This window comes from Barbus barbus (assembly GCF_936440315.1).
Source record: "Barbus barbus genome assembly, chromosome: 7".
NCBI classification, from domain to species: Eukaryota; Metazoa; Chordata; class Actinopteri; order Cypriniformes; family Cyprinidae; genus Barbus; species Barbus barbus.
In genome coordinates, this window is record NC_136735.1 from 21,573,368 (window position 1) to 21,712,305 (window position 138,938).

The 138,938-nt window shown below is 39.6% G+C and overlaps 1 protein-coding gene across 2 annotated transcripts; it reads right to left on the minus strand.

Annotated features, from left to right (window-relative positions):
• Nucleotides 1-10,292: 10,292 nt before the first annotated feature.
• Nucleotides 10,293-108,938, minus strand: LOC306872861 (PC4 and SFRS1-interacting protein-like). 2 transcript variants are annotated; one of them, XM_079421743.1, is made up of 15 exons: nucleotides 108,517-108,938; nucleotides 95,076-95,169; nucleotides 94,871-94,947; nucleotides 94,571-94,709; nucleotides 65,654-65,737; nucleotides 64,335-64,439; nucleotides 41,865-41,927; nucleotides 41,695-41,773; nucleotides 41,494-41,592; nucleotides 24,288-24,332; nucleotides 24,103-24,173; nucleotides 23,762-23,863; nucleotides 23,436-23,634; nucleotides 10,999-11,095; nucleotides 10,293-10,856 (listed from the first exon to the last, which is right to left on the minus strand). In XM_079421743.1, the coding sequence occupies exons 2-15, from the start codon at nucleotides 95,145-95,147 to the stop codon at nucleotides 10,736-10,738; spliced, it is 1,353 nt and encodes a 450-aa protein (XP_079277869.1). In that variant the 5' UTR covers nucleotides 95,148-95,169; nucleotides 108,517-108,938; the 3' UTR covers nucleotides 10,293-10,735. The 2 variants fall into 2 exon arrangements, with proteins under 2 accessions (XP_079277869.1, XP_079277870.1); XM_079421744.1 differs by having other exon boundaries at nucleotides 10,298-10,856; nucleotides 24,103-24,161.
• Nucleotides 108,939-138,938: the final 30,000 nt, after the last annotated feature.

The following is a 138,938-nucleotide window of genomic DNA, read 5'->3' on the forward strand; positions in this document are numbered from 1 at the left end:
TGCCTTCTGTACGGTGGCTGTGAGAGCTCATCGCGCTGCAACTTCAGAAAACACATGCAAATAGACAAAACACCAGCAAATCAAGAAAACATCTTCATCATTTTGACAACACATGCGCTGCAAATGAGAAACGCTGCAAATCCTCACAACACATGCAAATTGAGAAACGCTGCAAATGCTCACAACACATGCAAATTGAGAAACACATGCAAATCCTCACAACACATGCAAATTGAGAAACGCTGCAAATCCTCACAACGCATGCAAATTAAGAAACGCTGCAAATGCTCACAACACATGCAAATTGCGAAACACATGCAAATCCTCACAACACATGCAAATTGAGAAACACTGCAAATCCTCACAACACATGCAAATTAAGAAACGCTGCAAATCCTCACAAAAACGTGCTGCATGGACCACAATGGAAATGTTTCAAGGGGACCCAAAAAAAGTGACGGACCAGCTGGGATTTGTTTATTGTGCAGTGGCTATTGGTTGAGTTGTTGGTGAACTGAAAGGTGAGTGTTTTTGTTGTTGTTGTTGATTATTTTAACACCCTGATTGCATGATTTCTTTGTCTTTTGGATATTATTAGATTAATAATGACAAATAACACGATTAACGTTATTATGTAAGATGGCTAACTTATCCTCAACTAAATATAATTTCAAGGTTAATAAAAATAAATTTGCAATGCTTCATTAATTGTTAAAACCAGGTCAAAATAAAAATGTCAGTAAGAATAATATTTAAAAATTTATTCAGGCTCTTTTAGTAGGCTAATGAAAGAAAGGACATTTGCATGTGTTGTGAGGATTTGCAGCGTTTCTCAATTTGCATGTGTTGTGAGGATTTGCAGCGTTTCTCAATTTGCATGTGTTGTGAGGATTTGCAGCGTTTCTTAATTTGCATGTGTTGTGAGGATTTGCAGCGTTTCTCAATTTGCATGTGTTGTGAGGATTTGCAGCGTTTCTCAATTTGCATGTGTTGTGAGGATTTGCAGCGTTTCTTAATTTGCATGTGTTGTGAGCATTTGCAGCGTTTCTCAATTTGCATGTGTTGTGAGCATTTGCAGCGTTTCTCAATTTGCATGTGTTATGAGGATTTGCAGCGTTTCTCAATTTGCATGTGTTGTGAGCATTTGCAGCGTTTCTCAATTTGCATGTGTTGTGAGCATTTGCAGCGTTTCTCAATTTGCATGTGTTGTGAGCATTTGCAGCGCATGTGTTGTCAAAATGATGAAGATGTTTTCTTGATTTGCTGGTGTTTTGTCTATTTGCATGTGTTTTCTGAAGTTGGAGCGCGTTGAGCTCTCTCGGCCACCGTACTTCTGCATTGCAAATAACATTGCATTTCATGAGAAAGAAACACCTTTCATGTACTTGAGCTTTACTCTTAAAATTGCATAAAACAACTTTCTCTCACTGAGAAAGATTCTTTTCAGCATCTGTGGCCTTGATTTCTCTACATTTGCTTACTTGCACTAAACACAGCATTATTGTTCTTAGCAGCTCTAAACTAGTGATTTTGTGCATTGAAGGTCTAATATGACTTTTTAAGCAAAAATAGCTCTAATACATGAAAATCTGTCTTCTGCTTTGCAAATAACATATCATTTCATGAGAAAGAAACATCTATCATGTACTTGAGCTTTACTTTTAAAATTGCATAAAACAACTTTCTCTCACTGAGAAAGATTCTTTTCAGCATCTGTGGCCTTGATTTCTCTACATTTGCTTACTTGCACTAAACACAGCATTATTGTTCTTAGCAGCTCTAAACTAGTGATTTTGTCCATTGAAGCTCTAATGTGACTTGAGCTGCAAAAAAGCTCTTTTACATGAAAATCTGCCTTCTGCATTGCAAATAACATTGCATTTCATTAGAAAGAAACACCTTTCATGTACTTGAGCTTTACTCTTAAAATTGCATAAAACAACTTTCTCTCACTGAGAAAGATTCTTTTCAGCATCTGTGGCCTTGATTTCTCTACATTTGCTTACTTGCACTAAACACAGCATTATTGTTCTTAGCAGCTCTAAACTAGTGATTTTGTGCATTGAAGGTCTAACATGACTTTTTAAACAAAAATAGCTCTAATACATGAAAATCTGTCTTCTGCTTTGCAAATAACATATCATTTCATGAGAAAGAAACATCTATCATGTACTTGAGCTTTACTTTTAAAATTGCATAAAACAACTTTCTCTCACTGAGAAAGATTCTTTTCAGCATCTGTGGCCTTGATTTCTCTATATTTGCTTAGTTGCACTAAACACAGCATTAGTGTTCTTAGCAGCTCTAAACTAGTGAACAGCATTAGTGTTCTTAGCAGCTCTAAACTAGTGATTTTGTCCATTGAAGCTCTAATATGACTTGCTCTGCAACAAAGCTCTAATACAATAAAATCTGCCTTTTGCATTGCAAAACATTTGCTTTTCTCTACATTTTCTCTACATTTGCTTATTTGCACTCTTCACAGCATTAGTGTTCTTAGCAGCTCTAAACTAGTGATTTTGTGCATTGAAGGTCTAATATGACTTTTTAAGCAAAAATAGCTCTAATACATGAAAATCTGTCTTCTGCTTTGCAAATAACATATAATTTCATGAGAAAGAAACATCTATCATGTACTTGAGCTTTACTTTTAAAATTGCATAAAACAACTTTCTCTCACTGAGAAAGATTCTTTTCAGCAACTGTGGCCTTGATTTCTCTACATTTGCTTAGTTGCACTAAACACAGCATTAGTGTTCTTAGCAGCTCTAAACTAGTGATTTTGTGCATTGAAGGTCTAAAATGACTTTTTAAGCAAAAATAGCTCTAATACATGAAAACCTGTCTTCTGCATTGCAAAAAACATTTCATTTCATGAGAAAGTAACAATTAGTGTTCTTAGCAGCTCTAAACTAGTGATTTTGTCCATTGAAGCTCTAATGTGACTTGAGCTGCAAAAAAGCTCTTTTACATGAAAATCTGCCTTCTGCATTGCAAATAACATTGCATTTCATGAGAAAGAAACACCTTTCATGTACTTGAGCTTTACTCTTAAAATTGCATAAAACAACTTTCTCTCACTGAGAAAGATTCTTTCCAGCATCTGTGGCCTTGATTTCTCTACATTTGCTTATTTGCACTGTTCACAGCATTAGTGTTCTTAGCAGCTCTAACCTAGTGATTTTGTGAATTGAATGTCTAATATATGACTTTTTAAGCAAAAATAGCTCTAATACATGAAAATCTGTCTTCTGCATTGCAAAAAACATTTCATTTCATGAGAAAGAAACATCTTACATGTACTTGAGCTTTACTCTTAAAATTGCATAAAACAACTTTCTCTCACTGAGAAAGATTATTTTCAGCATCTGTGGCCTTGGTTTCTCTACATTTGCTGAGTTGCACTAAACACAGCATTATTGTTCTTAGCAGCTCTAAACTAGTGATTTTGTGCATTGAAGGTCTAATATGACTTTTTAAGCAAAAATAGCTCTAATACATGATAATCTGCCTTTTGCATTGCAAAAACCATTTCATTTCATAAGAAATAAACATATATAAGTTACTTACTCTTAAAATTGCATGAAACAACTTTCTATCACTGAGAAAGAAGCTTTTCAGCATCTGGCGCCTTGCTTTCTCTACATTTGCTTAGTTGCACTAATCACAGCAGTAGTGTTCTTAGAAGCTCTAAACTAGTGATTCTGTGCACTGAAGCTCTAAAATGACTTGCTCTGCAAAAAAGCTCTAACACAAGAAAATCTTACTTCTGCATTGCAAATAACATTTCATTTAATTTCATTTCAAGTTCAAGTTCAAGTTGACAGTGGAACGAAATGTCGTGCCTCGCAGGACCACGGTGCTACATAAATACAGACATACAACAATTAAGTAAAAAACACTATAAACCTATATACAACTAACCTACTGACAGATTTTAACTATAAGTATACTATATATAAGTATTTACCCTATACAAACTAAAAAATAAAGGATAAAAAATACAAACTATACGAATGCTTCACATAAATATTTACCCTATACAAACTAAAAAATAAAAGATAAAAAATACAAACTATACGAATGCTTCACAGAAATATCTACCCTATACAAACTAAAAAATAAAGATAAAAAATACAAACTATACGAATGCTTCACATAAATATTTACCCTATACAAACTAAAAAATAAAAGATAAAAAATACAAACTATACGAATGCTTCACAAATGCTGTACATGTGCAAGGAGAAACATTTTGAGTCAAGCAGCTGGTTGGGGAACAGTGCAGGATGATTTGTAGTACATGAGCATATAAACATACATATATTACTAATACACATACTGGTGCTGGTGTGTCTGTCAACGACTCCAGGCCCCTGATTTCATGGCAACCCATCACATTACATCATAAAATGGAATCTTCTCTAATTAATTAATAGAAAAACCTTTCTTTGAATGAACACACATATCTTCAGGTCATTGTGTATATTATTACTGTTCTTGTATATGTTTTTGTGTATTGTACACCATTTTATGCATGCTTATGATAGATCACTAGTTAATATCACTCTAGCTGTATCATGTTTAGTCTCTATCAATTCGTCTTCGGATGATTTAATTGAGAGTGAATATTACATGTTGATACCTATGCAACATATTAGTGTCTTAAGAATCTTTAGAAGTTTGTGCAATAAACCAGCTGAATTACCTTAGCAAATTACCATGTCCAGAGACAAAGGATCGTAAAACTTTTCCTCCAAAAATCCAGGACTCCATTGGGTATTTGACACCCCAGAGGTGTGTCCTCTATAGCAGATAAAGCTCCCACTTCTGAGATGCCCGGCAGTCTGCGGTTTTGTTAGCTCCTAAGAGGATGTGAGCTAGAAAGTTTTTGTGCCAGGCCTTGCGGCCTTGTCTTTCCATTCAACCAAGCTCCTTGGACTTCAGCAGATCTCTTTCTTAGCTCTTTTTCCATTCAATACTTGGAAGAACATTTCTACCTGAGAACATCTTTGGAATTCATCACTCTTCAACCCGGAAGAACGTGATCGGGAGTCCAAAACTTTGAAACCATTAAGACTTTCATCTGAGACTGCATTACGGACACTCGACCCGACCAAAGGCAGTGCAAGTATAACATTTAACTAAACGAAACAGAGGTTTAGTATAAGTTATAGACCCCATTATAAATGGTGCTGATGGTTTTACTCAGGTGGTTAAATTACTTTCTCCATAACTGCATTCTCTGGTTTTCCTGATGGTTTCATCCATCAACTGTCATTAGCCTTTCCCATGTATGAGTGATTGTATGTTTGTTTGTTAGACTAGTCTGCGTTAGTGTTTAGTTAATAAAAGTTGTGTGCACAAATTACATGAGTTTCTGATTCTGCCTTGCATATTAAATGTCCCTTTACGATTTTGACCCTTGCTACAATGCTCTAATGCATTAATAGGAAAGTATTTTCTGTGGCCAAGGAAATACCCTTTCTTAGAGTTGATACGAACTTACACTGAATGTTGGCTGGACGGACAGATCAGCTGATGGCAATTTAATTCTGCGACAGTTATTACTCTCAGCCGATATAAATAATTGTAATTAATCATAATTAATAGGAATTATTTATATACAATTCCCTTTTGAGCTTATAAATTGTTACAGGTCATAGATGTTTTTCAGAGAATTTGTTCATATCTATTAGACACATGAAAAAGAACATAGAAATACCAGGTTCCCAATACTTCTCTTTCTTTGCACTGAGCAATTTACTGACACAGCTCACTTCTTCTGCAAAATGTACATTTCTTTTTTTATTATTAGATTTGTTTGCCTCTCTGTGCCACATACTGTATTTTGATGTAGCTAAATTCTCAATAAAACTGTTTTCATTGGTATATTTTACTGTTTCTGTTGTCAGACAACGGAATGAATATGAAATATTGACTGAAACACAACAAATTAAGACTACATAACCAGCTCTCCCTTCCAAGATTTTTTATCTTATCTTATCTTATCTTATTTGATCTTATTTTTTATTTTATTTTATGTTTGTACTTCTTCTTAATATTTGTATTCTTTATAATTGCACTGTCCTTGGAGCGGACCTGACCTACATTTCACTGCTGGTTATACTCTGTATAATTGTGTATGTGACAAATAAAACTCTTGACTCTTGAATCAAGATGTTATTCTGCACAAAAATACTGATTTATAATCGTACCGTCGTCTGATAAATTCAAATAGGCTACACATAAGATAAAGACAATAGCTGTGATGTGATTTCGGCTATACTTGCATGTAAAATTAGAGAAGCAACATATCTGTGTTTTAACTGAATGCACAGCTCCTTTCAACCGCTCGCTGAACAGACCAGACGCAGAGAGAGAGGTGTGTGCACGCTGGGAAAGAGAGACCTCGCGCTCGTGCGGCAGTCAGCTTCTGATCCATAATATTTTCATTTGCTACAAGCAGGATACACAAGAAGCACGTTCAACTTGGACACGCAGACGGTTGCCGTAGTAATAAACACCGTAAACAGCAACCGTTTGCGTGTCCGCACTTAATGCGCATCTAGTATAAAGCATTTTAGGGGGCCCTTGGCTTTTGGGGACCCAAGGCAGTCGCCTACCTTTGCCTAATGGGCAAGTCCGCCCCTGAGTGGGCTACAAATAGCCGCTCTGACTATGAGCTAAACCGAGGCTATACATACAGGCTATGCATATTACATGTCTAAGAAATTAAATCAAACACCTTGAAAATGCTGTTGATTTTCCTTACATGATGGAACATCATACATCTCACAAGCTATATGCCAAAAAAACGACATGTAACCAAATTCAAGGTTATTTGGGCTAGAAGTGGGTTATACATACACCGTAAAAAATGATCGTCATTTTAACGGTAAAAGACTGCCACAGTAAAAACCTGTTAAATGATTAACAGTAAGTTTCATTACTATATACGGTGAATAACTGTAATAGATCTAACCTTTATTTTCGAGAAAGTAGCCTCAGAATTGACACTCATAGACTGTGTCTGAAACCACACCCTAAACCCTCATTTGCTTGTCCCTACATTAGTTCATTATATAGTCCACTAGACAAAATGATTGAAAACATGAGTGAACTCAGACACTGATGAACACCTCCTGTTAACAAACACAATCACTGAAGGAAAGAACAAATAACAAGACTACAGCATAATTTAGACAAACACAGACATCAAGAATCAACACATGAACCTCAACAATGGTGACTATTAATAATAAAAAAACAATTCATGCCGCAAAGCATGCTGGGTGCCAGTACAAAACTCCCAGCATGCATTGCAGCATGAATAAATTATGCAGTTGAAAGTTCTTACTATTTTCTTTATTTGCTTTTATTTTGGTGTTGTTTTGGTGTCAGATGTTTGTAGCCGATTTTTTTATTTGTTATACATTTTTTAAATAATTTTTGATTGTCACCAGTTTGGAGATTCATACGCTGATTGTTGATGTCTGTGTGTGTTTAAGTACTGCCGTAGCTCAATACATTTATTTGTGCATATATCGCTTACAACCATTTCACAACATTTGATTGCCGTAGAATCAGCGGGGCAATTTAAGTGTACTAACATATCACATATTTAATATCACATTAAACATTGGATGATCAGTGAACTAGACTAGACCACGGTGGTTTTGACATCACATACATCTGATCATAGATTATATTTGCTTATCTTGCTTTAAAAAACTGTACTTAAAAAACAGTTAATTAAACCAACCAAACAAAAACTAATTTTAACAAGTCAAGGTTCAAGAGCCCAACTAAAGCAACCACTGATCGCCAATATGGTTACTTCAAATGAAACCGCAACACCTAAAGGCGCTTTTGTACACATATGACAGAAATAAAGTCAAAGTGATTTGTAATAAGAAGCTGGTGATGCTGTTTGTGGAGTAGTTTAATCTCTCTCTTCTGAGATCTTGAGAGATTTAATGTGCTTTATTTCAGTCGATTTAATCTTTGGCTTTGGCAGTAAGTTTTGTTTCTCTGCTCTTGTTTCTCTTTCCTTCGGTGATTCTACTTGTTAACAGCAGGTGTTCATCCCTAAAGCTCAATCCTCATTTAATTAGTCACTTCATTCTTAACTTCAGTGTTACTTCAACACTCTGTAGTGTGGACATATAAGTGCTTTTTAAAACCGAGGATTTTGCTGTGGGATTAAAGGGGTTAAATGAGTGAGATGAAAAAAAAAATACACAAACGTAATTTTAACAGAAATACACCGTAAATAAAAAAAACAGTAGATTACTGGCAACCACAGCTGCCAGTATTTCACCGTAAAATCAAGAAAAAAACCCAGCAAAATACAGTAAAACCTAACAGTCAACTTCCTGTTGTGTTTTGTGGGTCACCATTGTGCTGGAGAGTAGAGCCTGTGTTTAAGTCAAGGACGGACAGAGAAACACTGATGTTATGCTGCATGTTGCTTTATTTATAAGACAGTAACTGTGTAGTTACTGATGCAGTGAGAATCTTTTAGCTAATTTTAATCACACATGTATGTGTGCTGCTGTTATCTGCAAGAGATTTTAGTTGAACTGATGCTTTTAATGACTTTGCATAAATCAGTAGGTTTTTCTTCATGTACTTAAGCAAAATAGTTCTCAATACCCTTATGCTCACTTAAATTATCCAACTGCCATTTATTTATGAACTAATATTTATAATGTTTAAGTGCCGGTTTCTGCAAATAAAATTAGTTAACTGAAAAGTTTGTATATTAACATTGTATCAGTTAATGAAATATGTTTTTTCACTGTAAATTTAAACAGTTCTGTAAATCCTAAAATGTTGCTACCGTATTTTTCACGGTAAAATTCTGGCAACCACAGCTTACGGTATTTTACCGTAAATTTAACAGATTTTTTATTACAGTGTAGACGGACTATATCAGGTCTATAGTTAACCGAGACGGGGAAATGACAGCTATTGCTTGGTGGGTAACTACCAAGTATAATCAGTCTCACACGCGCGCACAAGCACAACGAAATCACTTCACACTATTTGGTGGCTGTGTTATGAACATGCAAAACTGTATCACGTGTGCTACAGTTGTAATTCATCGCACAGATCAGTTTTTTCATAGCATGTGCGACATCCCAGCAAGCAATAGCCATCATTTCACCGTGAATAAATAAATAAAAACCTTTTTACATCATTTATTTTTACATTTAGATACATGGGAGGCCACGTGACAGAAAACATTTTTTTTTGCTCCTGAAATCTATACTATTTTAATATTTTATTGAAAAACATTATCTGTAGAAATACTAAAAACAATGTAGCTACAATAATCAGCATTCTCATCTTGAGCAAAAAAAAGATAACTAGCAGTTTCAAAGTTTAAGTTCTATCCTAGCCGTCTAACAACAATTTTCCCAATTATAATTAGGCTACATCATTCTTTTGAAATGTTCTTAGCCTTCACATTATTAAAGGAACACTCCACTTTTTTGGGGAAATAGATTTGATATTTTAAATAAAAAATATAAAATTTTTATAACTCCCCAAGAGTTAAACAGTTGAGTTTTACCGTTTTTGAATCCATTCAGCCGATCTCCGTGTCTGGCGGTAGCACTTTTAGCTTAGCATATATCATTGAATCGGATTAGACCATTAGCATTTGGTCATCAAAAATGACCAAAGAGTTTCAATAATTTTCCTATTTAAAACTTGACATTTCTGTAGTTACATCGTGTACTAAGACCGACGGAAAATTAAAAGTTTTATAGCGCTTCTTTTAAGAGTCCTTTTCTTCGAGTCAAGTCTGGAGTCATTTCAGGTCGAGTCTGAATCTATAAAATGCTACTCGTGTCGAGTCACTAACTAGAGTGCCCATTTCTGCTATGTAATAATTTAATAATTTTTGCATACATTGTCTGATTTTGATCAGCAGTTTGTTCATTGTGTGAGGCCGATTACATAGATATCAAAGTTATAGTGCCACCAACTGGCAGCAGGAAGCAAGTGATTTTCCAAATCCTTTTAAGTCAGCCTCTAATTTTTACTCAATTTGCTTCAAATTTCATCAGAATAATGTTAAAACACGACAGATGTATGGTGTAGATGTTTCGGTATTACTTGATATCTTATATAGTGTTGTCATGGCAACGCAGCAAACTTTAATATTTTTTTCAGGTGTTTTTGAGGCACTTAGCATGATTAGAATTTCATGAAACTCAACACACACATCACAGTTATAGACAGTTAGACATTGGCAAAAACTCAGAAATGAGCAGTCACTCAGAATGATCAATAGCTAAATATAATGTTCAACATAAATGCAAGTACAATATATTCACAGTCATGTTTGGTATCTGAGAAGAGGTTCTGAGGTAACCTTTATTAAGGCTAAAACAAGTTTTATGACAGCAGTCTTATGAGCATGAATGGTGAAACAAGCAAGCAGCAAATAAACTTGATTATTAAAATAAACTTGGGAGACAATTTTAAAGACAACAGAATCAAGCTAAAACTGGAATTTAACACATACTAATAAGTATGTATTGTAAACCACTAAAATATATTGAAATAAAAATAACTTGTTTATTCGCAATTACTATAAAATGCTTAGTATTTCTTTATTTACTTCCTTTCTTTAAAGGCATATCATTGTTGTATTGGTAAACAGTAATTCTAACAGAGCTCTCTGGATTGAAATAACTTCAGATGAAAACAGCTCTTTAGATTAAATTCCATCCGGGAATGTATCTTTCTCTTTACAGAATGGGTGGCAAACTGAGTGTGTAAAAAATGATCTGTAGGATGCTGGCAAACGAAATCTTCCACTGGGCAGCCAAGACTGGTAGCTTTTCGGTGAACAAACATCATCAGACAGACTTTAGTCACACACAGAAAGGATTAGTCACACTACAAACAATATTTTTTTGTCAGACTGCTGGGGCAAATCATTTAAACAGCTTTGGACTTGTCATGAAAAATTTGTATTACTTGTTTTTCATCACAGATAAGATATTCTCTCTTGATATGTCCTTTGCTGTCTCAGCATCCTCTTCAGGGTTGAAGTCTGCATTCAAAATCTTGGTATCTGTAAACATGCAAACAAAATCTGAGCTTTTTGCTAAACAAAAATCATTTTCATATAAACAAAATGTGACCAAGGACACGCATTAGAAGCTCTTTGGCTGAAAAAATAAAAATAAATAAATACTGTAAATTTAGCAGCATAAATGTAGCCTATGTATTTTTATCCAAATAAACTTTCAAAGAAAGATGTAATTGTTTTTTATAGTGTTAGTTGGGTTTTCTGACCTTGTATCTTTATTATTTAATTAACATTATTTAATTATTATTTTACATGATCCTTTCAAATTAAAACGGATAATTTTTTTTTTTTAGATTTTAAGTTAATTTTTTGTGCTTTTTCACAACAAACATAATGAGAAAAAGCTAAATAATGCTTATGTCTTTAATGCCAGCAGAAGTGTTTCAAGATGTAGGAAACGCAAGTTCATGCTTGTACACTTTCATGACGGAAAGCAGCTTTGACTATTTGGTAGAAGTCAGCTGCGGAGCTTGCCAGCAGAAGTGTGTACTGAGAAAGCACAGCAGCAAAAAAGGGGGTGCTCCCATTCTGTAAATTATCTGGGATTAACTTTGATATGAATAAAGCGGTGTTAACATACTTAAATTATCCAGGTTTTAATGTAAACTCTATCTAAAAATAATGTCATCTACATTTACATTTATTTATTTAGCAGACTCTTTTATCCAAAGGATCTTACAATTGAGGATTACAATGAGTGATTCATCAAAAAGAGGCAAATAAATGCAGGAAGTGCTTGCAATACAAAGTTTCAGACATTGTTAAGATTAGTACAAACTAGACAGTGAGAGATTAAGGAAAGAGAAAGCTAAGTCAAATGGTGACGAAAGAGATTAGTTTTCAAGTGTCACTTGACGCATTCCAGATAGGGGTAGGAAGTTCATTCCACCAGCTAGGAACAGTGAATGAAAAAGTTCTGGAAAGTGATTTTGAGCCTCTCTTTGATGGTGTCTAGCCAAAAAGGAGCTAGCATATACACCGAAAACAATGTCATGACCTACCACACTTGCACAAGCTTTAAAAAAAACAAAAACAGAAATGCACACAGTAATCCAGAAATACATGCAAGATATACACAAAATACCTACAAATGGTGACACAGAACAGTAATTGCAATGAATAGACAGCCCAAGCATATGATGTAATGATGCCTTTTACAAACTAACTGCAAATGTTTATACAGTGTAAGTGCAATCCATTAAATATTGTTGAGCCAAATTTGGAATTACAAGAAAAAAATTAAAATACATATAACTGTAATACAAATCTATTGGATAAAATGAATTTAGCCCCCTGAGATCAAAAGAATGAATACTATTGGTTGTGAACACATAGCAGCACATGGGAGTTAAAGAAGTAAAGAAGCTGAATGGTCAAAAGCTGAAAGCACGCGTGGAATGAGCTTGTCCTACCCAAGTTTGTGTATTAAAAAAATAATAATTTTATTATTAAATATTATTAAAAATAATGTATTACTTAAAAAAAAAAACATTACATTTACATTTAGTCATGTAGCAGATGCTTTTATCCAAAGTGACTTACAAATGAGGACAATGGAAGCATCAAAATCAACAAAAGAGCAATAATATGCAGGTGCTATGACAATTCTCAGCCTAATGCAGTACATGTAGCAAGGATTTTATTTTAAATAATTATAAATAAAAAGAAAACAAATAGTCTAGAGAAAGCTAGAGTTAGATGCCTTTTATTAAAGAAAACAAATAGTTTAGTTAATTATATAATAAATAAAAAGAAAACAAATAGATAAAATAAGACAGAAATAATAGAAAGCTAGTGTTAGAGGTTTAAAAAAAAAAGAAGAAAACAAACAGAAAACTAATAGTGTAAGTCTTAAAGGGTTTTAAATAAGAAAAAAATATAAAATAGAACTAGAATAGAGAGTACTAGAGTTAGAGGGTCAAATAAAGATGGAAGAGATGTGTTTTTAGCCATTTCTTGAAGATGGCTAAGGACTCAGAACCTCGGATTGAGTTGGGTAGGTCATTCCACCAGGAGGGAACAGTTAATGTAAAAGTCTGTGAAAGTGATTTTGTGCCTCTTTGGGATGGTACAATAATGCGCCGTTTACTTGCAGAACGCAAGCTTCTAGAGGACACACAAGACACATAAGGCTCATTAAAAATTTATCTTGCAGTAGCATTCTGTATTAATTGTAAAGGTTTGGTAGAACTGGCTGGATGACCTGCCAAGAGAGCATTGCAATAGTCCATCCTGGACAGAACAAGAGCCTGAACAAGGAGTTGTGTAGCATGTTCCGAAAGATAGGGCCTGATCTTCCTGATGTTAAATAAAGCAAATCTGCAGGACCAGGCAGTTTTAGAAATGTGGTCTGAGAAATTCAGCTGATCATCAATCACAACTCCACGGTTTCTGGCCATCTTTGAAGGAGTTATGGTTGATGTGCCTAACTGAATGGTGAAATTGTGATGTGGCTTCTGGTGAGATAACAATGTGCGCAAGGTGGCTTCCGCTTCTCATCATTATTTTTTCGTAATTTCTTCACTTTGTTGTTTATTTATTAATTGTTGATTTTCTGTTGCTAACTGTTTACTATTTCACTGCCCTGTTTTGCTGGATGTCTGGACGCTTGGACTTGTATTTGAGAACAAAGTAAAGCAGCTAAAAGTGCAAAACAATAGACTTGTTTCAAGAAACAATGAGTTTATTTATAGCACATAATGTTGAAAAGGCTCAGTCTGCAAGTCCAATAGACTCAAACGTAGCTTTCCAAACTATGCCACTTACACCAGTTGTGAGAATAAAACCTACTAGTTTGACCAAATTTAGTTGTATCAAAAGAGATTTCTTCCGCTGGAAGATGGATTGGGAAGGTTTACAGAAACAAGGAAAACCAACTTGATCAGTAGAGGTCAAGAAAATCCAGGTCCTGGACAGCCTGGATGACAGAATTATTAAGGACCCGAGACTGTCGAATTATAGCACTGCCGAAGATTTGTTTAGAGTGCTGGAAAATGTATATGGCAACAAGGTAATAATCACGTGATCCAGACTGTTGAAAGAGCTCTATCTGACCTGACAGATCTTGGGAACACAGGTGCAATCAAGAACCCTCTCGTAATCAAGTCTATTGAGAGTAAACTGTGTGAATTTGTAAAAAGAGATTGGCTTATTTTTATGATTGACCCTGATAATGGTGTAACCCCAGAGAATCACTTTGACTTCCTGTTGAAGTTTTTAAGGAAGTTTTTAAGGAAGACATTCTTGAGAAGTTTGAACAGCTCAGAATTACAGTCAAGGTAGAGAAGCCAGACAAAACAGAAAATATGGTCCCACTTTATACTGTTTCCCTAATACCTGTGTACTTACATAGTAACTAGATGTGCATGTAGTATATAACCACAGTATAAGTACACATTGGTACATAGTATCTACAGCGCTAATGTTTGTGTAACTACACATTTGTAACAACCCACTGAATGGTATGTGTAAGTACAAATGTGTAACAGGACATTGGTGACAACACTTTTTGGTAATGAAAGTACAAATGTGTAACAGGACTAACAGCACTTTTTGTTAAAGAAAGTGTTACACTTTATATTAAGTAGACAATTCCTATGGATTTACCATGTAATTACTTTATGTTACACAGCAGCGTTATGTTAAGTTAGGCCTTACATATAAATTGTAGTTGGTGTCCAGAATGTTACACTTTATATTAAGTGGACAGTTCCTGAGGAATTACCATGTACGTACACTGGTATTACAGCGGTGCACCAACTCGAGATCCAACTCCTCCCACTTTACATATCCCTAAACCTACCCGTTTCCACCCCCTGGATCAAATTGTTCGAATTACTCTTATACATACTGTTGTTACAAAATGTAGTTATATAATTCCTGTTACACAAGTACTTAGTGAAGTGAAAAAAGTGTTGTTACCAATGTCCTGTTACACATTTGTACTTACACATGCCATTTTGAGGGTTGTTACATGTGTGTAGTTGCAGAAATATTACAGCTGTAGATACTATGTACCGATGTATACTTACACTGTGGTTACATACTATGTACACATCTAGTTACTATGTAAGTACACAGGTAATAGGAACAATATAAAGTGGGATCGAAAATAGATTTGAAAAGAGGCATGCATTTACAAGAACCATAAAGAAAGAATCTGATGGGTGTGCTGTGTGTGGAGCTGTAAATCGTACTCGGTTACTAACGTAACCTCGGTTCCCTTAGATACGGGAATGAGTACTGCATCGCTAGACGCTATGTGGAAAACTCCTTTTTCTCCGAAGACTGAAGACTTTTTCAATCACGCAGTGTGACTGCACGGCCATTGGTTCGTGCAGTAAATAAAAACGAACCAATGGCTCATCAGCGGCGCTGCACGAGCCTATGGCGGCAAAGCCCACCAGAAAGGGCGGGGCCATCTGGCTATATAAGCGGGCGCTTCGCCATAGGAAATCAGGCCAATTCGACTGAAGCGATGACCTGAGTCATGTAGTCTGAGTGGCATGGCACGGTACGCAGTACTCATTCCCGTATATAAGGGAAGCGAGGTTACATTAGTACGCTCCCTGTCGATACGTCACTCGTACTGCGTCGCAAGACGCTATGGGGAACAAATACAATCCCGCCATGACATGAAGAGAAACAACCAACATAAACTGGCCTTGAGCAATAAGGCTCAGAGGGACCAATTATGAGCAGGAAGAATCCTGCAGGAGGCATGAGGACCGAGCTCCTAGAGGTCAGTCCAGCCTGGATATCGTTTCAACGGTCATAAGTACAGCCTCAGCACCAGGAATGGGGCCAAGAGCGTTATTGAAGAATCAGGCGATGCCTGAGGGGACCACTTAAGATAGTTGTGTGTCCTTTAAGCAGAGAGAACCCGAGCCTGTAAGGCCGGGACATCCAAGTTATCTGGCAAATGTGGACGGCGAGGCCCAGCCGGCCGCCGCACAAATGTCTGCCATGGACAAACCATTAGACCATGCCCAGGAAGAGGCCACGCCTCTAGTGGAATGGGCTCTCACTCCAATGGGGCTCTGGAGGCCCAGGGAGGAGTATGCTAGTGCTGTAGCGTCAACTAACCATCAAGATATCCTGTACTTTGTGACCGGAGACCCCTTGGTACGGCTGCCAAAGCAGACAAAGAGTTGTTCCGATTGCCTAAAGGGCGCGGAAGAGAAGGTTGAGAAGGTTGAACTCTCGGTCCTCCTCAAAAGGGGGGAGTGCAGAGAGTGTAATAACCTGGGCCCTAAACAGAGTGTAGAGCGCCTTCGGGACATTAGAGTCGTTAGGCCCAAACTCAAGACAGGCAGGGTTCACAGAAAGAGCCTGCAAGTCACCTACTCGCTTCACCGATGCTAGCGCCAGTAGCAGAGTGGTCTTGAGCGACAGTGTTTTTAAGCTTGCAGATTGTAGTGGCACAAAGGGAGCGCACTTAAGGGCTCTCAAGACCGTGGGCAAGTCCCATGCAGAGACGGTGAGGGGTCAGGGTGGATGGAGCCTCCTAGAACCCCTCAGGAAACGGACAACCAGGTTGTTCCGGCCCACCGACTGTCCGGCTATAGGAGCGTGAGAAGCTGCTATAGCTGCCACATAGACTCTGAATCTTATCCAACAGCTCTTGTAAATAGGACAATATCACTGATATGTCACATGTTGTCGGGTCCTCGCCGTGGGCTTGACACCAGGCGGAGAAAACCGACCACTTAAGGGCATAGAGGCGTCTCGTGGATGGGGCCTGCCCAATGGTATTCAGGACATTCTCTGGGAGATCTATTGAGTCCCATTGAGTGCCCATAGATGCAGGTCCCACAGCTCGGGCAGGGGGTGCCAGATCGTTCTGTTCACCTGAGAGAGGAGGTCTCGTCTCAGGGGAATGGGCCACGGAGCCGCTATTAGCAGCTGAGATAAATCTGAGATCCAATGATGGTTCTTCCAGAGTGGGGCCACTAAAAGCACTTTGTGCTTGTGTTCCCTGATTTACCTAATTACTTGAGGAATCAGAGCAATCGGGGGAAAAGCATATAGAAGGAGGTTGGGCCATTCGTAGGCCAACGCGTCCTCGCTCTTCGAAAAGTAAATTTGGCAGTGAGAGTTGTCATTGGCGAAGAGGTCGACCTCTGCCCTGCCACAGATTCGCCAAATTTCTTGAACCGTCTGTGGGTGGAGCATCCACTCCTCGGAGGGGATGTTGTTCCGAGAGAGCATATCCGCTCCTTGGTTCAGCACGCCGGGCAAATGAGCTGCTCTCAGGGAACGCAGGTTGAGATGTGCCCATACTAAGAGGCGTTTCGCCATCTCGAAAAGGCATTTTGAGGTTAGCCCGCCCTGGCGTTTTATGTACCAGGACCTTCAGGACTGGCAGCAAGAACTGAAGAGCTCGACATACTGCCGTCATTTTGAGGCAATTGATGTGCAGCTGTCCTTCTGCGTTCGTTCAGGAGCCGAAGGTCGGTTCGACATCGCACAGAGCCCCCCAACCTGTGTTGGAGGCGTCCGTCATAACAACCTTCCTTCTGTAAACCAAACCCATTGTCACGCCTTGTTTGAACCACCGTAGGTCCTTCCAGGGGGCCAGGGATGACACGCAGGCCTGGTCCACCCTGATGTGGTGCGTCCATGACACCACGCATGGGGCGGAATTAGAGGTTTCTGCCAGTACTGAAGGGGTCTCATCCTGAGAAGACCCAACCAAAGAACTGGCAATGCGGAGGCCATGAGGCCCAGCATCCTCTGAAATGATTTGAGTGGGTAAAAGGCTCCAATTTTGAAGGGAACAGAGCAATCGGCAGCTCGCTTTGAAGGAAGCGAGCTGCCATATGGCCGATTTTCGCCGTCATGTGGGCTGAGTCGAAAACTGTCCCCAGGAACGAAGTTCGTTGGCTGGGGGACAGGGAGCTCTTGGCCAAATTGATCCTGAGTCCCAGGTCCTCCAAGTGACTGAGGAGGAGGGACCTGTGGGTTACCAGCTCTGCCTTCGCTAGAATGAGCCAGTCGTCGATGTAATTCAGGACACGGATTCCCATCTGTCTCAGATGGGAGAGAGCCACGTCTATGCACTTCGTAAAAGTGCGGGGAGCTAGAGCCAGCCCAAAGGGCAGGACTGTGTATTGATAAGCCACTCCCTCAAGAATCGTCTGTGATGGGGGGCTATCTGGATGTGAAAGTAAGCGTCTTTCAGATCAAGCGAAAAGAATCAGTCCTCTGGGCGAATTTGTGAGAGGATCTGCTTAAGTGTAGTCATTCTGAACGGCCGTCTCATGGTTCAGATGTCTGAGATCGAGGATGGACCGGAGGCCGCCATCTTTTTTGGGGACGAGGAAACAATGGCTGTAGAAGCTCTATAACTCTATATCTCTATAACTCCTTTTGCCAGCAATTTTTTTACCTCGGCTCGCAGAACGTGAGCGTTGCTGCTCAGCACTGAGGTGGAGACCATGCCGACCATGCCGCTGTACCGCGGGGGTCGTAGAGCGAATTGAAGTGTATAACCTCGTTCTATAATCCCCAGAACCCAATGAGACACTCCGGGGATGGCCCGCCAGGCCTCGGCCTGTGTGGCAAGGGGTTGAATTAGTTCAGGTGGTGAGTCACTCTGCGGGGACTCGACACACTCGGTAATTGGAAGAGGAAATTTGCTCTCTTTTTGAGGATGTTTGTTTTTTATTTTTCTCGCTATAACAGCGGCTGTATGTGGAGGCGCTTTTGGAAAGGGCCCGTGATTCACAACAGTTTCTGTGACAAACACACCGGCCTTGGCACCCGGAACTGAACGGGGTGCTTGAAGGCACAACAGAGGGCGTTTTGGGGTTGGTCCAGCCTTTGCGAGACTTTGCTCCCTCCTCTTCCTTCCTAGCGGATCAGGACGGCGACAGAGGCGCAGGGTCCAAGGTCAGCTTGGGCCGGGGTTCTTGACGCTTCAGATAGGGGTAGCGCTTGGCCGAGTGGGAGCGCTGCCGAGACTCAGGTTTCTGTGTAGGCTGAGCGGGCGACGGCGCAGGTTTAGCTGGCTGTTGCACTGGGGCAGGCTTGGGGCAACTAGCGGCCGTTGCAGAGCTGGACCGTTTCGGCAGGAAGTGTCGCATAGCTTGGGACGAATTCTGAGCTGTGGTGTATCGCTCCGCAAAGCCCTCGACGGCAGGTCCAAAGAGCCCCGTAGGGGAGACCTGGGAGTCGAGGAAAGGGACCTTGTCAGCCTCCTTGATCTCGGTGAGGTTTAACCATAATTGACACTCCAACATCACTAAGTTGGCCATTGACCTCCCTATGGACTGTGCTGTAGCCTTGGTAGCCCTCAGAGCCAGGTTGGTGGTGCTGCGCAGTTCCCTGAAAACTGCGGGATCAGGTCCGGACTCGTCCATGGTCTGGAGGAGTTTGGCCTGAATGACCTGGAGCACAGCCATGGGATGAAGTGCTGAGGCGGCCTGCCCGGCGGAGGAATATGCTCATCCAGCAAGGGCAGAAATTGTCCTGCAGGGCTTGGAGGGGTGAGCGGCCTTTGCTTTCCATCCGATGGTGGAGGGTGGGCAAAGGTGCGCAGCCACTGCCTCGTCGAGAGGGGGCAGCCTTTCGTAGCCCTTCTCTTTGGCGCCGTCCACTAAGGAGAGAGCAGAGGAAGAGTTAGAGCGAAGGCGGGCCGAATACGGAGCACGCCACGACTTCGTAAGTTCGTCATGGACCTCCGGGAAAAATGGAGAGGTTCGCTGATGAGGGGGCCGTACGGCGCCCCGGCAGGAACCATTCGTCCAGACGACTACGAGTGGGCTTCTCTGGTGTAGACCACTCCAAACCCAGCTCGTCGACGGCCTTAGAGAGGATGCGGAAGAGCTCTGCATCCATCCCTGGCTTCGCATCGCTGGGTTCGGCAGACGATGAAGGGGCGGGGTCGATAGTAGAGCCCGACATCTCCTCCGCGTCTGACGCTATTAGAGACATGCTGTCATCTAATAGCTCGTCCTCAATAGCGCCGAACGAGATCACGTCACTCGCACCAACCGAAGGACGTTGATCCGCGTGTGCTCGAAGAGGACGGGAGAATCCTCTCTGCATAGCGGGGGCGAGGCATGCTGGGTCTGAGCCGGCATGAGCTCGCTCGCCGCTGAGCGCTTAATCCCTTTACCCCGCCTGCAGCATTGTGCAGAGAGATCACTTTTACTCAGAACTCACTTTAAACCACCATCGAGTGTTTGTAATAACTTCCTTTTGCGATCACATGTGAATATATAGGCTACACTTTGGCCGGCCGCGGTACATTATAAAAGTAGCCCAAAAAACCGCAACCCACGGCTCTGTAATTTTTCACGCGACTGTATTTTCAAAATAGCCCAATTGTGCGGGGAAACCGCAACCTTGGCAACGCTGGTTCGCTGTACCCTCATCAAATATGAGTATACATATCTCTCGCGCACTGTTGCTCTCTCTCTCGCTCTCTCTCTCTCAGATACTCGCTCTCTCTCTCTCTATTTCGCTTCACTTTTGACTTATAATCACACAATCCCTGTGTCCCAATGTGCATACTATCCACCCTATCTGCCCTAAATAGTATTGAAAATTACTAATATCACATAGAATTTATCATGGATAGTGTGCACATTGGGACGCAGGCAATGATTTCCTTCTGCACTGTGATGACGGCAAAAAGTTGGGGTCAAACCTTATCAAACGATTAATTTGCGTAAAAAAAATATTAACGCGTTAAAATTTTTAGATTAATCACATGCGTTAACGTTGACAGCCCTACTTTAATGTATCGTATCGTTGGCTATGCATCGAGATGCACATCGCATCAGCCTCAGTTATGAAGATGCACATCCCTATCACAGACAATTTGACACTTAGTTTTGTTATTGAGAGGGGGTTGGATAATTCCAATTGGATTACACATGATTGGCTGCTTAGAAAGTGCTGAAAGATCTCACACCCCATAGTATATCTAGGCTGCCACATCATAAAGCTCCGTCTTTGTTTTGTGTCCTTAATTTAGCCTATTTTGAAGGATGCATCGGGTGTATCCTTTGCATTAATGCATTAACAAACAAAGATTCCAATTTATGAAAAATGAATTAGCTGAAAATGATTTCACACTGAGCATGTTCAATTTCATTATGCAAGGCAAAAAAATATATTTTTGAGCTAAGGCATTATGATTTGTTTTGTTATAAACTAATCAAATATCTAAATCACAATGCTAAACTGTGCATAATGTAAACACTGGGAGACCACAGACAGTTGTTATTACCAGTACTGCATTAATTGAAAGTCAAAAAATAATATTAAGTATTTTTCAAAATTATACTTTCATTGGTATTTTCGTGCCATGGCCGCAGGGGGTTTTGTGATGCAGACATGCACACTTACTAGACTATCTCATTCTAGCGTTTAATGCTGAGAAGGACTGGTTTGGGAAGATGCATCCTCACTAGGATATGTCCTTTTGTTTCAGAAGCACCCACTATATCTTTATCAATTGAATCATTGTCTCTAGTGATTTATAGTAATAATTAATAATTTGTTACATTTATATAGTGCTTTTCTGGGTACTGAAAGCACTTTTACATGGGAAGGAGGAATATCCTCAACCACCACCAGTGTGCAGCATCCACCTGGATGATGCCATATTGCACCAGAACGCCCACCACACACTAGCTTATTGGTGGAGAGGAGACAGAGTGACTAAACCAATCAGTGTACGGGGATGATTAGGAGGCCATGATGGTCAGAGGCCAATGGGCAAATTTGTCCAGGATGCCGGGGTTACACCCCTACTCTTTTTCAAAGAATATCCTGGGATTTTTAATGACCACAGAGAGTCAGGACCTCGGTTTAACGTCTCATCCGAAGGACGGTGCTTTTTACAGTATAGTGTCCCCGTCACGATACTGGGGCATTAGGACCCACACCGACCACAGGGTGAGCACCCCCTGCTGGTCTCACTAACACCTCTTCCAGCAGCAACCTAGTTTTCTCAGATCTCCCATCCAGGTACTGACCAGGCTCAACCCTGCTTAGCTTCAGTGGGAAACGAGTCTTGGGCTACAGGGTGATATGGCTGCTGGCTTTTGGATAAAAAAACAAATATTTAAGAACAAAACACTGCTGTGTTATTCAGAGGAACAATCGTTCTGCTGTGACTCTGTTTAGAACAATTTCGGAGCAAAAACAGTTAATATTGACAATATTGTGTCTTAACTTAGGGTGTATTCACACCAGGAGTCCGTTAGTTCACTTGCTTTGGTCCGGACCAAATAGAATGTTTTTTTGTTTTTGTTTGGTGCGGTTCGCTTTCACACTGCCCTTTTTTCAAGTGAACCAGTAATTGTAAACAAAACCACACGTGTACCAAGGTCATCAATTCATTGCACAGAAATTCTCAAGCAGGGAAAAGCAGGAAGTTCGAAAACAGGCTAATCATGGAGATTTTTCATAGTGCAATTGTTATTATTTTACTGATTTTCTTTTATCAGCTACAAACGCAATATGCAGACACCTATGAACATCAGATGAGACAATGTCATCTATACCATGTTGTAACAAGGATTTTGCGAAGACGAAGAAGTGCTGCAAGACGGTTCCGACGGAGAGAGCTTGCTTTTATGTGCGCCTACCATGGCATATTGACAGTAGCACTGCGCAGAACACGGATCAGGTATAAAGAAAGCGAAAGTGAAACCTAAAAAAAAAACGTGCATAGGAGAGCGATTGCAGGCTTTCGCACGTGTAAGCTAACTGCACGATCGCCCGAAAACACCACCCCCTGCTCAACGTGATTTGTGGCCCCTAGAAATTTAAATTGTTCATACAATTACAATCACTGCTATTATTATTGCATACTAATATGTGTTGGCATTTCATCACCCCTAATTACATAGTAAAAATCATGTTGCACTCTGCTTAGGCACACAGTGCTTTTTCACCATATTTGGTTCGTTTGGAACCGAACCGAGACCACCTCTTCAGCTGGGTCTCGGTTGGTGCGCACCAGAGTGCGATTACTGTATTCACACCTGCCCAAAAGATCCGCACCAAAGGGGGAAACGAACCAGAGTTTGTTTTAATCGAACCAAACAAGACAGGTGTGAATACACCCTTAAGCTTAAACTTAGCCTATGTTTTGATTTATTATTTATTTAATAATTTTAATTATTAAATTATAATTAATAATATAATATTTATTAATTACATATTAATATTTTATATATATATATATATATATATATATATATGTGTATGTGTGGCACAATATATCATTACACCAACCTTCATATGTATGCAATGCGAAAATGTAAGCTATAAAACAAGCATGTGGCAGTCAGTTCTTTACCTTTCTGCTCTTTGGTCTGTTCTGTGTTTTTTAGCACTCCCCTCTTGGCCTCTTCAAACTGTCTCTGTTCAGTCAAACTTTTATTGAGCACTTGACTGAGCACTGACTCTCCTTCTCCCATTAAAAACATGCTTTTAAACTTATTATAAAGCATTGTGGCTTTGTCCATCACATCCTGGCTGGCTTTAAACCTGCGGATCTGTAAAGGCACAGTATAAAACTATGAATAATTTTCAGTTAACTTTTTTTTTTTTTTACAATTATAATTTATTTAATTTATAAACATGACTTTTGTCCAATGTTGGCCAGAAATGTTTAAATCATACCTTTTTAAGAGTAGCTATTAGTTCACAGTGTTTCTGAAGATGTTGAGTAGTAACATGCAATGAACTCAACTCATCCAATGCAACTAAACATTTCCTCACATCCTAAAAATGGAGACAGTGAAGATTCACTTACACAACCATAATTACATAAACAAGAAGGTTAATACATTAATTTCAAAGTGAGCATGAGCAAATTGTTATACACACAATGTCAATATCAGTCGATGTAGGTGTCAGCTGACAACATTACAGAAATTAAGTTTAAAAGAGTTTTTAAGTTTTACAAGAATGAAAAAAAAACAACAAAAAAAAACAAACAAAGAACTGGAGCCTGGACTTACAAGGTGATCAATCTTCAAAGATGTTTTAATATCCCCGTGCAACTTCTGCAGTCTGGACTCTGCAGAAACATCTTTATTTGAAGAATTTAAAAAGTAAAAAACAATGTTTCAACAAGTTTCATAATAAATAGGTAATTAGGTGACTATCTAGGGACTGCATAGCACTTCACTACTTATTGCCTTACCCTTTCTCTTGTCTCCTTTTCTGTCATCTCTCTTTCCATCTTTTCCTAACCTGCAAAAAAAAAAAAAAAAAAAAAAAAGAATAATTTTTTACTTTGCTATCTAAAGGGACTATATGTAATAATTTTCATGTATTAATTGCTTTTTAACAAAAAAAAAAAACTTGTAACAAAACTTACAAAACCTACTGAAAAAATATTTACGCTTATCTGAAGCTTATCTAGTTTCCTAAATTCTATTTTGATAGATAGATCTGTAACTGTTAACCTTTGAAATTTGGCTGCTTTTCGTAGCCGAGTCATATTACAGGATATGTTAGGATGTCAACCAAAGAAGATGCATAGCAATTTTTAACCTTAATGGATTATACAGTTGTGGAATTAGTTTTTTTTTTGCTGTAGCACCCCCCTTTGCTGGAATTCTATGAAACTTGGTGTGTATCCTCAGAATGCCCTATTGTCCATGTGTGTCAAATTTTGTTAAGCTTGAATATTGTGTTCAGCAGTTATAGGTCAATTTGTACAAATAGGCATTGCCTGACCAACTAATTAACTAATATCTTTGCAATGCTTTCATGAATCACAATTATTTTGATAACTCTTTGTCATGCGTGTCTGGGGAGGACTCGTAGGTGAAAATTCATGCAAGCTGAACAGCCTAGGAGGAGTTTGAAAAAGTTAAATTTTTGGAAAATTCTAAATTGGACACTCATTTTCATTAGGCACATAGAAAGAATATTTATATTTTACATTTACATTTATGCATTTAGCAGATGCTTTTATCCAAAGCGACTTACATTCCATTCAAGTTACAGGTTTTACATTTTATCAGCTCTTGCTTTCCATGGGTATCGAACCCATGACCTTGGCGTTGCTAGCGCCATGCTCTACTATTTGAGCTACAGGAAAGATTATGTATTATTATATATAATCTATATCATTTTGTAGATTATATATTTTATAGGTCACGCGTTAATGTTTTAGAGGTGAAAAAATAACTTTGTTTCTAGCCCTAATTCCAATGCCAGCTAGTGACCTCCAGGTGTATGTCTGTGTGCCTGAGCAGCGGGTGGGATTTCTGATCATCGCACCACGTATGGTATCTCCCGGACTTACAGTCTCTGTATTAAAAAAATAAAAATTAGTGATGTGACACGTGGCCAAGTATGGTGGAATTTATATCGAATATGCTTGGAATTTGTGCTCTGCATTTATCCCATTCAAGTGCACACACAGCAGTGAGTAATTATGTGTGCTATTTGATAGCAATCTTTCCTTTGAAAGCCACGTTTCTAGAATTTGTAAAACCAATTTTTTTTCCATTTCAAAAATATATCTAAATCGACCCATACTTACAATGTCAAATGCAGAAACGTTAATTCATGCATTCATGACCTAAAGGAGATTATTGTAATGCTTTATTGGGTGGTTGCTCTGCGCGCTTAATAAACAAACTCCAAAATGCAGCAGCTAGAGTTCTTACTATTACCAGGAAGTATGACAATATTAGCCCGTTTCTGTCAACACTGCATTGGCTCCCTTGTACACATTTCAAAATCTTACTAATTACTTATAAAGCCCTGAATGGTTTATCTCCTCAATACTTGAGCGAGCTCATATCTCATTATAGTCCTTCACATCCGCTGCAATCTCAAAACTTTGGCCATTTGATAATACCTAGAATATCAAAATCAACTACGGGTGGCAGATCCTCTTCCTATTTAGCTCTGGAACAATCTACCTAACATTGTTCGAGAGGCAGACACACTCTGTCAGTTTAAATCTACATTAAAGACCCATCTCTTTAACCACATAACACACTTACACATTTCTATTATTCAAATCCGTTAAATGATTGTTAGGCTGCATTAATTAGGTCAACCGGAACCGGGAAGACTTCCCATAACACCCAATGTACTTGTTACATCATAAGAAAAGTGGCATCTACACTAATATGACGTCCTGTTTGTTGCTGCCGCGTGTTTTCAGTTTGAGCTCCGTCAAGTAAATTTTTATTGTCTATTTTCTATCTTTAAAGAAATTTTATACACCATAATTTTTGTTTCTATAACATGTGATTATATCCCCTATATGGGGATATAATCATTCTATCAATCAATCATATCATTCTACAACAAAAACAATCAGAGAGCATTGTTATCACTAGTTTTATTTTGATTTCCCGAGTCCGCTATTAGCTTAGAGCCTGTTAGCATTGACAGCGTGGCTGCCGCTAATCTCGCTTACATTGCTAATACTCTATTCACACACATTACATTCTTTCACTGTTACTTGCTTTAATGGCAGATTTGTGTCTACCTTTGAGTGCAGGTGTGGACGCATTCGAGCTGCATTCATTGCCAGGACACAACAGACCCTGGGTGCACCGGCAGCGGAAGCCGCAAGCCAGGCCCCTGGCGACAACCTCTCCACCCGGAACCGCTTTGCTCCCCTCAGCGAGACGGAACGCGACTCCATCGTCCGGCACGTCCGTGCTACGTTAGTTGAAAGTAAAGTGCACACTCACTGTTTCCCTGGTGCTTGTGTTCTCTATGTTTCTGCGCAGATACCCGCGATCCTGAACGGCGACAAGAGTGTAGCAGCTGTTGTGATTCACGCGGGGGTTAACGACACGAAGCTGTGGCAGACGGAGACACTGAAAAGGGACTTCAGGAGCCTGATCGAGACGGTACGCAGCACATTGCCTGCGACGACAATCATCGTGTCAGGACCGCTTCCCATGTACCGATGAGGACAGGAAAGGCTCAGTAGACTTTTTGCTTTAATCGAATGGTTATTGTCATGGTGTAACATGATGGCTTGCACCCCTGCAGAGTCAGAGCGGATCTCCTGTCGGACAACATCTAAAGGACGCTACGCTCCATATGACTAGTAAGCAAATTCTCAAATAACTGTTGACTTTTTTTCACCCACTTAAATGATAGAAGTACTTGCGTTGTCCAATCTATAAAGACTGTCTGTTCCCCGAATAGTGAGGTCAAAATATAAATTTTATGCAGGATCTAGAAAAATCTGATCGTGATTAAACCAGACAAATGGTAAATAAATGAACAGAATTTTGATGTACTCTGTTTGGCTGAAACCTGGCTTAAACCAAATTATTATATTGGTCTAAATGAGTCTACTCCACCAAGCTACTGTAAAAAGCATGAGCCCCATCAGACTGGTCGTGGCGGCAGTGTTACAACATTATATAGTGATATTCTCAGTGTTGTAGTGCCTAGTAGACCAGGACACACACACAAAATAATTTCAAGACAGCACATTCCTTAGCAGGAGTTAAGACTTCCACTCCCAGCATCTGCATTTGACTGGCTGGCCGATTTCCTGCCCTAAATCTCCTTATCTCAGGAGACCTCTAAAAACCAGGATACATTTGAGGGAGCATCTGGACGTATTCCAGAACAGGACTTTACTGTGGCTTTCTTATCACTTAAACATAATTCAACCAGAAATAGGACAAAGACCTCTGGATCTGGACACGACCTCCTGACTGCTTAACAAGTAATTCAATGATTGTATCAACCAGGAGAGACAGTTTTACAACTGACGTCCGAGCTAAGAAAATCTCCAGAGAATGACATTCACCAGAATCACCAGATCTCCACGAGAATGACATTCCCACGACCTCCCGTTTCTTCCCAGCAGAGAAACGCACCTTTTCTTCTTATTGGCAAAACAAAGAAGATCGGACCTTTATGGGTGTTCCGAAAGACATAATAATTGTTGCTGCTACTGAAAGCAACATATATATATATATAACAATATATATTGAGGTTGTGTGTTTATTTTATGTCTTTCATATGCTTGGTGTGATTATTTAGAAGGTAGCATGTTAATCGATGCATTAACCCATGTAGTATATAAAATTAAGGTATGTACTTTGTGTATAATAAATACCTGTTGTTTGATTTTGAATGAAAGCTAGTTGCGTCAGCAATAATTTGGTGTGGATGAAAGTTGACTTTTCTCATCGTAATGTATGATTAAAACACTTATAAGAATCTGCTAGGATATGTCCTACATTTTATGAAATAACTCCGCAAAGGATTTATGCACGGAAAACAAAGCCGTGCGGGGCGGGGCTCCGCCCTACAGAAACGCTTGTGATTGGATCAAACAGCAAAAGGAGCGGACTGAAATTAAAGACAGTTAAAGACAGACGCCCAGCTTTGCTTAGTTGCTTGCTGTTTGAAACTTCGGCTCCTCATCTGATCACGCTGTTAAGCGCTCTCAGCTATATACCATCTGGCAAGGATGCACACATGCCTTCAAAGTTCTGACCAAAGAAACTTTTAACACCTGAAGCCGAAAGAACTCTAAACAGACTTCCTAAGCGCATCATCACGTCAAAGAGAAACCAACCAATTGCAAGAGGGAATCCCCAGTGACATCACGCAACAGCGATTTCAGCAGCCAATCCGCACCCGGGGTTCCCTCAACCAGGAAAGGAACAAAACAACTCAGAGCAAGTAATCAAATAATTCTTCATAATTCTGCTGGAAACTGGTTGCATTCATCTTTAACCCTCTGCGGTTGACAAACGCGTATACGCCTTTTGGGGAAGATTTTCCTGATAAGGCAGAAATGAGCTTGAATTACTCTGCCATTTTTGATCGTTCAGATAAGAGCAATACAGAATTCGAATCTGTAAGGGGTCTACTTTTATTTGTATACACTCATAATAACAACTAAACTTTGTGCTTTTGAAGAATAAAGAAAACAAACAGGGTGCGCTCTCTGTCTTCTCCATCTCCGCAAACTGTTTTCAGTAACGCGTCACTAAAATGAAGTGTAACTCAGCGAATACTCAACACACAGACATGAGAGTTATATCTATAGAAAGCGTGAAGTGTCTTCTTTCAAATAAAGTAAGTCATATCAAAAACAAATATTCTGTGATGAAGTAATCTGTAAGAAACCAACACGATGTTCAGTCTGTCCCGTCTAACTCATTATTTTTAATGCGATCCTGCCCCCTCGCCTTCACATGTAAATAACAACGTGATCCGCGCGCGCTTGGAGATGCCCAACATAAACACAGAGTGAAGAGATCACACATCGCTGCTACTGTTCGTTTCTGGAAGAAGACGCGCTGAGTAAAGGCTGGATTTCCCTTAAAATAAGAGCAAGAGTTCATCAAGTAGAGAAGATCGATCTGATGAGTAAGTAATGCTTCTTTTTTGCATTAGTTAACGTGTTATTGTGACATAAACTTGAACACATTACTAGTTGGGTTGTTCCCAAACTACAATACGATGAATGCTACGCATATAAGAAAGTTTAGACCATGTTTATTATTAATAATCTGTTCACAAATATATTTTAATAGCGTGCTAAATGATAACAATTAGTTCTCAGATATAAAATATATTTTTATAGTGCAAAGTTCATCCTTTTATAGTAAAAATCATGCGTGAGTCTATGACTGCAGAATCATATCTTCTATAATATAAAATCATACATGATGTTCAGGATGGCTATATGACTACAAAATCATAGTTGGGTTTTCCCCAAACTATAATTCCTGACTAAAATGTTTGAAATCCAGTAAAACATTTTGAATATGATGGGCAAATTATTGTATTTAAATTTCTTACGGCGCGAGTATGTTTTCATGCTCCATATAAAACAATAAAAGTAATATGAGAGTACATTGTAACATGATGAATGCTACGAGTCTAAGTATGTTTAGAACATGTTTATGATTAATAGCCTACTCTGTTCAAAAATACATTTTAATAGCGTGCTAAACAATAATAATTAAGTTTCACAAAAATAAAATGTCTTTTTTTTTTTACGATTGTTACAGGTCGAACAAGACGTGAGACGTGCGGATCCATATGTAAACATTTATTTATAAACATAGTCAATTCACAGGCAGGGTCAAACGACGGCAGACAGGTATGGCATGGGCAAGACACAGAGTAATCCTAGGGCAAGCGTGGGTCGACGATCGGTGAACAATATCCAATAGGGCAAGGCAGAGAGATAATCCAGGTACACAAGCAAAGATCCAAACGAGGGGCAAACAGAGTCCAAACGGCAAGGCAAAGGGGTAAATCCAGGAAACGTGGGCAGGAATCAAACACAGGAAAACAGGCTAGGCAAGACTAGGAATGGCTTGGTAAAGTAGCTATCGACAGAGACTGTGATAAATGCTAAACAATACTCGGCCCTGACAGAGAGGAAGTCCAAGGCTTATAAAGCGTGTGTGATTGAGTGATAGTTCTCAGCTATGAGTGTGATTAGTGTAATCAGCTGTGTGTGTGTCGTCAGTGCAATGGATGATGGGAAATGGAGTCCAATGTGCTGTGTAGTGTGATAGTCCATGTGGTGAGCGGGTGACCTCTGGTGGTGAACAAATGGAGGTTCATGGCCAGGATTCGTGACAACGATAATACAAAGCATGCATGAGTCTATGGCTACAAAACCTATATATATATATATATATATATATATATATATATATATATATATATATATATATATATATATATATATATATATATATATATATATACAGATGCTCCTGATATAAACATGCTCAGTTTTTTTTTTTTTTGGTTGTTTGTATTTTATTGAATCAGATACCTGCACCACAGATGATGAATCCTGCTGACTTTCAGTCTCTTCCAACTGTTTTCCTCTGAGAGCGCTACACCAACATCAGATGTTCAACTACACTGATATTCTATGGTAAAACAAGATCCTTGACTACTGATTATGTTTTTTTTCTTCTTGAATCCATGGAAAGTAGCAGAAACACTTAAATAACACGTAAATATCAGGTATGATTTATTTGTTTCACTTGTTGAACAGAATCTATTGCAGGAATGAGTCAAAGTCTGTTCACATCTCTGTGGTTAGATCAGTGTGCACAATAATGTGTCTTTGACCTTGATTATGTATGTTTTGATTATACTGTGTTGTAAATAAAATACAAATAATTTTAAAAACCCATTTTTTCAATCTCCTCACATTCTCTCTTACCTGCCTAGTCACAGTCATAATGATGGCCCATTAGCAGCCTTTAGGGGAGGGCCCTTTGTCTCTCAGGTGAGAATCACTTAATATTCAAAGCCATTACCACTCCCTCGCATATTGGCTTTCAATCACAAAACATGTCTTTAAAAATTTAAATAAATGTATTGTTTTCTGTGAGCAAATAAACAAGATGATTTTAACATAATTTTGAAGCAAAAATTCTAGGCTACAAGATCCAGTTCTCAAAAGTCTTGTGAACAATTGTTCTGTATGTGTTTTATGGTCTTATTTCAGTGACTTAAAAATGTTAGTTTTTCACTAACCACGCATAAACGTTGATTTCTCAAAAACACAATCATGTACATAAATGCTGCTAACATATTATTGTAGCCCAGTTTGTGCTGTTTACAGTGTTATTAGACTTTAGCCATTTATATTTTTATAAGCAACTGACAAATGCACAAATGTCAGGGCATGTTGAAAGTTCTCCAGGCCCCCAAAACACCCTCAGACCCCAGAGGGTTAACCTGTTAACCTTCGCCCCCCATTTTGGGCCTCACAGGTGAAAATAACCTACCTAAATTAAAACGGTAACAGTTCCTGACAAAGTGTGCTACACAAACAAATTAGGTATCCTTGGAAAGAAGACACTCTAGGCTTTACTATCCATCATCCAGAGTTGATAATGCTCAAAAAAATAAAAAGTTATAGACACTGACGTGCCTTGAAAAATATTTTTCCACACTGAATGTTTTTTTTTATTTCATATACAAATACATGAAATAAGTCCTGGAGCAATCCAGAAAAGTAATGGATTGAAAGCCACATGTCTCATGAGTTTATATTTCAAATTTGAAGAAGATACCATGAAAAATGAGATTCCTGCAATATTTTTTCTGAAACTATTTATAGTCCTCCCACCCCCGTTTGAGGAAAAATAACCACCAAATGGATTGCAGAATTATACAAACTATTTTAGTCATTATACATATTCCTGCATAGTTTTTCAATTACAAAATAATACACAGAATTTTAGACATCATATAAGTGATTTATTTGAGCACTAAAAAATTACAAAAATAATTATTTGAGTAATAAAAAAGGAAAAAAAAATAGAAAATAATGCTTTGTATATAGTATGTATACTGAAGTATTCTGATTGCCAGACATGAAGTGATATTGCTAGACATGGTCATACAGTCAGTAATCACACGCTGATGTGCTTCCATACAGATGACAATCAAACAGATGGGTCATATAATCAATAATAGCTGATCATTGAATCACAATGATAGCCATCATAGAGTCGGTAATAAACACACTGATGTTCGTCCATACATATGATAATCATGCAGATACGGCCACATTCCCCACACACACATATAAAAAATGTAGAAGAAAAAACATTTAAAAAATATAAACAGAAAACAACATCAGGGATTGTAGGTGTAATAACCAGCGCTCTCTCTACCTTCAATACCATGACTGAGGTGAGACCCTTGAGCAAAGCACCGAACCCGCAACTGCTCCCTGGGCGCCCCAGCATTGGCTGCCCACTGCTCCGGGTGTGTTCTCACTACTGTGTGTGCACTTGGATGAGTTAAATGCAGAGCACAAATTCCGAGTATGGAACACCATACTTGGCCACACGTCACTTCACTTTTTCACTTTAAAAAACAAAAAACAGGGATGTGATTTTATACAGATTTCTGTATAGACTTGATCAGTGTCGCGTCATAGCTGTGTGGGCGGAGTCAGCTTGGGGAAAAACGATCCTTTCCCCCCTCATTGGAAAAGCATAGTGTTGACCCACAATGGTCTACATAAAATAATTTTTGCTGCTCGACAGAACAAGATGCATCAAAAAAACTGAGCCGTATTGGGTCGGACTGTCCGTACAGTATCTGTGACTGGACAAACGACTCAACGGAATGGCCAGAGGTGTTGTTTTTGTTACATGATTGAGTGTACAGGCAAGAGACAGCTTACTACAAGCCTATATGTGACGGCTTGTGAAAATAAACATTTGTCGCTTTGTTGTGCTTAATTTTAACAAAGTGATAAAGACTAGAGTAAAAGCCTGTCATACTTTTTATTGATATATTAAACATTGACAAAACATAGGTAACATTAAAGGTCTACTGAAATGCACAGCATTATGTGGTGTGTGCTAAACGTATAGCCTAATAATTTTTACAAATACACGCCGTAAAATAAAAAGATATAAAATAACATGAAAATATCCCTTATGAAAATGAACCGTGGTTACAACCAAAAAACATGGTTACTATAAGTAAACCATGGTAAAAAAAAACCATTAAATAAATGAGTTTAAGATAGTTTAAACATGGTATTTGTAGTAAAACTGTGGTTATAGGCTACAACTGGTAATAAAAACGCCCAAAAAAAGACTACTATTAGACTACGGTTAGACTACTATAGCCTAATTTTACTATAGTAATACCATTGTTAATTTTTGCAAGGGATTGTGTATAATAATCTGAAATAAATATTTTAATAGATTATGACATTTACATCACAAAATATCAGGGAGTGACAGTTATTTGATGTGAAGGAGTGTTGCTGTAAGCCTCATCAGAACTAGGTTGCGGTGCAGGCAGGACGGGACTAATGACAGGTCATTGAAGGGTAGGCTAGAAGTAGAATTGAAAGAATTGAAATCATAGTAATTTTTCGGCATTGCACCAATCAAAAATCAATCGAAATCATAACAAAAAGTAAAGATCAAGTGCCTGACAAGGTCTCCACGCATTAATTCGAATGGTTTGTTTTCCCCCATGGCATAAACGGATATGATGTTTTTGAGAGTGTTCCCAGCAATGCCAACCAACGCTGCGTTCCATTCAGAAGGGCTCATCCCTATGCCCTAATCCCTTCAAAGCGTTTACCCTCTGGAGTGAGAGCTTTGAAGGGTTGAAGGGTGTAGGGGACGAAACAACTGTTTCTTGAAGTGCCCTTCTGCGTCGTCATCCCGTGCCCGCACGGAGGCAGCGTCATCATGGAAAGAATAAGCGCAAAGGATAATGTGGGCCCGAAGTGTCCATCAGTTGTACATTAATTCATGCATTCATGACCTCGATGCTAGATTATTGCAATGCTTTATTGGGTGGTTGCTCTGCATGTTTAATAAACAAACTCCAGCTGGTTCAAAATGCAGCAGTTAGCGTTCTTACTAGAACTAGGAAGTATGACCACATTAGCTCGGTTCTGTCAACACTGCACTGGCTCCCTATTAAACATTGTATAGATTTTAAGATCTTGCTAATTACCTATAAGGCCCTGAATGGTTTGGAAACGGTTTTGATAGCCTTTATAGTCCTTCACGTCTGCTGCGATCTCAAAACTCTGGCCATTTGATAATACCTAGAATATCAACTGCGGGCGGGAGATCGTTTTCCTATTTAGCGTCCAAACTCTGGAACAATCTACCTAACACTGTTCGGGAAGCAGACACACTGTGTCAGTTAAATCTAGATTAAAGTCTGTTCCTGTCTGTTGTGCTTCTGAGAGGTTTGCGATTGTAGCTCTGCTTTTTTATTGAATCTTTACCTTACTTACACTTTCTGTTGTTTAAAGTGATAATATATAACTAAATTCCCACCATATTTCTGGTATTATCTATCAAACTAATCTAACTAATTTGATCGTTCGCTTTTAAAACCATGAGTGCAGCACGTTAGCATTCATTAGCCTATGATGTTTGTACTGGCTACTGTATAGAGGCCACCAGGGCACCACACAGACTTTATTAAAGAATTTGCTGATTTTCTATCTGAGTTAGTACAGGCTGCAGATAAAGTCTTAATTGTTGGCGATTTTAATATCCATGTCGATAATGAAAAAGATGCATTAGGATCAGCATTCATAGACATTCTCAACTCTATTGGGGTTAGACAAAACGTTTCAGGACCTACTCATTTTCAAAATCATACTCCAGATTTAATACTGTCATATGAAATTGATGCTAGTGGTGTTGAAATTCTGCAGCAAAGCGATGATATCTCAGATCATTATCTAGTCTTGTGTAAACTCCATATAGCTAAAACTGTAAATTCTACTCCTTGTTACAAGTATGGTAGAACCATCACTTCTACCACAAAAGACTGCTTTGTAAGTAATTTTCCTGATTTATCTCAATTCCTCAGCATATCCAACAACACATAAAAATTTGATGATGTAACAGAAACTATGGACTCTCTCTTTTCTTGCACTTTAGATACAGTTGCTCCTTTACGCTTAAGGAAGATCAAAGAAAACAGTCTGACTCCGTGGTATAATGAGCACACTCGCACCCTAAAGAGAGCAGCACGGAAAATGGAGTGCAGATGGAGGAAAACAAAACTAGAGGTGTTTCGTATAGCTTGGCGGGAAATTACCCTATCCTACAGAAAAGCATTAAAAACTGCTAGACCTGATTACTTTTCGTCTCTTCTAGAAGAAAACAAATATAATCCCCGGTATTTATTCAATACAGTCACTAAATTAACAAAAAATTAAGCATCAACAGGTGTTGGCATTTCCCAAGAGCACAGCAGTAATGATTTTATGAACTACTTTACTTCCAAGATCCATACTATCTGAGATAAAATTGTAACCATGCAGCCGTCAGCTACAGTATCACATTAGATGCACTATAGATCCCCTGAGGAACAATTCCACTCATTCTCTGCTATAGGAGAGGAAGAACTGTATAAACTTGTTTTCAGTTTTCAATCATCTAAACCAACAACATGCATGTTAGACCCTATTCCATCTAAACTACTAAAAGAGCTACTTCCAGAAGTCATAGATCCTCTTTTGGCTATTATTAATTAATCATTGTAATTAGGATATGTCCCCAAAACCAAATTGGCTGTTATTAAGCATCTCATTAAAAAACGACAACTTGACCCCAAGGATCTAGTTAATTACAGACCGATCTCATATCTCCCTTTTCTGTCAAATATACTAGAAAATGTAGTATCCTCACAATTATATTCCTTCTTAGAGAAAAATGGTATCTGTGAGGAATTCCAGTCAGGATTTAGACCGTATCATAGTACTGAGACTGCTTTCATTAGAGTTACAAATGACCTGCTTCTATCATCTGATCGTGGTTGTATCTCTTTATTAGTTCTACTGGATCTTAGCTCTGCGTTCGACACTATCGACCACAACATTCTTTTAAATAGACTAGAACACTTTGTTGGCATTAGTGAATAATACCTAGAATATCAAATCGACTGCAGATGGCAGATCCTTTTTCTATTTAGCACCCAGACTCTGGAACAATCTACCTAACACTGTTCGGGAGGCAGACACACTCTGTCAGTTTAAATCTAGATTTAAGACACATTTATTTAACCTGGCTTACAGATAACACACTACTACACTTCTATTATTCAAATCCTGCATTAATTAGATCAACCGGAACCGGGAACACTCCTCATAACACACAATGTACTCGTTACATCGTAAGAAGAATGGTATCTACGCTAATATTTGTCTGTTTATTTCTTATTCTGTTTCTCAGTCCATGTCCGGATCAGATGGTGGATCGGCGTCGGGAGATGATGTCTTGATCGTCGGCGGAGGCCGGACACCTGGATTAGCCCCGGGGACATATCCCCAGTGAAGACCTCGACTAAAAATACAATAAAACTAAAACAAATAACTAAAAATATAATAAAATACCTAACAACTAGGAGAACTGCCCCCCCGACTTAGCCTGGTTTCTCCCAAGGTTTTTTCTCCATTCTGTCACAGAGGGAGTCAATTTGATTTCACAGATTATCGTCAATTTGATTTCACAGATACTATTTAAACTAAACTGAGCTAGACAATGACACCACTGAATTCAATAATGAAATGCCTTTAACTGAAAATTGAGTGTTTAATCTTATTATTATACATTACTGACACTCTATCCTCCAATTTGATACTGTTAAGTGCTTTGACACAATCTGTATTGTTAAAAGCGCTATATAAATAAAGGTGACTTTTATTTAGAGACCCATCTCTTTAAGAAAGCACAGCAGCGTCTCTACTTCCTCCGCAAACTGAGAAGAGCCAGAGCCCCTGCCCCCATCATGTGCACCTTCTACAGAGGCACCATCGAGAGCATCCTAACCAGCTGCATCACTGTGTGGTATGGCGCTTGCAACGCATCCTGCCGCAAGTCACTTCAGCGCATAGTGAGAGCAAGATCGTTGAGAAGATCTGAGAAGATCGTTGGTGTCTCTCTCCCCTCCCTCCAGGACATTTACAGCACCCGTCTCACCCGCAAAGCCTTCCGCATTGCAGGTGATCCCACCCAACCGACACACAGCTTCTTCAGTCTGATGCCATCAGGGAGGAGACTGCGGAGTCTCCAGGCGAGGACCAGCAGACTGAAGGACAGCTTCATACATCAGGCTGTCAGGAAGCTGAACTCCCTCCCGTCCTTGTCCCCCCCCCCCCCTCTTTTACCCCATGTAACTCTGACACTATGAGCCCCCCCCCCCCCCTCACCAACTTAAAAACTGGGACCAGCACCTGTCACTTGTGCAACATTGGACTGATCACTACCTCATCCAGCATTGACTGCAAACTACCTCTTCGGATAGTCTGATATAAGGACTGTTCTCCCTACTGACAAGCTCTTCTTGCACCACACATATATCTGCACAGTTTTGTTTTATTTAACTGGTTTGCACTATCTATTCTGCCATATGCCTTATGTCACTTTATCTCTTTTTTTTTTTTTTCTACAATGTCCTCAGATTGATAAGCTCTTTTTGCACTACAAATATATCTGCACAGTTTTGTTTTTATTTAACTGGTTTGCACTCTATCTATTCTGCCATGCGCCTTATGCCACTTTATCTATTTCTTTATTTTTCTACAATGTCCTCATTTGTATAGCTGTATAGTTGTATGTATTTAAACTGTATTATCTGTATTTGAACGTGTTTAATGTTAACTGTATGCACCAAGAGTCTGAGTGTAACGCAATTTCAATTCTCTGTGTGTATGCGCCGTACATGTGGAAGAATTGACAATAAAGCAGACTTGACTTGATAAAGCAGACTTGACTTTAACCTGGTTTACACATAATACACTATCGCATTTCTATAATTCAAATCCGTTAAAGGATTTTTAGGCTGCATTAATTAGATCAACCGGAACCAGGAACACTTCCCAAAACACCCGATGTACTTGTTACATCGTTAGAAGAATGGCATCTACGCTAATATTAGTCTGTTTCTTTCTTATTCTGAGGTCACCGTATCCACCCAGATCCAGACTGTATCCAGATCAGATGGTCACTGCAGCCATCCGGATCCAGTTCGTATCCAGATCAGATGGTGGATCAGCACCTAGAGATGACCTCTACAGCCAGGACACCTAGATGAGCCCCAGAGACTGATCCCCAGTGAAGACCCTGTCTCCAAGATGACCATCGGGACAAGATCACAGGAACCAGATGAGTCCTTTGCACAATCTGATTCTGCTTTAGCCTAGATTTAAACTGCTGATTTTGTCTGGCCAGAGGAGAATGACACTATTTCGACAAACTATTTCCCCATCTAAATACTGTAAAGCTGATATAAAGACACCCAGCTTGACTTGACTTCGAAATCCTTCATTCCGAAGGGCCCTTTGAAGTGGCCAGTTTTGAGCAATTCGGTTTGGAACGACCCTTCAATATGGCGGCCATGATTGTTTTCACTATGCAGTGCCCTTCGGAGGGCAATATATCTCGTTTTGAACGCACAGAGAGTCTATTTTCCGACCTCTGAGGGGACCTATGTGATTTGTGTAGATCTGATTTAAAAAAAATTTAATGGGGGGGGTTACTGCATGATGATTGAAACTGCGCAAATGACCTTAAGCAATTAACTAAATAAACTGCGAAAAGATTGTTTTCTAAAACATCATGGACGGAATGGTTCTGAGAGTGTTGTACGAGCTCGTGCGGCACCATCCGCAGGACAGAAAAAAAGCGTTCAAATGATTAAAAGCACCAAACACGAGTAGAATCAGCGCTGAAACATGTTACTCGACCCGGTAACTTTTTATGAATGGCGGTGAGAATGTGAGATTGCTTAGTGCTGTCATAAAATTTGCAACGGTTGTGATGTAATTATATAATAGGCTGTAGTCTGATGCGCTACATGTCTGCTGTTACAGTATTTAATAATACATAGGTTAAGTACTACATAATTATATTCATCATGCATGAAAGTGATAAAAAGTGATGCTGTGATGACCAACTTCCTGGCAGCAACAGAGCTGGACGGAATGCAGTTGGGAAGCGTTTTAAACAAGAAATAAAAACAATAATTAATAAGTTCACTGTTGGTTGTTTTATTTATTTTTTAAATTAGTAAACCAACAAAAGGGTTCATCTTTTTTATTTTACTTTGTCATTTATCCATAATGTTTTAATGTTAAGTGTGATACCATACTCTTGATTTGTATTAGATTTATTATTTTTAAATATCTTAAGTATATCTTATATAATATCTTATAAAATAATATCTTATTTTTTTATCTTAAGTTGTTAAAGGGGTCATATGATGCCTTTTTAAAGATCATTATTTTGTGTATTTGGTGTAACAAAATATGTTGACATGTTTTAATGTTCAAAAAACATTATTTTTCAAATACTGTACATTTTTGTAAGTCCTCTTTGCCCCGCCTCTCTCAAACACTTTGTTTTCTACAAAGTCCCTCCTTTGAACAAGCGCAGTCTGCTCTGATTGGCTAGCTGACACAGTGCATTGTGATTGGCCGAACACCACAAGCCGCGTCGGAAATGTAACGCCCCTTTCCAAAATCTCGAGCTTCAGCTTTCAAAAGTAAAGTAAAAACAGTTAATAATGTCCTTAGTTTTATAGTCCATCAGTTCGTGCCTTATGCAAATATTTTCACATCGTGACATAGACATGTGGGGGCGTGGCAGAATCTCAACTTTGATAAAGAATATCTTTTTGGTTTTGAGACTTTAGTCTTTGCAACTTCAGGGATCTTATCTATGCACAATCAGCTTGTAACACTCCAAAGAGAAAGGAAAACTTGAAATCGCATCATATGACCCCTTTAAAATGTTCCTTTTTTTATCATAATCTTTATATTTAAGTGTACTGTATTTATAATATTTTATTTAATTATTTTATATTGGTATCATTATTTTCTTAAGTTGTCTAAGTTGTTACAAATGTTGTTTTCTTAATAAAAGGTTTATATTTAATTTGTTTGTTTGGATGGAGTCTGTTCTTGGGCTATGGTTAGATGTATGGTTCAGTCTTGTTTTAGCCTAGACCCATATTCACTGTCTATTAGACGTATACATGTAGTCGTTCAATAGCTAATTGATGACTAGTCTACTCTTGGGCTATGATTAGACGTCTATTAAACTTTCACTGACAGCCCAAATTTTGCCTTGTTTTAGCCTAGACGTCAGGGCTGTGTTTGGATGGCTAATAAGTGTTTGGATGGCTTTTAAATGCAAAATTGCTTGCTGGGTATTGACACACAATGTTTGATGTCAATATGCCAAAGATTCAGATTGCCAAAGAAAGAGATACAGACTGAGATGCAGTTTAGCATCATGCCATCAAAATTTGTTGACAAGTTAAATGAAAATCGTTTCATCTATCAATATGAAACTCATAACTTTGGCCGACAGGACTGGTCTAAAGAGTTTAGTCTTGTGGTTTTTGGCCAATCCGTTCAAAAGTTATAAGCTAACAGATCCATTTTTCATATGGTTATGGTTATCATAACAGGTTATCAGGTTATGGTTGTCATAACACACCAAGTTTGGTTTCAATATGCTGCAGCATTGTGGAGATACAGCCTCATGTCCACTTTGGCATGCTCTTTGTTAAATTTGTTCGCATGTTATTCGAGAAAGTTTTGACTAATCAAATCGAATCAGCTTGCATTTATGTTGTTTTAATAAAAGCATCCAATATGATTGTTTTGCACATTTCATTCAAGTAGGTATTTACTTATTACAAGGGGACAAAATGGCTGTAGATTGTATGCAACACAATACATTCACCTTATTATGTAAATTATAAGGTTAACTAATTATTAATAAACAATCCCTTCTAATCTTACCTTTTCATTCCTCCGGCTTATAGTTACACTGGTGCATCTATAATATAATTAATCTGTAATATTATTTACACAAACATTTGTAAATGATCACCTAACCTCAGTGGCTCCTTTGAAGCTCGTTGTTGCAGCTGCAGTGATTTCTCCGTTTTAGGTTTCCTTCCTCTGCGCTTTAGTAATGGAACTGGTCCACCTAAAATAATAAGAAAAAAGACACACCACATACATATTTATAGATGTGTTGCTTCATTAAATACAAGAAAACATCTACAGAGTTTGAAAGGGCAATCTGCACCTGGTGATAATAAATCTAACCCAGGAGCACTTGAAGTGGGGCTTGAGTTTTCTGTATCAGAGTCTCGTTCAGCTTCAATCTGTGAAAACCAAATCAAATATTTAATTTATGGCAGTTATGTCATGTAACCTAATCACAAGAACCACCAACAAAGTGCACAGAGTGATTACCTTTCTCTTCCTTCCTCTTTTATCTTTGGCAGAGACATTTGTGGTATCTTTCTGTGATAGGTCCTAAAAATATGACAAGACCAATTTTTAAGGCATATCATACTAAATTAAAATCTACATCATCACTCCAATGATATTACACTTAAAGGGATAGTTCATTCTAAAAATAAAAAAAAATGGCTGTTGATTTACTCCCCTCAGGCCATCCAAGACATAGGTGACTTTTTTTTTCCAGTAGAACACTAAAAAAGATTTTTAGCTGAAACCATGGTCCTTGGTGATTCATAAAATGCATGTTAGTGACTACTGGTTTGTGAGATTAAAAAATGAAGTAACACAAAGAACACAAAATTAATACCCCTGGCTCCTGATGAACTTATGAAGCGAAGCGATCAGTCTGTGCAAAAAAATGGAACATTATTTACAACATTACTACATGTAATCGTCAGCTGCAGGCAAATGGTTCAGTGTGATGTCTGGTTTGCAAACAAATAATTATTTTGGACCACTTCTTTTTGATACAGACTGAACCATCAGCTTGTGTGAACTGAGCATTTGAATGAAATGGCAAATTGAAAGTTTTTTATGGTTTCTCATTGTTTATGAATAAAAAAAAATGATTTGGACATACAGCAGGAGATAAAAATTAACAATAGACATTTCAGTTATCTGCATTCATTAGTGTAACAGTTCTTTATTTCTCAGTGATTAATATAGAAAATGACAAATATCAGATGATCATAATCAATTCTATTCCACAAAAAGGTGGCTTAGATTCTCTGGACTTTTTCAAAAAAATTCTCAGAACTTGATATGACCCATTCAATTTATTTTAGAATTGACTGAATTCGTATGAACTAAAAATTACTTTTTGTTTGATAAAGATTATCTTCAAGTGCAAGGAACTGCTATGGGTACTCCTTATGGGAACTGCTATGGGTCCACCCTCAATACCATGACTGAGGTGCCCTTGAGCAAGGCACCGAACCCCCAACTGCTCCGCGGGCGCCGCAGCATAAATGGCTGCCCACTGCTCCGGGTGTGTGCTCACGGTGTGTGTGTTCACTGCTGTGTGTGTGCACGTTGGATGGGTTAAATGCAGAGCACGAATTCTGAGTATGGGTCACCATACTTGGCAGTATGTCACTTCACTTCACTTAGAACCAAGTTATGCAGATCTGTTTGAATTTTATATATCTGTTAGTTTTTTTTTTTTATATGGGTAAATTTTACTTTATAATAATAAACCTTTTACATTAAGTACTGGGCAAGATATATTAATAATTGTTTTCTCATTTGCAAAGGAAGTGAAGAGGAACTGTATGAATTTGTGACATTTTTTAAACTCCAGGCTAGATTATATTATATTTTCAGTTAAAAGAATATCTATTCATTTACTTAGATCTACTGATATCTAAAACCAATAATATTTGTCCCTAGTACATTTTTTCAAAAGCCAAAAGACAAAAATACATTACTCTCTGCCAATAGTCATCACCCATTACATCTGATGTAAGCTTTAACCCTAAACCAACTATACAGATTAAGAAGAATTTGTAATACTAAAAAGGAATTTGACAGTGTGAAATGATCAGTAACAGTTTTAGTTTAAGAGGATACTCACAGACTTGGTTTTAATCAGCCTTTGATGGTGAAAAAATCCAAGAGAATTCAATTATTAAGTAATGATTAAGAAAATAAAAAGTTAATATTGTTCTCACTTATATGAAGAATATTAATCAGATCAAATCCACTGTTAAAAAATATTAGTTTATTTTATCTTCAGATTAATTATTAAATTACGTTTTTAAATATCCTCCGATGTTCTCTAACAAGAGATCTCAAAATTTGGTGAACATACTATTTAGATCATGTTATATGTGATGACAAAAAACAAACAAGGTTGTTTTGCATGTTGGAATTATAGCCTACATGTTCTTCTGTACTATGTAAAAACTTTACATGTCTTTCCACAAATAAGTGTATCATATCAACTCTTGTATATCAACTTGTATAACATGTTCTACTAAAAATGTTATTTACTTCAATGTCCATGTCCATTGATGCAGGTTGGGAAAACATCAAGATCATTGAGTATCAAGATTGAGTGAACATATATCAGCCATGATGTAGGAATGGAATGGAGGGCCAGGCCCATGGACAGTAAGAGCAACTGGAGCTGGTGGAGCATGAGGCCAGGGTGGGGCCGGCAGAGCAGGTGGAGTCGAAGACCACCAGGGCGGAGCAGGCAGAGCTGAAGAGCACCAGGGCAGGGCTGAAGACCACCAGGGCGGAGCAGGCAGAGCTGAAGAGAACCAGGGCAGAGCTGAAGACCACCACAGCTGAGCAGACAGGACTGAAGATCCCCATGGCGGAGTAGATGACCACGACAGCTCAGCAGATGGGACCGAAGATCCACACGGTTGAGCAGAAGACCACCAGGGTGGAGCTGAGGACCAGTAGTAGTAAGTATGATATCCTTTATGTCAAAATATTTGATTGATGGCTCTCAGCTGTTGACCTTTGACCTTAGGGATTAACCTTTGACCTTGTGTGTTATGACAGGTGTCATGACATCTGTTTGTAATACATCATCGTTGTATGTCATAATCTATGAAATAAGTGAATGATTACATTGTTTGTGTACAGCAGATTCTATATGACACCTGTTTGTAATATATCATAGTCATTAGGGATTAACCTCTAACCTTTTTAATGTTTGCACTGCAGTTGTGTTACGACAACTGTTATGACATGTGTTTTTGTAATCCATCATCTTTATATGTTCTCAAATAAGAGAGTGGTTACATTGCCGTTAATGCGCAGCGGATGCAATATAACAGCTGTTTGTGATATAACATCCGGACCTCTGGTTTGTAATGCGACATCTGTTTGTAATGCATCATATGTCCTCAAATAAGAGCATGGTTACATTGTTACATTGTCCGTTAATGTGCAGCAGATGTGATACGACAGCTGTCTGATATAGCCGCCAGACCTCCGGTTTGTAACGCGACATCTGTTTAAATTGGACTGACGGGGTGGCATGTGTTCTTATCTGGTCTCATGCCATCGCATAGGTTTTGGTCTGCTTGCATGGATGTGAGAAATAGATATTGGGTTAAGTACAATTTGAAAAATAAGTAAAAGAGAAACAATTTGAAGAGATAGTTCTTAAAATGTGAGTTGATTTATTGTTATGGTCAGTGCTGACAATGTCTAAAATAAAATTACATCACTAAAAGAGTCAATAAATGTGTAATAATGAGAGGAAAATATTGCAATAAAATAACACACACACAAACACATACACACACACCCGTTTAAATCGCAGACAGAGGAAGCCTATAATTCAATGAAAAATAGCGCCGCAGTTGTAGCCGCAGCTATCCTGTATAGCCGCAGTTGACGCGACACTAGAAACTTTATACCTGCTACAAAGCGATCGACTACAGAGACCTCCTCTCTCTCTCTCTCTCTCACACACACACACACACACACACACACATTTTCTTAGCTGTCTAAATGGGGACACTACACAGACTTTTTTATCTACAGATAATTATGCTTTTACAAAGTAACTGTCATGAATCAGACCTCTGTGGCTCTCTCTGATGGCCACCGGAGGGCACCCTCTCCTGAGTATTGACTTTCCCGGACTCCATTTCCCATACACCCACGTTCAGAGACTAATCACCTGCACAGGTGTTCCCCATTATCCACACTACTTGAACAGCATTCACTCTCACTCACATTGCGAAGTCTTGTTTTGCCTTGTGATTCTGTAACCCTTCTGTGTATGACTTTGGATTGTTTGACTACTGTTGATTCTCTGCCGCCTGCCCTTGTGATCTTGCTTTCTGGAACTCTGACTGCTTTGCTGCCTGCCCTGACTCAAGCCCGGTATCGTTTATGTCTCTGCTCTGCCTCTGATATTCCTGCCACTGTTGTTTTGAACACTGTCTGTTTGACCCTGATCTTGATTATTAAAGATATCTGCAAATGGATCCCCACGCTTCTGACCCCTCATTACACTAACTCTGACTCATCACAGAAAACTTTACATCTCACAAAATAAATAATTGATGTGATTTATAATTAATTTTCTCGTGGGGTTCAATAAAATGGCCCATGCAAAGTCAAAATGTTACTCTCTTTGAGAGGACACTTGGCCACCATGGCGTAGGTTAAACAAGTATACAAACACACAATCAATCATTCAAGTCTTATTCTCTTCTTTTAAATGAATATAAACAAATTATGCAATCACACACACACACACACACACACACACACACACAATGTGAAACAATGCAAACATTTACACTACTTTTTAGTCTTCACTAAAAATACTTTTACAAAATATACATTTTACAAGGAGCAGGAAAAAGAGTTTGTCATGTTGGAAAAAGTTATTGGTCGATTGTAATGAGGAGCCGGCAACGTCGAAATAAGCAAAGGGGAAAACAATATAGATATATATTTTAATAGGCCAAAAGGTAAGGACTATTGGGGGCCCTTAAATGTCCAGTCATGTTTTATGGATGCTTTCCATAGACATATTTCAATTTGGTTCACAATTATTTGTATATGTGTATTTGTATCACAGAAATGAAAGTTTCTACATTATATTTATAACTTTTAATATTTATATTTATCATATTAATGAATTTTATACAGTATCATCCCCTAAACCTACACATCACAGTAAACTTTCTGCAATTTTATATTTTCATAAACATCATTTAGTATAATTTAATTAAAAAAGCAAATTTATTTTATTTTTTTATTTAATTTAAAAAAGTTATGCGCATGGGCACAATCATTTTGAGTATTACTACACTCCATAGACAAAATGATTTTTTACTGTACACCTATCAAAATTCTGCATACAACCATTTTTAATAAAATATTTTTTAAGGGATCTGAATTATGATGACTTGTGAAATAGCATCATAAATCACATATACGTTCATGCTGCTGTCATATTATTGTAACCCAGTTTATGCTGAATACAGTATATTCAGACTTTAGCCATTTATATGCTTTTAAGATACTGAAAAACACTACATGACCTTAGTCTACATCCCTAATCCTACCCATTACCTAAACTTAACAACTACCTTAATAACTATTAATAAGCAGCAAATTAAGAATTTATTGAGGGAAAAGTCATAGTTAATAATTAACAAGTGTTACCTATTCTAAAGTGTTACCAAAAACACATATGTCAGGGCATGTCAACATTTCTACAGGGGACCCCAAAACACCTCAGACTCCGAGGGTTAAAGAAAGGGGTAATACATATATAATTATATATGACAGCATGTTACAAAAGTCAATTATTCATCATACATTTTAAACACATATTCATCATTTATTTGATTAATGAACTAATGACACATCATTCTCTTTTTTTAAAGATGTTAATAAGCAAAATGTGATTATACGTAACATACTATATAAAAATAAACATTTACAATAGTTTTAGCTGGCAATATTATTTTCCTGTGAACAATGATGTCCATTCCGCGAATTAAATGTTCCCAAAATAAAATGCAGCAAAAAAAGTTTAAGTTATAAACATTATTAAATATAAATAAAACTCGCAGCTCCTCTTTGGGGTAATCTCCAATGTGAAACTGAAGGTCTGCTTCAGACACTCACAGACAAGGGAGGGTGAGGGTTGAGTTTCTGAACAGATGCTCTGAGATGTTATTCTGTTAACCTTTTTCTAAGTGAATGTTATGATCGTGTTAATAATGATTTCAAAGCCTAATCTTAAGACTTTAAATAAACATTAAATAAACGTATTTATTCCACATCAAACACTTCAGCATCTTTAAAAGTTTCTTATTTTAAATTAAATGTGGTATTTTCACATGCTTTCAGATGGAGCAGCATTTACTACACAGAGCCGTAGTTTACTGAGAACAGCTTTCATTATCGCAGAACGATTTCATAATCGTTTGATTATATCTTCTGCGATTTGTTTTGCGTAGCTTGTCAATGAACTACCCCCGATAGCATATAGTAATTGGCCCGAGCTCGGCTGCCCCTCGGTGCCTGCAGCTCAGACTCGGCGGGTGTTTGTCACGGTTCGCGCATCCATTGTTTCCTCTTTGTCCCGTGTACTGTCATGTGTGTGCGTGCCGTACGTGTGTGGGCGTGGCCGAGCATTCACCACTCACTCCTCTCAGCTGTGCCTCATCAGCAGCGGCAGCTGCAGCCCATTTCGCGCACACATAAATATTCACCAGATTCTCTTCTCGTTGTCAGATCGTTGTGGATGTCTTCCCGTGCTGTTCTGTCTCCAGTTCCCGTTTGTTCTCTTTCAGCGTTTCTCATTACTGAAAGTGAGGAACGCTGCCTACAGGTCAGGGGACAGGCTGGCTTACAGTAATGCTCAGAAAGATCTCAAGAAGGGCATTAAAGCAGCAAAACACAGGTATCAACAACGCATCGAGGGCCATTTTAAAGATAACAACCCCCGCAGCATGTGGACAGGCATTAAAGCCCTAACGGACTATAAGAACAGCCCCTCGTTGTCCAGCCATGATGCCACGCTTCCTGACACCCTGAACCAGTTCTTTGCGCGCTTTGACGGTCACTCCAACAGCATGGAAATCCAGACAGCACCATCACCCATAGAGGAGCCGGTACCTGTCTTCGAACGCCATCAGGTGAGATCCACGCTAAGGAGGATCAATGTCAATAAAGCAGCAGGACCAGACAAAGTTCCAGGTCGCACGCTGAAGTCATGTGCTGACCAACTGGTGGGGGTGTTCACCAGCATCTTCAATCTGTCTATGCAGCAGGCTGTAGTCCCAACATGCCTTAAATCAACTACCATTATTCCTGTGCCCAAAAAACAGTCAGTAAAATGTCTGAATGACTATCGCCCAGTCGCTCTGACACCAATTATCATGAAGTGCTTTGAGAGACTTGTTCTTTCACACATCAAAGCCAACATCCCTGCTGACCTGGACAGCCTACAGTTTGCTTACTGTAGGAACAGATCAACAGAGGATGCAATCTCAATCGCACTTCACACCACCCTTACTCATCTGGAGCATCCCAATACATATGATAGGATGCTATTTGTAGATTTCAGCTCGGCATTTAATACCATTGTGCCATACAAACTTGTAAACAAGCTGAATGACCTGGGACTAACCACCACACTCTGTTCATGGATTTTGGATTTCCTCACCAACAGACCACAGAATGTCAGGGTGGGCAACCATACATCATCTGTTATCACCATTAACACAGGAGCACCGCAGGGATGCGTTCTTAGTCCAGCTCTCTTCACCCTATTCACACACGACTGCAAACCCATCCACTCCTCTTCTAACACCATAGTGAAGTTTGCTGATGACACCACTATAGTGGGAAGGATATCAGAAAACAATGAGTCTCACTACAGAGAGGACGTCCAACACCTAATCAAATGGTGTGGGAACAACGGTCTGGTTCTGAACACTGCCAAAACAAAGGAGATCGTTGTAGACTACAGGAGAGTCAAGAAAACAACACCACCCCCCCTCTACATAAATGGTGAGGAAGTTGAGAGGGTGAATGACATCAAATTCCTGGGTCTACACATAACAAAAGATCTCACATGGACCATTAACACATCCCACTTAGTGAAGAAAGCTCAACAGAGACTTTTCTTCCTAAGAAAACTCAAAAAACAAAAGTGCAAACCCAGCTCTTAGTAAACTTTTACAGGAGCACAATAGAGAGCATCCTCTGTCACTGCATCACAGTGTGGTACTCCAGCTGCACTGCAGAAAACCGCCGAGCTTTGACCCGGACCGTCAAAACTGCTCAGAGGATCATAGGAATCAAACTCCCGAACCTTGACATGATCTATGCTAGCCGTCTACAGAAGCGAGCTAGCAACATCATCAAGGACCCAACTCATCCAGGACACAGACTTTTTGTACCCCTCCCATCAGGGAAAAGATATAGGACAATCAGAACCCGCACAAACAGACTAAAGAACAGCTTTTTCCCCAGAGCTGTAGCCTGTGCCACCCCCCCAACACACAAATAGTTAACCCTTCCTCTCTTCTCCCTTCCTCATGTTTGCTGCTAATGCACAAAGACACTTATTGGACATTAATGTTTGCACTAAATTACCACATTGTAAATAGTGTTATATTTTATTATCTAGACACTCTATGGGACATTCATGTCTGCACTCAACTACTATACTGTAAATACTGTTACATTTCTATCCTTAAATTTATCTTGTCTATTATTATACTAAGTGCCTTTTATTTTATTTTATTTTATACAGTAATTTTATACTTTTACTACATTTACTATGTTCTGTGTGCTGCTTTCTTGTTTTACTGCTGCTGGCCTCTGTGAGCTACCAAACAAATTTCGTTGTATAACTACAATGACAATAAAGTCTCTTTACTTTACTTTACTTTACTTCTCGTCAGTTCTGGTTCCCGGTGTCGAGGTCTGTCCGTGTAGTCGTGTGTTCGTCGTTCCTGTACTGGATTCCCACACCACCTTGGACACTCTTCACCTCACCGGCCGTGCAGCCCATCCATTCCTGCGTCACCGATCATCATTCCATCCTGTGTCTGTATATTCAGTTTCTGGACAATAAATCATTTCTTTACCTGCAACTTGCTTCCTCATCTGTACAGTATCATGACAGAACGATCTGACCGTCCCATGGAAGCAGCGGGCACCTCAGCCACATCTCTGGAGGATTTCATCACCCAAAGCATTGAACGCATGAATTCTCAAGAGGCGAGCCTGAATACCACTGGTCGGGTTATTCAGGCTCTGGTGACGCAGGTATCCGAGCTCACCCAATAGCTCCAACAACTACGAGTTCCCATTGCGCCACCCACGCCGCCAGCTCCCCCCACTCCATCGGGACCCCCCTTCCAGTCGGAACCGCGGCTACCCGTTCCTGAGCCATACTCGGGTGAGCCACAATTTTGCAGGGCATTCCTGACGCGATGCTCTATGCATTTTGCCCTGCAACCCAGGACCTTTTTTTCTGAACAGAGCAAGGTGGCTTTTGTTCTCACGTTGCTGACTGGAAGGGCGGCACTATGGGGAACAGCGGTGTGGGAGAATCAAGATCCATGCTGCACCTCGTTCCTGACTTTATCCGAAGAAATGAAGCGAGTATTCGATCGAGCCGTCGCCGGAAGAGAGGCGACCAGAATACTCACCGATCTCCGCCAGGGTGAAAGATCTGTATCGGACTATTCCATCGAGTTCCGGACCCTGGCGGCGGAATGTCGCTGGAACGAGGAGGCGCAGTGGGACATGTTCCTGCATGGGCTAGCTGACCACGTCCAGAAGGAGATCTACGTCCTGGACCTCCCCACCACACTCAACAGACTGATAGACCTGGCCCTCAGGGTGGACGCACGGCTCACTAGAGCGGAGCGACGCGTCCAGGCCAGCCGAGTCCCTGGTGGGTTTGAGAGTCACCGTACCAACGACGTGGACGTGGTCAGCTCCGTCAACGATCTCGAACCCATGCAGGTAGGGCGAGCTCGGCTTTCCCGGGAGGAGAAGGAGAAGCGGAGATCCCAGGGGCTCTGCCTTTACTGCGGAGGGGCAGGACATTCAGTCTCGAGATGCCCGGTAAAAGGTCAAGCCCAGTAGTAAACTTGAGGCTACTATCGGGTGGGATCTCCGCAGAGAAGACCTCATCTACATCATCGACCCTCCTCCCGGTGAAACTGAGATGGGCTACACGTGCCATCACCTGTCAGGCGTTACTGGATTCTGGTGCAGAGGGTAATTTTTTGGACTTTTCGTTTGCTCACAAGTATCACATCCCCATCAAACCTCTCACGCACAAGATCTCTGTCCATGCCCTGAACGGTCACCAGTTACCCCCCATTGCCTTCACCACCGAGCCCATCACTCTCACCACGTCAGGCAACCACACAGAGACTATATCCTTTTTGATCATGGACACCCCCTTCGCACCGGTCGTGCTCGGCCACCCCTGGCTCATCAATCACAACCCTAAAATAGACTGGCATCATAAATCCGTCATAGCTTGGAGTAATAACTGTCATGAGTCCTGTCTTGTGTCTGCCTGTCCGTTGGTTTCTGTTTCTGTGTTTCAGGAGGAGGCGATGGATCTGTCTAACGTGCCCGCAGAGTATCAGGACCTGAAGGAAGTGTTCAGTAAGTCTCGAGCTGCTTCTCTCCCTCCACATCGTCCTTACGACTGTGCCATAGATTTACTGCCAGGTATGTCTCCGCCTAAGGGCAAGTTATATTCACTTTCTGTTCCAGAAAGGGAGGCTATGGAGAAACATATTTCTGATTCTCTAGCTTCTGGGTTCATCCGCCCTTCCTCTTCTCCGGCGGGGTTCTTTTTTGTGGGGAAGAAGGACGGGTCCCTGCGTCCTTGTATTGATTACCGAGGGTTGAACAACATCACGGTAAAGAATACTTATCCTTTGCCGTTGATGTCTTCAGCCTTCGAGAGGTTGCAGGGAGCGTCCATTTTCACAAAATTGGATTTGCGCAATGCCTATCATTTGGTCCGCATAAGGAAGGGGGATGAGTGGAAGACTGCTTTTAACACCCCTAGGGGGCACTTTGAATACTTGGTCATGCCCTTCGGGCTGTCCAACTCCCCAGCAGTCTTCCAGGCACTCGTCAATGACGTGCTGCGAGATATGGTAGATCAGTTCATATATGTCTACCTGGATGACATACTGATCTTTTCTTCGTCTCTCCAGGAACATGTGCAGCACGTCCGGCGAGTGCTTCAGAGGTTGTTAGAGAATGGGCTTTTTGTCAAGGCGGAGAAATGCGCTTTTCATGCACAGTCTGTTCCTTTCCTAGGGTACATTGTGTCGTCCGAGGGAATGCGCATGGACCCTGAGAAGGTTAAGGCTGTGGTGGAGTGGCCAAGTCCTGATTCCTGTAAGGCCCTGCAGAGGTTTCTGGGCTTCGCCAACTTCTACCGGCGTTTTATTCGCAACTTCAGCCAACTAGCCGCGCCTCTGACTGCCTTGACCTCCCCCAGAACTGCGTTCAGGTGGTCTAACACAGCCGAGGCTGTGTTTGCCAAACTCAAGGACCGCTTTGTTTCGGCCCCCATTCTCATAGCCCCTGATCCCTCACGTCAGTTTGTGGTGGAGGTCGACGCGTCAGAGGTGGGGGTAGGCGCAGTGTTGTCCCAGCGTTCTTCCGCGGACGGCAAGATGCATCCCTGCGCGTTTTTGTCCCATCGTTTATCCCCAGCCGAGCGTAATTACGACATTGGTAACCGAGAGTTGTTGGCAGTCAAGTTAGCGTTGGAGGAATGGCGTCACTGGTTGGAAGGGTCAGGGGTACCTTTTATCGTCTGGACCGATCATAGGAATCTAGAATACATTAGAACGGCTAAAAGACTGAACTCCAGGTAGGCTCGGTGGGCACTTTTTTTCGGACGTTTTGATTTCTCTCTCTCGTACCGCCCGGGTTCCAAAAACATCAAACCCGACTCTTTATCTCGCGTTTTTGACAATTCCGAACGCCCGTCTACTCCAGAGTGCATTTTACCTGAGCCTCTTTTTGTCTCCACACTCACATGGGAGATCGAGTCGAAGGTCAAAGCAGAAGGGGTAATGCCTCCGCCCGGTTGCCCACCGAATCGGTTATTTGTGCCGTAGAGGTTACGGTCCGACGTTATCCAGTGGGGGCATTGTTCCAACGTGGCTTGTCATCCAGGAGTCAATCGAACTAGGTTTTTGGTTAAGCAACGATTCTGGTGGCCACGTATGGCTCACGATATTCACAGTTTTGTTTTGACTTGCTCGGTCTGTGTCACTGGTAAGACTTCCAATCGACCCCCAGATGGGTTACTCCAACCGCTGCCGGTCCCTTCGAGACCCTGGTCCCACATCGCTCTAGATTTTATTACCGCCCTCCCGCCCTCTCAGGGCAACACGGTCGTTTTGACTGTGGTGGACCGATTCTCGAAGGCGGCCCATTTCATTCCCTTGCCCAAATTACCCTCAGCCAAGGAGACAGCATTGACAGTCGTGAACCACGTCTTTCGTTTACATGGCCTCCCGATAGACGTGGTTTCCGACAGGGGACCCCAATTTGTGTCCAAATTTTGGCAAGAGTTTTGTAAATTGCTGGGAGCGACTGTCAGTCTGTCCTCTGGGTTTCACCCCCAGAGCAATGGCCAAACCGAGAGAGCCAACCAAGATTTGGAGAGGGTGTTGCGGTGTCTGGTCTCCAAGAATCCTTCCTCTTGGAGCCAACAACTCTCTATGGTGGAGTACGCCCACAATGCGTTGCCAGTGTCGTCCACGGGCCTATCTCCGTTTGAATGTAGTTTAGGTTACCAGCCACCAGTTTTTCCCAGTCTGGAATCCGAAGTCGCGGTCCCCTCCGCTCACGCCTTTGTCCAGAGGTGTCACCTCACATGGACTAGAGCCCGTGAGACTCTACTCCAAGTGGGGGCGGGCACCAAGGCTAAAGCCGATCGCCACCGGTCTAAGCCCCCCGTTTACGTCGTTGGTCAAAAAGTGTGGCTTTCAACCAAGAACATTCCTCTCTGCTCCGTTTCTAATAAGCTCGCTCCCAAATTTATTGGCCCGTTCACTGTCACCAAGATCATTAGCCCGGTGGCAGTCCGCCTCAACCTTCCTTCCTGTACAGGAGGATTCACCCCGTCTTTCACGTATCCAAAATTAAACCCGTGTTTCATTCTCCCATTAATCCGCCAGCCCCGGTTCCCCCCCCGCCGCGACTCGTAGACGGGGAACCCACATTTTCGGTAAACCGTATACTGGACTCTAGACGGAGGGGACGCGGATTTCAGTACTTGGTGGACTGGGAGGGTTACGGTCCGGAGGAGACAAGTTGGGTACCTGCGAGAGACATACTGGATCACTCCCTTATCGATGACTACAATCGACAGGTAGGGGAACCTGGGAACGCCAGGAGGCGTTCTTAGGGGAAGGGTACTGTCACGGTTCGCGCATCCATTGTTTCCTCTTTGTCCCGTGTACTGTCATGTGTGTGCGTGCCATACGTGTGTGGGCGTGGCCGAGCATTCACCACTCACTCCTCTCAGCTGTGCCTCATCAGCAGCGGCAGCTGCAGCCCATTTCCCGCACACATAAATATTCACCAGATTCTCTTCTCGTTGTCAGATCGTTGTGGATGTCTTCCCGTGCTGTTCTGTCTCCAGTTCCCGTTTGTTCTCGTCAGTTCTGGTTCCCGGTGTCGAGGTCTGTCCGTGTAGTCATGTGTTCGTCGTTCCTGTACTGGATTCCCACACCACCTTGGACACTCTTCACCTCACCGGCCGTGCAGCCCATCCATTCCTGCGTCACCGATCATCATTCCATCCTGTGTCTGTATATTCAGTTTCTGGACAACTTGCTTCCTCATCTGTACAGTATCATGACAGTGTTATTCGGGCCTGATTCGTGTTCACCGTAACTCACCTGCATCTGGTGTAGAGTCTGGGCCACTTCTAGCAATGACTTGGTTCGGTTAAGTCATAAATGGTTAAATTAATATCTCAATAATAATTAACATAATTGTTTTAAAACTGACTTAATACCCTGACAGTCTCTTAGAATGTTAACTACATGTTTAATGTAGTGGATTTGTCAAAAACAAAAAAATCTGCGGTACAACTTAAAACATTAACACCCGGTTTCACAGACAAGGCTTAAGCCTAGTCCTAGACTAAAATGTATGTTTGAGCGGTTTCATCTGAAAGAAACTTACAATGACTGATCTTAACATATATCAGTGCCTTTGGTTTGTCTCAAGATGCACACCAGTAATGTTTTTTCCTAAGCACATTTATAAAAATTACTTAAATGTCCTAATTGAACTATGGCCTAATACTGGCTGAGTCTAAGCCCTGTCTGTGAAACCAGGCCTAAAATTGCTTTATAGGACAGAACATTCTCTAATATTCATAACAATAGTAAATCTATTTATGTAACTGTTATGTTGTAATCCAGAGAGGCAGGCAGGTATAAAATAATAAGCTTTTACTTTCAACGACAACGAATGGTGTGACATATACAATCACGGACACAAACTGAACAGAAAGGATGTCTTAAATAGTGCAGCTGACGAGGGATGAACAGGTGATGGGAGTTAACTAATCAAGACTAATGAGCAAATGAAATCTAAACTGAACAGGAACAAAACTAAATAAGGAAACACAGAAAAAGGCAGATAAAACTAAAAAAGACAAAACTCAAGTCCCATCTCCTAACAGTAACGCAGCAGATCATTTTTATATGCTTGCTTCTATGTATTTTAAACGCGCTTCATTGCACTCTAGGTCCTGGAGGCACCCCAACACTACACATTTTGCATGTCTTCTTTCTCTGACACACAAATTTCAGGTCTTGGAGTCTCTACTATTGAGCTGATGACCTGAATCAGGTGTGTTTGATTAAGGAGACATGCAAAACGTGCAGTGTTGGGGTGCCTCCAGGACCAGGGTTAGGAACCACTGCTCTAGGTGATTCATTCACCTTCACTCATGCAGCGTGGGCAGAGTCTCTTACCTGTCCTCGGGGGTGCTGCCTGCCATGTTTCTCAACGGCTCTGGAATTGACCGTTCGCAAAGAGCTTGATTGACAGGCGATCTAACCAATCAGAACGCGGATATTATGTGCCACCGCTGCTATCCACTATCTTGCCCGACATCTACGGACGGTCTCCATAGAAATCCATGTTAAAATTGATTGAACTGAAACTTTTTCAATATAACTAAATATAAATATGTTTGGAGGGTTAAGCTGTGCTGTTGTTGGCTGCCACAGTAATGGCAATAAGCTAGGGAATTCCTTTAAAGTACTTGTTTTGCGTATCAGAAATTCTGTCATGTCTGGTGCTGTATGCATGAATTTGCAACGCTTAAGTTAAAATACTGAGTGTGAAATAATAAAATGATATATTAAAACGTATGCTCATCATTCTGTGGACAAAATCCTGTGAACTTCACCCCGATCAGGAGATGTACAGTATATGCACATGTGCGCTCATTTGTTTTCAATGCAGCTAACCTCGTAGGGCTGGGCGATAAAACGATAACGATATGTATCGCGATAGACACGTGATCGATATCAATAAAAAATGTGTTCGATAAAACGTTCGATATTTTTTATTCTTCTTCGGAAGAAAACAGAGGTTGTGAAGCAAGTTTGGTTGCATTAACAAAGGCACTCGCTCTCTGGTAACCTAGCAACGTAGGGAGTGACAAGCTAACAGCCAATCATGTAACAGTATCAAGTTTGGTTGCGCCATATCGTTGTCTCGTGCTGGTCTGCTGGATTCCTCTTCATAAGCAGAAAATGAGTGCCTCAGCGAGCGAGGAAATTGTAAATAAAAGAGGAAAAGTCAGCTCGCCAGTATGGCAGTTTTTTGGATATTATAAGTCTGACCGTAGTCAGACCAATGTCGTCTGCAAATTATGCAAGACCGTCGTCCCCGCCAAGACTGGTAATACCACGAATTTGATGTACCACCTTAGCCGCGCTCACCCTTTGGAACACAGCCGTATTCAACCAACAACATCTGTAGCTGCAACACCGCACAAGCAGCAGACCACCATGGAGAGGTACTCCGCATCAGTGCCTTATGACAAAGAATCTAAACGGTACAAAGATATAACAGAGGCAGTGGCATATCATATAGCCAAAGACATGCTTCCGCTTAGCACTGTCGAGAAGCCAGGTTATAAAAAGCTTATACACGTGCTTGACCCACGCTATGTTCTTCCTGGCCGAAAGTAAATTTCTAAGACTGCCATTCCTAAGCTGTATGTAATGTGCAAAGAATCTGTGCAGCAAGAAATATTGTCAGCCAAGTACTTTGCAACAACCTCTGACCTGTGGTCAAGCCGTACTTCTGAGCCATACATTAGCTTGACCATTCACTTCATCGACAATGAATGGGGTTTGAAAACCAGATGCCTTGAGACGGCATACTTCCCCGAAGATCACACAGGAGAAGTGATAGCAGAAGGCTTGAAGGAGGCACTGTTGTCCTGGAGTCTGATTGAAGACAAAATGGTGTGCATCACCACAGACAGCGGGGCAAATGTAGTAAAGGTGACTTCACTGAACAACTGGACACGGCTGCAGTGTTTTGGCCATCGTTTGCACTCTGCTATTGGTGAGTAGCTTTGTCATTTTAATGCTCGCCATCAATGTTGGTTCCTATGGTGATTTTATTAGCCAGTAATTGAGATTATATATTATGATTCATGGAAGCAGCTTTACACACTGACATGACTCTGTGTGTGTGTGTGTTTCTGTGTGTGATCTATTATCAGTTATTAACGCTGGCATTGTTTTTCTGCAGGTGCTGCAGGAAAAGATAAAAGAGTGGAGAGGGGAGTGGAGAGGGCTTTAGGTGTGTGCAAGAAAGTGGTATCTACCTTTTCTTACTCGTGGAAGAAAAAGAGTGCGCTCTCTAAAGCACAGGAACGTCTCCATCTTCCCGCACACCAGCTGGTCACAGAGTCACCAACCAGGTGGGGCTCAAGACAAAAGATGGTGGCAAGGGTCCTAGAGCAACAAAAGGCCATCACTGAAGTTCTGTCTTCTGACAAAAACAACAGGCACCTGATCCCAACGTGGCAGGATATTGACGTCCTTGAGTCAATGCTTGCGGCCTTAACTCCTCTCCTGGAGTTCACAGACTCCCTTTCTGGGGAGTCATATGTGACGGTCTCGTACGTGAAGCCTGTGCTCCACCTTTTCCGCTCCAGTTTGCTGAAAATTAATGAGGGGGACACTCAGCTCACAAAAGAGCTGAAGACAAAAATAATGACCTATCTCGATGAGAAATATGCTGACCCTGACACAGATGATCTTCTTGATATGGCTACTTTCGTGGACCCTAGGTTTAAAGGCCAATACATCAGACCAGAGAAGGTAGGGGCCATTCAAATGAGAGCTGTGTCTGAGATCATGGATGAAGACCAGGGCCAATCACAGGCAGGGCCTTCTGAGGGAGCAGCAGACCAAGGTGCAGAAGGAGGAGCTGTCAGTGGACCACCTATGCCACTGGGCGTGAAGAAGCAACGCAAGTCATTGGGAGCTTTTTCAAAAAACAGTGCCAAGAAGATGATGCTTTGCCTCTCACTGAAAAACAAAAAGTGGAGAGTGAGCTGGAAAGGTACCTGATGTGCCCTGATGCAGACAGTGAGTCTAACCCTCTGGACTGGTGGAGGCTACATGAACACAACTTCCCCAGATTGTCTCAGCTGGCGAAAAAGTACTTGTGCATCCCAGCCACCAGCACCCCCTCAGAAATAATTTTTAGTACTGGGGGTAATATTGTTACATGCACCAGGGCAGCTTTAGACCCAGAGAAGGTCAACCAGCTGGTGTTCCTAGCACAAAACCTGGACTGAAAATATACTTGAATAGTTCAACTTCAAGTATGATTAGAGTAAGAATAACTTGAAGAGTTTTATATTTCAAACAACTGTACTGTACTGTATCAGTTTTTTTTTTATATTACAGATGTATCTCAGTTTACCTCAGTTTTATTTTTGTTTACAAAACAGTGCACATATTTTAAAAACACTTTATTCACCAGAAGGTGAACAGCTAGTGAACTTCCTAGCACTAAACTTGCACTAAATTCTCAGGTTTCTCGGTTTATATTTAACACTTTGCACTATTTTATTACACTTTATTAAGCATTTCTTACATTTTCTTTCATTTTGCACCTTAAATGTTAAGTGTTCATTGTGACTTTAGACTTATGTTTACATTTTAATTATTTGAGTTTTCCATGGTTGTTGACATTTCTGTCTTAATAACTGAGGGGAGTATGATCAGAGGAAGGTTAAGTTTAAAATAAAAATGTTTAAATGTAATATATTTTTCTCCTGGTCCTTATTTTAAATGGGTCATAAAAAATATCAATAATTATCGATATCGACCGATATGAAACACTGATATCGTGATACAGTTTTCAGCCATATCGCCCAGCCCTATAACCTCGCGTCGCTTCATGTCATCTTCCCACTCATTAAACTATGACAGGTCCTTCACTGCAAAAAGACAGTCACTGCGACACTCTAAAAAGTGTTGAAACTATGGTGCCATGTGCTTTTTAAAACCATTTTCATAGGTTTCACATTATATTGTTGGCTTGGAAAATATGTAATATGTATGCATTGTTTGTCAGGGATGGCAACAGTTACTAAGAAGGGTCTTAGGTCTTTGCGAACGGTCAATTTAAAGTCTGGTAGTGTGTGATCCTCAGTCGTTTAGTGTATGGCCAGTTTTCCTTTGTGAATATTTACAAAGTCAGTAAGTGTATGATGCCTATTGTTTTAAAAATATTTTTTTCCCCCATAGGTTTTGTGTTACTGCATCAAGTTTACACACATGGGTCAAAAATGATCCATCTATGCAAGCATGAAAATACAAGAGAATAAAGACATTTTGTTAAAATTATTATTTTAGCAGTTATTTAGACCAACACATTTAACACTTTAAATATTATTATTACTATACTACTAACTATTTGCCATTTTGTCACACATAACTTATGCATATCACTGATAACCTATAACACTGAAATTGAACTGTCTGTAGTGCAACTGTAGTGATTTGTAGTGAATGTGACCGAATAGATGAAAATAAAACTAACAAAATAAAATCAGATACAGCGCCATCTCAAACTGCCATCTCAGTGCTTACAGGCCTCACAAATGAAAACTACAAGTTTGTGCTCTTTGCAAACAGACCTGACACTGAACACCAGCTGCTTGACTTTGGCAGCTGGGCAGATCCTGTACCTCTTCCTCTTCCATTGACCCTTCTGTCTGATATATACCTGTGGCCGGGTGGTGGTGGTGTTTTGTTTTTATCCCACATCTTCCCATTGTCTCTGTGATATGGTTTTGAAGGTGGGGCCTGGCCTCCAAGCTCTTTGACCAGCTTCTTGATGAATAGCCATCATGCATTGGTCACACCACCCATGTAATCAAGGTGTTGTGCAGTGAAGTTGGTGTAGGCCAAGGATGGTCAGCATCAGTCCTGGAAAGCCACAGTCCTGCAGAGTATTGTTCCAACCATGATAAAACCTCACCTGCCTCTAGCTTTCCAGTAACCCTTATACCTTGATTAGCTTGTTCAGGTGTGTTTGATTAGGGTTGGAGCTGAAGTCTGCAGGACTGTGGCTCTCCAGGACCAACATTGGCTGCCCCTGGTGTAGACATTGAGGGTGGTAATATCCACCATGGGCCACCTCCATGTTCTCCGTTTACATGAGTAGATGCAAACCATTTTTACTCAATTGGACTGGGTCTGAATTTCCTCTTCAGAGGACTCAATCAACATACTTCTTCTATGTCATCAAATGAGTCTTCTTCATCTAGGAGAGCTGAATTTACACCCACAACTCCAGAATGACTCTGTGGCACATAGTCTATGTCATCAGCATCAGATATTTCAGACTCGGAATCAGGACTAAGAATTACCTAATATTCCTCATCATGCAGCATCTCCACAAACATTTCAGCCGTTAATCTAGAATGTCTGGAATCAGCCATACTAACACTCTAGATAAAGAAGTTGATCCATGTATACACTGATTATATATTGTCGCTGTCAGACAGAAACCTTGTATGTCCAAAACTATTACATTTCAGAAACACTGACAGACATAAAGGGTGACCAATAGCACTGATTAATGACAAAAAATAAAACTGATGAAATATGGAGATACAAAGTTTCTGCCTGACAGCAATGATATCAGAATCAGAAAGAGCTTTATTGCCAAGTATGCTTACACATACAAGGAATTTGTTTTAGTGTCATAAGCTTCCAGATCACAGAGACAACAACGACACACAGACAATAAATATAAGATGAGAATAAAAAATACACATATGTAAATATAAATACACCAAAAATTTAGAAAAAAATAATAATTTGAAAAATAAATAAATTGTATGTACAGTTGTGCTATAGATGATACAATGGAATAGAATAGAAAGAGATGCAGGGATGTACTAGGATGGAGGTGGTAGCAAATAAATATAAGGTTATTGCACATTGTTATTGCATAATGGGAATATATACTTGTATATATTATATTATTTTGACTATTATTTTGTTGACTTACCTAACATTATTTAGCTAAAATGGAATATGTCAACAAAAAGCTAGTTATTGGACAAACTATTATTTATGGACATTTCAAGGTAACCTAACATTCAAATATTATGTCCAGTTATCTTCCACAGTATATCAAATATTTTCTGTGGTAAAAAATTATAAAATAAGACTAAATGCATCAATTATACAAAAGCAGCCATGTTGAGTTGTGAAATGTGGGGCAGGTGAATAGTTTTCTGCAGTAAATAAAAAATTAGCAAATAATCAAAGGTTTCTATATGGGCCATTTTTGACCCATGTGTGTAAAATTGATGTAGAAATAATTTATTTTTATAAAAGTGAAAAAAGGAAAAATAAACATAATGATTTGTGTGAATCAAAAACAAGATATTTAATGAATACCTGGAAAAATAAAATTATAAAATGTATTTCTTTTAAAGATTCAGCAAGGAAACACTCAGTCATGACTGAAATAACACAGGAAATGAATACGGGTCATTTTAGACCCATGTTGTGCGTTAGAAGGGTAGTGACACAAAAACTGCAGCCCTCCAGGAACTGAGTTTGACACCCCTGCTTTAGACCCATGTAGTGCATCAAAGGGTTATATCTTTAAGGTGTCAAGTGCTAAAATAGGAATTTACAAATATTCAGTTTTGTTGAGTGTGGTCATAGAATGAGTAAACATCTTGATGGTCACAATAGTGACTGGTGGGATAACAGTGAATTTAGGTATACAATATAAATCCAATTGTAGTTGTTAGTGAAAGCTGCACTAAAATGTTGCAAGGACAAAATATTGCAATAAATTAAAAGTTGAAATGTTAAAAATAAGTTACAATATTGATGCTGTAATACTGGTAGCACTAATATAAAAATTTGATGAAATATGTTACAATAAAGTAAAAATTTTGAAATACTTTGATGGTCTTTTATCTCAGTATTCCTATCAATGTTGTATAAGGTTTTTTTATGCCTAATAGTAACCCTAGAGTGTGATCAGACAGTTTAAAATAGCTGGGCTAAGATAATTAGCTTAATACAATTTTAATGACTGCAGAAATATGTTAATTCATTATACACATTATCCCCCATTTATAGACCATAAACATAATTTTTCACACACTTTTCCAAAAAAAATAAAATAAATAAATTCCAAAAATAATTGTCTGTGAAAAATTTGGGATTAAAGCTGGCCGCACACTAGAGGATTTTAAACCCGATTCTAAACCCGATTTGCACCCCCGAATGATTGGGGGGGGGGGGCAGCTTACAACGTCGATTGTCCTCTATTTATTATTCTTCTCTAGTCACGTTTGATCTCACGAGTCACGTGTCACTGTGAAATTGTTCCTACAATCTTCAAGTGTGCGGTCTGCTCGAATCATCTAGTGTGCGCATTCAGAGGATTATAAGGCTAAAAATCGGTTTAACTGTCTTCATGTCTGTGGTCTCCCATGGTTTTAAAATCGGTTAAGATTTGAAAATCGTCTAGTTTGCAGCCAGCTAAACGAGTTAAGACCAAAGAGAAGTAATGTCCTTCTCGGGCTTGGTACCAGAGGTTGTCTTCTTGCTCGTCAGCACTGTGCTGTTCACTACAGCTGCACATCCATTATGAGAATCTCTCATTCCACCACATCCCAAAGGTGTTATATTGGATTGAGATCTGGTGACTGTGGAGGCCATTTGAGTACAGTGAACCCATTGTCATCTTCAAAAAATCAGTTTGATATAATTTGAGCTTTGTGACATGGTGTATTATTCTGCTGGAAGTAACCATAACAAGATGGGTACACTGTGGTCACAAAGGGTTGGACATAGTCAGCAACAGTAATCAGGTAGGCTGTGGCAATATCCCCCACATCATTACCTTATCACCAGCCTGAACCATTGATACAAGCCAGGATGGATATATGCTTTAATACTATTTTCTCTTTTTTGGACCATTTTTTGTAAACCTAGAGTTGGTTGCATGTGAAAATCCTAGTAGAACAGCAGTTCATGAAATACTCAGACTGGCACCAACAACCATGCCATGTTCAAGTTCACTTAAATCACCATTGTTCCCCATTCTGATTTGAACTTCAGCAGATCATCTTGACCATGTCTACATGTCTAAGCGCAATGAGTTGCTGTCATGTGATTTGCTGATTAGATATTTCAGTTATTTATCAGTTGATCAAATGTTCCTAATAAAGTGGGCATTAAGTGTATATAAATAATATGTTGACTAAGATTTTATCTTGCTTTGTTTCATGCTGCAAGCATCTCATTTGCATGTAAAACATTCCAACACAGAGCTTCCACACCTCAAAAACACTGTAAGAGTACATACTTCATCTTTCATATGTCCCTGATCAGAAACCTCCATGTCACCACAATCATCCTTCTGCTTTTCCTCCTCCTCCTCCTCATTCTCCTCCTCCTCACTGCCAGCCACCTGCATAATATCAAACACATAAGGCCTCAGCATGCAGGAGATTAACGTGCCAGTTTGTGTCATTAAAGGGGTCATGAACTGCCTTTGTTTTTTTATTTTGTACTGTTCTCTGAGGTCCACTTATAATCTCATCAATATATTTATTATAATTTAGAAGTTACAGGCTATTTTCTCTCCTGTTTTTGACCCCCCTCATCGGAACTCTCAGTTTGAATAGGTGAAGCGGATTGTAGACTCAGAAGTAAATGCCCACTGGTATGATTGGCTAACATTTGTGTATGTTTGACAGCCTACATCCTTCCTAGATGGTGTGCTTTAGGTGAAAAAGGCATAAATAGTGCAAACAATCTTTAATAGACAAAGCAATAATGATCACATAATAAAAACAATTACTCACACTTGTGTGGTGTGACATCAGATTCAATACAGTCATCACAGCACAGTCTTTTAGTTTCAGTCTGTCTGAAAATCCTGTGTCAAATTGTGCTTTGTTTGTAAATTAATCTGCGGTTAAATGCAGTGAACAAAGGACCAAGTTCTTAATGATGCGGTCTGGCACTTTTCCTTAAAAATAAAGTTAATCAAATAAAGTTTATCGTTTGGTTTCTGTGTAGACCTGCATTTGCCGCTCTTGTCATTTACCTACTACGTGCCGGAGTTTGCATGTTCTCCCTGTGTCAGCCTGGGATTATGCCGGGTGCTCCGGTTTCCTCCCGCAGCCCAAAGACATGTAGGTTAGGTGAATTGAAGATTCTAAATTGTCTCCCCTGACTTGAGTGTGCATAACAGACTTGTGTATAGATTGACTTTTGTATATGGATTAGTTCTCACCATGAATACAGCCATAGATGCTGTAGATGCTAAGAAGAAAATAAACAAACAAACAATGTGCCTGAATCGGTGGGCAGGGTTAAACAGGCAGTGGTGTCAAAACAGCTGTTGATCATCTTCTGTGGAGGCGGGGTTTAGCCACATTATTACATCATAAAGTGGCACATACCACAACCTGTTGTTTTGGCAGACTGGCTTCAGTATAAGCTCTTTTTAGACTTGAGTTCTGAAACTTACAGAATGTTTTTATAGCACAATTATCTCTTATATCAAAATATCAAGGACATTTTGATTTCTCAGTTCATGACCCTTTTAAGACAGCCCAGTCCACATGTGATGGACTTACAGGATACCATTTTTTAAATAAACTGAAAAAGACATACTTGAGCAGACTTTCTCCTCTTCTCATCATCCCCCTCTTGACTGCTGCTTAAATCCTTAACAGAACCTGCTCCAGCATTCATTATCTACACAAGGGTTTTGGGAATAAACTGTTAACCATTTTTTAATTACAACAATTTGTGCACAAATATGGTTTAAACACAGTAACAAACCTCCCACAAATTTGCACAGTGCAATCCACAAATTCATGCATAAGATCTACACCCACACAAGGCATTACACAAATGCACACAATCAGAATACACATACATAAACATTACTGTCTTGGTTCACAATTTAATCTATAGCCTAAATACCGAATTTGTACTCATACCTTTAATTTCAGCTAATTTTAAACAACAAATTGTAGGTCTCCTACAATAGGTTTACCCATCCAAGGTCAACAAACTTTTTTTTTCTTATAATATACATTTTTATAATATACAGCATAACCTCTTTTCTCACAGTGTCTGAATTGTTCATTCAATGACTCGTTCTCTTTAAACCCCTGTTGAAATTGAAATGTCCATTACCATATCTAAATTTCAACTCTGGAATCTTCCTTAGCACAGTTAATACATTGATACGAACAGTAACAAATGCTGAATAGTAAACACTTACTCAAGCAATAATAGTGCATATGTCAGAAATCATAAAATGTTTTATTTCCTGGTCTATTTATGCACCCAAGGAATTTGTCTTGGTGACAGGAGCTTCCAGTGCAGAAGTATGTAGACATACTGTACATATGAATTAGGCAACAAAATGGAATATTGGTGTATTTGAATTTCCAATTTATTACATTTCTCTATAATCTTATTATATTTTTCCATATTATGCATTATGAATTCATCTTTATGTTTCTTTTATTACTTTTCATATACTCATATATTCAGCAAATTATTCATGTATTCTGTGATTCTGAATATTAATCTCTGTGTGTGATATATATACATATGAATGCTGCTTAAGATTATCATCTTCAACCTTTGTTTTACCATTCAAATTCTTCTTGTATGAGTGTGTCAGTTCAAGATTGGGACAGGTGTAACTTCCTGAGCTTATATCACTTCTGAAAATGTGTTCTTTATATATATTTTCTTTGAAACTAAAGTGCATGAGCTTCTGTCAATGTGTTTGTTTTGCTAAAGACATATCAGGCTTGTCTAGTCCGTTTTGGGTCCAAAGCTGTTAATGGCACTGTGACGATGGTGAGATGATCACATTATCATCTCCACTGTTTTCTGTTGTGTCCACACCAGACAGCCAGCTCCTCACCTGTCTGCATGCAGATTGATCACCATTGTGGATGAGGTCAATGACTCTGGTGTCATCTACAAATTTCTGAAGCTTGGTGGAGGGATCCACTGCAGTGCAGTCATTTGTGTATTAGAGAGAAGAGGAGAGAGAATGCAACCCTGGGGAGCACCAGTGCTGATAGGGAGGGCCCTGTATGTGAGTTTCTCACATCTCTGCCTATCTGTCAGAAAGCTGGTGATCCACTGACAGATTGGGATGGCACAGAGATCTGGGTCAGTTTGGCTGAGAGAAGATTAGGCATGATGGCACTGAAGGCTGAACTGAAACAAAAATAAGATACTTGTTTAAGTCCAATGTCTGTTGAGATGTTGCAGGATGTACTCATGTTGATTGCATATTCAATGTTTGTTCAATGCATTTGTTTGAAGGGGATCCAGTAAGAGTCCAGCGATATCCTTCAGATGGGCCAACACCAGTCTGTCGGTCTTTCATTTCTTTTTTTAAAAAATATTTATTTATGGGCTTTTTTATGCCTTTATTCGGACAGGACAATAGTGCTCTATTTGAATACAGGAAATTTGGGTCGCCGTGATCGCAGTTGCCCTGTATGTCGGTGCACTAACAACGAGGCTATTGGCACCAACCAACACCAGTCTTTCAAATGACATTATGACAGATCTGAGACCAACAGGTCTGCAGTCATTACATCCAGTAATTTTGTGTTTTGGGGGACAGCCTGGGGGAATTTGGGGGAAATTTCACACAGATCTTCAAAAAAATTTAAATCACTTGAGCAGTGTGAACACTGGAGCCAGTTGGTCAGCACAGGTTTTAAATGGGCAGTTAAATAAATAAATAAATAAATTTGTCACATACACAATTATACAGAGTATAACCAGCAGTGAAATGTGTGCTCTGCATTTAACCCATCCAAGTGTACACTCAGTAGTGAACATACACCCGGAGCAGCGGGCAGCCAACGCTGCGGCGCCCGGGGAGCAGTTGGGGGTTCAGTGCCTTGCTCAAGGGTCTCACCTCAGTCGTGGTATTGAGGGTGGAGAGAGCACTGGATATTCACTCCCCCCACCTACAATCCCTGCCGGACCTGAGACTCGAACCCACAACCTTCGGGTTACAAGTCCAACTCTCTATCCATTAGGCCACGACTGCCCGACTGCACCACGAATGGTGCACGACTGCCCACCATTGAGATGGTGTCTGAGCCTGAAGCTTGTAAGAGGTGTTGATGTATGTGTAAAGTGCAGCTCAAAGTGGGTGTGGGGTGTGAGACTAGGGTGGCTATGCTGTCCTCACAACTATGTCGCTCTGAAGAAGCTAGACAGCTAGCTAACAAATGCACACAAAACAGTTTATTCTTTCCAGAATGTTTACTTCTGTGATTGCTCATTTTCTTTTCATAAACAAGAAATGAAATTACAAATTCTACATTAATTCATTCGGTATACATATAAATATGAACATGTACAGTCTGCGTGTTCCTATTATCATATTATATTGATCACAATCTTTACCTTTAAAGGGGTCATATGATGTTGCTAAAAAGAACATTATTTTGAGTATTTGGTGTAATGCAATGTGTTTACGTGGTTTTACGTGATTTTCCACATACTGTACATTATTGTTGCTCCCTTATGCTCCGCCAATTTTTACAAAGCTCATCATTCTAAGAAGCGAGGTGTGCTCTGATTGGTTGTGATTGGCCGAATACCTCAAGCGTGTGAAGGAAATATTACACCCCTTACCATGTTGTGTGTGATGCTGTGTCCCGGGGCGACGAGACAAAAACAATAAAACCCACTATAAACGAGGCATTTGTTGCATTCAGTGAGGACATAATTACTGATTATAATGACTCATATGGTCTTTTTAAGCGTTGCGCCGCGCAAACATAACACAATGTCTGCATTTCTGATCGGAGAAACGCCACAAGCACTACTCTACACTGCTGAAAACTCATGTTTCAATAGTCAGTAGCAAATTCTTTAAATATCGAACCGTTCTTACAGGCTGAGTCAGAAGCACCAGACTATCCTTGCGACATTGGAATTGCTCCACTTTATAGTGTTCACAGCCATTCATACTGTTCCCATTGTAAGCTACTCATACTGTACCCATTGTCGTCCGTAAAATGCCCTGCACACACAGTTTGTTTCAATTAATTTTTTGTCAAATGTATCATATTCTGGTTATAGAAATCACATCCAAAAGTATACTTTGCAAGAGCGTGTAAAGTTCGGACCATGCAACTGACAAGACATGTTGATTTATGGATGGGGAGGAGAAACAGAGCAACATCCCAAACTAAGATAATATCTAATTGGTCAACACACCACATCTTTTTGCTTTTGCCACCGCGTTTTGATGCTGGCTTTTAGCGCTCTTTGAGCTTCCTCTGGCTTACATGCCAGCTGCTACTTAACACCACGATGAGAAGAAAAACCACCTAGTCTCATACATACTTTCTTTCTTTTACTTTAGTTTCTTTTCTTTTCAGTTGCGAGTTTCGTGTTCTCGGTTTAAGTTTTGCCACCACGCCTTGTCTCCGAGTTCAACTGGAGTCTGTGACCACCTCAAAACTTCTACCAGCCACAACTCCGCATCTTCAGCCAATGCCCAGGACTTCACTACTATGACCACTGAACTTTCAGCCAATCAGCAACCTTGGGAAACCCCCTTTCTGCAAAGATGACAACAAAAGGGAATCCCTTAACACAAAGGCAATGCAAGCAAGTAACCTCCAGATTTTAGCTGAGCTGGTGTATTTAATATATTGAAAACTCAATGCGATGGTTAAATAAGTTATTGATGGTTGTTCGGGTCTATGCAATTGCACATATTGCTATAAATTTGGGATTTCACATTTTCATTCTCTAAACTCATCCTTTCCTCACTTTCTCGCTTTCTGAAACTTGCGTGAATGCGTGTGTTCATGTGTCAGATTAGTTTACATGTCTTAGATTTATCCAATAAATTCTTATTTATATTGAAAAGAGAAGTATCTTGTGTTTTGTGCTTACAAGTTAATGTCTTAAACTGCCGATCTTGTTAGTGTGCTATTTAATAGTGTTTTCACTATATTTTGGATTTTAATATCCAGTGCTGAGTTGATGTTATGATCAGCTGTGAAACAGAGAGTCTGTTCAAATTCCCTATAAAATCATAAATGATTCATGACAGCAACAGGTTTATTTAGGCTGCTGTCTCTTTAAGACCTCATGCATGGATCTAATATACTGTTACACAGGACTCTAAGCTTACTTTTCTTTTAGGAGCACCTTATCATATTTGACCTATATTTGATCAATAATCAACAATTCTGATCAAAAATTAGCCTTCCTAATACAAGGTGATATGTGACAAAGTGATTTACAGTAATTTATAGTTAAATTTTTTCTCATTTTATTAAAAGTATGTAATCTATGTCAATTTCAAAAATTTATATTTGTAAGCTTTTTAAGATGTCTAATTAAAACAATATAATATGAAGTAGAATAAGAAGAATAAGTAACCAATCATATGAAATTAGTATTAATATAACATTTATTTTTACTTTGTAAAATTTTGAATATAGACATTAAATTATTTAAATAACTGAAAACAGACTTTAAAATGAAACTAAAACTGCCAGAAGGTGGCAGCAAATCACTGATTTTATCAGTGAATTATTCAGTCAATTGATTCGTTTGAACAGCTGATTCATTCAGGAATGAAGCAAGTGGACTGTCTTTATGAATTGCTAATTGAAACATTGACTCACTAGATTTGTTCAAAAACGCACTTTCATTCATAAATGAAACACTGCTGTGTTTGCTTGGAGATGCACAGTGGCTCTTTGACTTTGTTTGGAACTATTTTCGTTGATGAAATAGAGCAAAACCAGGCAATAGTGTTATAGTCAGACAACGTTAAGTAATAATATTTAATATTAATTCTTGTTAATTGAACTGTTATAAATCAGTATCACATCGCAAACTCCTTTAATTATTAAAAGCTGTTTATTGTGATCTGTGGACACACAGAAAAAACTATAAGAGAGCGTGCAGTATTGTATTGAGTTCTCTTTCACTTTAAATTGGCAAGAATCAAAAGCAAGTGCAAATGATATAATCTATCATCTACTGTCATGGCGTTATAAGCGCGGAACCTGCGGGAATAAGCCGACATTCAAGTCCTGCTCTGACTCCTCTGCTAATTACCCGGCAGTGAATGACTGACGTGAGCAGCAGAAACACTTTAAACTGGGAATTAACGAGAATTGAAAACGAGAACAAAGAGCAGTGTTGTTAGCCTTAAAATCTTAAATGATGTCGGTGCCAATAGCCTTTGGGCAATGGGCCTATTACCTTGTGGGCAACACGCCAACATGTAGCACAGTTGCGCTTCAGGCCTTTCCTGATCCCGTCTTCCTCTTCACTTACTGTTCGTTCAAAATAAAGGCAAAAAATTATTACAATGCTGCTGATGAGAACTGATCTTTGAAAACTTGCAATCTGATCTAGATCGTAATGACAGTCTGACATGTCCCTCAGCCGCAAAGTTCTTGCAGACGTAGAAGCTCTCTGACAATATGCATACTGAACTGCGCTTACTCTTCAGTCTTTGAGAAAAGTCTGTTGTACTCTTGTATAAGCGCAACGCATCTTTCTTGCATTTGCATTGTTTGCCCAGGTACCAGGATGCTTGTTAAGGAAGTCCTGACGGAGATAAAGAATAACAAAGAAGTTGAGAGTGTTCTGCCATTGTCGTGACATGTTGCCAAGTATGGTAACCCATTTGTGCTCTGCTCATCAACCCATCAATGGATCTAACCCAACAAAGAACACAAGCACGCACAAACAGCAGTGATTGGTGAACACACAAACACACACACAGTGAACACACATCCGCAACAGTGGGCAGCCATTTGCTCCAGTGCCCAGGAAGCAACTGGGGGTTTGGTGCTTTGCTCAAGGGCAACTCAGTCATGGTTACTGAAGGTGGAATAGAAAAAGAATAGAGCAAGCTAGTGTTAGAGGCCTTTTTTGCTAACTGTATAATAAATAAAAAGAAAACAAATAGATAGAATACAAAAAGATTAGAGAAGCTAGTGTTATTTTTATTTTTTTTAAAGAAAACAAGCAGTTAGTAAATGAGTAGAGTTCAAGTCTAAAAGGGACAAGTTTTTTTTTTTAAAGAATAGAATTAGAATAGAGCGTGCTCGAGTTAGAGGGTCAAATAAAGATGGAAGAGATGTGTTTTAGCCGATTCTTGAAGATGGCTAAGAACTCAGCTGTCATTCCACCAGGAGGGAACATTTCATTTAAAAGTCCATGAAAGTGATTTTGTGCCTCTTTGGAATGGCACAATAAAGCAACGTTCACTTGCAGAATGCATGTTTATAGAGGGCCCATAATTCTGCAGTAATGAATTTAGGTAAAGGGGTGCAGAGCCAGTGGTGGTTTTTGCCTTGAATTTTATGCGAGGAGCTATTGGTTACCAGTGCAAACTGATAAACAGCAGTGTGATGTGCATTCTTTTCGGCTCATTAAAAGTTTATGAGATTAATTGTAATTGATTAATTGTTCTGGATTAATTGTAAAGGTTTAATAGAACTAGATGGAAGACCTGCCAAGAGAACATTGCAATTGTCCAGCCTGGACAGAACAAGAGCTTGAACAAGGAGTTGTGAAGCATGTTCCGAAAGAAAGGGCCTGATCTTCTTGATGTTGAATAAAGCAAATCTGCAGGACCGGGCAGTTTTAGCAATGTGGTCTGAGAAAGTCAGCTGATTATCAATCATAACTCCAAGGTCACTGCTCTGGGTGTGTGTTCACGGTGTGTGTGTGTGTGTTCACTACTGTGTGTGTGCACTTTGGATGGGTTAAATGCAGAGCACGAATTCAGAGTATGGGTCACCATACTCGTATGTCACTTCACTTTCACTTTAAAGGTTTCTGGCTGTTTTTGAAGGAGTTATGGTTGATTTGCCTAAATAGATGGTGAAATTGTGATGAAACGATGGGTTTGATGGAACCACAAGCAGTTCTGTCTTGGCAAGGTTGAGTTGAAGGTGATGAACCTTTATCCAGCAAGAAATGTCTGTTAGACAAGCTGAGATGTGAGCAGCTATTGTCGGATCAACAGGATGGAATGAGAGGTAGAGTTGAGTGTCATCAGCATAGCAGTGATATGAAATGGCATGTTTCTGAATGACAGAACCTAGTAATGCCATGTAGACAGAGAAGCGAAGTGGTCCCAGAACTGAGCCCCGAGGCACCTCAGTAGTTAGATGTTGCGACTTGGACACCTCACCTCTCCAAGACTCAAACCACTGGAGTGCAGTTCCTGAGATGCCCTTTGCCAATAGGGTTGACAGGAAGACCTGATGGTAAACCGTGTCAAAAACAGTGGACAGATCCAGCAAGATAAGTATTGAAGATTTGGAATCCGCTCTTGCCAGTCTTCAACAACTGAGAGCAAGGCAGTCTCGATTGAATCTCCACTTCTGCAACCAGACTGGTTGCTGTCGAGGAGGTTGTTCTGTGTGAGAAAGGCAGAGACTTGGTTGAAGCCCTATTCGGACTAGTTTTCTAAAGTATGTATGAGTTTTGATTCTTATCACCTGATGTCTGTGATTTTCATGTACCAATTCGGATGGGACTAACATCTCCGTGTTTATTACAGAGGTGGGAGGGTCTGTTTTGTACGTCTGGGAGTCACAGAGATCACGCGCTCTTGATATAAATTGATAGTATAGCAACACCATGTTAATGTGTGGTTACTTTAGTTGAACTATTTTATTTATTTGTAGTAAACCCATGTTTAATTTTCATAAAGGTAAATTTTGTAATTTTTTCGTAATTTTCGTAAAGAGTGCAGAAATGAATGCGAGTAATCTTACCTGATGCTGATATTACAATAGCCAGTCTGAACAGTTTACATGATCTGGCTCCTGATTTTATTATTGTTAATTTTTTATTTCTTTGCTGAGGGGAAAATATATGAAATATGCGCAGGGTAAGAGTGTTTACGGTAATTCACATTGGACAAAACACACAAGGAAACGCCCTGTGGAAAAAAATATCGCCGGCAATCACAGACATTAACATTCGGACAGGATTAGTTTTCTCAGAGGATCACCGAGTTTGCTGAAAAACAATAGGTAATTTGCTCTGGAATTATTATCTGGAATGATTGTGTGAGAAAAACACAGACGTGGCAGATTCGGACGGGATTAAAATCACCAAGTACATCTGTGAAGCTCAAACTTCTCTAAAGACCCCCTGTAAAACTAGTACCATCCGAATAGGACTTTAGTTGTCTTTTTTAAATCATCAACATCACTGCAATGAACATATACCTTTAACCTATGAATAAGCGAACAAAAGTATGTTGTGAAAGCTAAAAATGCAGCTGCTCACTTATTTTGATAGTTTAATATATCTGCAGTGTTTCCCCTACAATGTATTAAGCAGCGGCGCAGCGCCGCCGCAGGATTTTCAGCGCCGCTGAAAAATCTTCACATGATCAGTAATATCACGACATTCACGTCATTCACTTACATACCTAAAAACACAAACATGACGACCGGCGGCGCTGCTAATGCGATGGCTCTGAATCCACTTGTTGACAAGAAAGGAGAAAAGAGCCACAAATGGAAATTATTTTTGATTAGGCTAATGTCAAGTTGCCATAAGGGCCGTTCACATTCACGTTCATATGCAAATATTTCAAATGTGGGCGCGCGGAAAGCGACGCGGCACTCTCGTTTTGCGCTCCTCTGTTCATGGTTGCATAGCAACGACAGACGCCACGGGAGAGCGAGCAAGCGCTTGTGGAAAGGAGAAAGCGAACTGAGAAATTGGTACCGAAAACTGTGAATTTTCACTGCTATTGAAAATACCATTCATTTTTCAGATGGGTGAAATCCTGTGGCATACCAATCTCCAGTGTGAACTGTGAGCGTGACTTTTCCACACTGAATAGGGTGATTTTAATCAGATCCATTATTCATTCATTAAGACATATTGACGTGATTTCTGTATACCTACAGCTCCAGGCACACTGAAATCTCTTCATGCAGATACCTGGTACATACCTTTTTTCACAAAAAAATAACCCAACATCCGATCAATAAAAACTCACCTGATATGACACCCTACATGATATGAATCTTCTATGAAAAGCCCAGAAAAATTAAGTGCTCACAGATTGGGTGTGGCCCTTGCCATTAGGATAAAATTTTCAATAAATTGTAAATAATCTTTTTCTGGGTTGTGCGGTTTCATTTTTCCACTATCTATTTCTACCTTACAGCTGAAAATTAACACAAAAGAAAAACATGAATAATCCTGTCCTAATCTTGTTTGTGACCAGTTCAAGGTACGTGCTGCAATAATCATGCCTTCTGTTGATGGTATGTCAAGTTTGTATGTCTCAAAATGTGCATTTCTATCCACAAAATTGCCAGAAGTCATGGTTTACGGGGTTATTAAATGCCCTCGGACCCCCCGCGAGTGGCTTGGTAACAACCTCCGGCACGTAACAGCACCGCTGCTGGAAAAATTTATAGGGGAAACACTGATCTGTATTGCATATTAAGAACAATAATATTTGCACTGTATGAATAAATCATTAGCTAAATGCGTGACTCATTACGAGATGATCCTAAGCAAGACAATACAGTGCTTTTTTTTCAAAACAGTGTCTGCTTTGCATGTTACTATGCTGTAATATTATTTGCTGCATAGCCGTCTGATTTTACTGTGCATACTGCTGCTGTTTACATTATTTGTGACCAAATTAATATTCCCAACATTTGTTAAAATGATTGCTTCTGTTCCGAGATCGCTTCCTGTTCCTGTCTGCCGTGCTGCTGAGTGGTTTGTGTTTGTAGCTCCGTGTAGCTTTGTTTTTGCTTGCTATCACTCTCTGTTGTTTAAATCGCTAAAGTATAATTTAATCCTCACCATATTTCTGATTTTATCTACCAAACTAATTTGATATCTTTCACCTTTAATCTTTTAATCAAACCCGCTAGCGCTGCACATTAGCAGCGTGTTAGCATTCCGTTAGCCTCTTAGCTTGTCAATAGCATCTCCATTTGCGTTTCCTCCAATTTTTTTTGTCTTTGTTGTCTCGCTATTTATTTTCTCCCTCACTCCGTTTTTCGTGAGTCCATCAAACAACTGTGGCGAGTCGGAATTATTCTATAAACTCGCTTGCTCCATTTTTCACGAGACCATCAAACAACTGTCGGAATTATTCTACAATCACAGTAATGGCTTCTCATTGCATTGACACCTGCACTGCTTGCCACATGTTCAGCGTATCTTTCTCTGTCAGGAGCGAGGGATTCACATGATAAATGCAGGAAAATAGTTAGGCTGACTGAGAAGATCTCAGAACTAGAGACAAATCCAAATTTTTATTGAATGTGAGGGCTTTAGATGCGGCTAGCTTAGGGAGTCCTGTACATTATTCAGTTCCGGTTGCAAAACCCCCGCAGCAGGGCGACTGGGTGATCGGCATAGTCATTGTAATATGCTCTGGTCCCCTCCATGCTTACCGTGGTGATGAGATACATAGCAGTCACTCAATGGCTGGATGTCTAAGTTTTTACAGTTTTTGGGGCAGACCTGACCTGTAGAAAAGAGAAGGTCTTCATCCCTCCAGGGGTGGTGCCGCTCTTCTCTCTAGAAATATGCCACATATTCTTAGAGTTTGTACTTAACTAACTGGGGCCCAGGTCAGGAAGCAGACAGACTGGCTAAACCGACTGTCTGCTAGCTGCTTCATGTTACAGAAGTCAGTTAATTCTCAGCGCATAGAGACTCTTTCACCTAGATATCACACTATAGAGACTGTATCTGTTCCCCAGACAAGCATATACAAAAAACATCCAAACCAATTTTACCACCTGGGGTCAGCAAAGACGCCGGTGGGAGCACTTGCATATTTTCCAGATGTCAGAGAAAATAAATTAAACTGCTCCGTCACTTTTTATTGGACACATAAAAGTAATACATCACTGATATCTGTAAAGGTTCTACTTTTATTTGTTTATGCTCACCATATCAACAAAACTGTGTGCTTTTGTAAAGAAAATAAACAGGGTGCGCTTTGTTATCTCAATCTCTGTAAATATCCCTCTTAAATTAGTCACTAAAATGAACAGATAGATTAGATAGAATAAAAAGCTTGACGTCTATTTTTAAATGAAGTCTTACCGTAAACAAATATTCTGTGATAAAGTAAACCTTATGAAACCAATGACCAGTTTTTCCCATCTGAGCTCATTATATCTAATTTGATCATGCCCACGCGGTGTTCACGCTATTGTTATTACAAATCTCCACGTGAGATGCACAACATGTAAACCCCCACATTACCTCCGTAAACAAAGCAGCAATATGTTCGTCTCAGATACTTTTCATTTTTGGAAGAAGACGCTGAAAGGAATAAGCTTTGTATTAACCTCAGAATAAGACGCGCTGAGAAGAATAAGCTTTATGTTTACCTCACAAACAGAACGCGAGCGTGGCTTGAGCCAGCGGTTGTGTTGTTGTGACAAACTTGAATGCATTTACTAGTTGGACTTTTACCAAACTATACTTCCAGACTAAAATGTGTGAAATCAAGTGCAACATTTTGAAATATGCAACCTTTCATTGCATCTAAATGCTCTATGGTGTGAGGATGGTTTTATGTTCTATAAACAATATGATATAAAAGTAATGTTTAAATGATATGAAAATAATGTCTACGAATTAGACCAATCTTTACATACATACAAAGCATGTGTGCATCTATGATATAAAATCACATGGGTAATATTAGTGATTGCTAATGTAATGATGTAGTTGCTCCTGATAGGCCTATCAACATGCTCACTGATTTATTTATTCATTCATTCATTCAAGTGGGGAGGAAGAAATTAAGAAATTATAGAAATTAATACTTTTATTTAAAAGGTAGGGTATGTAATTTTTCAAAAACGTTTTAGAAAACTGAGTCGGGGTTGAGTACCAAAACAAACTTGTAACCAATCAGCAGTAAGGGGTGTGTCTACTTGTGATGTGGAGGAGAGAGCATTCAGTGAACAGCCGAGCTGAGCGACAGAAAGATAGAGATGCGGATAAAAAACAAAAGAGGAAAACGACTATGGAACGATAAGGCAAGAAGTAGGACCCGTATAAATATCGGGTCAGCTTTCCAGTGTTGGAGAGAACTCGAAGAGCGGAAGGTCTACGATCGGATGCCGAGGTTGCTTTGTTTCTTCCCGATAGGTGAGTAACACCGTATCTACACCGGACGTGCCGCGCCACAACAGCTAAAGGCTGCCTACACTGGACGCATATATTTCAGGCGAGGAAGGTCGCTGGGTAATTGAAAGCTTCAAAAAATTACTACTATGGTCTGAAAGAGAAAGGGGAAAGATGTCGAATTCAAGTAGCATTGAGGTCAAGGAAGAGGAAGCAAAAATGTAGTCAATCTGTGAGAATATGATTTGTGTCTAACTGAGAAAAATGTGTATGTTTTTTGGGAGGGGTTGAATAAATCGCCATGCATCTACTAATGAAAAAGAGGCTATGCATTGAAATACTGCTTTGACACAATTTACATTGTTAAAAGCGCTATATAAATAAAGGTGACTTGACTTGACTTAAGTTGCTCAGTAGAAACAGTCTGGGAGTAAGAAAAATTGCCACCAGATCTATCAAGTTCATTGGACATTACAGTGTTCATATCTGTTCCCATTACTATCTCAAAGTCTGTTAGATCAGATAATTAAAAAAAAAAAAAATTGAATCTGGGATGCATGGTGCGTAAACTGATAGAAATGCTATCTTCCTATTCCAAACCATTGTAATGCCTGGTCGGGATCAGGATACCACACCCACTTATTTTCAACACATTCCTGAAGCAAGGATCAAAGCTTACCATTCCAGCGCCCATCGCTCTGAAACCCCCCCCCCTCGTATCTCCTGGGCCATAAAACCAGGATCTAACGAAGAAAATTCCCGTTTGGTCATTTTGAAAGAAAACAGAACTCATGTCCCGGATTCTAATTTATGTGACGCCAGAGACTCTCCCTAAAATATAATCCCATTGAGCGCCGTAATTCAAAAAGGTAATAACTAAAGACAACTCCCAACTTTCCAAGAGAAGAAGACTTTTACGACCTTGCTATCAGCACATTCCAGGAAACGCGCCTTTTCTGGGGTGCTATCGAAATAGACAGAGAGCCACACCCTGAAGGATTTTGTTTTGAAGAACAAAGTTATACTGGTTTCTGCTATTGAAACAAAATATACTCTGAAAAAAAGAAACACTATATACAATATATCTATACATATATTAATAATGTTGCCGGTTGTGACATTTATAAGCTTGTTGTGTTTTATTTTAAATCTATGGTAAATCTGTTTCCAGAATGTATAAAGTTTACCTGATGACGAGATGTCAGGTCACATGCGCGATGTTTATTTAGAATTTAGGATCTTTTAATCGATGCATTAACCGCGTAATGTATAGAATCGATATATGTGTTTTGGTTATGCAAAATTATGTGGTGTTTGGTTTCGGATGAAAGCTGATTTCATGAATAATAATATTGTGGTGTGAATGAAATCTTATCTGTTTACATTAATGCATATTTACAAGACGAATAGAAGTTTGCTGTTATAAGTATCTTATGTGATAAAATAACTGCGCAGATAATGTCTGTACAACACGCAACTGTGCAGGGGCGGGGCTCCGCCCACAGAAACACTTGCGATTGGATCAAACGCTGGAGGCGGATCTCGAATTGGCCCGTTAAAACAGATGCACAACTGGAAAAAACGGGTTGGAGTTGAAAACTAAAAGGAGGCTCACGCACGCCTCGCTCGTCTCTCGTTCTGCTCACGCTGCAAATCGCTTCTGGCCTCTAACATCACGGCGGAGTCTGGCAACTGAGACCAAGACTCAGTTAAACTTCAAAGAAACCAACTCCAGACGCTAAGAGCTAAGAAAGACTTCCTGAGAGTGTTGTTCGGTTATCACGAAGCCATCCAACCACTGAAGAGTAATCCAGTGACGACGAACGACGAGCAGCCAATCCGCACGCGGTCCGTCTCGACCTGAACAAAGAACTGAATTCACCTGAGGAGAGAGAATCTTTGAACCGAAGGAAAGCCGAACTCAACCTAAAGAAACACGAACAGTAAGGCAAACAACTTTCTCTTGAATCTGTTGAACTGGTGTTTATCTTTTAAGAAGTAAAGATAAGGGTTCTTGCGTGTGATTTTCCCTCAGGTTGAAACGAGCATTAAAACCTAAGACTCTCTCTTCAGATACAAACAACTCGCTCCTATCTGTGTGTATGTTTAAATCGTCTGTTTTGTGTTGTCTAGTCAGTAGTGTATTAGAGTAGTGAATAAACTTTGATTTTATTAAGAAATCTCTTGTCTGTGCAATGTGATTTTGCATATCGTAATTATTTGCCAAAAAGATTGCGTTTTACCTAAGCTCATAAACCTGAGAACTAAGTTAACTAGTTGTTTATTTTGATCGTTGGCCGCGAGTAAAATAAACAAAATTGTTAAGAGATAATTGCTGATATTAATGCTTGCTGGACAAGTCGTTAATAAGGTATAAGTTGGATGTTCTGATTAATATCCATTAATCAGATGACCATCGACTCGTAAGGGTGGTTCCCTAAAAGCTAAAATAAAATAATAATGTGGGAAATTAATTAATAGAATCCTACACCATAGTCTTCATCCAAGCTATTCTGGCAGCATTATCACCATTTCTGTCTAAAATGGAAATGTTTAAATTTCTTCTAACAATTATCAAAACACCTTTACTTTTATTGTCAGTCGCAGCAAAAGAGACCACCTCGTAATATGTATTACTACATCTATGAACATCCTCCTTCCGCAAATGAGCTTCCTAGATTAAAGCAATGTCAACCTTTTTTCGTCGCAATAGTTCTAAAAAACTTGTAGAGAAAATAATACCACTGCAAATGAATTCTCTCAAGTCTGCCTTTAACCCATCCCTCCCTCACTGAAAAACCCATTAACATAAAGAAAACCCACCCGTTAGAACTTCTACAGACTGGGGTGAAGACAAACCCCAGCCTGAAGCCCTCCCCTGTCTTAGTCAGTGACATTAACATGACAGCCAAAGCAATTCTCTAGAACACCGCCATTAGCCCTGTTGTAAGAGAACAGAATAACTTCAAATTCACATGAGTAATAAAGTGGGATAACAGAAAAAAAAAGGGGGGGGGGGGTATATATACTTTCTATAACAAGGAAGCAAACACAAACAATTGCATCATGTGCACCGAAAACTGCGCATCAGGGACAAAGCTTCCCAGCCCACATGAAGAACTGCCAGTAGCCAATGGACACATGAATTTCTAGAATAATAAATAAGAAGTCGAGTCACTCAGTATTATCAAAACCTTATGCCACATCCAACCCAGGAGAATGAGGAGCGGGAATGGAGCTCAGGAACTGAAGCTTCGTCCGGTGAGTGCATTAGTTTGATCTTGCCGTGTTTCATGACAATCATCAGAGTAGCTGAATACTGAAGAAAGGTCTGCAGGCCTGCCACTTTCAATTCCTTCCGTATTGAGCTGAAGGAGCTCTGCTTCTTTGCCATCGCGGGAGAGAAGTCAGGGAAAAAGCTAAACATCACACTGTCGCCTGCTTTCACAGGACCGCGGCGGCGTCTTGCTTCATTAAGAATCAAATTCCTGTCGTTGTAGCGTAACAGTTTTGAGTAACTTTAGAGCATATTCTGGATTGTAGTCATGTAAGAGGTGAATTTGGTGTGCATTGCTGCTAATTCAGTTTTCAAAATGTCCTGAAATCACTTTATAGTGATCACCATGTTATCTTCCATGTGGACATGGCCCGCAGCGGCTGCTGGTTTAGTTTTCTTCTTAATTGGCGAGGATGACGGTGAAAGATAAGCAAGTTTCCGACCGTGTGACATCTACAGACCAACGAAAATGGACCAAGGCAAATGAAAAGACTACCCCAAATGTAAAAAACGTTGAACAACAGTAAAAAACGGGCTACATACACGGAGCTCAGCTAATGTGCGTCTCGGCTCATGAAAGCGTCACGTGATCTCCTAAACTATTCTAATAGGCTTCATCGCGCAGTGAATGCTTTTGGACCATCAAGACGTGTTTTTGTTTGGTTTTTGCAAAGTTGATGACTCGATAATGTCAGCTCCCCTACCATCTCTCAATGAATCCATTACAGTTACACATACAGCACAATAAAATCATGTCAGGGGTATGTCTTTAAATTCTAATTAAGGAAAAATCATACCTTTTCTGTTGTCTTCTTTTTAACCTGTTAACGTTTACCAGAGCGATGGCGCACTGAAGCGTTCTTTTCCCCACTAGTTTAATGTTTATGAATGAATTTAACGTGAAAGAATATCATTAATCTTGACAAACTATATATCATTCTGAAGGTCTAAGCCTCAAGCATCGACGACAGATCGCTGTTTTTCGATGTAAAGCTTATAAGGAATGTATTTGCTACATTTGTGTAAGCAGTACACATCAAAACAGGCAGAATAAAAAAGCAGTACGTACCATTATCAATGTAATAACAAGCCACAAACGCGTCCACTGCTGAAATCCCAGTTTAGTTAGAGAGTTAAGGGTCCACAGAACAACATCCCAGCGAGCACTTTTAGTCCAGTGAAACAATAACATTGTAATAAGGATGAATATTCCTTTGTTTACGTTTCATTTCTTCGGGAGAGTTATTGTTTGCATCCGTTATGGAATAAATTACGCTCAAAAACAGCGTCTTGGTGGTAAAAAAACAGCACTGTGTTGTAGCATACAGTTTTACAAACAGAATGAGACCGTCCACGGAAAAAAAAGTCTCAGAAAAGCGGAATATAGTTTATTTGAACTTGGCACTCTCTCCTGCCAGCCGTGACGCATGCCGTGACGCAGCTGTCATCTGAGCGGGGCGTAACTTGGCGATCTGCTTTATCCATAAAAAAATGTTTTTTTTTTTCTTCTACATTTTTTATATATGTGTGTGTGTGTATTGTGTGGGGAATTTGGCCGTATCTACATGATTATCATATGTATGGACGCACATCAGCGTGTTTATTACCGACTCTATGACGGCTATCATTGTGATTCAATGATCAGCTATTATTGATTATATGGCCCATCTGTATGATTATCATCTAAATGGAAGCACATCAGCGTGTGATTACTGAGTGTATGACCATGTCTGCCAATATCACTTCATGTCTGGCAATCAGAATACTTCAGTATACATACTATAAAACATTTTTTTTTAATTACTCAAATAATTATTTTTGTATTTTTTTGTGCTCAAATAAACCTGTCTATTATTTTATAATTGAAAAACTATGCAGGAATATGTATAATGACTAAAATAGCTTGTATAATTCTGCAATCCATTTGGTGGTTATTTTTCCTGAAACAGGGGGGTGGGAGGACTATAAATAGTTTCAGAAAAAATATTGCAGGAATCTCATTTTTCATGGTATCTTCTTATAAGTCCTGGATTGCTCCAGGACTTATTTCATGTATTTGTATATGAAATAAAAAAAACATTCAGTGTGGAAAAATATTATTCAAGGCACATCAGTGTCTATAACTTTTTATCTTTTTGAACATTATCAACTCTGGATGATAGATAGTAAAGCCTAGAGTGTCTTCTTTCCAAAGATACCTAATTTGTTTGTGTAGCACACTTTGTCATGAACTGTTACCATTTTAGTTTAGGTAGGTTATTTTCACCTGTGAGGCCCACAATGGGGGGCGAAGGTTAACAGGTTAAAGAACTTTAAAAGTTGCACTTGAACCATTTTGCACGAAAAATGACGAAAACTTGCTTCAGCTTCTGCGCAGCTTGTTACAGTACCGAGTTCTGATTGGCCAATCACCATTATTCTGGAATTATCTTAAGTAGAGAATTTTAACATTTCATTTGCATAAGTTTTACATAATACACATTATTAATCCAAAAGGTATTGGGGGGGGGGGGGGGGGGGGGGGTTACTGAGGGGATGCTTTTTGTCTTTTTTTTTTCCAACCAGGAGGATGCCATCCCCCCTCAAATTGAGCCCTGGCTATGACTAGATAGCAAATGTACCCCCTCTCTCTCTGGTCCCACAGGTCTCAGACCTCAAATACATAAAATATGAGCCTTTATAGACAGTGTTTCTTGCGTACAGAAAACGCTGTACTTATTCAAACAAGATCTTTATTTACCCTTGCAAGACTTCGTTCAGCTGCTGTGGAACTTCAGTTCATTCAGTCAAGATAGAGGGGGTGGAGTTATGAGATTTTACTGACACTTTGAGCGAATCCAACAAGATTTAGTCACAGGCTCTTTTTAATACCTCTAGACAGACAAACATAAAGGGTGACCAATAGCATTGATTTATTGAAGAAATAAAAAACACTGCCACCAAAATAAAGCACTTCAGAGGGGCTCATTTCCACCGAGTGGTACAGGTCAGTACAGTACAGCATGGTATGATTCGAGACCCAACACCCTGATCCAGCTTGCGTTTCCACCGCCAACAGTACCCCTTACTTGATAGGCGTGATGTATGATGATTAAAGCGCGACAATGAGCACAACTCTGCCTCTTTTTGTTAAATGTCAATTTTAATGAACAATAATAGCCATTATAAAAGTATAAGTACAAAGTGTAAGAGACTTATATAAGAGGAAATAAAGACAAAAGCAAACAATTCAGTCAAATGTATGCTACAAAGTCAGCACTGTACTACGGTTAAGTTAAAAATAAATATATAAAGTTACTTTGAGCTCAGCCAAAACGATATGACCAGGAACAAATAATAGATTCACGAATGCCTGTTAAATATACCCAAAACGAATTGTATCTCATGTTTCACTACAGAGACATCAGAGCCAGCGGCAAATGTCGGAAGGACTAGTCGAGTTGAGGCTCCTCTAGGCGAATACATGCACGGTGATCGCCTGGAGCTCCGAAATCAGCATAGCAAAATTTAAAATAGGCACTATCTTTATAAATAAACCGCATATTTGAGTTTTAAACAACTACATTCTTGCCTGAAAAACTCTGAAAAACTACATTTCATGACACAATAAAAATAATATTTTGAAAATTACGCAGGTTTGATGTTTCACAAGTCCATGAGAACAGACAAGAACGCCTATTGAGAAATGGCTATTGTCTGTGTGAAAATATAAAATAATAAAATATCATTATCATCGTTATATGTTTTTTTGTGTTTGTGCACTCTGATGTAAATAAGCCCAACACTCATGGACAGTGGAAATGAGCCGTAAGGGAAAAGGGCATATGCTCTGCACAGGTTGAGACCTACACGTGCCTGCCTGGATGCAACGATACCATTTTTTCAGAACCGATCCGATCCAGAAAATTCTGAGTATTGGCCGATACATTCCGATACCAGCAAAGCCATCACTCTTTGTGTGTTAAACACAATCTACTACATACAGACATCATTTTAATGAAAAGTAATCATAATCTATGACAAAAATACTATTATAAACTAGATTTGTGGGTAATTTAGCACCAAAAATTATTCTAGATTTTTAAAAAAAGATTTTATCTAAAAAAATTAACCATTTAATGAAATAACATTATTAAGGAACAAATAAAAGTGAATAAGTGTAGAAATAAATCTGGTAAAATGTCACACATTGCTTTTTGTATTGTTGTAAAATACATTAATGAAAACAAGTAAATATATTTACATATAAATAAAATGAAAAGACATTCCCTTTAAATGTATAGCACAGTAATGGAGGCAGCAACATATAGGAGTGCTGCCTCCATTACTGTGCTATACATTAGATTACTAATAGCCTGTCTTGTTCTGTCCTATAATATGACAGAACAAGAAACGTTACTAATAATCTTTCATTGCACAAAAGTATTACAACATTACATGCTCCAATACAGAGTGGCACAAAGCGCATATGCACATCATGTGCGCAGAATGATGCGCTTGAAGCACCACTGAGTCCGCATAGAAAAGTTCAATGCATGAAGGAAAGAGATACTGATGTGTAATAAATCTGTGTGATAGTTTATTGAGCCTTTTCTTTTAAGTCAGTTACTGTGCCCTCTTGATAGAGATATATATATATATATATACAGATGCTCCTGATATTAACATGCCCACAAATGTTTTTTTTTTTTAATTTATTGAATCAGGTATACCTGAACCACAGATGAATTTCTTCAAACTGTTTTCCTCTGAGAGCGCTGTACCAACATCAGATGTTCAACTACACTGATATTCTATGTAAAGCAAGATCCTTGACTACTGATTGTTTTTTTTCTTCTTCTTGAATCCATAGAAATAAGCAGAAACGCATGTAAATATCAGGTATGATTTACTTGTTTCACTTGTTGAACAGAATCTGTTGCAGGAATGACTCAAAGTCTGTTCACATCTCTGTGGTTAGATCAGTGTGCACAATAATGTGTCTTTGACCTTCATTATGTATGTTTTGATTATACTATGTTGTAAATAAAATACAAATACAAATAATAATAATAATAATTAATAATTTTTTCAATCTCACATTCTGTCTTGCCTGCCTCAAAGTCAGTCACACTGACGGGCCATTTAAACATTTAAATCAATATATTGTATTCTGTGAATGAGTAAGCAGAATGATTTTCACATAATTGTTTAGTAAATATTCTAGCCTACAAAACTGATTACTCTAAAGTCTTATTCAGGACTATTTAGTGTGAGTTTTATGGCCTTACAGAAAGGGGGACAAAGTCTTATATAAACAGGCCAAATACACACTGGAAAAGGAGATCAGAGTGGCAAAGAGAAATTATTCTGACAAGCTTAGGAACAAATTCTCTTCCAGTGATCCTGCTTCAGTTTGGAAAGGTATGAAAGACATCACCAGTTACAAGTCACCATCCCCCAGTGCTCTGGAGAATCAACTGGCAGAAAATTTGAATGTCTTTTACTGTAGGTTTGAAACATCACCCCACACCCGCCCTGAACACCTCTCCACACAACCATTAACACCTCCAGCAACCCCCCTCTCCCCCACACCTACAATTCAAATCAGTGAAGATGACGTGTGCCAAGTCTTCAGAAAGAACAAAAGAAGGAAAGCACCAGGCCCAGACGGTGTGTCACCAGCCTGCCTAAAAACCTGTGCTGATCAGCTGGCCCCCATCTTCACACAGATCTTCAACAGATCACTGGAGCTGTGTGAAGTCCCCTCATGCTTCAAACGCTCCACCATCATCCCTGTCCCAAAGAAACCCAAAATTACTGGACTTAATGACTACAGACCTGTGGCTCTAACATCTGTGGCCATGAAATAATTTGAAAGACTGGTTTTGGCTTATCTGAAGGACATCACCGGACCCTTACTGGACCCCCTGCAATTTTCCTACAGAGCAAACAGGTCTGTGGATGATGCTGTCAATATGAGACTGCACTTCATCCTGCAGCATCTGGACAGACCAGGGACTTATGTGAGGATCCTGTTTGTGGACTTCAGCTCCGCTTTTAACACCATCATCACGGACACCGTTCAGATTCAGAATAAACTAACTCAGCTCTCCGTCCCAACCTCTGTCCGTCAGTGGATCAACAGCTTCCTGACAGACAGGCAGCAGTTAGTAAAGCTTGGTAAATTCACATCCAGCACCCGCACCATCAGCACTGGAGCTCCTCAGGGCTGCGTTCTCTCCCCACTGCTCTTCTCCCTCTACACCAACGACTGCACCTCTAAAGACCCCTCTGTCAAGCTCCTGAAGTTAGCAGATGACACCACACTGATCGGGCTCATCCAGGACGGTGACGCGTCTGCTTACAGACAGGAGGTTAAGGAGCTGGCTGTATGGTGCAGTCTTAACAACCTGGAGCTTAACACGCTCAAAACTGTGGAGATGATAGTGGACTTCAGGAGAAACCCCCCTGCACTCCCCCCACTCACCATCTTGAACAGCACTGTGACTGCAGTGGAGTCATTCAGATTCCTGGGCACCACCATCTCTCAGGACCTGAAGTGGGACAATCACATTGACTCTATTGTGAAAAAGGCCCAGCAGAGGTTGTACTTCCTTCGCCAGCTGAGGAAGTTCAACCTGCCACAGGAGCTGCTGAAACAGTTCTACTCTGCCATCATTGAATCCGTCCTCTGCACTTCAATTACTGTCTGGTTCAGCTCAACTACCAAATCTGACCTCAGAAGACTACGGAGAGTAGTCCGGTCTGCTGTGCGAATCATTGGTACAATCCTCCCCACTATCCAAGAACTGTACTTATCAGCAAAAGGGCTGGTAAAATCACTCTGGACCCCTCACATCCAGCACACTCCCTCTTTGAACTGTTACCGTCTGGTCGACGCTACAGAGCTCTGAGAACCAGAACGACCAGACACAGAAACAGTTTCTTTCCCCAGGCAATCCATCTCATGGACACTTGACAATAAAACACGGAACACACAACTCTATTATTTATTCACCACACTTGCTTACTTTTTTATTTATCTAATTTTATTTTATTCCCATTTCAAATTTGTACATATCAGACCTGTACACACATAATTGTCTATGTTATTTATATATTGCATTTTTGCTGTTTTGTACATTGCCTATTTGGATATTTGTATTATTCTTTATTATCTGTGTCCTGTCCTGTCTTTCTGTTGCACTGTGGAGCTTCTGTCACTAAAACAAATTCCTTGTATGTGTAAACATATTTGGCCAATAAAGCTCATTCTGATTCTGATTATTTCAGCTACATTTTTTTTCCCCAAAACTTACTAACCACACATATTTTTTTTCTAAAAAATGCAAACATGTACATCCATCTTGGTCAAATATTATTGTAGCACAGTTTGTGCTGAATACAAAAAAAAAAATACATGTTGGTCAATAGTATGTTATAAGTAGCTGAAATAAGCACAAATATCAGGGCATGTCAAAACATCTCAAGGGCCCCAAAATCACCTCAGACCCCAGAGGGTTAATGCTGGGAATACCTGAAGTAATTTTTTTTCTACATTAGCCCAATAAACAGCCAAGAGCACATTCACCGTTAAGAGCTGGAAAGATTGCCAAAACTGGCAACTCCCCAATGATTCAGTGTAATGGACGTAAGGGTAGAGCATGTTTAAATATCTTTTCTAGTCTATATTACCATCTTGTAATGCCACTGTTTTGGGTATTTTTTTTTAAATATAAATTGTTTGCAGTAGAGCATACACTGACACCGTGTCTACATCGGACGCGACAGTTGTCATGTTTTGCCACGCCAAAGTCTGCCTACACTGGATGCGACAAAGCTACTGCTGCAAATCATTTGAACTTTGTGTCAGTATGTCATAAACAGAACGAGGCATCAGATTACTGTCAGGATTTGTCGTGTCGTGCCAGTGTAGGCAGCATCACTGATTATAATGGGTTCTATTGTATTTTGTCACGTTGCGCCGCTCGCTTCCGGTGTACACACCGTGTGGTTATGTTATAGCCCTGCTTGTTTTTAATGCTTTTATTGAATATCTGAATTGAATGCATGATTATATCATCGTAATATGTACTGCCATGCGAGCCACAAATGAAAGCTTGGCGAGCCGCAGTAGGCTCACGAGCCGTGCAATGAGTAACATTGCTCTGTAATCTTCTTTGACATGTCATTGTCTCTGTGCCACAAGAACCTCAGGTACTTCCTTTGATTCTCCTGTACCACAGAGCAAATGAAAATTTGCTGAATGTCAGCAATCACGCTATTAGTAAAGTAAAGTCGTGACGTATTGTCAAGTATGGTGACCCATACTCGAAATTGGTGCTCTGCGTTTAACCCATCCAAGTGCACACACACAGCAGTGAGTAGTGAACAAATGCACACACACCGTGAACACACACCCGGAGCAGTGGGCAGCCATGCTGCGGCGCCCGGGGAGCAATTGGGGGTTCGGTGCCTTGCTCAAGGGCACCTCAGTCCTCACCTCATTTGTATTGAGGGTGGAGAGAGCGCTGTACATTCACTCCCCCCACCTACAATCCCTGCCGGCCGGGGACTCGAACCCGCAACCTTTCGATTACGAGTCCGACTCTCTAACCATTAGGCCACGACTTCCTCTATTGGTTCTTTTAGGAAGCGTAACAACACTCCAAGGAGGGAATTGTTCATGTCAGGTCCTGTGAGATGGACGCTGTTCAAAGAGATACCACGATACTGTGCACCGGAATCGAAGACTACCCTTACTTGGTCTGGTTTTTGTGGATGATAGACTCTTAAGGTTGGAAGATATCATGATTCCTCATTCTCTTTGAGTGGAGGAGTTAGTTTGGCATGCTTGTTCTCTAACATCTTCCCTATGAACTCTAGAAAGTTTTCTCTCATCTCTGATCTTTTGTCTAGAGTGCGCTTCAAGGAGAGAAGCCGTGAGAGTGCTTGATCTCGATTGTTAGGGAGAGGTGGTCGGGGTGATTTGAAAGGTCGAGGAGCAACCCAGAAGTTTGTCTCAGTTTTGTTAAAGTCCTTCTCCATGATTTTTAAGTCTTCAAAGGAGAAAGCACACGTGTTGTCATCTTTAGTTCTTTCGAACACTGTGCGACCAATGTCATTAGATGACTTATGGACCTTTGTGGCTGTATTTGGTCGAAAATGTTGGTTGGACTCCCTGCCATGCTTTGCCTTCTCTCCCAAAGAAATGTGACTTGCACAAGGAGTAGGGAAGGAAGGTCAGCCATTTTGTAGCACATTTGTCCTAAAGCTGTAAACATTTGGCTTATGTGTGTTACTGATGCAGACGTCACCAATCAGGACCCAGCCTAGATCAAGTCTTTGGGCGAATGGGGAATTTTGAGGACCACTGATTTGCTGCCTGACCTTGTGGACTCTCCCCAACAGAAGCAGGATTTGGGCATTTGAATCTAATTTTGGGATAAATCTTACAATAGGTTTCAAGTGGGGATGACAAAGTGCTACCTCTATAGTTGGTATTTCTGACCTGTTGTTGAGGATTTCATTGCATTCGACGAGTGGAGGAAGATCAATGCTCACCCCTCTGCTAAATGCGTTTATCTGGAATCCATGCGCTTTCCTCCCTATCATCTCCATGATGCCTGTACAGGTTCTGAGTGAGTAAGGATGTGGGCTGCTTTGAATGTCGAACAAGTCAAAGAATTCTGAACGAGCCAAGGAGCAATTACTTTGGTCGTCAAGGATTGCATACATGCTCACAGTGTGTCCTGGTTGTCCTTTCTCATACACTTTCACTAAGCAAATTTTTAAAACAAGAACGAGCTGACTGGTTTATGCCACATATCTCTGTGCACTGGGAATTTATAGTAGCTTAGTCACTGAGTTTCTCTTCCTTTTCACTTTCTTGTTCTGTATGGTCTTGTCCTACAGGCTTTGAGGTCCAAGGGGTCGGTGCCTGATGCATAGCTTTGGAGTGGCGTTCACTTTCACATTCTCTGCATTTCAGTGGCGTTCTGCAGTCTCTGGCTAAGTGAGACATTGATGCACAACATTTAAAACATACATTATTTTCTTTGAGATAGGTTCTGCGTTACTCAATGGGCTTCACTCTGAATCCTCTGCACTTTGCAAGGGGGTGGGGTTTGTTATGGATAGGACAGATTTTGATTAGATCATCCCTTTTCTCTTTTTTATCAGTTTGAGATTCCCGCGACGTAGTTATGTCTGTCTTGTGTGCAGATATGAAACCTTTCGATGCTGTGTTCCTAAGTGAGGGCTTCTCATATCTGGGAGTGGTAGTGTTGCTGGTAGACAGTTTGAAGCTGGGGTCATTTTGTATCCTAACCTCGCAACATATAAACTGTGCAAAAAAGGAAAAAGGAGGAAAGGACACGTAGTGTTCATCTTTGTACCTCCTGCAGATTATGTGGCAATTTATCTACAGTTGGGTTAATAACACGGGCAGCGTCTAGGTAGGTTAACCCTGGTAATTAAGCATTCTCTTTGGCAGACTGGAGCTCCAGAAGAAGATCTCAAAGTTCTCTTAACTTGGAATTGTCTTTGTTGGATATGCGAGGACAGTTGACAAGCTTACTAAAAAGTGCAAACCACAGGGGCTGCATTGCACTGATTGAGTCTGTCCCAGACCATTTGTAAAGCTAATTTTGGGTTGTTTATGTGCACAGACCTGAATCTTTTCACATACTCTGACAACTCTTTACAAAGCCACTTTGCTAAGAGGTCCAGTTCCTCACCTGCTGTCAGATCCAGTCCTTCAATGACATTGATGAAGGAAGCTTGCCACGCTCTATAATTTTCGGGTTGGTCATCGAACTTTGCGAGCCCAGTAGTTACGAGTTCTCTTTGTGCTAGATATTTTGCAAAGTCCGTCATGCTGGCTGCTTGTATAGGATATACCTGCGGTGTACAGTATGGTGGCGCATGTATAAAGGAATGCTGATGAGGAGCATTGTTTGAATGAGGTGAAGGTGGCTCACTCTTGAATGAGATTGTTTAATGATGTGGGTGTTCGGCAATTGGAAATTTTTAGCTCAAGGAATTTGGGATTTAGCTGGTTTTGTGAAAACAATCAACAATCAAAGAAAGTCACTGCCTATACTTTTACCCATGTAACCTTCCTAACTGCCCGTTGAAGAGTTCCCCCAAAAGGGACCAGTCAATTCCACATTTGGAGCTTTGTGCTACCTTGAAGTTCTGCTTGCAAAGCTGTTTGATCGGATCTTAGCATCCCAATCTGACTCTTTGGTCACTTGATTTCACTAGTGTTGACATGGATGCAAGCTGATTGATGTAGGCTTAAAATTTTTGTTTTTGTCAGAACAAGAATGGCAGAGATATAGGAACTGACTGACCCTAGTGCCTGGCATTATGTTTATTCCAAAATCAATCCTGCCGATAACATCACACAATGCGAAACTTTAGCTGAGTTGGCCAATAGGAGTTGATGGAACAAAGGTCCACTGTTTCCCTCCCTGCCCTCGGATCAGTGTCCTAAGAGTCTGCTTCTCCATCTACAGATTGAAGATGAAGAGCTAAAACCTACCTTTTGTAGACTCACTATTCCAAGTTACTTCCTCCAGGCGCAGAGTCAAAGTTTCACTGTCAAACTCACCCATCTCAAATCAAGTAGTAGCCATCTCCTGATCCAGAATATGATAGTACTACATGACTCATCAAGGAAGGATGGAACAGCTAGATAAATTGACCTATCGGTAAGCCCCTCCCCTCAAATGCTGATGAGCTAATGGCAGTCGAGTATCAGTTGCACAGGGAGCAGAACTCAGACATCTTTAGGTTTCATCGCCATAGAGAAACATTGGAAGATCCAAATCTTTCCTCAGTTGATTGTGTTTATGCTACAAAAATGGAAAAACGATGTGCCTGGGGTACTTGTATCACTAATTCCAGGTATCCCGAGAGGATGGGCAATGGAATTTATTTTATTCCATTTCCTGAACCCAAACAAAACAGAGTAAAATATCAGTAAGCATTCAACTCTAATCCCAATGAAGATGAAAACGTTCCATATTTTGGTTGTCATACTCTCATTAAGTTATAATTTTTATCTGCTCAAGCAGAACATTAATGCCTTAATTTTGTGACAAAACATTAATTTTGTGCTTCAGCAAGGTATCTCTGGCTAAAACTAGCTAACGTTGAAGATAGTGAGTCAATGCTAACGTATAAACCAAAATAGCGAACTGTTCTCACGTCATGTACAGTGTAAGTCAAAAAGACATAAACAAAGGTCTACATTTCAGTGCCTCTCAATATTAAACTGGGTAAATGTAAATTAAATTAATCGTGCCCTGCGGTAGACTACATGAACAGTGTTGATCCTGGGTTGATCCTGGATGTTGTCATCTCCGATCGTGACGACCGTATCATGAGGCTTCTCGTTTGCATTGAGATCTGTAAACCCACACTTCCAAATGAATCGAGTTACCCACCATATTTATTTGAAAATGTTTTATACAGTATATCCCTCCATGGCATATTTAATTCGCACTTGAATAATGGTCCTTCTTTTCAAGAACATCTTGACAAGGTTTTCACACTGACAGCTGTCATTGTAAGACAGTAAGCAGGTCTGTTTGTTTGTCTGAGGGAGCAACAGTAATTAAGGGGGGCAGGGCTTACCGATAGGTCAATTCACAGTTCACCCCACTGTTCTCAACTCTAGACATCCCCTAAGCTGATCATTCAACATTTCGATCAAAGACTGCAACATCCATGAGCTGAAAATTTACAGAAATATTCGCAGAAGTGCAACAAAAACGCTGGATACTGAGAGGCAGTTAAGTTTTAACCTGATCTAACATGAAATAACAAAGATCAGCTGTATTTTTAACTGATGTTATGAAATAATACAGGGAACTCCTGTAACAAATATAGGTATTTCTCATTGTTAATGTTAGTTAATGCATTACCATCTTAAAAGGCATGATAAAAGCAATTTTCAGAAATTATTGTGATATGAAAACGTCATACTGTGACATGCCTAGTGTGTATGTGGATTCCTTGCCGGCATTTGTGCATTGCTGTGCACAGATGTGAGTCTATTGCATTTGTGGCAGGTCTTGATATGGATTTCACTCCATGCCAAAAAAAAAATAGCAAGCCAACAGTACCTTATGTCCGTTAAGCTCCACTTTCGGGTTGTTTTCAATTTCCCACAAGCCTTCATTAAAGCCCTTCCTTTTGTTAGGTTTGCCATATTTGTCTTTATTAGGCAAATAGGGAAAGATGTCTTTCGGACCCAAGAATGCTCTGAAATGTTAAACAGGTAGCATATAATCACATCTAGGCTATTTAACCATAACTCAACTGCAGGATCAGGAATTAAATTTACCTGCCTTTTCAATTTTGACCATTTGAAGCTCCACAACAATACATAACTTAAGTAAAAATGTTGACGAATCTCTACTTACGTTTCATGAGTGCCAAAAAAGAAGATAGGGAACTTTATATTTGATGGTTTGACAGCTCCATATGGAATCTCATCAATCTGAAATGGCACAGTAGCATATAGCACTAAACATTATTCAGACAGTAGCATTGTGTAATGAATTAATAATAATAATAATAATAATAATAATAATAATAAAAAAAGGTAATTTGGTAGTGTTTTCTCACCCTTGCAGGCCAGTGGGGATAACCCTTCATTTTAGCAAAAATCAGATCACCGGGTTTGAAATCCCGAGCCATGTCCAGACAGATGGATCACCTCCTTTGAGACATATCAAAACATTTCCATTCCATTATTTGTTCTAGTATTTTGAATTGTCTTTCTCTATGCCTCAAGACACCACTCATTCACTTGTCTTCATCACATTAACCTCATCACAACACGGTGACATTGCTTAAAGGGGCAGTTCACACAAAAATGAAAATGTTGTCGTTCTGACACTAGGGGTCAGTATTGGAAACCTACTGACATATTTAGAAAAGGACATTGAAATTAATAAGTGGAATTTGCACCGAACATCCAGGTATATCGGTTAGCTTTGTTCTTCAAAATATTAAATGTCATGGATGAATATTTACAGTGGCATGCAAAAGAAAACTTTTTGAATTTGAAGATCAAGGTAAATTGTACTTAATTTGTCTTCCAGGAAACATGCAAGTAGCTTCTGTTGCTTCCGAAGGGCAGAACTAAATGGAAAAAAAATTACATTTCTACAAAATAAGAAAAATTTGGACATCTTCATTCTGTTCAAAAGTTTTGACCCCCGGCTCTTAATGCATCGTGTTTCCTTCTGGAGCATCAGTGAATGTTTGAACCTTTTTTAATTGTTGTGTTTGAGTCCCTCAATCATCCTCAGTGTGAAAAGGTGGATCTCAAAATCATACAGTCACTGCTGGAAAGGGTTCAAATATGCAAAAGATGCTGGAAAACTGAGGAATCTGCAGGACCTGGAGGATTTTTCTGAAGAACAGTGCTCCGTTTAACTGTTCAGAACAAACAAGGGACTAAAACACAACCATCACAAAACAAAAACACAGTTGTAGGTCATCCAGGTAACCACACACAGTAGTAAGAACCAAGGGTTCCCAAACTTTTGAAGGGGGTTATTTTAATAATTTCAGCTGTTTGTTTATCTTGTGGACTATATGTAAACATCTTTTATGTAAAATATCTTACTCAGGACAGTACTAAATAAAAAAATAACATGCATTTTGTAAGATCTCTCTTATTTTGTTAAAATTATTCACATTTTCACAGATTCTGCAAGGGGTTGCCAAACTTTTGCATGCCACTGTACTGAGTAATCCACTATTTTGTAGATCAAAATGGTCATTTTCACCTGAGATTCAGAGCCAAATTACATGAGTTAAAAATGACTTCAGATTGGCAAATTTCTTAGTAAAATCTGTTGACTTTAGCAATCGTTGTTGCACTATGTGCCAGTGGTGACGATTCAAAATGGGAAAAGAGCACTTGACCATCTCAGAGCATTTTTAGCACTCAGACAGGTATGTCTATGCATATTGTTTTGATAAGAGGGAAACAAGATCCAGTTCTAGTATCAACATTACATATACTTCACACATTCCTCTTTAAAATACAGTAAGTATTGACTGTATACAAATGGCGCTTTCCCACTGCGTGGTACTAGTCGGCTCGGTTCAGAACGGCACGGCTCAGTTCGGCTCGGTTTGCGTTTCCACTGCAGTTTAGTACCGCTTGTAGAGTGGGCGGGATTATTCACGTGTCGTTATGGTTGCGCTTAAGTATGGTCTACTGCCGTGACTCCTGAAAAACTTTTTAATTCCCCGTCGCTCCATCAAGCTCTCGCTGGATCCGCTCCTCGGCTATCAAAGAGAGGGTCGTCTGTACTTCCTCAACAGACAACAAAACAGACATTTTTGGTTGTTAAAAAAGGTGCGCCCATTCAAAACAGATGCGTTCGATCCTTCGCTGGCTGTGCTGATTTAACTCTAATGGGTCTGTTGTGTCTTGTGCCGCAAGTTCAATGATGCAGGCAGTGACTATTCTCTCCAGCCAATCAGTGATCAGCAGAGTTTACACATCACATTTTGGTAACGGTACGGCTCGCTTGGAACCTCGGCCGAGGTGGTACTAAAAAAAGTACCAGGTACTGTACCCAGTGGAAAAGCGCCAAAAGTGACCAACATTTGGTTTTCAACCACTGAAAATAGGTAATATTCAACAATCTGAATATGGAGACTCATTGAGATCCCCCATATCTCTGGGACTGAATGATGTAGGGTCTTGAAAATTAGGATTCCAAAGGAAAAGTTTATTAAGAACTAGAAACAAAAATTTAGATATCTTTAATACTTCTTGAGTTATAGGTCCCCATGTGGACCCGAATAGGTCCCTAGCACCTCCATGCTGATCGCAACTTGTTGAGTTGTGAGTTGCAACTTGTGTCAGTGGATGCCGAGTTCCTGGTATTTGAGCAATGTGACATGCTGTGGTAGTCTCAGCTCCAACTTTGGCTCTAATTTCACTTAGACGGGCGGTTGGAGAGGCCCGCTCCAATCAATCGGCTGGTCAGGACATGCCCTGGGAATTTTACATTAAGATTTACATGCAGATTTCCAGAAGGCGTTGGTTGAGGGTCAATTGAGTAATACAATCATTCGATTTACTTACTCAAGTATACCATTCCTATATCTTTGATGCAAACTGCTGGATGTCTTGTTGGGCTCCAGGGTGGGTGAAGAGTAGGGATGATGAAATAAAACTACAAACAAATATGGCAAAAAAAAAAAAAAAGATGATTGTTGGATCAAGACCTGGATTGTGATTTAGGAAATAATTACAACTTTTCTTCCAAAAGTGACAACTAGAATAGATTTATACTTCTGGAGTCTCTGGCTCCTGATATGACACTTACCAAGCTGTCCCTATTTGCTATACAAAAAGGAATAGGGACAGTGAAGGATGTTAAGAAGCTGAGATCTAGTCAGATTCTAGTCAAATGTTCAAGCTGAAAACTTACTCCATACAACTACACTTGCTAACATGGCAATGAAAGCCTTTTATCATCCCTCTCTACATAACAGTTGAGGAGTCATTCGTACTAGAGAATTAGAGAACATGGAGAGTGAAATAACTGCCGAATTGACCTCGCAATGTGTGATTGATGTGAAGAGGATTACGATCAAGAAAGGAGATTGCATCATCAAGACAGGAACTTATATCTTAACTTTCAACAGACCCCAGCATCCAGAAAGGATTCAAATGGGATATTTAAGTGTCCTTGTTGACATTTATACCTAACCCACTCAGATGTTTTAATTGGCCGGAAATTGGACATGGATCAGATGGCTGTAAAAATAAACCCATCTGCTGTAACTGTGGAGAGGAAAGACATGGAGAAGACTGCAAAAGGCCATCTAAATGCAGCAATTGCACAGGGGAACACTCAGCTTCATTCAAAGCCTGCCAATTTTTGCCTTACATAGAAAGAAATCCTAAAGACAAAATGTGCAAAAAAAGTGAATTATCTGGAAGCCCGAAGATTAGTTGAAGGACTCCATGGCCTGGTTTCACAGACAGGGCTTAGACTAAACCAGGATTAGGCCATAGTTCAATTAGGACATTCAAGCAATTTTTATAAACATGCCTTAGAAAAAACATTACTGTTGTGCATTTTGAGACAAAATAAAGGGACTGATATATTTTAAGATCTGTCAGAGCAAGTTTATTTCAGTTGAAACAGCTCAGACTTAGATTTTAGTCTGGGATTAGGTTTAAACCTTGTCTGTGAAACCGGGGGAAAACCTTGAATCTTGCGAAAACTTTTGCAGCCATTGTGAAACCACAACTACGAACTGTTGAAGTCCAAAAAGACTTGATTTGGATAAGTGAAAAATCTCAAATGATCAAAGAAACCAAGTTTTCAAATTCAACAAAAAATAAGACTGTATATAATCAAACCCAGACAATATCACTTCCGATCCAGGTGAATTCATAAGCTGACAAAAAACAGTCAAAAGGTCAAAAGAAGTCAAGATCACAAAAACCCAAGATAAGTCCAGAAAGTAGGGCTGCACAATATTTTGCTTGCGATAGTCATGCGCATCTCGTCAGTAAAGACGGTTCTGTGATTAGTGGTAAATCTCCATCACCTGCTTTCAGATGGAGCAGAATTTAATACACAGAGCCAGTTCACTGACAAGCTACGCAATTCGCGCTCATAATCGCAGATGAATCGCATTTGATTTTGAACGTGATATTGCGTAGCTTGTCAGCGATCTACAGCTCTGTGTATTAAATGCCGCTCCATCTGAAAGCAGGTGCTTTTCATGCTTTAAATGTTTCTAACAATCAATACTTTGTAAAATGTATTATATTTTTGATATAGACATCATGTCCAAAATTATACTCTGCAAGCAGTGTTGCCAGATTGGATGGACGATTTCCAGACCAAAAGCTCACAAAAACCCACCCAAAAACCACCCAAAACTTTAACCGTCAAAATAATGTGACAGAATGTAAATCAAGGTTGATAAGAGCCATTTCCAACTCCTTATAACAAAATAATGACGACAAAATAATATAAATATAATGCTAGATAAATTTCCCAAATCGAGGCAAATACATTAAAAAGAACTACAAATATGATTAAAATATGCAAGCAGACACTGTCAAAACGGCAATCAACCGACACCCTCAACAGTCAGAATTTAAATGCAAAAAAGTGCCCAATATAAGTGATCAGAATAAGCAACGTAATTATAGGCATTTCACACTTGTTCATGTACACACCATGACAAGTCCAAACTGTCATTCTGTATGATAATCCGACAATAAACAATTATGCTCTTACTTTCGTGTCGCTCTATAATTTCACACAGAAGTAAGTCTTTCATGAAGTTCATATTGAACATAATATAGAATTTTCCAGTCAAAACTAACGAGTCCAGCATCTTTAAAGGATATACCAATCTGGACCGTTTAAAAGATAAAATGACAGGATCGTATAGATATAAATAGATTTTGATTAAATAATTTAACTGTGCTCCGATTTCGGAGTTGCAGTGATATAGCCTTCAGATATAGCCTTCATGTCATCTCCCTCAACAGGTGTAATTCACGTTTTGAGAGTTAAAACACTGCACTCTTTACCATCAAACTTATATATCACTTACAGTTATACATTTAAAATCAGATCCGTTATCGTGCTAAAAACCCGTCGCTCATGAATCATCATTCATATATTTGCAACAGAATTGAAGTTTTGCAAACGAAAATTAAATTGAGGAAAAATAAATGTGTTTTCTGCAAATAAAAATAAAGAATTGCAAAAAATAAATGAAACAGAGCAAAAGTAGTGATTTTTGCAATACATATTTTCCATGGCCATATCTACTAATTTACTTGCAATGCTGCTTTTATTTTGCGTTTCAGTCAAGTTTGAGCTTGCGATACCGTTTTCCCCTTTGCGCTTCACGTTTCTGCGCGTCTCACTTTGTGGCGCTGTTTTGACATGGGGGCGTGTACAACAGGCCTGGGCATTCCTCCCTGGAAGTGACGTCATCGGCCCGAGACGCAGATCACAACTGTCATTGAGCAGAGGCATGCGGGTGGATCGTTTCCTTTTATTCACTAGCTTTAAAAGCTAGTGAATAAAAGGCACCGAACCCCCAACTGCTCCCCGAGCGCCGCAGCATAAATGGCTGCCCACTGCTCCGGGTGTGTGTTCACGGTGTGTGTGTGTGTTCACTGCTGTGTGTGTGCACTTTGGATGGGATAAATGCAGAGCACGAATTCCGAGTATGGGTCACCATACTTGGCAGTATGTCATGTCACTTTCACGTCACTTTAAAACATGCATGTTTTCATTGTATTAGTAGCGTTTGCTCAAGTTAAAAAAGTTGTTAATATGAACATCTGCTATTTATTTCTCTCAATGTGCACACTTTTAATAGCATTAAAATGTGTATTGTTTCATTTGGTTAACTAAATGTGTATAAACAGTGCTTGTTTAAAACCTCTTCACCTGTGGGAGGACGCCAGTGCACAGCGTTCTTTGTTTACATTAGTTCAGAGTTACTGCTAGTTTTAATGTAAAAGAATGCAGTTAACTTCATAAACTATACATCATTAAAAAGGTCTAAGACTCAAGCTTCATATCGATCTCGACTTCGTTTTTCATTTACACAACTCCTGGCATAAATTAAGAACTGACTGTTACTGGAAGATGAAAAAAAAAAAACATCAACATCAGCACCAGTCATCTTTGCAGTGTGCGTGTGTGTTTAGTAACGTTGTGATGAGTGACTGGATGCACACAGTAGGCTATATATGCACACTTGGGCTTGTTTGTTAACCAATTAGCCTATACAATTTATATGTTTTGAAAACCGCCAAACTGGCCAAAAACCAGCCCAAATTTTGTCCACCCGCCCAAGCCAATATTTACCCAAGCCAATATTTACCCGCACAATCAAATTCAAAACCGCCCAATCTGACAACACTGTCTGCAAGAGCAGGAAAATTCAGACCATGTGACTGATAAGATAACATGTTGATTTATGTATAGGGAGGAGAAGCATAGCAACATCCCGATCTAACACAATGTCTAATTGGTCAAGATACCATTTGGGATGTGTCCAACAGCCCGGTTTAAAAACTCAGGACACCATCAAATTATGCTTTTAGCCATGCTTTTTGTCATCACTTTTTGCTTCTTCGAGCGCCATTATAGCGTGCTTCGGCCTGCACGCCCGCTGCTACTTAACCACGATGAGAAGAAAAACCATAGTCTCATTACATCCTTTTATTTTAGTTTTTTCTTTCCGTTGAAAGTTTGGTGTTCTGAGTTAAGTTTTGCCACAAATCCGTGTCTCCAAGTGCTCGCATCAAAACTTCGACCAGCCCACAACTCCGCATCTTCAGCCAACGCCAAACCATTGGCTTCCCAAGACATCACTTCGAATGGCAACTGGACTTCCAGCCAATCAACAAACTTGGGAAACCCCTTTCTGCAATGACAACAAGAGAACCACCTAAAGCAACGCAAGTATCTCCAGATTCTAGCTGAACTGGTTCATTTAATATAAATTTTAGAAAACTTGGTATTTCACATTTTCACTCTTAAACTCATTCTTTCCTCACTTTCTCTCTTCTGCAACTTGTGTGAATGTGTGAGTAGGTATGTTTATGTATTAGATTAATTTATACGTCTTAGATTTATCCAATAAAGTCTTCTATTGAAAAGAGAAGTATCTTGTGTTTTGTGCTTACAAGTCAATGTCTTAAACTGCCGATGTTGTTACTCTGCTAATTAATAGTGTTTTCACTATATTTTGGATTTTAATATCCACTTCAGAGTTGATGTTATCCGGCTTGTTTAATAAATCGCTGGCCGACTCAGTGATCAACCATAATACAGTGATTCTGTCCAAATTCCCTATTAAATCATAAATGATTCCCTTTGAGCTACTGTAAATCAACCTGTCTCCCTTACATAGCCTCTCTCCAAATGTCCGAAACAAAGGGCATCCTCTTGTTCTACCCACTTAAAACTGGATAAGCATATAATACAGTGGAATTGACGTGGTCTTAAAGCCAATTTTGCCAAATTACAATATCTAGTTGAAAAGTTTAACCCTCTGGCTTTTTGCCTCCAGGAGACCCGTCTTACCCCAAATTGCCCCAATATTTTTTCCTTTTTGTATGGCCCAAATATCCAATGCTCATCTGGTGGCTCAGCTATATTAAAAATATATTTGTATTTGTTTTTAATACATTTAAAAACAAATACACATAAATCTTCCGTAAAGCCAACAAGCCCCAGCTAGCGCAGGAAGAGTTCTCAAGCAAGAAATCTAACAAAACTGTCCTGGATTCCATCCCACCAACTGAGCATTATGTCCTTGACGCTGGCTCCCTGGTTCACAGCTTGGCATGGAAAAAGGGTGACAGTTACAGTGCCATTGCACAGTCATATGCAGACTTTACCATACGCCATTATGGTAAAGCAACAGTCGTTTTTGATGGTTATAGCGAAGGTCCTTCCATCAAAGACAATACGCATCAGAGACGTGGTGAAAACACTCACCCCATCGTTAACTTCAATACAGAGACTGAGTTTGTGGGAAGAATGGATGATTTCCTTTCCAGATCTTGCAAAAAACAAGGACTTATCAATCTTATGACCGAGGAGCTGGAGAAGAAGGGCTGCACTGTTATCAATGCATCAGGTGATGCAGACGTGGACATTGTCAAAGCTGCAATCAAGGCCTCAGAACATCAGCCCACAACCTTGATAGGGGAGGATACAGACTTACTCATTCTTCTCCTCTACTATGCTGTGACGAACAATAGAGGCCTCTATTTTCGTTCAGACAAGTCCAAAGCTACTAAAGTGTACAACATCAGTGAGATGAAACAAGTCCTGGGTAGTGACTTGTATTCCCAGTTGCTGTTTATTCACGCCTTCACAGGATGTGATACAACTTCACACATTTTTAGTGTTGGCAAACAGACAGCATTCCAGAAACTTGTGAATGGTGAATCAACCATCCAGTCCTGTGCAAATGTGTTTCTGCTCCCACATCAAGCAAGGAATGTTATAGATGACCATGGGACCAATGCAATGGCAGTGTTGTTTGGTGGAAAGAGTACTGATTCACTTGCCTCTTTGCGCTACAACCTTTTTAGCAAGAAAATCGTTACCGCCAAATCATTTGTTACACCAGAACGTCTGCCTCCAACTGAGTCCTCAACCAAATACCACTGCCAAAGAGTTTACTTCCAGATCATGGTGTGGATTGGAAAGGAAGGTGACATGAACACAGTGGATTAGGGATGGAAACTGGTGGACAACCGGTTCCTGCCAGTTATGACCAGTAAGACTGCCGCAGAAAGCCTCCTGCAGATAATCCACTGTAATTGCACAACTGTCTGCCGAACACAACGGTGCAGTTGCAGGGCATATGGTCTACCATGCATGTCTGCTTGTGGACCATGTCAAGTTGGGAATTGTGAGAATCACTATAATCAACCTCTATAGGAGGAAGAGTGTGTATAGGAGGAAGATATTACTAATGGTAAATCTAGTGAAGGTCACAGTGCAAAAAAAGTATAAAAAATAAACCAGAATAAGAGGAAACAACTGAAGAATATAGAAAAATATATGTATAAATAAGAAAAGTATTAAAAAATATATTAAAAACAAAAGGCAAAAAAAACACAAAATGCATTCATCACAAAAACAAGTATAAAAATAAAACACTACATAGACTGATTCCTAAAGCAGCTGTATTAAAGTTTTTCAGTCAAGAATAGTGAGTGATTTTTCTCTTTGCGTTTTGTTAACGTTAAATAAATAGTTCCCCCAAAAATAAATATTCTGTCATCTGTCTGTCAATTCTGTCATAATGTTTTATTTTTATACCATCATTTATTCAAAAGTTGTTTTAAACCTGAATGAGTTTCTTTATTCTGCTGAACATAAATACTATTTTGAAGAAGGTGGAAAACCAAACAGTTGCTGGTCCACAGTGACTTCCATAGGATTTTTCTTTCCTACTATCAAATTCAATGTAGACCAGCAACTGTTTGGTAACCCTCATTCTTCAAAACATCTTATTTTGGGTTCAGCACAAGAAATTAAAAGAGGTTTGGGACAACATGTGAGTGAGTAAATAATGACAGAAATTAAATTTTAGGGTGAACTATCCCTTTAATGACAGTCGACAGCATGTTTAGCGTCCTGTCCCTTTAAGACCTGCATGCATCTAATATACAGGCATCCGTTTTTCTCTTAACTATTCACTTTCATTTGAGAGATGGCCAACTGAGTCTGTATGTAAACCTTGTGTGTGTTTGACAGTATTAGCGCAAAAGATAACTTAGTTGAGCAATCAGGCGCTGTTAGACAGGGTTTTTAGTGCGCGTGCTTCAGGTGTATGCGCTCAGAAAAAGCGCACGTCAGACCAGCGCGCGAATTAAACATTTAACCAGCAAGGCTTGTGTGCAAATAATGTACTTTTGCGATCGCGAATAAGTGCAGTGTCCTGTCAGAGTAACTCTACTGCTGTATGTCGTGTTGTACAGTTTACAGTGACGGAGGCCAGAACTGTATTTGACAATGTGTGCTGTAGCGCAATACTACAATATTTCTTCAAAAGCAGATCGTGGAGACATTTTTTTTCGTCCACGATCAAAAATCGTCATATCGCACACCCCTACTTGTAAACAAATTCCTTTAATATATAATTGTACTTGTAATCACTATCATCTATCATGCAAATATGCCAATTAGAATATTACATGGCCAAAACATGTATCAGGCACCACCAGTATTCCTGGTCTAGGAGGAATACAAAGGCGTAATGGTCATTTTAAGGACCTGACGGCCGCCATTTTGAAAACGGGACGTTTCTTGGAGTCAAACTTTGGTAAACTTTTAGTATGTTTTTAAGTACATCTGATACTACTGTAAACCACTAACTGTGCGTTCACACCGCCGCCAGCGAGAGCATTAAAATTCGCTCTTTCTACAGCGATGCTGTAGAAAGATTCGTTGACGATCGAGCACTTGGTCTTGCATTTAAAGGAACCGCAAAGGAAACAAGCAGGTTGATCTTGTGTAGACTGACCACAAGTAGGGTATAAGTTAACCTCATGAAACATTTTAATTGTGAAAGTAAGAAATTGATCGATGGAAAGAACTTAATTATAGTTACATGTTTGCTAACTATATAAACCAATAAAAGCCATTTGTGGTGTGTTTTTGTGTTCATGGTTAAGTGCTAAGTTAGTCTATTTCAACATCCAGTTTATAGGAGACTTACTAGCCTAGGTCTTTAATTAACATTAACATTAATTTGTGTGCAGCCTACATTCCAAACTGTCCTGGTTGAAGTATAGCCTATATGCAATTGGTCAAATCGGTGTTGTTTTGGGGAAATTAATTGCATTTCCGCTGAAAAACATGCATTCTAGCGTGAAAATGCTTGGGAGCTAATGTGGTCGCAACCAAAGTTTACAGGTTCTCTGGAACCCTCTCAAGCGGAGGCCGCGCCGCTCTCGCCGGCTCACATTGAAAATGAACGACTTCCGGCCACTTTGACGCTCTTGCCGGCGGCGGTGTGAACACACGGTAAGAAACCTTTTGTTCGAATTTTTATATTACATATTTGCAGCTGACTACAGCTCGTATATGTGTGAACAAACAAGTGATCTCAGATCCCCCTAAAAAGACCCAAAAGCGAACCATAGAGTTTGGTTTGTTTGTGGGTCTGTTTGTGGTTCGATTTCCTCATGATTTGTGAAAGCAATTAGGTCCCAGTACACTTTGTATGGTCCAACATAATTGCTTGAGGTTGAACTTAGCAGTTATATATATATATAAAAGATTCAAGATTTTTATTTGTCACATACACAATTATACAGAGTATAACCAGCAGTGAAATGTAGGTCAGGTCCGCTCCAAGGACAGTGCAATTAAAAAAAAGAAAAGTAGAAAAAAAGTAAAATAAAATATAAAAAATATAAATATAAATGTGCAGGTCAGTATGTTGTTGACTTAGTAATAAAGAGGAATGTGCAAAACGTTGTACAGGGTATTTAAATAGCAGCAATATGAGGTAGAAAAAATTATGAATAGCTTATTGATATGGTGATATTTACATGGAGTCATGTGATGTTATGACACAGGGTTAGAGTTTAGGAGCCCGATGGCCTGGGGGAAGAAGCTCCTCAAGTCTCTCAGTTTTTGCCATCAGGCTGCGGAAGCGCTTACCAGATGGAAGCAAAGTGAATAGATGGTTACCAGGGTGATTTGAGTCCTTGATGATTTTAACAGCTCTACTTTTGCAGCGTTTGAGGTAGATGTCCTGCATAGAGGGGAGAGCAAACCCTGAGATGCGCTCAGCTAAGCGCACAACTCTCTGTAGTGCTTTGCAGTCCTGATTGGAGCTGTTTCCATACCACACTGAGATGCACTGAGTCAATACACTTTCTATGGTCCCTGAATAGAAAGTTTTCAGGATTGCTGGTGAGACCCTGAATTTCCTCAGCTGTCGCATATGGTACAGTCTTTGCCTGGCTTTCTTAACCTATGTTTGGATGTGTGTAGTCCAAGTCAGGTTCTCGGAGATGTTTACACCGAGGTACTTGAAGTTACTCACCCTCTCCACAGGGTCCCACTGATCATATGGAGTGTAGGGCTGCTGCTATCTCTTCCTAAATTCCATGATCAGCTCTTTAGTTTTGCTCACATTCAGAGAGAGACAGTTGTCCTGGCACCAAGATGTGAGTCTCTCTACCTCATCCAAGAATGAGGTCTCATCGTTGTTGGAGATGAGGCCAAGAACCATAATTAAATTTGACAATAGTTGTGGAGCTGTGAGAGGACACGCAGTCATGCGTGTAGAGAGAGTAGAGCAGGGGACTCGGGACACAGCGCTGTGGGGCTCCTACGTTCAGGGTGATGGAGTTTGAGGTGAACTGGCCAACTTTCACCACTTGAGGTCTGCCGGTGATTAAGTCTTGAATCCAGTCACAGAGTGAGGAGTTTAGGCCGAGGTCTGTGAGTTTAGAGGCCAGCTTGATGGGGACTATAGTGTTGAAAGCTGAGCTATAGTCAATGAATAGCAGCCTTACATAATTCCCATTGTTGCTGTCCAAGTGTGTGAGGGAAGAGTGGAGGACGTGAGAGATGGCATCGTCCGTAGATCTGTTTGGGCGATAGGCAAACTGAAGACGGTCCAGGTATGGAGGAGCAGATATGGCTCTTTACAAGTCTCTCGAAAACATTCATGACTATAGATGTGAGGGCAACTGGGCGATAGTCATTCAGGCAAGAGGGTTTATTGTTCTTAGGCACAGGGATAATGACAGATTTTTTTAAATGAGGTGGGAACCACGGAGGTATATTACTTTTTTTTTTAAATCATTGTCATTTTAGACGTTTCAATCTCGTTACAGTTTATAAAAAAATAATCAGTAAATAAATAAACCACATAAATACATTTATAATTAGAACTTGCTATAGAAAGTAAACTGGAAACAAACCAGTTTAAAACTTATGTATTTTAGATGTGAATACTGTTCACTCGAAATCTGCAAAACTTTCATTGCTAAATGACTGATGAAATGCTGAACCAAAGCCTGTTGTTTCTATGACAACCAGTATGTGACTGCAGTGTGAACAAGGGGCTCAAAATTCCTATTCCAAAGTTGGTGAATAATTTTAATTTGCTACTGTGAACACGCGCATTCACGGAGTTGCGAAGCTACAAAACAAGATATAAGTGGGCATAAGCAAATATTGATGCTTAAAAGTCATTTTATGCAAACAGCCCGGGATTAAAGTAAGCACAGGGCTTATAGCGTGTATGACCCGACTTCACCACTGATAATTATGATGACGATGCTGATAAACATATGTAGAATATCAGTATGTTGGCTTTCTCTAACCAACATAATAATTGTGGTTAAATAGCATACACACATTACTTCTTTTCTCCTTCAGCGGTGCTTCGCATACAACATGTGACTGCATGCATGCACATGTACTGAATCTTGAAATACGTATTCCCATACCTTCATATAAATACAATATATGCCATTACTTGTGATTACCTTGTTTATTTAAGAAAGATGTTCCCCAATTATGTATCCACTGCTCCTCTTCTCTTCTCTTCTGTTCTCTTCTCTTCGAAATAGGTTTATCATATTCAGGGTTGCCAGGATTTCACAACAAAACCCGCCCGAGTGCTACTAAAAACAAGCCCAATCGCGTTTCTAGGGGTCCGCGTTAAAAATCGAGTTCCGGGATGTAAAATACACGTTTTTATGTCGGGGTTCCCCAGGTAAATTCGCATTCCAGGGGCTAAATATGATGTTAATGGGGTCGCTTCGACCCGCGGACATAAATAACAACACGAGGCAACAGTGTTAAAGTAGTCTAATGCCGCGGGAAAACCGCGGACTTGGCAACACTTGTACGTAATGGCCCGTTTGTTCTTCTTCTTCTTCTTCTTCTTCTTCTTCTTTGTTTTAACGGTGGACGGCATCCAACGATAAGGTGCATTACCGCCACCCATAGACATAATAAATACCTAGACGCCTCATTGGTCGCTCAACCGCACGTCAACGTCGCCGCCATATTGGTCCGGGCAACTCTCCATAAATCTCATATCGGGACAGAAAAAAAAAAACATACCTGACTCGTCGGCAGTTTGGGGATCTACAGACCGTCGCACATTAATAAAAACAGATCTTGGGGTATTATCTTTCAGAGGTAAGAATGAACAGTTGTTTCTGGATGGTTTTTGGTCATATTTAACATTATTTTGGCAGCTTAATTAGCCACCAGTGTCAGACGATTAATAGCTAGGGATTTCGCTAGTTAGCTGTGAAAGCTGAGACTAAGAAATCAAAGTTTAAATGAATTCTTATTAAGTTTGAATTTATATTGTAGTTTATATCATAAAGTAAATTGTGCTATGAGCAAAATATGTAGGCTACAGTGAGCACTTTGACAAGACCGTGTCAGACTGTCAGGATTATGGCGCTAAAGCATCTCTCTTTAATTTCACTACTCATTTACAAAGAGTAAGTTTATCATCACTAGATTATAAGGATTTGATAGCTTATCATAAAACTGTGGACTGATTATATATGTTTTTCCTTTTCAGCCAATTGCAAACAGACAACACAAGCCTCCAAAAATCTGAAGAAAGCCTGCATTTCCAAAAGACCTCCATAGCCTAATGTTGTATTTGTATTAATTAAAGCCTGAATAGCTCTGAATGAATGGCCAGAATGACCCTGGTCATATTCAAACGTCTCTAGCTCTCGCTCTCTCTGTCTCTCAATCTCTGCCAGGGTCAGAAATGAACTTTTTCCATTGTGGGGCAATATTTGCCCCCGGAATAGACTTCCAGCAGCATCATTTACCTTTGTAAGGGCAATTTTTTATAACAATATTATGTAATATAATTACCTTATTAAATGTTTCTGTGGTTTTTGTCAAATATTTAAATATAACCAGTTTCTTCAAATCACAATACTATAAACTACATGTAAAAATATTTACACAGTCTGTTTACTGCTGATCATGTACTGTATGTGCATTTATTCAAAAACTGCATAATGTAAATAGCCAGAAAGGAAAAACACAGGAACCCCTTAGTGAATGAAGCAGCAATATCATGACAAAAAACATTGTTGATTATTGATTATTGCTCTTGATGTTGTAATAATGATTATTAATTTTGATCAATATAGCAGGGTTTTTTTTGGGGGGGGGGGGGGGGGGCATCACATATTCTGGTCTGTTAAATATAACTATACTTTGGCATTTTGTTGTACAACGTAAACTGCACACTCACACCCCAAACATTCCTATACATATATTGAAAAATAAAGAACATTTTCAAAATTTGTGTTTTCTGCATGGGTGAGTGTAATTTGCATTGTATAGCAAAATGTCAAGCTTTGACAGGTTCTTTACCAGAAACCTTATTTTACTCATTAAAAGAAATGATAAAATATAGGTAAATCTTGAGGGATGCAGTGGAATTAGTCTTTATTAGAACTGAAAACTGAAATAAAATGTCCTTGAGCTGCAGATTGATTCACAGGATTATATATACATATATCTGTAGATTATGTCTATATATATATATATATATATATATATATATATAGACATAATCTACAGATAGATTGAGTCAGAGGATTATATATATATATATATATATATATATAATCCTCTGACTCAATCTCAGTTTATATATTTTATGTTTTACTCAGGGAACACGTTAATTAAACACAATTTGGAATTGACAACCATAAATTTTTGCTTGTCTTCAGTTGTGTCTTTGTTTAATAATTATTACACAAAGACTATTATAAAACTCTAGTTTTCACTATCATTTAATTTACTTTATAATGTACTATTAATTTATTCTTCATTATTGTCTATTCTGTATTCCACCTTTGATATTACATATTCTACTTGCTATTATTCATCTATTGTTATTCATTTATTATGGTATTATACATATAATTGTTGCTATTATAAATCTACTATGTTGTACTGTTGTACTTGCTATTTTATTATATTATTCACTTTACTAAAACTTGTACTACATATACTTTTTAATATTACATATCACTTTTACTATATTTTTGCTGTACACTGTATCAGTGCATAATATTTTACCACTGTAACTAAGTTTTACAAATATTACAGTATGTATAAAACAAACAGAAAATACAGTACATACATAACATACGAAAATCCTTTCAATAACAAACGAGTTATGGTTTAATAGTTCTTTTTCATTTCACTGTCTTCATTCAATAAGCCACTTACGTTAAACTTTTCTTTATAATGGTTTTCTATGGGAGGAAAATGTATAATAATGTATAATGTGAAAACTTAGAGCGTTGCTTTCGTATTCTGGGCACATCTGCTAACTTGTATATCTAGTTTGCACCATTAATAAGGTGTATACTGACCTGCTATATCTTGTTTTATTGACAGATGGTAGGTTTAGGGGCAGGGGTTAGGTTACGTGCTCATAAATGTGTTAATAATGTAATATAAATAAAACTGTTTTGACTGTTTACATTGAAAAATCACAGCCCTAGATATATGCAATATTGGCAATGTTATTACCCAATATATAATTTAATTATGACGATAAAATTCCCAGTATTGCGTCAGCATATTGATGCTAAGGGTTTCTTATTTAAAACGGAGGACCCTTCACGTCGAAAAGTTACACTAAAGGTATACCTTGAGCGCCAAAAAGCAATGCCAAAACGTCCTGACCAAGCTTCAATATTGGCGCTTTTCCACTGCACGGCACGGCACGGTACAGTTTAGTACTGCACACTTTTGGGGGGTTTTCCACTGGGTACAGTACCTGGTACCTGGTACTTTTTTTATTATCACCTCGGTCAAGGTTCCAAGTGAGCCGAACCGTTTCCAAAAGGTGACGTGTAAACTCTGCTGATCACCGATTGGCCGGAGAGATTCATCTCTGCCTGCGTCATTGAACTTTCGGCATGAGACACAACAGACCCTCTAGATTTAAATCAGCACAGCCAGCGAAGGATGAACGCAACTGTTTTGAATGGGCGCACCTTTTTTAACAACCAAAAATGGCTGTTTCGTTGTCTGTTGAGTAAGTACTATGAAGGTAAATTGACGTCATAAAGATTTGCATGCGCAGGGTAAGATTTGTGAAAGTGTACATAAGACTAAGCCTAAATAAAATTTGCATGCGCAAGAGAAGCTTTGTAAAGGTGTAAATCGCGTTTCAAGCACAAGAAAAAATTATTTGCAGCATTTTACTGTTACTTGTAAGTGTAATTCATGTATTGTGAAACTGCAGCTTCATGTTAGCGCAAAATAAATATGATCTGCATTCTTATGACTTCCATTTTTCTGCGCTTACACTTTTGGCACGGTTTTTTCGCCAAAATACGGTCAAAAGCACTGCAAGCCTGTGAACAGTGATTTGGAAGCGAAAACAACAGTTTAAAGAACTGCAAAACGGATTGACTGCGTAGAACCAATCTGTATGTGTAAAAAACTGACTGTCAAATGTCTAAATGACTTATGTAGGGCAAAAAATTCCCGAAATAATTCGATATGTACAGCTCCGCCTTTCTTTTCTCTGCGCTCACAGTTTTGGCAGATTCTCTCACTAACTGAGTTTTGCAAGCGTAAGAGGGAGGGCGGGGCCACCTTGTAGCCAATCAAATGAGGCTCTGGCTGACTCTCCATTTACTCTAATCTGATTGGTTCAAAGAAACACATCATTCGCCAAGACATTTATCTTCATTTAAGAACGTTCTCCATACTTTTAATTTACACATACAGTCAAAATAAATAAATACCAACTTACTTAAAACATGATCTTTTAAAAGTTGTGTACCATTAGGCTGTGTGTTCATACTGAATTTCGAGCTGTGTAGTATCCTTCTCCTCCTAAACAGGCTATATTTAGTTTATTGTAATATTATATTGTAATTTTGATGATAATTAAAGAAGGCCTAGTATCTGCACTAGCCTAAAAGGGGGAAGTCGTGGCCTAATGGTTAGAGAGTCGGACTCGTAATCCAAAGGTTGCGGGTTCGAGTCTCGGGCCGGTAGGGATTGTAGGTGGGGGGAGTGAATGTCCAGCGCTCTCTCCACCCTCAATACCACGACTGAGGTGCCCTCGAGCAAGGCACCGAACCCCCAACTGCTCCCCGGGCGCCGCAGCATAAATGGCTGCCCACTGCTCCGGGTGTGTGTTCACGGTGTGTGTGTGTTCACTGCTGTGTGTGTGCACGTTGGATGGGTTAAATGCAGAGTACGAATTCCGAGTATGGGTCACCATACTTGGCAGTATGTCACTTCACTTTTAATACGTGCATAATTTCACTTGTCTACTGATCAGGGATGGTTAAATTTTTTTAACAAAAGTTAACAGAAGCAACAGTAATATTTTTTTCTTTAACATGTTGTAATTTAAGGCGACTTTACAAAATATTACTAAAATATTTATCATCTGTAATACCATCGTGTAACCACTAGATGACTGTTTAGGGAAAGGGAAAGGGAAGTGGTGTGTGGCCAAGTATGGTGACCCATACTCAGAATTAGTGTTCTGCATTTAACCCATTCAAGTGTACACTCATTAGTGAACATACACCCGGAGCAGTGGAGCACGACTGCCCCTTTAGCTCTCTTATATATAAACACATAAACATGGCTGTGTGGGTGGGAACTTTGGATTCCCACATAATTAGTTACTTGAATTTGGATATATATTTAAACATGATTAAATACTGATTAAATGATAAAAAAAATAATAATAATACATATTTATCAAAGTTTTTGCATTAGTCAAATCTGGACACAAAGAAAGCATTTTGTTACTCATTCTTGCTTCATATAATAGCTTAATCAGTCACATGAAAGTTATCTGAATCAATACTGAAATTTCAATATACACAATTGAGTGTTAAAAACCATAAACAGAGACATGGTTTGACAAATTCAGATTTAAGTAGCTTTATTGGCATAGCAAAAAAAGGTTTTACAAAGTGTAGCACTCTGATACCATAGTGTTGAGCATTGTCGCATAACATCATTTTAATTATAAAGTTTAACATCAGTGGTGTAAGCAGATTATGCAATTTCAAAGTAAAGCAAAATCAAACCAAATAATGTTAACACCAGCTCACACATGGGAGTCTAGCCTAAACGAACACGACTTATAAACCACTATGTTTTAATTAAGTTGGTATTTATTAATTAATTTATTTATTTTGACTGTATGTGTAAATTAAAAGTATGGAGAACGTTCCCGAACTAAATGAAGATAAATGTCTTGGCGAATGATGTGTTTCTTTGAACCAATCAGATTAGAGTAAATGGAGAGTCAGCGAGAGCCTAATTTGATTGGCTAAAAGGTGGCCCCGCCCTCCCTCTCACGCTTGCAAAACTCAGTTAGTGAGAGAATCATGCCAAAACTGTGAGCGCAGAGAAAAGAAAGACGGAGCTGTACATATCGGATTATTTCGGGAATTTTTTGCCCTACATACATAAGTCATTTAGACATTTGACAGTCAGTTTTTTCCACATACAGATTGGTTCTACGCAGTCAATCCATTTTGCAGTTCTTTAACCCTTTAAGACCTGCCATAGAACAATTCCGCCAGAGTATATTAGTATTTTTACATGCTGTGCTGTCATTCTTTTGAGTATTTTCAAATGTCATATACACAGCAAATTTGAAAGTGTTAAATTCACACTCGCTGTTATAATTTAACACTTTTTCGGGGTTTATATAGGTCCACACCAGTGGCGGCTGCTGGTCTTTCAAAGAGGGGAAGCTCATTTTCGGCCTACATCATACAAATTGTCCATTTATTTATACGTAAACTCTGCCCTACATTCCTTTTCATGAAAATGCTCTGTGACCCTGTCGTACCAATAGGCATCTTTTCCAGTGACTTGACCAGTGTCCTCTCAATGGCCAGCAGAGCTAGGCTGCTTAAACGGCCTTGGCCCATTGTGTTACGGGTGTAGGACTTGAGCCACTTTAAACAGGAGAAGCTCCTTTCTACACCTGCAGATGTAGCTCCAATTGTTGCCACTAATGACAACAGTTTCTAAAGAACACTGTCCAGCTCCATGTCTTTAACCCCCTGGGGTCTGAGGGTGTTTTGGGGGCCTGGAGATTTTTTGACATGCCCTGACATTTGTGCTTTTTTCAGTTGCTTATAAATATATAAATGGCTAAAGTCTAATAACACTGTAAACAGCACAAACTGGGCTACAATAATATGTTAGCACTAGCAGCATTTATTTACTTGATTTTGTTTTCGAGAAAGCAATGTTTATGTGTGGTTAGTGAAAAACTAAATTTTTGAAGTCACTGAAATAAGGCCATAAAACACATACAGAACATTTGTTCACAAGACTTCTGAGAACTGGATCTTGTAGCCTAGCATTTTTGCTTCAAAATAACGTGAAAATCATCTTGTTTATTTGCTCACAGAAAACAATATATTGATTTAAATTTCCTAAGACACTTTTTGAGTAAAAAGGGTCTATGCGAGAAGGCGTCAACCTTCACATTCACACCTGAGAAGACAGGCCTGCATAAAGAGCTTCATAATGAGCCATTTAGTCAAGTATGTGACTGAGAGGAAGAGTTACAAGAAAGAATATGAGGACAAAATAATATTTTTTTTTTTTTGTAGTTTATTAAGAATATATTTAGCTATCACACAAAATAACTTGAGATTCACTTGTGAGTGCAGTTAAACATTTAACAATCAAAGCTGTCTTTCAAAGCTGACTTTTTAGCATCATTACTCCAGTCACATGATCCTTCAGAAATCATTCTTTTCTGATTTGCTGCTAAACAAATATTATTATTCTTATTAGTATTGTTGTTGAAAAGAGCTAAGAATATATATATATTTTTTTTAATGAATAGAAAGTCCAGAAGAACAGCATCAAAACTCGTTGAGTATTTTAGTTAGTTTCGCGTCAAAGAAAAAATGACACAGCCCACACCGGTGGGTTAAGGAACACCAAGTAATCACACAGCTTTCTCCTGTTATGATGAAAACTGGCAATTTCGCCAAGCAAATACCAAGAAATAGGTTGCAGCAGTTTGTCTTTCGACTACACTTGCAAAAATCTGCTATGGGACTGAGCTCGAATAGCTTCAATGACTTCTTATAGGACACAATCGCTGTCAATCAAAAGGAGATGCAGTCTTTCGACAGACCCTCCAATCATCACGCAGAAGCCAGGCGTCCAGCCCCGCCCACTCCTCCATTCACCCCCAGAGACGCTGAGCGTCTGGGGGCGGGACATAATCGCAGCATTTATCCAATGACCGTCTAGTTTCGAATCACTGAAAAAAACTGTTCAAAGCAGCCCCATAGAAGTCAACGGACGCTGGGCTTCAACAGGGAAATACACTGTGATGCTACGGGAATATATGAGAAGGAAATCGAGTCACCTGCTATATGTAGCTGATTCTGAACGAACTCGTCTTCGAGATGAACGTGTTCTAACGCATTTTTAATCAATAAAATGTTAACACAATAGTACATATTTGACCATGAATTTTTTGACATTACAGGGGAAGCCGAGCTTCCCTTGCAGTCTTAAAGAAATCCCCACTAAATTGAGTTAAACTAACACTTGAAATAGTGTTACTTTTTTTAACACTTCATAGAGTTAAAACAACACTGTATGTGTTCACCATTAACACTAATTTGGTGTAAAAAAGGAGGGAAAACACTAATAGTGTCAAAACTACACTAGGTGTGTCAATAACTAAACACCAAGGGAGTCATTTCCAGACTGATATAGTGTTCATATTAACCCTGATTTGTCATTAAATGTGATCTGCATTCAGTTCAACTACAAATGCATGTGTATATTCAATAACAGCCAACACGTTGTATCAGTTTGAACCTTTATTTTCAAAAACTTAGAACACTTAATACAAATTCACCATCATATCACACATGTGAAGTCTGCAGGTCAAAAGACCTGTAAACTTAAAAATGCTGGCTGTTAGAAGTACTCTCAACTTAAAATATATTTGTAATTAAAATACATGATGGTCTGAAAAATGTTATGTCAAAAGTTTGTCAATGCTTTGCATGCAATGTCAATGTTGTAGACTAGTGTAGCAGGAAGATAAAGACATTGAAAAGGACCTGCTCAACAGGTTGAAAACATAGTGGACTTAGAGTTCAATAGTACTCAAGGAGCTGGTTCCTTCAGAAGGGATGAGAAGCTTGTCCGACCACATGGTGATCCTGCCCTTGATCCTTCTCAGTAGCAGTAGGTATGGCAGGTCCTCCCTCTGACTGAGATGGGTTTCAGTACTGGTGCAGGTGCAGGACTGTAAACAGCAAAAACAAAAATTTGTTTAAAGAAAAAAAGAGTGGAAAAAGTTAATTAACAATAGTGACAACTTAAGACTAGTAAAATGATGGAAGGGAATTATTACACAGACAAGTCAAATGTTAAGAAAAACATGCATGCATACCTGTTAGCCTTAGCATCTATGCTAAATCTTTTGCTGGCTGATGCCTATTTATTTTGCACTGCTTGGTCTCTTTATGGTCAGCTGAAAAGAGTGAATACTTGTGGAGGATCTTGAGGGTGACTAAGAGAAAAGCAAAATAATTTCATGATTCATGTCTGTCAAGGCTTAATTCATACAGGGCTACAGATAAACCTTTTACACTATCATATTATGGATGCCTTCAAAGAATGTGTGAAGTGTTTATATACAGGTGCATCTCAAATTAGAATGTCGTGGAAAAGTTCATTTATTTTAGTAATTCAACTCAAATTGTGAAACTCGTCTATTAAATAAATTCAGTGCACACAGACAGAAGTAGTTTAAGTCTTTGGTTCTTTTAATTGTGATGATTTAGGCTCACATTTAACCCATTTAAGCCCACCGGAAACTATAGTTGCCATTTTCCTTTTGTAAATATTTTTCTAGATGTTATCCATGTTTTATATCTAAATGACATGCAAGCAAAGAACCAAATAAAAGGATTTAAAGAGAAAAAAAAGTATTCACTTCCTTCCTGTGATATGAGGCTGTCAACTTCCTACTTCCAATTTCTTTCTTGAGGGTGACTAAGAGAAGTCAAGACAGTCAAGCACACCAACACCATGGTCATTTAACCAACTTTTGGTGCTTTTGGCAGTGTGGGCAGGTGCCAAATCCTGCTGGAAAATGAAAAAAAAAAAAAAAGTGTTTAAGGTTGATATACTTACCCTCAGGTATATGCCAGCAGAAACACTTTCTTCTGGACATCTTAAATGTTGCTGCCTTCAGTTTGTGTCCTCTCGCTGTCTGTGTCTTTTAACTGAAAAGTAATTAACAATAACATGAATACAGACCTTATTTATTGTTTTATATTTAAGTAAAACCTCAGTGATTTAAAAGCAAATAGAAAAACTTTGAAACAAGCCCTGTGGACATTTTATTATCAGCTTAAGCTTGGTTGCTATATGACTGGTTTTAATTAGTTAATTTCTAAGCAGTAGCACTTAATTGAGAACTTGAAATACACAATCCTTAAGCAGTTCCACAAATTTCTTCACTCATTGATATTGAAACGTCACCAGCATGACGAGAGCTCTTGGTCAAGAAAAATGCAAAGAGTCGTTAATTTTAAATAAAGTCGAGCGAGCAGCTACAGTCAGAAGCTCCATTCATCATCTCTCAAACGATAATGTAATGTAAACAAACTTGTACATATGAATCACGCACATCAGACGCATCTCTGGTGTTGGAACGGTTCATCTCATACGCGTCCAAAAATATAGTTCAGCAAAACGCTGGATTGCATGATCGTCCTCTGCACTGTATTTTGGAGAAGAGTGTAACTTAGATGAGACTGTAACTTGATTAACATTATCCACAACAGCGCGTGCGGTGTGCATGTTTAAAACAGATTTGCGCCTAACTTAACTTTAGCTGCTCATTTAAGTGAACAGAAAATGACATGGACATGAGTCACAGAAAATATCGTGTAAATTTTCACCACAAAATCTAAAATAGTGTCGAATGTTTAAACTAATCAACATCTAGTCTTACCTCAATTTGCAAGCTGGCCTCAGGCTGATGTCGGTGGTCTGCCGCGAAGTCTAAACAGAAATAATGCCACAATGTTATGGAATTCACAAGACTATTCTAGAATGTGAAATCTTAATATGAAAATTGACAGAATTAAGACCTTAAAAATATATTACCTGTGTTTGATCACGCTCTGCTCCTGGAGATCATCCGCCATTAATCAAAACGGAAATAATGTGCAACGACCGGAAATAGGATCAACTCATCACCAGTGTCAATTATGTCAACTCTCTGTATTAACGCTGACTCTGAATACTGATTTACACTGCAAGTGTTCATGTCGTTCAAATCAACACCAGAATCAACACTTGTTAACACTGGAAAATTAACACCATAAAAACAACTCTAGACAACACTGGAAATTTTGCTCAATACAATCCTTAGACCCCCAATTTGAAGGATATGTATGTAAAAAATCAATAGTTACTAGATAAATAGCTCAAAATTGCAATAAACCAACAAAAAAATGAAAATCGAAAATAAAAATTCAACATATTTAACTAAATACAGAAGTATCACAAATGTCAACCTCAAACTTGTCAATGTAAAAAACTTGCATAAAACACTTTGAAACTACATAGAATTGATTTGGACTGATTACACAAATTTGTTTGTGAGATACACTCATTTTTATAAACAGTGCGTTGTGAAGTCAAACCGCTAACATATTGCTTTTGAGAGCAATGTTGATTGAACAACTAAAAAAAGACTATGTCGAATAATAAGTTACACTACTCTAAAATCTGTAATTTATCAGAAATAAAAATGCAGAAAGGCTGTGATAACACTTGTGACAATTCCTGACCAGCATAATGCAGAGGGGCATGTGGCATGTCTCACAGAAGAATGGGGTGCATTTGAATTTGTGGCGTCAATAATCAACATTATGTTTTTGAGAGTATGTTGATTGAAAAATAATAAATACATAAAGACCATCTCATTTATTCTTGTGCAAAAATAAATACATAAAACATATATAAACATAAATAAACCCCACTAGAAACAGAATCTGGAGCAGATGAGCAGTGGGAGGGTTCCTCGTCGTCGGACGCGAGTAGCATTAGTAGCGCTAAAACCTCCATGTACTTATTTTTCATGCAGTCATAACATTATGCACACGAGTGTGATTGTGCTTGCATTTGTAAAGGTGCATTTGTGTGCGTGCATGAAAAAGAAAAGATGAAGCAACAGATTGCAATGATAAAGAGAGAGAGACGAATAGAATGGATAGAATAGTATGTACAGAAATGAAAGTCAAATGTCGCGGCTTGTGACGTCACCACATGCGACAAACCTTGGGGTCATAGTGCACAGAACGTGATTACATCATAGTAGTCGTAGGAAAAGGTAACTAGCAACCTCAGATCTGTATAACGTGTGCAAAGATGTGCAATGCCGTTGTTGAAAAACCACATTTTATGCAATTTGTGCAGACTCATTAGAGGGTGAAAACAACGCAACAGGAGCATGTTGTTGGCTCGATTTGAATGTGTAATGTCTCTGATTTTGTATGCAAAAAGAATTATTATGCTACCATTTTGGTTTCGGTTTCTATTGGCTTTTAAACAGAGATACGCAAACCGGAGCGCGGGCGCTCCCGTCGGTTTTAAAGGGTTAACCTGTTAACCTTCACTGCCATTTGTGGCCTCGCAGGTGAAAATAACCTACCTAAATTAAAATGGTAACAGTTTGTGACAAAGTGTGCTTACACAAACAAATTAGGTATCTTTGGAAAGAAGAGACTCTGGGCTTTACTATCTATCATCCAGAGTTGATAATGCTCAAAAAGATAAAAAGTTATAGGCACTGACGTGCCTTGAAAAATATTTTTCCACACTGAATGTTTTTTTTATTTCATATACAAATACATGAAATAAGTCCTGGAGCAATCCAGAAAAGTAATGGATCGAAAGCCATGTGTCTCATGATTTCATATTTCAAATTTGAAGAAGATACCATGAAAAATGAGATTCCTGCAATATTTTTTCTGAAACTATTTATAGTCCCCCCACCCCCCTGTTTGAGGAAAAATAACCACCAAATGGATTGCAGAATTATACAAGCTATTTTAGTCATTATACATGTTCCTGCATAGTTTTTCAATTATAAAATAATAGACAGATTTATTTGAGCACTAAAAAATACAAAAATAATTATTTGAGTAATAAAAAGGAAAAAAAATAGAAAAAAAATGCTTTGTATATAGTATGTATACTGAAGTATTCTTCGTTATTCGTTATTACAATGATAAATATCACTGCCAGACGTGAAGTGATATTGCCAGACATGGTCATAGAGTCAGTAAACACACGCTGATGTGCTTCCATTCAGATGATGATCATACAGATGGGCCATATAATCAATAATAGCTGATCAATGAATCACAATGATAGCCGTCATAGAGTCGCTAATAAACACGCTGATGTGCGTCCATACATATTATAATCATGCAGACACGGCCACATTCCCCACACAATACACACACACACATATAAAAAATGTAGAAGAAAAAAAAAACAGTTTTTTTATGGATAAAGCAGATCGCTAAGTTACGCCCCGCTCAGATGACAGCGTGCGTGTCACAGCGTGCGTCATGGCTGGCTGGAGGGAGCGCCAAATTCAAATAATCTATATTCCGCTTTTCTGAGACTTTTTTTTCCGTAGACGGTCTCATTATGTTTTGTAAAACATAATTTTCCGTCTACGGAAATTTTTTTCCGTAGACGGTCTCATTATGTTTGTATGTTTGCAACGACGGTGGCGCGTTTCTGCCGACCAGCGCGTCTGGAAGCAACAGGCAGAGCAGCGATGATCCTGTAATCACCGTGTCGGAGGATGAGGTTCGGAGGGCGCTAAAGAGAGTGAACGTCAGGAAAGCAGCCGGACCTGATGGGATAACCGGCCGTGTTCTGAGGTCCTGCGCCGATCAGCTCGCTGGTTTGTTCACTTCTATCTTTAATGAGTCCCTTGCTACCGCCGTGGTTCCCACCTCATTCAAAAAATCCATCATTATCCCTGTGCCAAAGAACAATAAACCCTCTTGCCTGAATGACTATCGCCCAGTTGCCCTCACATCTATAGTCATGAAGGTTTTTGAGAGACTTGTAAAGAGCCACATTTGCTCCTCCATCCCTGATACTCTGGACCCTCTTCAGTTTGCCTATCGCCCAAACAGATCCACGGACGATGCCATTTCTCACGTTCTCCACTCTTCCCTCACACACTTGGATAGCAACAATGGAAATTATGTAAGGCTGCTATTCATTGATTATAGCTCAGCTTTCAACACTATAGTCCCCATCAAGCTGGCATCTAAACTCACAGACCTCGGCCTAAACTCCTCACTCTGTGACTAGATTCAAGACTTCCTCACCGGCAGACCTCAAGTGGTGAAAGTTGGCCAGTTCACCTCAAACTCCATCACTCTGAACATAGGAGCCCCACAGGGCTGTGTCCTGAGTCCCCTGCTCTACTCTCTCTACACGCATGACTGCGTGTCCTCTCACAGCTCCACATCTATTGTCAAATTCGCTGATGATACTGTGGTTCTGGGCCTCATCTCCAACAACGATGAGACTGCATACTTGGACGAGGTAGAGAGACTCACATCATGGTGCCAGGACAACTGTCTCTCTCTGAATGTGAGCAAAACTAAAGAGCTGATCATGGACTTCAGGAAGAGACAGCAGCAGCCCTACACACCTCATAGGATCAGTGGGACCCCTGTGGAGAGGGTGAGTAGCTTCAAGTACCTCGGTGTAAACATCTCCGAGAACCTGACTTGGACTACACACATCCAAACTCAGGTAAAGAAAGCCAGGCAAAGACTGTACCATCTGCGACAGCTGAGGAAATTCAGGGTCTCACCAGCAATCCTGAAAACTTTCTATTCAGGGACCATAGAAAGTGTATTGACTCAGTGCATCTCAGTGTGGTATGGAAACAGCTCCAATCAGGACTGCAAAGCACTACAGAGAGTTGTGCGCTTAGCTGAGCGCATCTCAGGGTCTGCTCTCCCCTCTCTGCAGGACATCTACCTCAAACGCTGCAAAAATAGAGCTGTCAAAATAATCAAGGACTCTAATCACCCTGCTAACCATCTATTCACTTTGCTTCCATCTGGTAAGCGCTTCCGTAGCCTGATGGCAAAAACTGAGAGACTTAGGAGGAGCTTCTTCCCCCAGGCCATCAGGCTCCTAAACTCTAACTCTGTGTCATAACATCACTTGACTCCATGTAAATATCACCATATCAATAAGCTATTCATAATTTTTCTCTACCTCATATTGCTGCTATTATATACCCTGTACAACTTTTTTGCACATTATTTTGCACATTTCTCTTAGTACTATTTAAGTCAACAACATACTGACCTGCACATTTATATTTATATTTTTTATCTATCTTTTTATTTTATTCTTTTTTTTTTTTTTTTTCCTACTTTTCTTCTCTTAATATTTGTATACTTTATAATTGCACTGTCCTTGGAGCGGACCTGACCTACATTTCACTGCTGGTTATACTCTGTATAATTGTGTATGTGACGAATAAAACTCTTGAATCTTGAATCTAAAACCGTATGCTGTAACATCGTTTTGTTTTTTTACCACCAAGACGCTGTTTTTGAGCGTAATTTATTCCATAACGGACGCGAACAATAACTCTCTGAAGAAATGAAACGTAAACAAAGGAATATTCATCCTTATTACAGCGTTATTGTTTCGCTGGACTAAAAGTGCTCGCTGGGATGTTGTTCTGTGGACCCTTACCTCTCTAACTAAACTGGGATTTCAGCAGTGGACGCGTTTGTGGCTCGTTATTACAATGATAAAGGTACATACGGCTTTTTTACTCTGCGTGTTTGGATGTGTACTGCTTACACAAATGTAGCAAATTTGTGCCACTCATTCCTTATAAGCTTTCCATCGAAAAACGGCGATCTGTCGTCGATGCTTGAGGCTTAGACCCTCAGAATGATATATAGTTTGACAAGATTAACTTTGTCCCGTTTCATTTATTCTATTAGAAAACAATGACACATGCAAACAAAGAGCGTTCAGTGCGAGGTCGCTCTGGTGAACGCTAACAGGTTAATGCATCATGTTACCTTCTGAAGCATCAGTGAATGTTTGAACCTTTTTTAATTGTTGTGTTTGAGTCCCTCAATCATCCTCAGTGTGAAAAGTTTCAAATATGCAAAAGATGCTGGAAAACTGAAGATTCTGCAGGACCTGGAGGATTTTTCTGAAGAACAGTGCTCAGTTTAACTGTTCAGAACAAACAAGGGACTCATGAACAACCATCACAAAACAAAAAAACTGTTGTAGATCATCCAGGTAACCACACAGAGTATTAAGAACTAAGGGTTCCCAAACTTTTGAAGGGGGCTAGTTTAATCATTTCAGCTGTTTGTTTATCTTGTGGACTATATGTAAACATATTTTATGTAAAATATCTTACTCAGGACAGTACTAAATAAAAAATAACAAACATTTTGTATGATCTCTCTTATTTTGTTAAAATTATCCACATTTTCACAGATTCTGCAAGGGGTTCCCAAACTTTCGCATGCAACTGTATCCAAAATGTCTCTTTACCTATTTCAGCTTGAAAATGCTACCTTCTAAAAAAGGTTGATAGAAATTTAAGGGTGATCAGATCTTAAAAGCCTCCCAGAATAAAATTATGCCTTTTACATCATACCAGGTTTCAAATCACAAATCTTGAGTTAATTGTATCAAGTCTATAAATCATGTCAAATGAATTGATTTACAATCATAGGGATAGAGCTATATCAGAAGATATGAAATTGGACGATAAAATAAAATAACCTTGCCTAAAACAAGGTGAGTAATGACTGGGACTTCCTACCCAATGTGTTTGTAATTGATTTAATGTTTAACTGTCTCTGTGCCATAGACTCAATAAGACGATTGACCTTTTTGACCACTCTACGAGACGCACGTGTGACTCTTCCTTGCGTATTTTCCACACCCTGAGTGCCTCGGTCTCCAGTCTTTTGATCAGGCTGTTCTGTTTTAGACATGTCTCTTGTCTCTATAATGGGAGTGGTTCTGTCACTATCAAGATTAAAACAGTCCGTCTGACCATTACACAGCTCTGTTATATGACTCTCATCCTCAGAGGACTTCTCAGAGCAATCATCACCTTGGCTCTGCTGTTCGCCCTCAGGATAGAACCGCACAGATCCAGGTTCACTTTGTGAGCTTTGACCTAAGGAATGTTCTGTTTCATCTAGCACCCAAAGGCTGGTGCGTCTCTCTGAACTCTCACTCTCTAAACAATCTGCAAGATCCTGGGGCTGTGAGTTAGCAACGGACTCCCGTTCATCTGCACATTCATTGAGATGCGGATTAGTGGCTCCTTCAAGTTCCATCTGAACAGGTAAAAAGCTGATGTCCAATAAGAGATTGCGATGTACAACTCTCTTAGCTCCTTTCTCATCTTGTACCACGTAGGTATGTGTCTGAGGGTTCCGTTTGATGACTACGTAGGTGGTTGCCTACCACTTATCGGCAAGTTTCCTCCTCCCTCTCTCTCCCTTATTAGCAAACAATACACGGTCTCCAACATTCAAATGGATGCCCTTTACTCTTTTGTTATATCCCTGAGCTTGTTTTTGTTGCTCTTTGTCAGAATGCTGTTGTGCAATGGCTGCTGCTTCATGGAGGTGAGAGAGTAGTGTCTTGGCGTGACTACTATAATCCACTACCACAGGATCTCGGAGTACCTGTTTGAACATCACGTCTACAGGGAGTCTCAGCACGCGGCCAAACATAAGGTAAAAGGGCGGGAAGCCAGTTGTTTCATGCACAGTGGCATTATAAGCAAATGTTAGGGTCTGAATTTGTTGGGGCCACTGATGTTTAGCTTTTAATGGCAAAGAACGCAGCATTGCTCCTAGAGTCCTATTAAATCGTTCAGTTCCTCCGTTGCCCATTGGATGATATGCTGTGGTATGTGATTTAACAACTCCTGACAACTTGAGTAACTCTGCGATCAAACCACTCTCAAAATTAGCACCTTGATCTGTATGTATACACTCTGGGAATCCGTAAACACAGAAAATGTGATCCCAGAGCTTCCTGGCTACCTGCTTAGCTGTCTGATTGGCACACGGAAACGCATGGGCTAATTTTGTGAAGTGGTCTGTAACTACCAACACGTCAACAGAGTTTTGTTTAGAGTCTTCTGCACTCCAAAAATCCAAGCATACCAATTCCATGGGTGCTGAAGTTCTGATACTCTTCAATGGGGCTCTAGCGGATGGTTCAGGTGATTTAGCGAGAACACATCTTTGGCAACATTTGACATAGGACTTGTTGTCTTGCTCCATCTTAGGCCAATAGAACTGATGCCTGGCTAAATGAAGCGTTCTTGTTTGACCTTGGTGTCCCGCAAAGTCGTGAATGACACTCAATGCTTTGGCCTTAAGACTCTGGGGAAGCACATACTGGTATCGCTTCTGCTTACTGATTGGGATTGGGTCCTTGATTACTCTATAAAGTATGCCATTCAGAAATGTAAGTCTATCCCACTGCTTACTGAGAGAAAGTGCATCCAGGTTGAGGTTTGCTTTTTCTCGCCTGGAAGGTCTTCTCTTGCGAGTTACAAAAGGAACAACCACAGCTATGCTGGGATCTTGTTCCTGTCTTTGTTGAAGTTCCTGTAAGGAGAGTTCCGGTAACATGTCCAGGCTAGATGGTGCAAACTGTTGAACAGATTGGATCAACTGCACTGCTTGGGACTCTGCTGCCAGTTCCCAGTTGTCATAAACTTCACAGAGGGCATGAAATTCGCCAGCATCACAAATACCTGAACTCATTACTGGAAGAACATTTCTCAGGTCAGTCTCTAACACCGGGCACTGACATTGGACTTTTAATCTAAATGTCTCCTGGATCCCTTCCTCGCCAACTTCGGCAGCCTCAGACAGCAGACTTGTATACTGTTCATTAAGCAACCGATGGCTGATTGTTTTTGTAAAGGGATCACGACTAAGAGTGTCAGCCACAACATTCTTGCTGCCCGCTATGTGTCGTATCTCAAAGGTGTAAGGAGCCAGCTTTGCAACCCAGCGTTGTTTGCAGGCGTCTAGCTTTGGTTTAGTCATTATGTATGTCAACGGATTGTTATCCGTCCATACAGTGAATGTGTTTCCTTTGAGCCAATTACTAAACTTCTCGCAAACACTCCACTTTAAGGCCAAGAATTCAAGACGGTAAGCCGGGTATTGTTTCTGTGAAGTACTAAGTGTTTTGCTTGCAAAAGCAATGTGCCTGGCTTTGTCTTCACCCAGGGGTATCTGAGACAATACTGCCCCCAACCCATCTAAAGAAGCATCTATGGACAGGATAAAGGGTCTTGAAAAATCAGGATGCGCCAGGACTATGTAGTTTAACAACTCCTCTTTTAGGGTGCTGAAACTGGTATCGCACTCTTTTGTCCAGTCAGAGGGTTTCAGTTTTCTAAAGGTACCAGCCTGTTTTATGATCTGTCCTCTACCCTTCCTCTTCTGACCAGAAGTGAGGGCAAACAAAGGTCTAGCGATGGCAGAGCAATTAGCTATGAAATGTTGATAATAACAGACCATCCCCAGAAAGGATTTAATTCTTTTAACTGAAGGAGTAACTCCATCGTCTTCCATAAGGTCAGACTCGGTCATGCGGGAGATTACATCCACCTTTTCTGGATCCATAGAAACTCCACCCCCTTCGATGAAATGCCCCAAGAATCTAACAGAAGTTCGCAGAAGGTGACACTTTTTTGGGCTCAGTTTTAGATTGTGCTGGCGGAGTCTTTGGAAAACTACTTCTAGCCTATTCAAAGCTTCCTTTTCAGTGGCTGCAAATACTAGTAGGTCATCTAAGTAGCACAATAACTGGGTGAAGTTCAGGTCGCCGAATATACTCCACATCATCTGCATAAACGAGGCCGGACTATTGCACAGTCCTTGTGGCATACGGTTGTATTCATGGAAGCCAAGTGGTGTAGTGAATGCGGTGTATTTTTTGTCTTCCTCGTGCATAGGTATATTATAAAAACCTGAGGTCAGGTCCATTGTGCTAAAATAGACATTCCCACCCAAAGACGCCAAACAGTCTGACTGATGCGGGAGTGGGTGCGCGTCTTTTAGAGTCCTGGCATTGAGCCACCTAAAGTCGGTGCAAATTCTCAAACTGCCGTCCTTTTTCCATACCATGACCAGTGGTGAGGCGAATTCACTGGTGGATTTCCTTATTATGCCCTGGTCCTCCATTTCTGTCAAGACTTGTCTCAGTTTTTCGTAATGAGCTGGTGGAACTCTCCTGTAGGGAAGGCGAAATGGGCGTTCATCTGTCAGGCAGATGCGATGAGAGACGCCTTTTGCCTCACCACAATCCAAAGCATGTTTAGAGAAGATGTCATTATAGCTAACTAAAAGCTGAACTAACTCCCGTTTGGTAGAGTGACTGACTTGGCACAATTTGATGTCTACTTCTTTCAGGCCAACTTCTGCAAGTTTCTTCTCAAGATCCTCAGAGCTTGATTCAGGATTAGCTATTACTTGATCCTTTCCCTCAACCTGAGTGGTGTTCTGGAAAACTGAAATCTTCAATGGCCACACAGGGCGAAACATCAGCTAACTTGCAATTCCTCTTCAGAGTCACAGGCTGATTGTAGAGGTTCATAATCTTCATGGGGATATATCCACACATAGGTGTGATAACATGGCCAACCAGGATATTTCATGGCATGGACTTTGAAGATGTGGGTTCGACAATCACTGTGCTTCCTGGGGACATAGGGGTGTTTTTCGGAAGTCTGCCCCATACAAGATACTCATGTTTCGCCAAGAGTGTTACAGCCTGTGTCAGTTTCACAGTCCCGATCTTGCTAGGGGTTTCGGTGCCCTGCCATCTCGTCAATCCTGCTATCATAACAAGAAATTGAGAAGCATCAGGGAACAATGACGGTTACAGCTCTGAGCGGTCACTCTCCAATAATCGTCACTGCTTTTCATTTCATGCATTAGATACTTTATGATGTTAGATCCAAGAATGAGATCATCTTTCTGCCCTGGGACCACAAGGATGGGGATGATACACTGAAAACCGAACACTTCTATCTCCACTTCATACATGCACTTAGGGTGAGTTTGATGACCCCCACACCCAATCAAGACAACTTGCTCACTCAGCTGTTTGTCTTTAGTGATTACATTTTCTTCAAGCATCCGAGATGCTGTTTCTTCGTTTACTGTACAAGCCACGGAGCCGGAGTCCAGCATTCCCTTGACTTTAAATGTTTTGTTCACAATTACTGGAGCATAAAACAGTTCACTAAATAGTTAAATTCTTTGTGAATTCTGCATGACTACTTGAACATCTTCAGATTTGGCTGCAGATGTGTTCTCATACCATCGCTCCCAATCAACATCACCTTTTTGGTTGAGGGTTTGACTTTATCCACCCGCACATCCCCTCTCCGTATAAGGGTCCGTTAGTTTAACGGCTGCTGCCCCTGGCTCGAATGCATACCAGGAACACTGGCTCCTTATTATATTGCCTATATATATATATATTGACTTATGACACTCTCTCCTCCAATGGCCTGGCTTACAGCAAGACAAACACAGCCCATCTCATCTGCAGTGCATAGTAGTAGAGTGATCAGTTGCTTTGCAACTCTACATGGCTTTCGGAATGAGTGAGGTCCGCTTGACATGTATGGGGTCTGGACTGCTGCTTGCTGGTTTTGCTTTAACATATGATCAAGTTGAGCAATGAGATTCTGCAAGCTGGTATGATCAGACACTGTGCCAACATCCCCCACAACCTCCATTTGATTTTGTGGTCTTGCGGAAGTGCCCACCTGGGTTGATTCATCAATTGCAGCAGCCTGCATGTTCGCAATAGCATATTTCTCCACACCTGAATGTTGTGATCTGGCCTGTTGCTGCTGAATCTTCAATTGTGTCTGATGGTCATCCAGGCATTCCTGAATTTCGCTAGCTTTCCACTTGTTTGTTTGAAGTTCAAAACTGCAGAAAGAGCAGGGTCTGGGCAGTGTTTAACAAACATCATAGTTACTTCTTTACTCGGTTCTTCAAGGCTGCGTCCCTGCCTCTTCAAACACTCTTCTGCCACATTAACTGCTTTATTCAAACGAATCCAGTAATCCATCGCATTCTCTCCCGTTGTAGGTAAGGTATTTTAGAAGTCAGCAAGTGGCATTGCAGAATACGTCAATTCACTAAAGTGTTGCTTTAGTATGTCAATAACTATTGCGTCTTCACCAGGTTTTAATGATGGGTTACTGCGTAATGTGACTTTGATTATGTCTCTCGCTCTCCCTCCAAGTCTTGACATCATTTCCTGAGCCTGCTTTCCTGTGGGCACACCTCTCTTTCTTAGATAGACATCAATTTGCTCTTCCCATTCGTGGATGGAAAGTTTATCTGTGCCATCTCCACGAAAGCTTGGCGGCTCTTTCACGTCAGACTGCATAACTAATTTTACACCAGTCATGGTCAGTGAATGAGAATCAGCTAACGGTGGTTCTAGACCTACACCCTGGCTGTTAGTTACTTTTTCCTCCTTTTCATTTCCCTTCATTAGCTGTGCTGAGATTGATTGCCCTATGATTGCCCTATTTCATGAGCTAACTGTGTAATGAGGTTGCTTAAGTCAGTGGAAGTTGTGTCTGACCTGGGAATCTGACGATCAGTTTTTATGCGTGTGGAGCAAAACACTGGAGAGTCATCAAAACCCATAGCCCCTGGTGCATGAGACATATCTCTAAAGAACTGACCTCTCCCCCCACCAATGTCTACATCATCCTTAGCATCCTCAACAACATAAGTATATGACATTTCTACAAAAATATTTGCAACAGTATGACAATGAAATGTTTTCTTGAACTGGAAAAAAAATTCTTTATAGGTCTCTACTAAACAAGATGATTTTTGTTTTTTTTCTCTGTTATTTTCTTCCTCACTGGTGCTTCACAATACTCAGTCTTTGTACCTCTCTCCAGCAGATTAGTCAAGAAAAGAAAAGTCCAACCCAGTCCACGCAACGAAGAATGTAGAAACTCAGTAACATCCGGTGGTCAATCTGATGTTGATCCTTCTGAAGGATCCGGGTCACGGCACCAATGTAGCCGGCTCGACTCTCACGGCCTGACTACCCCTCTGCGTTGTGTTGTGTGAAATAAACACGAGCCAGTCTGCTGGTTCAATTGTCTTTCTTTTATCTGCATAAGTATAGAACATGCAGTTAATTATTCGTTGTACAATCTTGCCTGCTCCTGCTCGCTCTGCTCAGACTGAAGCAAGCGTTCACAATACAGAAAACTTCATATTTCACAAGATAAAGAATATAAAGAAAATAGCAGTAACTGATGATCACTTCAAATACAACATAACTACATACGCAGAAAATGTCTTATATAAAAGATTTCACTTAATGTATTCAAAATTTCCAGCATTTTGTATACACATAAAACCAATTCAAGTTTGAACACACAGAGAGAAATCATGGAAACATAAAAACTGTACCTGCATAAGTAGAGAACATGCAGTTAATTATTCGTTGTACAATCTTGCCTGCTCCTGCTAAATATTCACAAAGAAGAGAGATCAGCAGTCACCCTTCACAACTTTCATACTGACAACCTCACACTGCATTCCCTCGATTAAAACTACACTTTTACAGGTAAAACGACTTTAAGCTCGGTCCTAAGTAAAGGCAACACATTCATGTAACTCATTTTCACATTGTAACTTAATTAGAGATTATTTCCCTTTTAATACGTTTTTTATTAGGATTGAACAAAATGCATACCTCGCTCTGCTCAGACCTCCTGCGGACTGAAGCAAGAGCGCGCAGCGTGCCAGTGACGTCACAACGGCGACGTGAGCACGGAACTCATAAAGAAATAAAATACATCTTTTTTCCTTTTCTCACATATATATACACACATTAATTACCAACAGCAAAACATAAGGATTTTGAGTGAATTACCACTAAACACAAATTATAATGAACACCTGCTACAGAAGTAGGGATGGGTATCGTTAAGGTTTTAACGGTATTACTACTCTTATCGATACTGCTTATCGATCCGGTACTTTAACGGTATTCTTATCGGTACTTTTTGTTTTACTTTGTTTCTTTGTTCATATTCTTACAGTATCTTATCTTATGTATATAAAACACTAAAAATGCCTGCACTTCATCAATTTGTAAATGCACCAGTGTGCAGGCATTTTTAGTGTTTTATATACATAAGATAAGATACAGTAACAACATGAACAAAGAAACAAAGTAAAACAAACTGACAAATACAATAAAACAAACACACAAACGAAATTAAATAAACAGTGCTTTCATTTTTCCATGAAGGTCTACTAATATTAATGTTCAGGTAAGTAATAGTTACAAAAGTAATCAAATGTAAATGAGCACTGCATAGTTTTCACTGTATGTACTGATAGATTTATGTTTATTAAAGCTATAACGTTGTTCAGATTAAGAGCTGTGGGTGATTTTCTCTTTGCATTTTGTTCTTTGATTAACGTTGATGGCTCAAGCTCCAGTCTAACACTTTAAGACAATATACTGACACGCATCGGATTTTCTCCCAACTGTTCTCGTCCACTTAAAACAAAAGTGAAGACTCTCATAACCGGCCATTTTGACACATTGTGTGTGTATTTTTTGGCATATTTTTGTGAGTTATTTCGACGCGCCCGAAGCTCAAAGTGTACTTTGCTTGTCCGTTTTGGAGCACGCCGCCGCGCAGGCACACGCGCGCACACACATTTCAGCCTGGGGAACAGCAGATTGTACTTTCAACGTTTTACTATCAAATATGTCCTGCAATGTAGCAACAGTAAAGACGGCATTTTATAACAATCACCGATTGAGCTGATTCAGATGTTAAGTTTTGGTTCGGAGGAACGAATCCGCGCCGCTATGAAGGGAAGGGATTTGTGCTAGAAGAAATGCGGCTATAATCCTTGGAAGCCAAAATCGAAAAAAAAAAAAAATACTTAGCTTAATATAACAGCCACAGGCCTAAAGTGTGAGCAGATGTTTGAATAGTTGGTTCTCTCCGCTATCATAATTAAACAGGACTTTCATGTTGCGTGTGCTGACGCTCCTCCGCGTGAGCGCGATCTGGCTTCTGAATTGCGCATAGCAAAAATGCATCATAGACAAATGTTTGAATATTATTGCACATAAAAACAGCTGGCGACATATATATATATATATATATATATATATATATATATATATATATATATATATATATAGAGAGAGAGAGAGAGAGAGAGAGAGAGAGAGAGAGAGAGAGAGAGAGAGAGAGAGAGCAACAATAAATGTATGTGTGTTTTCTTAATTTCTCCAATACCGACAGAAGTACCGATAACGTCAGAGCTTATCGATACTCCGGTCTTTCATAATTTAGCCCCGAGACCGATTTAATACCGAGTTTCGGTACCCATCCCTATACAGAAGCAGCTCTTTTAGTAGTTTAGATGGAATACGGTCTAACATACATGTTGTTGCTTTAGATGATTTAACAAATTTATACAATTCTTCCTCTCCTATAGTAGAGAATGAGTGGAATTGTTCCTCAGGGGATCTATAGTTCACTATCTGATGTGATACTGTAGCTGACGGCTGCATGGTTACAATTTTATCTCTGATAGAATCGATCTTGGAAGTAAAGTAGTTCATAAAGTCATTACTGCTGTGCTCTTGGGAAATGCCAACACCTGCTTTATTTTTCGTTAATTTAGTGACTGTATTGAATAAATACCAGGGGTTATGTTTGTTTTCTTCTAGAAGAGACGAAAAGTAATCAGATCTAGCAGTTTTTAATGCGTTTCTGTAGGATAGGGTATTTTCCCGCCAGGCTATACGAAATACCTCTAGTTTTGTTTTCCTCCATCTGCGCTCCATTTTCCGGGCTGCTCACTTTAAGGTGCGAGTGTGCTCATTATACCATGGAGTCAGACTGTTTTCTTTGATCTTCCTTAAGCGTAAAAGAGCAACTGTATCTAAAGTGCTAGAAAAGAGAGAGTCCATAGTTTCTGTTACATCATCAAGTTGTTCTGCGCTGTTGGATATGCTGAGGAATTTAGATAAATCAGGAAGATTACTTACAAAGCAGTCTTTTGTGGTAGAGGTGATGGTTCTACCATACTTGTAACAAGGAGTAGAATTTACAGTTTTAGCTATATGGAGTTTACACAAGACTAGATAATGATCTGAGATATCATCGCTTTGCTGCAGAATTTCAACACCACTAACATCAATTCCATGTGACAGTTTTAAATCTAGAGTATGATTTTGACAATGAGTAGGTCCGGAAACGCGTTGTCTAACCCCAATAGAGTTCAGAATGTCTATGAATGCTGATCCTAATGCATCTTTTTCATTATCGACATGGATATTAAAATGGCCAACAATTAAGACTTTATCTGCCAGTACTAACTCAGATTGAAAATCAGCAAATTCTTTAATAAAGTCTGTGTGGTGCCCTGGTGGCCTGTATACAGTAGCCAGTACAAACATCACAGGGGATTTATCACTAACACGTGTTTCTCTAGATAATGTTATACACAGCACCATAATTTCAAACGAGTTATACATAAAGCCTGCCCTCCGAGAAATACTGAGAATATTGCTATAAATTGTAGCAACACCTCCCCCTTTGCCTTTTGGACGTAGCTAATTTTTATAGCAGTAATCTTGGGGGGTAGACTCATTTAAAGTAATGTATTCATCTGGTTTTAGCCATGTTTCCGTCAAATAGAGCAAATCTAGATTATTATCATTGATCAAATCAAAGTGCTTTTGTAGAAAGGGACCTGCTATTCAGTAAGCCAAGTTTTATCAATTGTTTCTCTGTATTGTAAACATTTTTTATTTGTTGAACATCAATTAAATTGTTGCTCTTAATTTGGTTTGGATGTTTTCTGCATTTTCTAGTTCGGGGAACAGACACAGTCTCTATAATGTGATATCTAGGTGAAAGAGTCTCTATGTGCTGAGAATTAACTGACTTCTGTGACGTGAGGCGGCTAGCAGACGGCCGGTTTAGCCAGTCTGTCTGCTTCCTGACCTGGGCCCCAGTTAGTCAAGTACTATGTGCCATATTTCTAGAGAGAAGAGCGGCACCACCCCAGGAGGGATGAACACCATCTCTTTTCAACAGGTCAGGTCTGCCCCAAAAACTTGTCCAATTGTCTATAAAGTATATGTTATTCTGCGGGCACCACTTAGACATCCAGCCATTGAGTCTGCTATGAATCTCATCGCCATGGTAAGCAGGGAGCAGGCCAGAGCATATTACAGTGTCTGACATCGTATTTGCAAGTTCACACACCTCTTTAACATTATTTTTAGTGATATCCGACTGGCGAAGTCGAACATCATTAGCGCCGACGTGGATAACAATCTTACTGAATTTACGTTTAGCATTAGCCAGCACTTTTAAATTTGCCAAGATGTCAGGCGCTCTGGCTCCCGGTAAACATTGGACTATGGTGGCTGGTATCTCTATTTTCACGTTCTGTACAATAGAATCGCCAATTACTAGAGCACTTTTATCAGGTTTCTCAGTGGGTGCCTCACTGAGTGGGGAGAACCTGTTTGATGTTCTGATCGGAACGGAAGAGTGGTGTTTTGACGCGCGACTAGGCCGCCTTAAAGCCACCCAGCTGCCCTGCTGCACGGGCTCAACCGGAACCGAAAAATGTACAGGACTCCCTGAGCTAGTCGCATCCAAAGCAGTATCTACAGCCCTCACATTCTTACTATCCTCAACTAAAGTTTAGATGCGTGTCCTAATTCTGAAACCTTCTCGGTCAGTCTCAATATTTCCTGCATTTATCACATGTGAATCCCTCATCGCCGACAGAGAGAGATAAACTATACATGTGACATGAAGTGCAAAGGACAATAGCAGGAGAAGAAGCCATTACTCACCGTGACTGATGAATGATACCAACTTAACTTACCACTTACCACTGTTGTTTGATGAACTCGTGAAAAACGGAGCGAGAGAGAAATGAAAACGGAGCGAGAAAACAATAATAGGCGCGAATAGAAACGCGAATGGAACAGCGAGTAACAAGCTAACCAGCTGATGCTACATCCGCTGCATTCTCAAAACTCTGGCCATTTGATAATGCCTAGAATAGCAAAATCAACTGCGGACGGCAGATCCTTTTCCTATTTAGCACCCAAACTCTGGAACAATCTACCTAATACTGTTCGGGAGGCAGACACTGTCTGTTTAAATCTAGATTAAAGACACATTTCTTTAACCTGGCTTACACATAACACACTAATACTTCTATTATTCAAATCCGTTAAAGGATTGTTAGGTTGCATTAATTAGATCAACCGGAACCGGGGACACTCCCCATAACACATGATGTACTTGTTACATCATAAGAAGAATGGCATCTACGCTAATATTTGTCTGTTTCTTTCTTATTCTGTTTCCCAGTCCGTGTCCAGATCAGATGGTGGATCGGTGTCGGGAGATGATGTCTGCGGCCTTGATCGTCGGTGGAGTCCGGACACCTGGATGAGCCCTGGGGACATATCCCTTGTGAAGACCTCAACTTAAAATAAAATAAATTACAAAAAATATAATAAAATACCGAACTACATAATACTATTATTATTAGAAATTGCAACAATATAAAAATATAAATAATACATTTAAAATTTTAATTAAAACAATAAGTAAACAATAAGTAAACAATAATATCCTGGCCAGAGGAGAACTGGCCCCCTGACTGAGCCTGGTCTCTCCCAAGGTTTTTTTTTCTCCATTTTGTCACAGATGGAGTTTTGGTTCCTTGCCGCTGTCGCCTCTGGCTTGCTCAGTTGGGGACACTTAATTTCTAGCGATTATCGTCAATTTGATTTCACAGATACTATTTAAAGTAAACTGAGCTAGACAATGACATCTCTGAATTCAATAATGAAATGCCTTTAACTGAAAATTGAGGGTTTAATCTTATTATTATACATTACTGACACTCTATCCTCCAATTTGATACTGTTATGTGCTTTGACACAATCTGTATTGTTAAAAGCGCTATATAAATAAAGGTGACGGGAAAGAGAGAGAGCGCGCCTTGGAACGCAACCAGACACCACGCTCGCCGCAGATATGAGGGGCGCGCCACACAGATGTTCCTATGAGGAAGTTTCAAAACAAAACTCCTATGAGGAAGTTTTTGACAACTCATTTATGTTTTTCCACCGGCCGGACGACATAGCTCATCCCCGGATGACTCTGATTTTCACACTTGAACGATTTCAGCATCTGAAACTCGTTATGACACATATGGAAATTATTAATATTATTATGAGGTCACAAAGGTCAAAGCCATTAATCATCTTGGCATATGAAGTGAAGTGACATACTGCCAAGTATGGTGACCCATACTCGGAATTCGTGCTCTGCATTTAACTCATCCAACGTGCACACACACAGCAGTGAACACACACACACCGTGAACACACACCCGGAGCAGTGGGCTGCGGCGCCCGGGGAGCAGTTGGGGGTTCGGTGCTTTGCTCAAGGGCACCTCAGCCGTGGTATTGAGGGTGGAGAGAGCGCTGGACATTCAATCCCCCACCTACAATCCCTGCTGGCCCGAGACTCGAACCCGCAACCTTTGGATTACAAGTCCAACTCTCTAACCATTAGGCCACGACTTCCCCAAGGTTGTCCTGGCAGCGGTGGGATAGCATATGCCGCCTGCTATCACTACTGCTAAAAAATATTCAATATAAAAACAAATAATTAAGAATAAAGCATCTGTCTGCAAGAAATACCCCATCTGCCAGCCCACCCTTATAGCTGGCAAGGATAGGCTACATCACGCAGTCAGTCATCGTCCTGATTCCTGCATCATTTGTCAGCAACTGCATTCCAGATGACGTACAGGTCCGGGCCAGTCACGTCACATCACTCTGCCATAGTAACATCTAACGTAATCACTTGCATTTTCAATCTTATGCACTTTACTTCCTTATTCATATTAATTTCATAGTTGTGTTAATTACTCATATTTCTGTTCATAAAATTCATTAAACTTGTAATGGTACAAATTATTCTTTAAATATCTCACAAATACTTGATTGGTTAGCCAACAAATTCCATCGAAATCCATTTTTTGTTAATTACATTTTGGTAACACTTTATAATAAGGTTCATTTGTTAACATTAGTTAACTACTTTACAAGTTTGTTTTGGTACCCGACTCTGTTTTCTAAAACATTTTTTAAAATTTCATACCCCACATTTAATAGCCTCAGAAATGTAGTTCAGGGAACATGTATACATTACAATGAAACAAATTATTATATAAAACTTTTCATTTTCATATATTAACAGAACAATAGAATAAAGACCAAAGATTACCTGTTAGATTTACCCAAAATGAATTATATCATGTTTATCCACTACAGAGACATCAGAGCCAATGGCAAATGTCAGAAGGACGCTCTTTGAGTTCTCTCCAACGCTGGAATGCTGATCCGATATTTACACGGGTCCTACTTCTTGCCTTATCGTTCCGCAGTCGTTTTCCTCTTTTGTTTTTTATCCGCCATCTCTAGCTTTCTGTCGCTCGGCTCGGCTGTTCACTGAACGCTCCCCCCTCCACATCACGAGTAGACACACCCCTTACTGCTGATTGGCTACAAGCTTGTTTTGGTACTCTGCCCCGACTCAGTTTTCTAAAACGTTTTTTTGAAAAATTACATACCCTACCTTTAACATGAACTAAGAATGAACAATACTTCTACAGTA

Excerpts from the sequence above, each read along its gene's own strand:
- LOC306872861 (XM_079421743.1), bottom strand. The coding sequence starts at position 95,147 with ATGGCTCGGGATTTCAAACCCGGTGATCTGATTTTTGCTAAAATGAAG. Across the intron at positions 23,635-23,761 it reads TAATAGCTACTCTTAAAAAG|ATCCGCAGGTTTAAAGCCAG; the intron begins GTATGATTTAAA and ends GTGCCTTTACAG. Across the intron at positions 11,096-23,435 it reads ACAGACCAAAGAGCAGAAAG|ATACCAAGATTTTGAATGCA; the intron begins GTAAAGAACTGA and ends GCATGTTTACAG.